This window comes from Hyla sarda, chromosome 8 (assembly GCF_029499605.1).
Source record: "Hyla sarda isolate aHylSar1 chromosome 8, aHylSar1.hap1, whole genome shotgun sequence".
NCBI lineage: Eukaryota > Metazoa > Chordata > Amphibia > Anura > Hylidae > Hyla > Hyla sarda.
The window spans coordinates 171,814,728-171,958,906 of NC_079196.1; the positions used below are offsets into that span (position 1 = coordinate 171,814,728).

The following is a 144,179-nucleotide window of genomic DNA, read 5'->3' on the forward strand; positions in this document are numbered from 1 at the left end:
TGGCGCTCCTCTACTTCTGGGTCCTAACACGCCGCCAAGGAACCAAATGAGGCCTAAGCAGGGGTATTTCCAAACACGGACCGAGCAGCTCAATAAAATATAGGGTGCAATTCTTTCAATATCAGAAGTGATGTACAAAAAATATGTCCCATAAATGATGCATTTGTGAAAAAAAGCTCATTTCGAATTTTTAAACACTGGCTCTAATAATTCCTGCCAAAAAACTATGGTGTTTAAATACCCCCTAGAGAATACCTTGAGGGGTCTAATTTTTAAAATGGGGTCATTTGGGGGGGGGGGGGGGGTCCTATGTTCTACCACCTTAAAATTTCTGCAAACCTTGCATAGCCAGGGATGTGGAAATTAAAAAAAAAAAAACTACTTGTCCAAGGGACTAAAGCGGAACACAATCTACTTGTGTCTCAAGAAAATCCACTTGTCCTGGTTGATTAAATAATTTCAACCAAAATAGTCTGATCCCCCCACTAGACCACCAGGGATGGATATACGATTCCTTTAGACACTGCTGACAGCGATGATCTAATGGGTTAATAGGCGATCGCAGTATGTCAGGATATTAGCGGGTGAGAGCTGTAGCTCCTCTTACGCCTGAGCCAAGCCCAGAAAAGTCTAGATATAACTTTTTGATCACCTTATAAAAAATTTCTCATATGAAGTGACCAAAAATGAACAATTCTGGACTATTTTTTTACATTTACACCGTTCACCGTACGGTTTAATTAACATTATATTTTAATAGCCTGGACATTTCCACATGTAGCGATACCACTTATGTTTATTTTTGTACATTATTTTTATTTTAAGAAAATTGGAAACTTTTATTAGGAAAGGGGCTTATTCACATGTATACGCACTTTTTAAAATATTTTAATCACTATTTTTCAGTCTCAATAGGGACTTATGTGTTACTGGGGGGGGGGGGGTTCTGCTTCTCCAGTTTATATGGTGCATTTTGTGTCAGAAAATGCTGGAAGTTGCATTTAGTTAGTAGATAACTACAACTCCCAGCATGCCCTGATACAGTCTATGGTTGTGTGGGTGTTGCAGCATGTTGCACTGTATAGTAGGACAGTTAAGGTTATTGTGTAACATGCTGGGAGTTGTAGTTTTGGTTTGTGTCAGCTGCAGAGCCATAGTCTATGTCAAGGAATACTGGGAATTACAGTTAGTAACTACAACACCCAGCATGCCCTGCAGCCTATAGCTCTGCAGCTGACACAAACCAAAACTACAACACCCAGCATGCCCTGATGCAGCCTATAGCTCTGCAGCTGACCCGAACCAAAACTACAACTCCCAGCATGTTGCACTTTATAGTTCTACAGTTTAGGTTATGGTCCAACATGCTGGGAATTGTAGTTTTGGTTCGGGTGTGTTTGTGTGCATCCGTGAGGCTCTTGGTTGGCGGGTGAGTATGAAGGGGGCGGGATTCTGGGGGGGCAATTTAGTGCGGGTGCCACTAAAAAATAAATAAAATTAGATGGCACAACTGCCCTAATGCCCGACGTGACAGTCCGCTCCTATACAAAACATTCATGCATACACATCATACATGCACCAGCCACTGCCCCATATACATACACACACACCCGCCACTGCCCCCCCCCCCCACATCATACATTACATATACACATACATCATACACACATACACTCACACCATACATATACACACATCATACATACACCTGCCGCTGCCCACCCCACATCATACATCACATACATACACATCACACTTAGACATTATACATACATCATACATTACATACACATCACACATAGACATCATACACACATACACTCACACCATACATATCCACCAGTGTTTCCCAACCAGGGTGCCTCCAGCTGTTGCAAAACTACAACTCCCAGCATGCCCAGGGCATGCTGGGAGTTGTAGTTTTTCAACAGCTGGAGGCACCCTGGTTGGGAAACACTGATATACACCATACATATGCACACATCATACATTACATACACACATCATACATACACTCACACTACATATACAACCACCCTTCCTGCCGCCGCCTGCATTCTCGGTCTCCTCACCTGAGCCACCATGAGTGGACATCAGAGCTGTAGTCACCGCCGGTGTGAGGTGAGATTTCCGTCCTCCCCCTCTCTCCCCCCTGCTCTGTGTTTTCCTCGTGAAAACAAGCAACCTCCCCGTGGAGGATTAGGTCCTGTGGAGACAGATCAGGGGGAGGGGGAGGGATAGAGCTGAGTGCGGGGGATGGAGATGTGCACGGAGCTGTCTACATCCTCTCTCTCCCCCTGCTGTGTCTTCTGAGCTCCGTCCATCCTCCGGGAGGGGAGATAAGGGGGGGCTCTGCAGTCAGCTGGAGGCCGCCGCCCCCTCCATACACTCTGAGAGCTGGTGTGAGGTGGAGACTTCCATCCGCTCCTGCGCCTCACACCGACAGTATAGAAAAATAAGGGGGAAGTCTGTCTGTCCCTGCCCGATACAGGGCTAAATCTATAAACAATTCACCTGCCCGGCGCCCAAAACTACTTGTCCCGGGCGTCGGGCTATAGGATTTCCACATCCCTGATAGCACATAAAAATTAAAAAAATTTACTTTTCAAAATTTCAAGTTAAATTGTTAGGCTTTTAATTCATTTAATATGTTAATAAAAAAAAAAAAAAAGAAATGCTTTCAAAATAAAGTAGTCATCTGAAGAGTATAAGGTTCATAAACTATTTGGTCAGAATATATAAATATATGCAACCTATTAGTGTTAAAATAGCAAAAAATCTTTTTTTCTTTTAATTCATGATATTTTGCATTGTAAAAAAAATTAAAACTACAAATAATATCTTTTACTATGTACATGAAGGACAACTTGTGACAAAAAAAACAATGACAGAATTATCGTGATTGGCAAAACATTACCAGAATTATTCTCTTATAAAGTCAGACATCCCTGATTTGAAAAAACAGGCCTGGTCTTTCAGGGGCGTACAGGTTTACTTGTATTGGTCCTTCAAGGGGTTAAATGTAAACCTTTAATTTTTTATAATTAATTTTGTAAAACTGTTAGTAATGTATTTTAATGTGTGTGTTTTTAACTTTCCACTTTTTTTTCTTTATTTTTTACATTTTTAAAGGTAGTTCTACTACTCCCAGCATGGAACAGACTGTTCCATGATGGAAGTAGTAGTAGTGGTAGTACCTGTACTAATAGGCAGATCACCCAGGGTGTCACTTCTGACACCCGTTGCAATCCTCCTATATAATGTTTAGAAGCTGGCGGCACAGCCGTTCTTCTCCGCTCCCTGCACTGTATTCTGCGATGTGAATTCATGATGATTCATATTTCCCGCAGAGAGCTGTGATTGGGCAGATGGTTCAAGGCAATTACAACACTGTGGGAAATATGAATAATAGGTATATGTATGGCATATACTACAAAAGGACCAGAGAAAAGCGGCTGGCTGGCCGCATCTATACATTATACAGGACGATCGCAGCAGGTGTCAGGAGTGACACCTGCTGCGATCCATCCTTAACTGCAGGTACTACTGCTCCCAACATGGAGCACACTCTGCTCCATGCTGGGAGCTGTATTACCTGCATTAATAGACAGATCACAGCCGGAGTCACTCCTGACACCTGCTGCGATCGTTCTTCATCCTTGTGATGCAGATCGGCTTTCTCCTACGCTCGCATCTCTGCACTATACTCTGGCCGGCCAGTGATGTGAATACAAATTCACATAACTGATTCATATTTCCCGCTGAGAGTGGTGATTGGCTGCCACCATCCGAAAAATATAAATCAGTGATGTGAATTTCTCAAATCACTGGCCGGCCCGGAGTACAGAGCAGCTCCGCATCTCTGCAATAGAAAGGACAATCACATCAGGTGTTAGGAGTGACACCTGGGGCGATATGTCTATTAGTACAGGTACTACTACTCCCATCATGGAACAGTCTGTTCTATGCTGGGAGTAGAAGAACTACCTAAAAAATGTAAAAAAAAAGTTTTACACTTTATTAAACACATTATTAAAATACATTACTAATAATTTTAAAAAGGAGATGTCCGGTGCAGACTATTCCTATTCCATCCTGCTCGGGCTGCACTGGCCGAAGCGGAACATCGCTGGGGCCGGTGATAGGCTGAAGCGCCGTGTGACGTCCCGGGCTAAAGGAAGCAGACAGCCCACGTACGAAGGTAAGTGAAAGTTTGTTTTCTCTTTTTTCTTTTGCAGCCCGGGTAGGATGGAATAGAAATAGTCCGTACCAGACATCTCCTTTAACAAAATTATAACAAATATATTATTTTAACATTTAAATGGCCCCTTTCTACATTTTTATTGTTGTCAGCTACATTTTTAGGTCCCTGTCGCCCACATAAATTGGTCCCTGTTTAAAAATTTATAAAAATGTCATTAGAAAAAAATATACATTTCATTAAATCCATTTTTTTCCATCCCTACAGCACACTTTTTTTTTTTTTTTTTTTGGTACCCAACAAAATTTTGAAAAACACTCCAAAAAGGGGCCAAAAAATGCAATTTCCGCTCAAAGGCAAAAATGCCAGAAAAAAACAAGAAAAACACACCAAAACGCAGGAAAAATCTGTGGCAGTTTTTGTAAAAAAAAATAAACACACACCAGAAAATGTTTTTTGGTGTGGGAACATAGCCTTACAAATGTGGCTGCTATTCCCCAGTGCCATTTCCTTACCCCTTGATCACCGTATGTGCTATTTTATCACCCTCTTCCCCCCCCCCCCGTGCCATTTCATTCCCTTTATCATTCCGACCCTTGATCACATCACTTCATCCCTCTCTTGATCTCCTCCGTGCCACTTCATTACCCCTTGTGCCACTTCATTCTACCCCTTGATCCCACGCTCTGCTACTTCATCATTAACATAACATATTAGCCAATGCATTCCAGATGTCACTGTATGGTATCTGTCACAGACATCAATTTAACAGATACATAAGGAATGTTTCCCGTGAGGTCACTCTCCATTTATAGACACTAGTACTGGATTTTTCCCAAGCAGAAATGCAGGGACCTTCTTCCTCTCCTTAGCTCCCCGCAGAGTGGTGGTACTGCAAACAGCCACCCGGAAAAAACTTTTATGCTTTATGTCACATGGCAGCTGAGGAGACAAAAGGTAAGGACAGCATCCTGCTACCCAGCTTGGATGAGATAACAGTCCAGACAACACATCAGCAGACAACTCCAGGTGTATGCCACCCACAGAAGTAATTGCCTAACTCAGTCTAAAACATGTGTGCCCAAAATATCCAAAACTCTGGACTATTGGATTTTTTTGTTTAATCTTGTAATAAACTCATTCATACTTACTGGGGTGGTGATTCTATGCAGCAGGTGCAGATTTATGGTGCTCTGTGGGCCCTAGGGAAAAGATTACAAATTTGCCCTTTGTTAATGGGCCATGCTGGGGCCAATATACTCCTATAGGCCGACATCCTGATACAAACAGTGAATTTATTGAAACTGTGTACTAAGACAGTGCACATTGGCTCAGGCTGATTGATAAATCTGGCACATCTGTACACTATCTAGGCTAAGTTTGCACTGTCGATCAGGTCACGTGATCAAAGATTGCCGAGTCGCACCCAAGTTTAGTGAATGGGGTTGTTTTGCAACCTATAAGTGGCAACAACTGAAACCCAGCAGACACAAGAAATGCATCGAAGATTGATTTCCTGCACCTTTCGTATTGCAGTCACTTGTGGGTTACAACTAGCCCCCTCAGGCACAAATAAGAGCAAAATTTGGGCACATGACATTTTAGGTCATGTCCCTTTTCATCTGTTCCACTCCACTTCTGGTGCTTTCCATTTCTTTTTGGCGCTATTAGTGCGTCTCAATTGATAAACTTGGCACATTTGGAGACAAAATTGTGGCACAATAGCCAAAGTACGGTAAATAAACGTCTGTTTTACAGCTCAAAAAGAAAATAAAATAGCTGCTTTTTGATTGTGTTCTATTGAACGCAATAGATAATAACTGGTAGTTCACATTCAGTAAAATTTTGGCCATAGTTCCTTTACTAATACGGGACATTTGCAGCAAATAAATTCCGTTTTTTTTTTTTTTTAACCTGTCAAAACACTGCGATCGTCCGACAAACAAGTTGACTAGTCCTATTACTTAGGGCGATTATTTCTGTTGGGCCTATAATCACCCTGTGTAATAAGATCCTTAACGTCACCAGGTTGCCCATCATATTCACTTTTCGTATTCATATTGTTTACTATATAAGGTACCTTCATGTGTTGAGGGAAATCTCATTCCTAAATCAAATTGAAGGCACTTGAGCTGTAAAGGTGGACAACAAGACTTTTTTCTATTCTTTCTAGTTTAATTTTTTTTTTCTTGTCCACAATAGGAAAGCAAATAAGCCAGTATGTGTATTTTTTTATTATTTTAATGGTCACATGGACTTCTGGCTGGTTAAGTATGGTACAACAAATACTTAGGTGTCTATGTTAAAAAGTAAAACCCCTCCCTCATATGCCATTTGTGAATATATTCCATTTTGTGTTACAACTTGCGTCTTGGGTATACTGAACTGACAGCAGGTCCTCATCATCCTAGTATAAAGCGCTGTAAATAACCAGTACAGTAGCACTGACTTTTTCTCCTCCTTTGAAGAAATCCGATCTCTAACAAATTCCACAAAAAAATAATTGTTATTGTTGCATCCTCAGCATTGTGTGGAAATCATACAACGTAAATCTCATACAGCTTCTTGACACAATAGGTCAGTGCAGCAAGAGCTATCGTGTTATGTAGTCTCTTTCTGTGGATGTCGTCCTTTCTTACAAGCACCACTGGCGTGGAGGAGGTTAGAGTGTGTAGTGGTAGTCTTGATAACTTATAGGCATCATACTCCACCTGGTATTTGCAACAAGGATCAAACTGCCAGGAGATTCCATAAAGAGTAGAGCAGGCCAGGCTAAGGATACCAGCTGGCAGAGACAAGTAGGGTGCATATTCTGAAGGCAAAACTAATGGGGTAAGAAGGCAGATTGTACCAGAAAGCACTGCTGTCTTGTGCAGGCAGTTTCCCACGGTGATCCAGCGGGCAGTTTCATCTCCAATGCGGGTTGGTTCGATTACTATGTACTTGTACTGGGCTTCAAGGGCTTGTTCCAGTTCATATTCAAACTGGTCCTGGGCGTTTTCACCATTGTAAATCTCATGAACGATGTACCACTCACTCGTGGAAAAGGGCGCCCTGAGAAAAAGAATATCTTCAGAAGACTGTAACATACATAATAAGAACAAAAACAGCATACAAGGACCCTACTGAGACAGAAGTGGGCGGAGCACTTAGTAGCCAGTCAGATCTATTCTTTCATTTTTTTTTTTTTAGCATTTGAAGAATGAGAACTAGAATCTGGTGGGTTGCTATATTTGTCACTCATCAGTATGACTCCACCTACCGATGCCTTGAATGCACACTATCTGTATTTGGCCTATTAAGAGGTATGTATTATCAGGTATTAAGTGGCATAGCAGTAGGGATCGACTGAACAAGCTGCTGTATGTGGGCTTACAGGGCATGAAGCATTCTTCAGATAGACCGAGCACTCTTCTTAACTTTCTAGTGTCTAAAGTGAACGGGGCCCAATTCTCCACCAACAGCAGATCTCAACCAATTCTTACCTTCCTCGCTCCACCACCGTCACCAATATCACGGAGCTCAGATTCCTTCTGTGCGCGGCTTCTGAGTTTGGAGTCGTCACATGCCCACGCATCCAATCAGTGGCTGCAGTGATTTTCTGGGTGTGTGTGACATCACATCCCCAAACCTGGAAGTCCGGACAGCGGGGAGCAGAGCTCCATTACATCAGCAGCAGCACAGGGAAGGTAAAAAGTGTTATTTTTTTCTTAATCTTTCCCTGCCCGATAAGTGTTTAAAAAGAAGTAAATGCCGCACTGTCCCTATAAGGGCACAGGCAGACTTAGCTGAGCATGCATGTGTATTTGGGATGGGGTTGCATGAAGCACTAGCTCATGCTGGAATTCTACCCCCTGGGTAGACAATGAGGCTGCACATGACTGCAAATGTACCGCCATTCACAGGCAACCACATAGCCAAACTAACGAAGACACAAGAAACGAGGACGTGGCCCGTGAATCACCTACATGGAGAGAATCTGACAGGTAGTTCTTCACCCGCACTAAAACCAGTATATTGGGTTATAGTGCAGGCAAAGAGCATCTAAAATGAGGGGTTACTTACTGAAATCCGTTGGTTAGGTGCAGTGTTACGCTAGTAAATAGTTTTATTCCTGAAGCCCTTATTAGCATAATAATGAAGGGGATGGGGCTGATGGGGAAATATAGAGGAATCAAGGGAGCTTGGCCAGCTGGCTTTCTGTCTCCAATGCGCACTGGGGAGCATTGCGAGTAAAACTACAGTGGTCGCTCAAGTTACAATATTAATTGGTTCCAGGACGACCATTGTATGTTGAGACCATAACTCTATGGAAACCTGGTAATTGGTTCTGAAGCCACAAAAATGTCATCCAATAATAGGAAAAAGTGAGGATTAAAGAGAAATAAGTAGATAACTAATAAAGATAAAGCAAATCCTTACATATAAAAGTAAGAAAGATCTGCTGGGAGCTGTAAATCACTGTCTATGTCAGTGTTTCCCAAGCAGGGAGCCTCCAGCTGTTGCAAAACTACAACTCCCAGCATGCCCGGACAGCCAAAGGCTGTCCGGGCATGCTGGGAGTTGTAGTTTTGCAACAGCTGGGGGCACCCTGCTTGGGAAACACTGGTCTATGTAGAGGACAGGAGCTTCTTCCGGGTCCTGTACAGAACACACAGTGTCCGAAAAAAAAGTAACATGGAGTCGCCCTCACCTGGTGTCCAAAGGAGCAGCTAATCCTGGCAGAGGTAAAGTGTACAGAACATGTAATACCTCCCTGTACTGTAGGGGGCGCTACCAGACATCAGTCAGTGCATACGCTTCAGTAATACAGGTGTTTTACCAGTAAATTGCCCATTCTGATTGGCCAGTTCTTCCGGCCATTGACAAGTTTCACACATCTGGACTGTCTATACATTGTATGTTGAGTCTGGTTTCAACTTACAATGGTCCAGAAAAGACCATTGTATGTTGAAACTATTGTATGTTGAGGCCATTGTAAGTGGAGGGATCGCTGTATTTACAAGCATAACACAGCACCTAGTGAACGTATTTCAGCGAGTAAGGCTAGGTTCACACATCAGAATGTCCACACGGATATTCCCCTGCAGCAGAGTCCAGTTGAGTTCAACGGGATTCTGCTGCTCTGTGTGGATTTTTCCTGCCAGTCCGTCTATGGTCCTAGTGCCGGCACCTGCAAGCAGTTTGCAGAATGTCAGTACTGACATTCTCTGCCCGGACATTCCGTAGTGTGAACATAGCCTAACCCCTTATTTTACAGCTCTTTACCTGCACTATAAGCCAGTATACTGGGTTAAGTGCGGGTGAACTACCTGTCAGATTCTCTTTAAAGGGGTAGTCCAGTGGTGAAAAACGTATCCCCTATCCTAAGGATAGGGGATAAGTTTGAGATCGCGGGGGGTCCGACCGCTGGGGCCCCCTGCGATCTCTCTGTACGGGGGCCAGGCTCTCAGGCCAGATAGCGGGTGTCGACCTCTGCACGAAGCGGCGGCCGACACGCCCCCTCAATACATCTTTAGGGTACGTTCCCACACGGCGTATTTTGCTGCGTATTTGCTGCGTATTTGGTGCTGCGTATTTTCCTACCCATTGACTTCAACAGAGAAAATAAAATATGCAGCAGCAAATACGCAGCAAATACGCCGTGTGGGAATGTACCCTTATGGCAGAGCCGGAGATTGCCGAAGGCAGCGCTTCGGCTCTGCCATAGAGTTGTATTGAGGGGGCGTGTCGGCCACCGCTTCGTGCGGAGGTCGACACGCCCCCTTCCCGCGGGCTGTCGGGGCTTCGTACAGGAGATCGCAGGGGGCCCCAGCAGTCGGACCCCCCGCAATCTGCAACTTATCCCCTATCCTTAGGATAGGGGATAAGTTGTTCACCACTGAGTCACCACTGGACTACTCCTTTAACCTCTTCAGGACCAGGCCAATTTTCAATTTAGAGTTTTCTTCTTTTCCTCCTCCCCTTTTAAAGAGACACATAGCCATATTGGTTTTTTTGCAGGGCAGTAGTACTTTGTAATGGCACCTTTTTCATATTTGTGACTGTATTGTGTATGTATTGATATGTATTGTGACAAAAAACTGCAATTCTGGTTTGTCTGTTTTTTAACGCCATTCACTGCACAGGGGCATAAACATTATATTTTAATAGTTTGGACAATTCCGCACTTGGCGATAGAAAATGTGTTTATTTTTGTCTGTTTGCATTATTTTTATTTGTAAAATGGGAAAAGGGAGTGATTTAAAGTTTTATCGTGATAGGAGCTTTTATATATTTAGCAACTTTAAAAAAAAAATTATTTTACACTTTGTTATAAGTAATCATTGAATTGCTTTTACTGTTCAATATTATGCCATAGCATTGATCAGTGTTACTTGGGCACTGCTAGGACAGTCTGCCTGAGGCAGACTGTACAAGAAGAGCAATGAGGAGACCTCTGGTCACATTTGACTTATCGGACCCCAGCAGCATGGTGTAGTGCCCCAAAATCACTAACACCTTCAGTTTTATCCATAAGATGCTGTGATTGAAATTGATCACAGCATCTAAAGATTAATGGCGGACCTCAGCGCTATCGCTTATGTTTATCATTAGTGGTGAGTCCTAGCGTCTATGGAGCGAGCTTAGCTCTTGCACTCGCTTTATAGATAGTAAACACTGAAGGATGTAAGTATATGTCCCAGTGAGTAAAGCACAAGGATGTACATTTACATACATTGTCAGGAAGGGGTTAAAGAACACCTGTCATTCCTTTCATGCCGACAACCACAAGTCACTGGAGCTGACCCTGGTGGCTGGCAGTCCCTGGTCTCCCTATACCCAAACAGGAAGAGATCTGTCAATCAAGTCCAGGTAGATAAGGAAGTGTCACCCAGATGATGTTGTTCGAGCAGCATGAAAGTGATGACAGGTTTTCTGTAATGTCCTCATAGAACACCCCTTTAATATGACAGCCAGAGAAAGGCCTAGCTCATAAAGGGGGAACCTGCCTTTAGATACTTGTTTCCTCTATGATAGCTACATAGCAGTCAGATGACAACCCGTCCATGTAGTATCTATAATGGTGAAATATAGGAAGGATCCAGTATAAAACAGCTGCCACTAAGGCTCTTTTCACACTGCTGTAGGGACCCGTCACTAACGGATCCATCAGGCTCTATTTTTATTTATTTTTTGGCCAAAAATTGACCCGTTACCTGACGGGTCCTAACAGGTCCCGAGTGACCCCATTCACTAAGATGGGGTCCCGACGGACCCGTTATTTTTTAGCGGCGAGTAGTAGGAGAAAAATTTGTCCGAGCACAAATTTTCTCCTGCCATTCGCGATCCTAAAATAATGGGCTTCACACTACCAGAGACAAACCGCAGTGTGAAAGTAGCCTAAGGCTGTATGTAGAGCTGGGCGGTATGACCAAATCTGCGCATCACGGTATTTTTGTAACTTTCGGCGGTTCCACAGTATATAACGGTATTTCCCCCCCCCCCCCGCCAAATTAATTATCAGCGCTGCGCTTTTCTGCCCCCCCACCCCCCCCCCCCAACAAAAATTAATTATCAGCCCAGCGCTGCCCCCATCAGGGTAAATACTCACATCTCACCCGCTGCCCTCCTCGTGCTGTTTGTTGCCGCCGCCGGCGAAGACACAAGGTAAACAAAATAAACTCACGCATGTTCCGACGTCGGACTTACGCAAGGGATGGGAACGTCGGACAGCCTATCACCGGCCACAGCGATGTTCCGCCTCGGCCGCTGATAGGCTGAGCCCACTGTCATGTAAGGAGCTCTGGGCAGCTTCTGACATGACAGTGGGCTCAGCCTATCAGCGGCCGAGGCGGAACATTGCTGCGGCCGGTGATAGGCTGACAGCTCTCCGACGTTCCATTCACTAGGAAGCAGATGAGGCCGGTACCGGACAAACGGGAGGCGAGTTAAAGTTTATTTTGTTTATTTTTTGCAGCCCGGGCTTAGGGATACCACACAATATAGAGCAGTGGTCTTCAACCTGCTGACCTCCAGATGTTGCAAAACTACAACTCTCAGCATGCCCGGACAGCCGTTGGCTGTCCGGGCATGCTGAGAGTTGTAGTTTTGCAACATCTGGAGGTCGGCAGGTTGAAGACCACTTGTATAGAGTGTCAGCGCCGGCGGCCGCAACAAACATGAGGATGAGGGGGCAGCGCATGCGGGTGACATATCAGTATTTAACCCGATGGGGACAGTGCTGGGCTGATAATTTGGGGGGGGGGGGCAGAACTCGGGGTGACGGGGGTGACTTGTGATTAGTTCCCCGATGTGGGGACAGCGCAGCGCTGGGCTCATTCATTCATTCCCGAGGGGAAGGGGCCCAACCAGTATTGCGGTATAGGTTAAAATTCATAACGTGCAGCACAGAAAACACAAAAATGTCGGTATTCGGTATGAACCGTTATACCGCCCAGCCCTACTGTATGTATCCACAGTGGTAATTGTATCAGGTATTGCAGCGCACTGATGCTCAGAGATACCCATAACATGCCACAGTATTCCTTCATCTAAGAAAAACAGCTGACAAACCCATTACAAGCCGATCAATTGTGTGAGGGAAGATATGATGCCGGTGTGAACACCGCCTTACACTGCAGCCTGATACCTTGGCGGCAATAAATAGATATTGGATTTGTCCAAGACGTCAAGAGGTGTAAAATGGCATCAGGAGACTAGGGCTCCCACCTTTTTAATGCTACACCTCACCTACAGGGGACTGGGGTTCAATCCTAAGGGTATATACACATGGGCAGAATCCACAAGCAGCGCTGTACCACAGCTTAATGGTTGCTGTTCCTCCATTGGAGCTGCAGAGCGTAGCCATGTGGAGTCACATTTCTTTGCTTGGTTCCGTCTCCCATTTAATCCAATGTGAATGCTTTTTTTGTGCTTTTTCCCCCCCCCAAGCTTACACCCCGTGGTTCCAGTCACAGAAATCAGGGCGATTTCTGCGCAAAAAGCCATGTGGTTATAAGCCGTGTGCACATGCCCTTGTACACATAAGAGAAGGACACGCCAGAGCCTGGATATGGGAACCATTTCTAAGTATACAGACCAGTCATATTTATACAAAAGATCAATGTTCTCCAACCAATGTGCCCCAGGCGGTTGTAAAACTACGACCCCCAGCATGCCCAGAGAGCCAGTGTCTGTGCAGGCATGCTGGAAGGTGTAGTATTGCAACAGCTGAAGGCGCACTGGTTGGGAAACACGACCTTAAATAATCCAAAACTGTCTATAACAATAAAACTGTCTTGGCCCATAACGACCAATCACAGCTCTGCTTTCATTTTACCAGAGCTCGTTTAGCTAGAAGAACTGCGCTTTCATAGGTTGCTATGAGCAACCGTTTTCTTATCAGGTATGGGTGATCTTTCCTAGTGCTGTTGGTGACAGTTCACACTGGCCCCGTACCCCGCCCACGCAGATGCCTCAGGGCCCACCCGTCCCCTCTCAGTCTGCCGCCCTGGGATCATCTATTCTACGTATAGGGGGGCACTGCACTCTCCCCCCACCCCTGACCGCCATTCAGGTGCTGACAGCCCCCCGGCAACCTCTGCCAGTCTCCCCCTGACCTCGGGCCTGTCACCGCTCAGCAGCACACCATAGCCAGAGAAGGTACCGGGCCTCAGCACACACTACACACCCGCAGCCGCCGCACCCATAACACCCGAGGTGACCCCCCATATAGGATGGATGCCTCCTGGGGTACATGGCGGGCCATGCTCACCTATCTCTGCCTCCCAGCCCAGCGCGCCTCCTTCCCCAAGTGGCCATCTTGGAGACTCGGATCTCAGCAGTCTCACTAGGTTCTGCGCATTTCCCGGGGGCTGATGGGAAATAGAGTACACACTGAAGCTCACAGTGTAAAATGGCGAATGACTACAAATCCCGGCGTACCTGTCGTGTTGGCTTCACAAAACGCCAAGAATTATGGGAGCTGTAGTTTCAAGCCTGGGCTTGAGGGACTTGGGCTTTATCTGGCGCAAGATCAGGCGGCTGTGTGAGATCTGATAGGAGCACAAAGATGACACCTCATACTGATAGAACAACTACATAATACTGACAGTAATGCCCTCTAATATACTAATAGCCTATGTACCCTCATCACAGTGACAGTCATTGTACCCCTATACTACTGACAGCTACCCTCATAACAGTGACAGTCATTGTACCCCTATACTACTGACAGCTACCCTCATAACAGTGACACTCATTGTACCCCTATACTACTGACATCTACCCTCATCACAGTGACAGTAATTGTACCCCTATACTACTGACAGCTACCCTCATAACAGTGACAGTCATTGTACCCCTATACTACTGACAGCTACCCTCATAACAGTGACAGTCATTGTACCCCTATACTACTGACATCTACCCTCATAACAGTGACAGTCATTGTACCCCTATACTACTGACATCTCCCCTCATAACAGTGACAGTCGTTGTACCCCTATACTACTGACAGCTACCCTCATAACAGTGACAGTCATTGTACCCCTATTCTACTGACAGCTACCCTCATAACAGTGACAGTCATTGTACCCCTATTCTACTGACAGCTACCCTCATAACAGTGACAGTCATTGTACCCCTATACTACTGACAGCTACCCTCATAACAGTGACACTCATTGTACCCCTATACTACTGACAGCTACCCTCATCACAGTGACAGTCATTGTACCCCTATACTACTGACAGCTACCCTCATAACAGTGACACTCATTGTACCCCTATACTACTGACAGCTACCCTCATAACAGTGACAGTCATTGTACCCCTATACTACTGACATCTACCCTCATAACCGTGACAGTCATTGTACCCCTATTCTACTGACAGCTACCCTCATAACAGTGACAGTCATTGTACCCCTATTCTACTGACAGCTACCCTCATAACAGTGACAGTCATTGTACCCCTATACTACTGACAGCTACCCTCATAACAGTGACAGTCATTGTACCCCTATACTACTGACAGCTACCCTCATAACAGTGACACTCATTGTACCCCTATACTACTGACAGCTACCCTCATCACAGTGACAGTCATTGTACCCCTATACTACTGACAGCTACCCTCATAACAGTGACAGTCATTGTACCCCTATACTACTGACAGCTACCCTCATAACAGTGACAGTCATTGTACCCCTATACTACTGACAGCTACCCTCATAACAGTGACACTCATTGTACCCCTATACTACTGACAGCTACCCTCATAACAGTGACAGTCATTGTACCCCTATACTACTGACATCTACCCTCATAACCGTGACAGTCATTGTACCCCTATTCTACTGACAGCTACCCTCATAACAGTGACAGTCATTGTACCCCTATTCTACTGACAGCTACCCTCATAACAGTGACAGTCATTGTACCCCTATACTACTGACAGCTACCCTCATAACAGTGACAGTCATTGTACCCCTATACTACTGACAGCTACCCTCATAACAGTGACACTCATTGTACCCCTATACTACTGACAGCTACCCTCATCACAGTGACAGTCATTGTACCCCTATACTACTGACAGCTACCCTCATAACAGTGACAGTCATTGTACCCCTATACTACTGACAGCTACCCTCATAACAGTGACAGTCATTGTACCCCTATACTACTGACATCTACCCTCATAACAGTGACAGTCATTGTACCCCTATACTACTGACATCTACCCTCATAACAGTGACAGTCATTGTACCCCTATACTACTGACAGCTACCCTCATAACAGTGACAGTCATTGTACCCCTATACTACTGACAGCTACCCTCATAACAGTGACAGTCATTGTACCCCTATACTACTGACAGCTACCCTCATAACCGTGACAGTCATTGTACCCCTATTCTACTGACAGCTACCCTCATAACAGTGACAGTCATTGTACCCCTATTCTACTGACAGCTACCCTCATAACAGTGACAGTCATTGTACCCCTATACTACTGACAGCTACCCTCATAACAGTGACAGTCATTGTACCCCTATTCTACTGACAGCTACCCTCATAACAGTGACAGTCATTGTACCCCTATACTACTGACAGCTACCCTCATAACAGTGACAGTCATTGTACCCCTATACTACTGACAGCTACCCTCATAACAGTGACAGTCATTGTACCCCTATTCTACTGACAGCTACCCTCATAACAGTGACAGTCATTGTACCCCTATTCTACTGACAGCTACCCCCATATCTGACAGTCATTGTACCCCTATACTACTGACAGCTACCCCCATATCTAACAGTCATTGTACCCCTATACTACTGACAGCTACCCTCATAACAGTGACAGTCGTTGTACCCCTATACTACTGACATCTACCCTCATAACAGTGACAGTCATTGTACCCCTATACTACTGACAGCTACTCTACCCCTTATAATACTTTTACAGACTAAATGCAGTCATAACATTGACATCCATTGTACCCCTTTAATACTGACAGCTTCTATACCAGTGGTCTCCAACCTGCGGACCTCCAGATGTTGCAAAACTACAACTCCCAGCATGCCCGGACAGCCGACGGCTGTCCGGGCATGCTGGGAGTTGTAGTTTTGCAACATCTGGAGGTCCGCAGGTTGGAGACCACTGTTCTATACCCTCATAATAGTGACAGCCACTGTATGCCCTATAATATTACACCCTCTGTACCCTCCAAACAGTGACATCCATTGTACTCCTATAATATTGACCACCTCTGTACCCTCATAACAGTATCAGCCATTGTACCCCTATAATACTGACCACCTCTGTACTCTTATAATACTGACAGCCATTGCACCCCATATAATACTGACATGCTTTGTACCCTCATATTACTGAGAGTCATTGTACCCCCTATAATATTGACCACCTCTGTACCCTCATAATACTGATAGTCATTGTACCCCTATAATATTGACCACCTCTGTACCCTCATAATACTGATAGTCATTGTACCCCTATAATATTGACCACCTCTGTACCCTCATAATACTGATAGTCATTGTACCCCCTATAATATTGACCACCTCTGTACCCTCATAATACTGATAGTCATTGTACTACTATAATATTGACCACCTCTGTACCCTCATAATACTGAGAGTCATTGTACCCCTATAATATTGACCACCTCTGTACCCTCATAATACTGATAGTCATTGTACCCCTATAATATTGACCACCTCTGTACCCTTATAATACTGACAGCCATTGCACCCCATATAATACTGACATGCTTTGTACCCTCATATTACTGAGAGTCATTGTACCCCCTATAATATTGACCACCTCTGTACCCTCATAATACTGAGTCATTGTACCCCTATAATACTGACAGCCTCTATACCCTCATAACAGTGACAGCCATTGTACCCCCTATAATACTTACAGCAGCTGTGCCCTCATAATATTAAAAGTCATTGTACCCCTTTAATACTGACACCCTCTGTATCCTCATAATACTGACAGCTATTGTACCCCCATAATATTGGCAGCCTTTGTACCCCTGTAATACTAACAACTTCTGTACCTTCATAACAGCGCCAGTCATTGTACCCATACAATATTGGCAGCATCTGTACCCTTATAACCATCACAGCAGTTGTACCCATATATAATAAGCCGCTCCTGGGTTGTCTTAGGGTCACTGGGGAGAATTTATTATTGACTTTACAGTTTTTTTTGGGTTGTGAAATGTTGCAAATTGTTGCTTAATATGTGTTTGTATGTGACTTTTTTGGGACTTTTTGGCAGGAATGTGTTTTGTAGAAATCAATTTCATTTTGACAGATGCAGAGGACCCAAATTTATTATGTGAGCCTTTTTTTTTTTTTATAACAAGTTCCTAAATTTTTGAGGATATAAATTCTCACCCTTATGCCATCACTGACATGGTGTAGAAAAAAGGGTTGTCAAGAATGCATCACAAAGTATGCTAAAATGTGACTAATTTTAACAGGAACTGTTTAATTTTAAAAAGTCGCTAAAATAAAGTGTGTGTGTGTCTCTAATCACTTAAAAGCTGCAAAGAAATGTGAACTACAAAAACAGCTGTAAGCCACTAGTTCAACAGCAAAGTCCACAGAAACACCATTTAACAAAGAAGTGCGACCATATAATTAATAAGGTGCCAGTATACCAAAAATAGCCACACCAATAGTGATAAATCTCCCCCATTATTTTCTTGGAAAGAGAACCTTTGGCCCAGTCTGAGGTCCAGAGCACTCGTGACCAGGTTTTGACAAGGGATACTCTGGTGCTGAACAACTTATCCTCTATGCACAGTGTCAGATTGTAGGGGTCCGACCGCTGGGACCCCTGTGATCTTCTACCCGTCGTCCTAGTTCCCCATGCACTGAGTGGGCACCATTCTGTGCACAAAGCTGTGTCGCATGGAGCAGTGGCCAACATGCCACCTCCATCCATCTCTACAGGAGAGACAGAGATACAGCGCTCAGTGTATGGGGAGAGTCGGAGCGCAGGGCAGGATATCATTGGGGGCAGTGCTGCATACATTGTTCACCTTTTGGAGGTTTCCCCCATCTGCACACAAGATCTTTGGAGCAAAGCCAGAATGGCCATTGGGTTCTTGGTCACCTTTATTACCAAGACCCTTCTCCCTGATTACTTATTTTGGTGAGGCCAACAGCTCTAGAAAGAGTCCTAGTTGTTTCACATTTTATTTCCATTTAAGAACTATGGAGGCCACTGTTCTCTTGGGAACTTTCAGTACAGTAGAAAGTTTTTGTACCCTTCTCTATGCCTCTACACAATCCTTACTCTGAGCTCTACAGGCAGTTTCTTCCATCATAGCTTGTTTTGTTCTGATAAAGATTGTCAGCTGTGAGACCTTATATAGACAGGGCAGTGTCTTTCCAAATCCTGTCCAATCAACTAAATTGACTATAGGTAACTCTAATCAAGGTGTAGAAACATCTCAGAGGTGATTAACCCCTTAGAGGAGTAGTCCAGTGGTGACCCAGTGGTGATCAACTTATCCCCTATCCTAAGGATAGGGGATAAGTTTGAGATCGCGGGGGGTCCGACTGCTGGGGCCCCCTGCGATCTCCTGTACGGAGCCCCGACAGCCCGCTGCCTTCGGCAATCTCCGGCTCTGCCATAGAGATGTATTGAGGGGGCGTGTCGGCCGCCGATTCGTGCGGAGGTCGACACCCGCTACCTGGCCGACACCGCTATCTGGCCCCCGTACAGAAAGATCGCAGGGGGCCCCAGCGGTTGGACCCCCCGCGATCTCAAACTTATCCCCTATCCTTAGGATAGGGGATAGGGTTTTTCACAACTGGACTACCCCTTTAAGGACTCAGGGTTTTTCCACTTTCCTTTTTTCCTCCTTACATCTAAAAAATCATAACTCTTTCAATTTTGCACCTAAAAAATCCATATGATGGCTTATTTTTTGCACCACCAATTCTACTTTGTAATGACATCAGTCATTTTACCCCCCAAAAATCATTTTGTGACAAAATTGAAGAAAAAACTAAATTTTTTTGGGAGCTGCCATTTGTACACAGTAAATTTTTCGGTAAAAATGACACCTTTTTATTCTGTAGGTCCATACGATTAAAATGATACCCTACTTATATAGGTTTTATTTTGTCGTACTTCTGAAAAAAATCATAACAGCAGGAAAATGTATACGTTTAAAATGGTCATATTCTGACCCCTATAACTTTTTTATTTTTCTGCGTATGGGGCGGTATGAGTGCTAATTTTATGCGCCGTGATCTGAAGTTTTTAGCGATATAATTTCTGTATTGATCGGACTTATTGATCACTTTTTATTCATTTTTTTCATGATAGAAAAAGTGACCAAAAAAACGCTATTTTGGACTTTGGAATTTTTTTGCGCATACGCCTTTGACCGTGCAGTTTAATTAACAATGTATTTGTATAATTCAGACATTTCTGCACATGGCGATACCACATATGTTTATTTTTATTTACACTGTTTTTTTTTAACCTCTTGGGGACGCAGGGCGTAGGCATATGCCTTGCATCTCCGATCCTTAAGGAGTCAGGGCGTACCTGTACGCCCTGGTCCCGTTTACCGGGTTTAAACCGTTCTCACCAGCAGAGAATGGGTTAAACCTGGTGGGTCCCAGTTTCTACGGGCAGCAAGGACCCACAGCTAATGCTGGGCACGGCCGATGCCCGACATTAACCCTTTAGACGCCGCAATCAAAGTTGATCGCGGGGTCTAAAAGGAAAGTAAAAGAATCCCGGCAGCTCAGCAGAGCTGATCGGGACTATCGCGACAAAATCGCAATGTCCCGATCAGCTTACCGGACGACGGGAGGGTCCTCACCTGCCTCTCCGTTGCCAGATTGGCGATCTACTGCTCCATGCCTGCGCAGCAGGCTAGAGCAGCAGATCGCCGGTTACACTGATCAGTGCTTTGCAATGGCATAGCAATGATCAGTATATGCAATCAGAAGATTGCATGTTTTAGCCCCCTATAGGGGCTAAAAAAAAAAAAAAGTAAATATTTTTTTTAATAAAAGTTCATTAACCCCTTCCCTATTAAAAGTTTAAATCACCCCCCTTTCCCATTTTTTTAATAAAATAATGTAATAAAGAATAAAAATAATCATATGTGGTACAGCTGCATGCGTAAATGTCCGAACTATTAAACTATTAATCCATTTTAATCCGTTATAGTCCGTTATTAATAACGGACGTTATTTTGTGACGGGAGAATGAATGGAAGAAATAGTGCATGCACTATATCTTCTGTTACTATCTTCCGTCACAAAATAACATCCGTTATTAATAACGGACTATAACTGATTAAAACGGATAATGTAAAAATCCCATAGACTATAATGGGATTTTCTAACGGACGTATGGGATTTTCTAACGGACGTTTAATGGACGATTTTCAGGGTTTTCATAACGGAACATCAAACGGATCTTTAAAACGGATGAATTTTATAATGTGAAAGCAGCCTTATATTCTAATAAGTGATGCCTTAAAAAGTACAATTGGTGACAAAAAATAAGCCCTTATATGGGTCTGTAGGTGCAAAATTGAAAGAGTTATGATTTTTTGAAAGGAAGGAGGAAAAAGCGAAAATGCAAAAATGAAAATTTGCTGGTATTAACCCTGGTATTAACCCTTTAGAAGCGGCGGTCAAAGCTGACCGCCGCTTCTAAAGTGAAAGTGAAAGTGACCCGGCTGCTCAGTCGGGCTGTTCGGGACCTCCGCGGTGAAATCGCGGCGTCCCGAACAGCTTACAGGACACCCGGAGGGCGCTTACCTGCCTCCTCGGTGTCCGAATGACTGCTCCGTGCCTGAGATCCAGGCAGGAGCTGTCAAGCGCCGATAACACTGATCACAGGCGTGTTAATACACGCCTGTGATCAGGATGAGAGATCAGTGTGTGCAGTGTTATAGGTTCCTATGGGACCTATAACACTGCAAAAAAAAAGTGTTAATAAAGGTCATTTAACCTCTTAAGGACCCATGACGTATGCATACGTCATGAGTCCCGGTCCTGCGATATAACGCGGGGTCACACGGTGACCCCGCATCATATCGCGGCGGGCCCGGCGTCATAGTGAAGCTGGGACCCGCCTCTAATAGCGCGCGGCACTGATCGCTGTGCCGCGCGCTATTAACCCTTTAGCCGCGCGCTCAAAGCTGAGCCGCGCAGCTAAAAATGAAAGTAAAAGTGCCCGGCTAGCTCAGGGAGCTGTTCGGGATCGCCGCGGTATAATCGCGGCATCCCGAACAGCTGTAGCACAGGAGGAGGTCTTCTTACCTTCTCCTGTGCTGTCCGATCGCCGAATGAATGCTTCAAGCCTGAGATCCAGGCTTGAGCATTCAATCGCCGAAAACACTGATTGATCCATTCCTATGGAGATGGATCAATCAGTGTAAAAGATCAGTAAATGCAATGTTATAGCCCCCTATAGGAGCTATAATATTGCATTAAAAAAAGTGTAAAAAAAATCATTAACCCTTTCAATTATCCCTTCCCCTAATAAAAGTTTGAATCACCCGGCATTTCCAAAAATAAAAAAAACATTATGTAAATAATAATAAAAATAAACATATGTGGTATCGCCGCGTGCGGAAATGTCAGATTTATAAAAATATACCGCTTTTTAAACTGCTCGTTCAATGGCGTATGCGCAAAAAAATTCCAAAGTCCAAAAAAGCGCATTTCTGATCACTTTTTATACCACAAAAAAGTGAATAAAAAGTGATCAAAAAGTCTGATCAGAACAAAAATGGTACCGCTAAAAACTTCAGATGACGGCGCAAAAAATGAGTCCTCAAAGCGCCCTGAACACAGAAAAATAAAAAAGTTATAGGGGTCAAAAGATTACCATTTTAAACGTATACATTTTCCTGCATGTATTCATGATTTTTTTTGGAAGTGATACAAATTCAAACCTATACAAGTAGGGTATCATTTTAACCGTATGGACCTACAGAATAAAGATAAGGTATCATTTTTGACAAAAAATGTACTGCGTAAAAATAGAAGTCCCCAAAACTTACAAAATAGTGTTTTTTCATCAATTTTGTCGCACATTAATTTTTTTTCCCGTTTCACCGTAGATTTTTGGGTAAAATGACTAATGTCATTACAAAGTAGAATTAGTGACGCAAAAATTAAGCCATTATATATAATTTTAGGTGAAAATAAGAGTTATGATTTTTTAAAGTTAAGGAGGAAAAATTGAAAATGAAAAAACGGAAAAAGCCCGGGTCCTTAAGGGGTTAACCCCTTCCCTAATAAAAGTTTGAATCACCCCCCTTTTCCCATAAAAAAAAATAAAACAGTGTAAAAAAAAATAAAAATAAACATATGTGGTATCGCCGCGTGCGTAAATGTCCGAACTATAAAAATATATCATTAATGAAACCGCACGGTCAATGGCGTACGCGAAAAAAAATTCCAAAGTCAAAAAAAGGAAATTTTTGGTCACTTTTTATACCATTAAAAAATGAATAAAAAGTGATCAAAAAGTCTGATCAAAACAAAAATCATACCGATAAAAACTTCAGATCATTTTTAAACGTATACATTTTCCTGCATGTAGTTATGATTTTTTCCAGAAGTGCGACAAAATCAAACCTATATAAGTAGGGTATCATTTTAATCGTATGGACCTACAGAATAAAGATAAGGTGTAATTTTTACCAAAATATGCACTGTGTAGAAACGGAAGCCCCCAAAAGTTACACAATGGCGTTTTTTCTTCGATTTTGTCGCACAATGATTTTTTTTTCCGTTTTGCCGTGCATTTTTGGGTAAAATGACTAATGTCACTGCAAAGTAGAATTGGCGACGCAAAAAATAAGCCATAATATGGATTTTTAGGTTGAAAATTGAAAGGGTTATGATTTTTAAAAGGTAAGAAACAAAACTGCAAAAACTGAAAAACCCTGAGTCCTTAAGGGGTTAAAGGGGTACTCCCGTGGAAAACTTTTTTTTTTAAATCAAAAGTTAAAAGATTTGTAAATCACTTCTATTAAAAAATCTTAAACCTTCCAGTACTTTTTAGGGGCTGTATACTAAAGAGAAATCCAAAAAAGAAATGCATTTCCTCTGATGTCATGAGCACAGTGCTCTCTGCTGACCTTTGCTGTCCATTTTAAACTGTCCAGAGCAGCATATGTTTTCTATGGGGATTTTCTCCTACTCTGGACAGTTCCTAAAATGGACAGAGATGTCAGCAGAGAGCACTGTGCTCGTGATATCAGCAAAGACAGCTGTTTTCCAAAAAGAAAATAATTTCAAAATTCAAAATATTCAGCAGCTACTGGAAGGATTAAGATTTTTTAATAGAAGTAATTCACAAATCTGTTTAACTTTCTTGCACCAGTTGATTTGAAATAAAAAAAGAGTTCTCCACCGGAGTACCCCTTTAAAGGACAAGTATCATGAGGAAAAACGTATTCCCTATCGCAGGGGGTCCGAGCGCCATTCGGCAATCATCGGCTCTCCCATAGAGCTTTATGGAGGGGGTGTGACAGCCTCCGATTCAGGCGGGGGTCGTGACATGCTCCTGTGCTGAAGAACCGGGGCTCCAAACAGGAGATCACGGGGGGGCCCCGGCGCTCGGACCCCCCCTTCGGATAGTTTTTCTTTGTGATACTTATCCTTGAAGAGAAATGGGAGGCCCCCAGAACTAAATTTCAAAGGGTGAAAAATTTTACTTTTTTCTTTATAATACATTTGCACACATTTCTAAAATTCTGTTTTCACTTTCAGATTATGAGGTATTAAGTGCAGATTCATGTGGAGAAGTATGCTTAGTGCCAATTGAAGAATTATATCCCATTGTGTGGAATCAGAAAGCTATTTAAAGGATTTTGTGGGAGATTTGTCAAAACAAGTGCAGAGGAAAAGTTCGCCAGTTGCTCATAGCAACCAATCATTCTTTCATTTTTTAAAAGGCCTGTGCAAAATGAAAGAAGTGAGCTGATTGGTTGCTATAGGCACTTCAGCAACTTTTCCTCTGGTCAGGTTTTGATAAATCTCCCTTTGTGTGTTGGTAAGCAGGAAAAGGAAAGGACTTCCTGGTTACACCTGATGCCATCCCTGGCACAAAGTATATGGCTTTCCGATTGAGTTGTATTATGACCATCTGCTTTTAGCCTTAACCAGGCCAATTTTCGTTATTCTACTTTAGTTTTTTCCTCCTCACCCTTTAACTCCTTACCCCTTAAGGACCACAGGTTTTTTCATTTTTGCACTTTCATTGTTCCCTCCTCACCTTCTAAAAATCATAACCCTTTTAATTTTTCACCTACAGACTCATATGAGGGCTTGCTTTTTGCGCCACCAATTTTACTTTGTAATACCATTAATCATTTCACCACAAAATCTACGGCGAAACCAGAAAAAATAAATTTGTGGGGCAAAATTGGAAAAAAACAAACATGCCATTTTGTAACATTTGGGGCAACTTTTCGGTAAAAATTACAACTTATCTTTATTCTGTAGGTCAATATGATTACATTGATACCCTACTTATATAGGCTGAGTTTGTTTTACTTCTGTTAAGAAATTATAACTTTTTGCACCAAAATTAGAATGATTAAAAATGTCCTCTTCTAACCTCTATAACTTTTTTATTATTCCGTATACGGGGATGTGTAAGGGGTCATTGCTATCGGTGCTCTAGCCTGCCGCGGCTGACTGGAGCTTCAGAGCAATGATCGGACGGCGGTGATCCTTATCAGCTCTGCTGAGCTGCCGTGACTTTTTCATTTTAGATGCCACGATCAACTTTGATTGCGACGTCAACTTTGATTGCGAAGGGGTTAATGCCTGGCATCACCGGGATCGGTGATGTCCGGTACTATCCACGGGTCAGCTCCTGAGCCCCATCGTAGAAGGGGAGCAGGACGAGGGGTTAAGGACGAAGGGCATACATGTACACCCTGCTCCCGCTCCTCTTCTATGACGCACATTATGGAGCTGGGTGCGGGTCATAGTGGGGTGGTGCCAGCGCCCATTATAAAAACTGCACCCCTCAAAGTATTCAAAATGACATTCAGTAAGTGTGTTAACCCTTTAGGTGTTTCACAGGGATAGCAGCAAAGTGAAGGAGAAAATTCAAAATCTTCATTTTTTTACACTCTTTTTACAACATTTTCTTGTAAACCCAGTTTTTGCATTTTTACAAGGGGTAAAAGGAGAGAAATCTTCCTAAAATTTTTAACCCAATTTCTCTCAAGTAAGGAAATACCTCATATGTGTATGTAAAGTGTTCGGCGGGCGCATTAGAGGGCTCAGAAGGGAAGGAGCGACAGTGGGATTTTGGAGAGTGAGTTTTTCTGAAGCCACTAAGGTGCCAGAACAGCAAAAACACCTCACATGGCATACTATTTTGGAAACTAAACCCCTCAAGGAATGTAAAAAGGGGTACAGTGAGCCTTAACACCCCACAGGTGTTTTACGACTTTTTGTTCAAGTTGGATGTGTAAATGAATTTTTTTTCACAAAAATGCAGTTTTTCCCCCAAATTTTACATTTTTACAACGGGTAATAGGAGAAAATGCCCCCCCAAAAATTTGTAACCCCATCTCTTCGGAGTATGAAAATACCCCATGTGTGGACTTCAAGTGCACTGCAGGTGCACTACAGTGCTCAGAAGAGAAGGAGTCACATTTGGCTTTTGGAAAGCAAATTTTGCTGAAATGGTTTTTGGGGGGCATGTCCCATTTAGGAAGCCCCTATTGTGCCAGGACAGCAAAAAAATAAACCCCACATGGCATACTATTTTGGAAACTACACCCCTCAAGGAATGTAACAAGGGGTAAAGTGAGCCTTCACACCTCACAGGTGTTTGATGACTTTTCGTTAAAGATGGGTGTGTAAATAAATATTTTTTTTTCACTTAAATGCTGGTTTTCCCCCAAATTTTACATTTTTACAAGGGGTAAGAGGAGAAAATGCCCCAAAATTTGTAACCCCATCTCTTGTGAGTTTGGAAATACCCCATGTGTGGACGTCAAGTGCATTATGGAGCCAGAACAGCGGGACCCACCCTGAAGGAGCATTACATGGGGTAATTACTTAACGTTACATGGGACAATTACTAAAATAGGGTACACTAAGTTACTAAAGTAGGGTACAGTGGAATGTAAAATCATAAAAAAGGTTATGTTCCCAGAATGATGACCCAGAGCATAGCCAAAACAAAAAAATATGCCCACCCCAAACCTTATGCTCTAAATCATCATTCTGGGAATGTGATGTGTGTGGCTGTCCCTAACCTGTTGCCTGAAATGTGCACCCCGCTTAGGTGGAGAGAGGGCTGCGCATTTGAGGCAACATAAAAAAGTCACCGATGATAGTGACTTAGTGACCCATGACCCATTTTTGGAAAAAATACCCCCAGAGGTCTTATCAGGTTTTTTTTTTTTTTTTTTATAAAAGAGTTTTTTGGGCTATTTAGTGGTTTTACGGGGTTAAAATTTGAAATGTACTCTGGACTTGGTACATTGGGGTCAAATTATGGGAAATTAAAATGAAAAGGGAAAACTTAGTACTGCATGGAAGTGTGATACTCCCTGAAGCAGTTTTTAATGCAGAGGCCCGGATGATCGGGGCAAGTTTCACATTGAGTGGTGGTGCCCTTCCATATCCCCCTCTTGTAACACACTCTGCATTTTTTCTTTCCAGTGTGGGGGACTTCACCTGGAAAGTGCTGGCTTGGGACGATCCTGGCACCTATATTTCCAGTTTCTTGGGAAGTCCGGCCTGCTCTTTCCCGGTCGCCAAAGATCAGGACCTTTAGGACTTCTCCTTGGAACTGGAGGTATGTCCCTGTGTTGCCAGCGTACTGGGACAGTACAAAAGAGTTGTACATGGCAACCTGTACCAAGTAGACCACAACTTTTTTGTACCATACCTGTGTTTTGCGCATGGCGTTATATCGCTTGAGGACTTGATCAGAGAGATCAACTCCCCCCATATACCGATTGTAGTCCAGAATACAATCGGGCTTGAGGACCGGTGTTGTGGTACCTCGCATAGGGACAGGTGAGCTGCCGTTACCATGAATTGTGATCAGCATAAAGATATCCCTCTTATCCTTATACCTGACCAGTAACAAGTTTTCATGGGTAAGGACTCTCTGGTTCTTCCGCATGGTCCCACAAGTGAACGTAGATCTGGTGGCAACCCTTATCCAGCAACGGGTGCACAAGGTCCCAAACCATTTTCCCGCCGGAGTGGGGGAACATACTGGGGGTTCAATATGGGAATCTCGTCCCTCATATACTCTAAACTTGAGTGTGTGTACTCGGAGGTACTCTCACAAAGTTTGTAGAGTTTCACGCCATACTGAGCCCGCTTCGAGGGAATATACTGGCGGAAGATGAGTCTTCCCTTAAAACTGATAAGAGACTCATCTACCGAGAGCTCCCTGAGGGGTACGTAGGCCTCCAAAAATTTGGCCCCAAAATGATCGATGACCGGCCTCACTTTGTAAAGCCGGTCATAGGCGGGATGACTTTGGGGTGGACATGCCGCATTATCAGTGTCAGGCTGGGTCCACACTACGTTTTGTCCCATACGGGAGCGCATACGGCAGGAGGGAGCTAAAAGCTCGCGCTCCCGTATGTGACCGTATGCGCTCCCGTATGCCATTCACTTCAATGAGCCGACCGGAGTGAAACGTTCGGTCCGGTCGGCTCATTTTTGCGCCGTATGCGCTTTTACAACCGGACCTAAAACCGTGGTCAACCACGGTTTTAGGTCCGGTTGTAAAAGCGCATACGGCGCAAAAATGAGCCGACCGGACCGAACGTTTCACTCCGGTCGGCTCATTGAAGTGAATGGCATACGGGAGCGCATACGGTCACATACGGGAGCGCGAGCTTTTAGCTCCCTCCTGCCGTATGCGCTCCCGTATGGGACAAAACGTAGTGTGAACCCACCCTAATATAGGCATTTCCGAATGGCCTCGAACTGCAGTATGAAGTGTGTGTGCTTGGTGTAACCTTATCTATAACGGTGTGTGATTATAAATCACACACCGTTATATGGGGGGGAGAGGGCAAATGCAGCGCCCTGAACCCCTAATAGGGCCCGGGTCACGCTTGAAAAACTGCGGCAGACCCTTTAGGACCTATTAGGGGGGGGGGAATTAGATTTTTTTTTTACACTTTCTTACTTTTAACTCCTACCTGTCCCTTTACTGTATTCTTTCCCTGCTCTAAGGTGGTCTCTTCTGCCCTGAGGGGCTCTCGGCAGAGGGGGGGGGTTTCTTGGCTCCTTCTTGCAGCTCTGTCCGCTGACTGAACTCAATAAGCTGGCAGAGCCGCGAGAGGGGGACGTTAACCCCTCCCCTGCTGGGGCCAATAGCAGCGATCCTGGTGGGGGGGTTTGACGAAATCGGCCACCTCCCCATAGATACAGGAGGTGATTGGGGGTGTGTTCTACACCCCCGATCACCATGCATCACCGGAATCGGCGGGGACCGAAATTCCCACGGGTGTAAAGGTACGCCTTCGGTCCCTGATACGTAAGGACCAGGGGCATCCCTGTATGCCCATGAGAATTTCGGTCCCCGCCGCGTGCCGGGTGGGGACTGGACCGGGGTGACTGCTGATATCGATCAACAGGCACCCCGCGCAAATGCCCAGGGGGATCATCAGATGTGAATTTACACCGGCGATTTGCGGTGATTCCAGTGATGCGGATGCATACGCCCTTGGTCCCTAAGTGATTAAGGGGTTAAAGGGTTACTATCATTAAAAAAAAAAAAATTGACATGTTGCCCAGACATGTCAAAAGTTTTGATGGTACCAAGTCTCACTTGTAAAAATATGCTGCATTCACTGGTTGAAATCCAGTGAATGCTACGGCATCACTCTCCACTCCCTGGCTGGCATATCCAACCTTCTACAGTAAAAAGGTCAGTTTTGAATGACAACTGAGGAGTGAGTCATCTGCAGCTGTGAACTTCCCCAGGTTATACCTGGCGACCACAGCAGGTCTCAATACTCTGAAACATTTCAAAAGTTTTTTTTTGGATGGTACCCCTTTAAGGCTAAAATTAGCTCTGCCCTTAAAGGGAACCTGACAGCTCTATTTCATGCTTAGAGCTGCAGACAAATATGGCAGATAGATGGTAGGGATGATGCCTGTTTCTTTGCTAATGGCTGTTTTCAACCCATGTTTTCCTTTCAAGTTCAAGTGTCATAGAGCTGGTGCTCAGCTGCAGCATGCACACCTCTGCCCTCCTCCACCCCTCCCTGCATAATTGATGTTCATGGGTCATAGCAGTCTGTCCAAAAAGTGAAACCTAAAGTGGCGCTGTTCCTGTTGAAAGGATGATCATAGAAATGGTGTTTGCTGGACAATCGATAATCACACTAGCCCAGTCAACAAGTATGTGTAATAACACTTTTATTTGATCCAATAAAAGTGTTATTCGGTATACTTGTTAGGGCTATTGGGATTATCGTTTGTCCAGCAAACACCACTGCTATGATCATCCTGTCTGCACGATCAGCTCCCCTGAGGTCCTACTTTCTATACTTATATCCAAACATGGAAAGCTCTATCAATCAAGGCTGGTGGGGTGGAGAGAAGCCACTTAGGACAGCTCTTGGTAACTCGTGGTTCGGGCAGAATGTAAGTGATCACAGGTTTCTTTTCAGGAATTTATTCAATGAATTTTGTTAGCTGATCTGCACCACCTGGAAATTTGCAATTCAAAGTCCTATTGACTAATGGACTTTTCTGGTTGGATTTCGTCGAAAGAATGAACATGTTCACATTGGCTATTTTCACATAGTGTAAAATGTGCAAAAACATGGGCAAACATTTCACACATTTTCATGTTCCAGTGGTTCTAGAACTGCTCAGAAATGCACTGTCTCCATAGTTAATGCATTTCCAAGTGTAACCTGCAGATCCTCCCTGCGCACTCCCTCACCCGGACCCCCTCAGCCTCTCTACCTCACAGTCCTCCGGTCCTGCTGCGGTAGTTGCCTGCATGCCGGCGGGAGTGAGGAACGCGGCTACAGTGTCACTGAACCCCCCATGGGACTCCGCTGGAGCGCAGGTACGGGCACTCTCCCCGGGTGCACAGCTGTGCTCTCCGCTCCTGCGCACAGGCTCCCCTGCTAAGACACCCTGCTCCCTCAGCCTCTCATCCCCCCTGCAGCGCCCTCCACATATAGGGCCCCTAGATGCCTCCCTGACCTACTGGGCAGCTGTTATTAGTGGGGGGGGGGGGGCCCTCCACTCCATCCCCCTTGCTGCCTGGACTGTCTGCCTCCCCTGCTACTGAGGTGCCTCTGCCTGCATCTACTGGCCACCTGCGGACCGCCATGGGCAGGACTGTTTTCTCCCCCACCCTGATCCAGGGGGATTCTGCAGAACCTTCTGCCCCTAAGCCACCTCGGGCACCCGCCTGCCGGCTTCGCTGAGGGGATCCTCTAAGCCTACTTTCCTGACACCTGTGGTGCCCCTTGCCCTGATGCCTGGGCCCCGCTCACCCCCTGCTGAGGGGAACTCCCCGTCCTGAGATGGTATGCCTGGCTTGGATTTGGAACCTTTGGGTCGTCCGGCCCCTACGCCACCTCCTTTTGACTTCTCCCAGCTTCTATCACTCATACCCTCTAAAGAGGACTTTCACTCTATTGTTGCTGAAGTAAAGGAGGCCTGCTGGACGTAAATAGCCTCCATGCGCCAGGACTTACAACATGTCTCTGACCGGGTTGATACTCTGGAAGAGACCCATGATTCTACCAGGGAATATGTTGCTCAACTCCAGTCCACGGTGGCGGCTCAATAGGACTTCCTCTGTGATATGCACAACCACATGGAGGACTTGGACAATCGGGACCGTCGCCAAAATATCCGAATACTTGGCCACCCGGGATGAGGATCTCCCTGACACTCTGGAATCTATCTTTAACCTTCTCCTCGGGGAGTCCCCTCCTATCCGAATTAAGCTGGACAGGGCGCATCGTGCCCTTCGCCGACGACCTACCAATGGCCCTCCCAGGCATGTCATCTGCTACGTCAATGACTTTAGCCTTAAGGAAGCTATTATGGCTAAGGCTCACACTCTGAGGAACTTCGACTTTGACGGGGCCCCCATCCAACTGTATCAAGATTTCTCCTGGATCACTCTTAGGAAGAGGCGCCTGCTTCAGCCACTACTAGCTACCCTCCGGCAACATCAAATTCCCTATCGCTGGAGCTTTCCTTTTGCCCTGCAGGTGCGCAGGGATGGACGCTCTGCTGTTTTACGTGCCTACTCTGATATCCCGGCCTTTTGTTCGACTCTGGACATTCCTGTGCCTCAAGTGACGGATTGGGGGCTTTCGCCTCCCCCTCCGCCTCTCCCTCCTGTGTGGCAGCCGGTTTGTCGCCGACAGTCTGGTGGGAATAAGAAGACAGCTGCTTCTGGCAGGCTTGACAGCTCTCCTGCCTCCTCCGTGCCTTGAATGTTGTATACCGGCCAGTCTCCGCACACTGATTGTGAACTCTGCTGTTCTCAATGTGCCTTCTGAACTGCTCTACCTGTTATTGTTTCTTCTGAATTACCGGGCGGCTGGACCTCCTATGTTGCAGAATTTGCTAGTTACGATGGTCTCCTTTTTTCTAGTCGCTTTTGGCAAGACCTCGTGGGGTGGTCCTCGCTGGACTGTTTTTTTCCTGTATGGTGTTCTCTCATCTCCCCGCTGAGGCCTTCCCAAACGCCATGGCGCCCCTGTGGTGTCTAAATATTTTGGTGATGTTTTTGATTCATGCCTCCTCAATGATTTACTGGTCATTGGTTCATTCCTTGTTTTCTTGTTTCTTTGTATACTGGCACTGTTTTGTTACCCGTTGTTTATAGCCTTCCCGTATCCTTTTGTGTCCTCCCTTTTGCGCACCCCTCCCTTCCTTCTTTTTCAGGCTCCTAGAGGTTTTTGTGCTTCCTCATGAATTCTGTCCTGCCCGTTGGAGCCCATGGCACCGGGATTCCTTCTGCCTCCTATGGGTGAGACTGCTCTTTACTTTTGCTCCCTTGCCCTCCTTTGTCTTTGACCATGGCTAAATGTGTCTCTCTGAATGTTAAGGGCCTAAACTCCCCCCTAAAAGATGCCTTCTGCGACGGGAGTTGGTTGTGCAGAGAGCTGATATTGTCTTTCTTCAAGAGACACATTTTGACCACTCTGGCTCCTTTCAGTTCTTGCATCATCTCTATCCGCTTGCCTACTCGGCCTCCTCAGGTAAGAAGGCGGCCGGGGGGGGGGCAATCCTCATTTCGAGGTTTTGTCCCTTCCAGGTCTCCTCTTCCTTTCTTGACCCATGTGGGCGTTATGTGGTGGTGGTGGAGGGCTCCTTGGGTGGGAAACCTCTTCTTTTATGTAACGTATATGCCCCTAATATGTCCCAGATTCCTTTTTGCGTCGGGTCCTCGCGCGGTTACACAAATACCCACCGTCGGCATGGCTCTTCGGTGGTGACTTCAACCTTTTTTTTCCCCTTCCATGGACCGCCACTCTGCTTTAGGTAGTCCTGCCCTGCCTGGTCAGTTGCGCCTTGTTACCTTGTTTCAGCGGCTCATACATTCTTCTTACTTATATGACCTGTGGCGGATTAACCACCCTACTGATAGGTCGTTTTTGTTTTACTCCCACCCTCACAAGTTGCATACTCGCATAGACAATTTTTTCAGGAATCTGCCCATGCTGCGCCTGCTTTCTTCAGCTTCCTTTGACCCTATCTGCTGGTCCGACCACGGTCCGCTGCTCCTGTCATTCTCCCCTTTTTTCTCCTTTCCCTGGCGCTGTCATTGGCGTCTCAACGATTCTTTGCTTAAGTCTCTGCCCTCCCGGGACTCGATTCAGGCCTCTATAACTGAATATGTCTCCCTTAACCAGGGATCGGTCTCCTCTCAGGCAGTCCTTTGGGAAGCCCACAAGTCGGTCATCCGGGGGAATTCTATTGCCCTGGGATCCCGTTTCAAGCGTAATGCCCTGGCCCAGGAACTGCTGACACAACTTCGCTCTATAGAGTGGGCCCTGCTTGCTTCTCCCTCCCTTTCAATTCTGAGGCGTCTGGTGGCAGCCTGTGCCCAGCTGGGGGAGCTTGCCCTCCATAAAGTGGAGCGGCAGCTTCTTTATGCTAAGCAACGGTTTTATGAAAAGGGTAACAAGGCCCACTCACTTCTGGCTAAACGTTTGAGGGATCGTGCTGTTGCTCAGATGCCCTCGGCTTTGAAGGACCCTCCTAGTATCACCCTGATGCTATCTCCCGTCTCTTCACTGATTAATATTCTAAACTTTACTCTCTCCCTTCTCAGCTCCCCTCTGACCCCGGGGAACGGGATGCCCTCTTGGATTTCTTTCTTACTGAATGCCACCTCCCCTCTCTTACGCTGGAGGAGGTTACGGAGGTGCTCAAATCATTGCCTTCAGAGCGTTCCCCGGGACCCGACTGGTTCACTTATCTGTACTACAGAACTTTCTCTGCCTTGCTTCTTCCTCATCTTGTTTCTCTTTTCAATTCCTTCTTGGAAGGGGAGGGGATCCCGCAGTCTTTTTTACACTCTTTGCTTACCCTCATACCTAAACCCGGGAAGGATCCGCATGATTGTTTCAGCTACCGGCCTATTGCCTTGCTGAATACAGACCTTAAGTTATTTTCTAAGATTCTAGCGGCCCGCCTTAGTTGTCTCCTCCCACCACTCATCCATAAGGATCAGGTGGGTTTCATCCCGTGCAGACAAGGGGGTGACAACACAAGGTGGGTAATTGATTTGATAGATCTGGTTAATCGGCGGTCCGAACAGGCCATTGTCCTTAGTTTGGATGCCGAGAAGGCCTTTGATAGGCTGGGCTGGCCTTTTCTTTTTGCCACTCTTAGAAAGTTTGGGATCACGGGTGCTTTCCTCACTGCACTGCGGGGCCTCTATTCTTCTACATTGTCTCTCAAACTTCCTCATGCCTCCTCTATGTCTTTTCCTATCTTTAATACAGCAACCTCCAAATACTCCCAAGGGTACTTCAAAAGGCGCAGAAAGGATGAGGAGTTATAGATGAATAAGCGATAACATTTATTTACAGAACAACGCGTTTCGACGCCAAGACGGGCATCTTTCTCAAGTTCCAGTGTTGTGCCTGGCATACTAGCACAACCTACCGGGTAAGCGCTTCCAGTAAACTACTGTGAATACCAACTTGCCCGGTTAATGCACTATGGAGCGCTTCTCTTTCTTTTGTATTTGTTCCTATCTTTAATGGTACCAGATAAGGCTGTCCACTCTCCCCTTTGATCTTTGCTCTATGTATTGAGCGCCTGGCTGCCATGATCCGGGGATGTACAGACATCTCAGGGGTTACTCTCCATGATAGAGAATTCAAAATCTGTCTCTTTGCTGACGATGTTCTCCTCACTCTCACTAAGCCTGTGCTTTCTCTGCCTAACCTCTATAGGGTCTTGCGCACTTATGGTACTATCTCTGGCTACAAAGTCAACCTCTCTTAAACTGAAGTTCTGCCTTTGAATCTCCCTCCCTCCCTGTCTGTTCAGCTTAGAGCTACCTATTCCTTCCGGTGGTCTCCTTCTGCTATTACTTACCTCGGTGTCCGTCTCACCTTTAGCTATGCTTTTCTTTACTCTACTGACTATGCTCCCTTATTTCAGCAGTTGCGCTCGCTCATGGCTAAATGGCAATCTCAGTGTATTTCTTTTTTCGGCCGGATAGCGGCAGTTAAGATGACTATTCTCCCCAAGTTGCTCTATTTCTTTTAGACGCTTCCGGTCCGGGTACTACTGGCTGCCCTAAAGACCTTTCAATCAGCCATTTTTCACTTCATCTGGGACGGTAAGCGGCATCGACTTCCGATGTCGGTTATGCTTGCGAGCAGGGATAGGGGAGGTTTATCGGTGCCAGATGTCACTAAGTATTATTGGGCTGCTCACCTACGCCATCTAGCTGCTTGGACAACATATCATGCATATAGTCGCTGGATGGAGTTGGAGAAATTGTGGTTGGCCCCTATTCACCCCAATACATTTCTCTGGAGTCGCTCTCCCTGCCCCCTCCCATAGGCTTGCATTGAGGGGGCGGAGCATGATGTCAGACAGGGCGGAACCATGACATCACACTGCTCCGGCCCCATGATCCTCAGTAATCAAACCCGGAGCGAACATGCTCCGGGGACTGATTGTAACGGGGTGCTGCGGCGGGACCCCGCGATCAGGCATCTTATCCCCTATCCTTTGGATAGAGGATAAGATGTCTTAGCGCCGGAGTACCCCTTTAAGCGTGATCAACGCCCTATTAAGAGATTTTTGGCTGATTCACAGCACAGATGAGTTATTTTTTTCACAGACGGGTTTGTGCAGATAAAGGCACATTGAGGAAGATTTCTGCCAGATCCATGCATCGGATCAAGAGAGCAGCTGCTAAAATACCATTACATAGCAGCAAACAGATATTTGAAGCTGCTGGTGCCTCAGGAGTCCCATGGACATCAAGATGACCTCTGTAAAGTTTCTGACTGACCACTTTCTTCCCTGGTACAGAAGGAAGAACTATGCTTTCCATAATAAAATCATCTTCTTGCATAACAATGCACCATCTCATGCTGCAAAGAATACCTCTGCATCAATGGCTGCTATGGGTTAAAAGGAGAGAAAGTCATGGTGTGGCCTCCATCCTCCCCTGACCACAATACTATTGAGAACCTTTGGAGCATCCTCAAGCAAAAGATCTATGAGGGTGGGAGGCCGTTTACATCCAAACAGCAGCTCTGGGAGGCGATTCTGACATCTTGCAAACAAATTCAAGCATAAACTGTCCAAAAACTCACAAGTTCAATGGATGCAAGACTTGTGAAGCTTCTATCAAATAAGGGGTCCTAAGATAAAATCTAACGTGACCTGTTAAAATGTTTAAAAAGTTAAACTGTTGTTAAAAGTTTGATTGCAATAGCTTTTGAGTTCAGTAAATATGCTGCAAACACAACAAATGACAATTTTCAGTTCTTTACGACCTATAAAGTGTTTTGAAACTTACTGTGTGTAATACAGTGACCCCCCGACCTACGATGGCCCCGACATATGATAATTTCAACATGCGATGGCCTCTCAGAGGACATCACATGTTGAAGGCAGTATCAACATACGATGCTTTTGTATGCCAGGGCCATCACATAAACGGCTATCCGGCAGCGCAGACTGCTTCAGCCGCCGCCAAATAGCCGTTTACGGTGCCTCCTTCGTCGTCATCACGTTGCCGCGCACGCCGTTCCCTCATCCAATAGGAGTGCATAGTGATGTGAAGGCGGCGACGTGAGAGAGACGATCCCGGGGAAGCAGAGACGTCCGGAGTGTTGGGGACACCACAGGGACGCGGCGACAGCAATGGAGGGCGACATCCAGGGCAGCGGTGACAGTCCGGAGTGGTGAGTTCAACTTACTTTACATTGCACGGATCCCTCAAGATATGATGGTTTCAACAAACAATGGTTCATTTGGAATGGATTACCAGCGTATCTTGAGGGACCACTGTAATTTGGAACAGTGCATTATAAGTTTTTTTTATGTTTTAAAAAAATACTGTTATCATTAGGAGGTTTGTTCAATAAAATCTGAATTGTACTCTTAATAGATGATAATATCCCAGCCGTTTCCATGTATCCATGCTTGTAAACTACAGTAAGCAGCTATGTATCTCCAGCCAGTACTGTATGTGGATGGACACACGTGTACACAGTGTATCAGTTCTGTTGTGTAGTACACAATGTATCAGTGTTTGGGTGTAGTATACAGTGTATTGGTGTTGTGTAGTACACAGTGTAGCAGTGTTGTTGTGTAGTATACAATGTAGCAGTGTTGTTGTATAGTACACAGTGTATCGGTGTTGTTGTGTAGTACACAGTGTATCGGTGTTGTGTTGTTGTGTAGTATACAGTGTATCAGTGTTGTTGTGTAGTACACAGTGTAGCAGTGTTGTTGTGTAGTACACAGTGTATCAGTGTTGTTGTGCAGTACACAGTGTAGCAGTGTTGTTGTGTACTATACAGTGTATCGATGTTGTGTTGTGTAGTACACAGTGTATCAGTGTTTTTGTGTAGCACACAGTGTAGCAGTGTTGTTGTGTAGCACACAGTGTAGCAGTGTTGTTGTGTAGTACACAGTGTATCGTTGTTGTGTAGTACACAGTGTATCAGTGTTGTTGTGTAGTACACAGTGTAGCAGTGTTGTTGTGTAGTACACAGTGTAGCAGTGTTGTTGTGTAGTACAGTGTAGCAGTGTTGTTGTGTAGTACACAGTGTAGCAGTGTTGTTGTGCAGTACACAGTGTAGCAGTGTTGTGCAGTACACAGTGTAGCAGTGTTGTTGTGCAGTACACAGTGTAGCAGTGTTGTTGTGTAGTACACTGTGTAGCAGTGTTGTTGTGTAGTACAGTGTAGCAGTGTTGTTGTGTAGTACACAGTGTAGCAGCGTTGTTGTGTAGTACACAGTGTAGCAGCGTTGTTGTGTAGTACACAGTGTAGCAGCGTTGTTGTGTAGTACACAGTGTAGCAGCGTTGTTGTGTAGTACACAGTGTATCAGTGTTGTTGTGCAGTACACAGTGTATCTGTGTTGTTGTGTAGTACACAGTGTATCAGTGTTGTTGTGCAGTACACAGTGTATCGGTGTTGTGTTGTTGTGTAGTACACAGTGTATCGGTGTTGTGTTGTTGTGTAGTACACAGTGTATCGGTGTTGTGTTGTTGTATAGTACACAGTGTAGCAGTGTTGTTGTGTAGTACACAGTGTAGCAGTGTTGTTGTGTAGTACACAGTGTAGCAGCGTTGTTGTGTAGTACACAGTGTAGCAGCGTTGTTGTGTAGTACACAGTGTAGCAGCGTTGTTGTGTAGTACACAGTGTAGCAGCGTTGTTGTGCAGTACACAGTGTAGCAGTGTTGTTGTGCAGTACACAGTGTATCAGTGTTGTTGTGCAGTACACAGTGTATCGGTGTTGTATTGTTGTGTAGTACACAGTGTATCGGTGTTGTTGTGTAGTACACAGTGTATCGGTGTTGTTGTGTAGTACACAGTGTATCGGTGTTGTGTTGTTGTGTAGTACACAGTGTACCGGTGTTGTGTTGTTGTGTAGTACACAGTGTATCTGTGTTGTTGTGTAGTACACAGTGTATCAGTGTTGTTGTGCAGTACACAGTGTATCGGTGTTGTGTTGTTGTGTAGTACACAGTGTATCTGTGTTGTTGTGTAGTACACAGTGTATCTGTGTTGTTGTGTAGTACACAGTGTATCAGTGTTGTTGTGTAGTACACAGTGTATCAGTGTTGTTGTGCAGTACACAGTGTATCGGTGTTGTGTTGTTGTGTAGTACACAGTGTAGTAGTGTTGTTGTGTAGTACACAGTGTATCAGTGTTGTTGTGCAGTACACAGTGTATCGGTGTTGTGTTGTTGTGTAGTACACAGTGTAGTAGTGTTGTTGTGTAGTACACAGTGTAGTAGTGTTGTTGTGTAGTACACAGTGTATCAGTGTTGTTGTGCAGTACACAGTGTATCGGTGTTGTGTTGTTGTGTAGTACACAGTGTAGTAGTGTTGTTGTGTAGTACACAGTGTATCAGTGTTGTTGTGCAGTACACAGTGTATCGGTGTTGTGTTGTTGTCTAGTACACAGTGTATCATTGTTGTTGTGCAGTACACAGTGTATCGGTGTGTTGTTGTGCAGTACACAGTGTATCGGTGTTGTGTTGTTGTGTAGTACACAGTGTATCGGTGTTGTGTTGTTGTGTAGTACACAGTGTATCGGTGTTGTTGTGTAGTACACAGTGTATCAGTGTTGTTGTGCAGTACACAGTGTATCGGTGTTGTGTTGTTGTGTAGTACACAGTGTAGTAGTGTTGTTGTGTAGTACACAGTGTAGTAGTGTTGTTGTGTAGTACACAGTGTATCAGTGTTGTTGTGTAGTACACAGTGTATCAGTGTTGTTGTGCAGTACACAGTGTAGCAGTGTTGTTGTGTAGTACACAGTGTAGTAGTGTTGTTGTGTAGTACACAGTGTATCAGTGTTGTTGTGTAGTACACAGTGTATCGGTGTTGTGTTGTTGTGTAGTATACAGTGTATCGGTGTTGTGTTGTTGTGCAGTACACAGTGTATCGGTGTTGTGTTGTTGTGTAGTACACAGTGTATCAGTGTTGTTGTGCAGTACACAGTGTATCGGTGTTGTGTTGTTGTGTAGTACACAGTGTAGTAGTGTTGTTGTGTAGTACACAGTGTATCAGTGTTGTTGTGTAGTACACAGTGTATCAGTGTTGTTGTGCAGTACACAGTGTAGCAGTGTTGTTGTGTAGTACACAGTGTAGTAGTGTTGTTGTGTAGTACACAGTGTATCAGTGTTGTTGTGTAGTACACAGTGTATCGGTGTTGTGTTGTTGTGTAGTATACAGTATATCTGTGTTGTTGTGTAGTACACAGTGTATCAGTGTTGTTGTGTAGTACACAGTGTAGCAGTGTTGTTGTGTAGTACACAGTGTAGCAGTGTTGTTGTGTAGTACACAGTGTAGTAGTGTTGTTGTGTAGTACACAGTGTATCAGTGTTGTTGTGCAGTACACAGTGTAGCAGTGTTGTTGTGTAGTACACAGTGTAGTAGTGTTGTTGTGTAGTACACAGTGTATCAGTGTTGTTGTGTAGTACACAGTGTATCGGTGTTGTGTTGTTGTGTAGTATACAGTATATCTGTGTTGTTGTGTAGTACACAGTGTATCAGTGTTGTTGTGTAGTACACAGTGTAGCAGTGTTGTTGTGTAGTACACAGTGTAGCAGTGTTGTTGTGTAGTACACAGTGTAGTAGTGTTGTTGTGTAGTACACAGTGTAGTAGTGTTGTTGTGCAGTACACAGTGTAGTAGTGTTGTTGTGTAGTATACAGTGTATCGGTGTTGTTGTGCAGTACACAGTGTATCGGTGTTGTGTAGTACACAGTGTAGTAGTGTTGTTGTGTAGTATACAGTATATCAGTGTTGTTGTGCAGTACACAGTGTATCGGTGTTGTGTTGTTGTGTAGTACACAGTGTATCAGTGTTGTTGTGCAGTACACAGTGTATCGGTGTTGTGTTGTTGTGTAGTACACAGTGTAGTAGTGTTGTTGTGTAGTACACAGTGTATCAGTGTTGTTGTGTAGTACACAGTGTATCAGTGTTGTTGTGCAGTACACAGTGTAGCAGTGTTGTTGTGTAGTACACAGTGTAGTAGTGTTGTTGTGTAGTACACAGTGTATCAGTGTTGTTGTGTAGTACACAGTGTATCGGTGTTGTGTTGTTGTGTAGTATACAGTATATCTGTGTTGTTGTGTAGTACACAGTGTATCAATGTTGTTGTGTAGTACACAGTGTAGCAGTGTTGTTGTGTAGTACACAGTGTAGCAGTGTTGTTGTGTAGTACACAGTGTAGTAGTGTTGTTGTGTAGTACACAGTGTAGTAGTGTTGTTGTGCAGTACACAGTGTATCAGTGTTGTTGTGTAGTACAGTGTAGTAGTGTTGTTGTGTAGTACACAGTGTAGTAGTGTTGTTGTGTAGTACACAGTGTAGTAGTGTTGTTGTGCAGTACACAGTGTAGTAGTGTTGTTGTGTAGTATACAGTATATCTGTGTTGTTGTGTAGTACACAGTGTATCAGTGTTGTTGTGTAGTACACAGTGTAGCAGTGTTGTTGTGTAGTACACAGTGTAGCAGTGTTGTTGTGTAGTACACAGTGTAGTAGTGTTGTTGTGTAGTACACAGTGTATCGGTGTTGTTGTGCAGTACACAGTGTATCGGTGTTGTGTTGTTGTGTAGTACACAGTGTAGTAGTGTTGTTGTGTAGTATACAGTATATCAGTGTTGTTGTGCAGTACACAGTGTATCGGTGTTGTGTTGTTGTGTAGTACACAGTGTATCAGTGTTGTTGTGCAGTACACAGTGTATCGGTGTTGTGTTGTTGTGTAGTACACAGTGTAGTAGTGTTGTTGTGTAGTACACAGTGTATCGGTGTTGTGTTGTTGTGTAGTACACAGTGTATGGGTGTTGTGTTGTTGTGTAGTATACAGTATATCAGTGTTGTTGTGTAGTACACAGTGTATGGGTGTTGTGTTGTTGTGTAGTATACAGTATATCAGTGTTGTTGTGTAGTACACAGTGTATGGGTGTTGTGTTGTTGTGTAGTATACAGTATATCAGTGTTGTTGTGTAGTACACAGTGTATGGGTGTTGTGTTGTTGTGTAGTATACAGTATATCAGTGTTGTTGTGTAGTACACAGTGTATGGGTGTTGTGTTGTTGTGTAGTATACAGTATATCAGTGTTGTTGTGTAGTACACAGTGTATGGGTGTTGTGTTGTTGTGTAGTATACAGTATATCAGTGTTGTTGTGCAGTACACAGTGTATCGGTGTTGTGTTGTTGTCTAGTACACAGTGTATCATTGTTGTTGTGCAGTACACAGTGTATCGGTGTGTTGTTGTGCAGTACACAGTGTATCGGTGTTGTGTTGTTGTGTAGTACACAGTGTATCGGTGTTGTGTTGTTGTGTAGTACACAGTGTATCGGTGTTGTTGTGTAGTACACAGTGTATCAGTGTTGTTGTGCAGTACACAGTGTATCGGTGTTGTGTTGTTGTGTAGTACACAGTGTAGTAGTGTTGTTGTGTAGTACACAGTGTAGTAGTGTTGTTGTGTAGTACACAGTGTATCAGTGTTGTTGTGTAGTACACAGTGTATCAGTGTTGTTGTGCAGTACACAGTGTAGCAGTGTTGTTGTGTAGTACACAGTGTAGTAGTGTTGTTGTGTAGTACACAGTGTATCAGTGTTGTTGTGTAGTACACAGTGTATCGGTGTTGTGTTGTTGTGTAGTATACAGTGTATCGGTGTTGTGTTGTTGTGCAGTACACAGTGTATCGGTGTTGTGTTGTTGTGTAGTACACAGTGTATCAGTGTTGTTGTGCAGTACACAGTGTATCGGTGTTGTGTTGTTGTGTAGTACACAGTGTAGTAGTGTTGTTGTGTAGTACACAGTGTATCAGTGTTGTTGTGTAGTACACAGTGTATCAGTGTTGTTGTGCAGTACACAGTGTAGCAGTGTTGTTGTGTAGTACACAGTGTAGTAGTGTTGTTGTGTAGTACACAGTGTATCAGTGTTGTTGTGTAGTACACAGTGTATCGGTGTTGTGTTGTTGTGTAGTATACAGTATATCTGTGTTGTTGTGTAGTACACAGTGTATCAGTGTTGTTGTGTAGTACACAGTGTAGCAGTGTTGTTGTGTAGTACACAGTGTAGCAGTGTTGTTGTGTAGTACACAGTGTAGTAGTGTTGTTGTGTAGTACACAGTGTATCAGTGTTGTTGTGCAGTACACAGTGTAGCAGTGTTGTTGTGTAGTACACAGTGTAGTAGTGTTGTTGTGTAGTACACAGTGTATCAGTGTTGTTGTGTAGTACACAGTGTATCGGTGTTGTGTTGTTGTGTAGTATACAGTATATCTGTGTTGTTGTGTAGTACACAGTGTATCAGTGTTGTTGTGTAGTACACAGTGTAGCAGTGTTGTTGTGTAGTACACAGTGTAGCAGTGTTGTTGTGTAGTACACAGTGTAGTAGTGTTGTTGTGTAGTACACAGTGTAGTAGTGTTGTTGTGCAGTACACAGTGTAGTAGTGTTGTTGTGTAGTATACAGTGTATCGGTGTTGTTGTGCAGTACACAGTGTATCGGTGTTGTGTAGTACACAGTGTAGTAGTGTTGTTGTGTAGTATACAGTATATCAGTGTTGTTGTGCAGTACACAGTGTATCGGTGTTGTGTTGTTGTGTAGTACACAGTGTATCAGTGTTGTTGTGCAGTACACAGTGTATCGGTGTTGTGTTGTTGTGTAGTACACAGTGTAGTAGTGTTGTTGTGTAGTACACAGTGTATCAGTGTTGTTGTGTAGTACACAGTGTATCAGTGTTGTTGTGCAGTACACAGTGTAGCAGTGTTGTTGTGTAGTACACAGTGTAGTAGTGTTGTTGTGTAGTACACAGTGTATCAGTGTTGTTGTGTAGTACACAGTGTATCGGTGTTGTGTTGTTGTGTAGTATACAGTATATCTGTGTTGTTGTGTAGTACACAGTGTATCAATGTTGTTGTGTAGTACACAGTGTAGCAGTGTTGTTGTGTAGTACACAGTGTAGCAGTGTTGTTGTGTAGTACACAGTGTAGTAGTGTTGTTGTGTAGTACACAGTGTAGTAGTGTTGTTGTGCAGTACACAGTGTATCAGTGTTGTTGTGTAGTACAGTGTAGTAGTGTTGTTGTGTAGTACACAGTGTAGTAGTGTTGTTGTGTAGTACACAGTGTAGTAGTGTTGTTGTGCAGTACACAGTGTAGTAGTGTTGTTGTGTAGTATACAGTATATCTGTGTTGTTGTGTAGTACACAGTGTATCAGTGTTGTTGTGTAGTACACAGTGTAGCAGTGTTGTTGTGTAGTACACAGTGTAGCAGTGTTGTTGTGTAGTACACAGTGTAGTAGTGTTGTTGTGTAGTACACAGTGTATCGGTGTTGTTGTGCAGTACACAGTGTATCGGTGTTGTGTTGTTGTGTAGTACACAGTGTAGTAGTGTTGTTGTGTAGTATACAGTATATCAGTGTTGTTGTGCAGTACACAGTGTATCGGTGTTGTGTTGTTGTGTAGTACACAGTGTATCAGTGTTGTTGTGCAGTACACAGTGTATCGGTGTTGTGTTGTTGTGTAGTACACAGTGTAGTAGTGTTGTTGTGTAGTACACAGTGTATCGGTGTTGTGTTGTTGTGTAGTACACAGTGTATGGGTGTTGTGTTGTTGTGTAGTATACAGTATATCAGTGTTGTTGTGTAGTACACAGTGTATGGGTGTTGTGTTGTTGTGTAGTATACAGTATATCAGTGTTGTTGTGTAGTACACAGTGTATGGGTGTTGTGTTGTTGTGTAGTATACAGTATATCAGTGTTGTTGTGTAGTACACAGTGTATGGGTGTTGTGTTGTTGTGTAGTATACAGTATATCAGTGTTGTTGTGTAGTACACAGTGTATGGGTGTTGTGTTGTTGTGTAGTATACAGTATATCAGTGTTGTTGTGTAGTACACAGTGTATGGGTGTTGTGTTGTTGTGTAGTATACAGTATATCTGTGTTGTTGTGTAGTACACAGGCATCTGTGATCACTTCAGAACCCGTGTGACAGGACAGACTCCCCCGGCAGTACCTGGGCCCTGCCCCCTCCCTCCCTCCCTCCGCCCTGTGACCCGTCCATCTCCCTCCGCTCCGCCCGTCTACCCGCCCGCAGTTACTCAGTTTCAACAACCAAAACAATCCTAGCTGGCAACGCGCCGCGGCCGCCATGGAGCCCGGAGAAGACTCGGGGGTGCTGGCCCTGCTGGCTCTCCGCTCCGCACCCTGCAGTCCTGTGCAGCGGCCCGCAGCCTGTGACCTGGCCTCCCCGGCACACGAGGCGCCCCCGGCCCTGGCCCGTCTGGAGGGGCGAGACTTTGAGTTCTTCATGCGAACTTCCCAAGTGATCATCGGCCGTGACTCCAGCCAGGGGTCGGTGGATGTTAACATGGGGCGCTCCAGCTTCATCTCCCGCCGACACCTCCAGATCAACTTCGTGGAGCCGCACTTCTACCTGCGCTGCCTGGGCAAGAACGGGGTATTTGTGGATGGGGCCTTCCAGCGCCGGGGGGCGCCCCCTCTGCAGCTCTCCAGCCAGTGAGTAGGATGAGAGGCCTGTTGTGGGTATGAGGGGCTTACATAGAGGGTGGGGGGGGTCACACGTCCTCGTGTGTCCGGGGACTCTCATCACTTTGGGGTTGACCTCAGTTTATGGCGCCTGGCGCTCTCTATCGAGGATTATGTCAACACTGAGAGAAAACGTGGTGCGGTGTGTCGTATGGCTGCTCAGTCACTTCCCTACAGGGGCAGGAGCTGAGGCGGTTGAACACGTCACAGCACATGGACGGGACCCGACACCTCCGGGTGACAAGAGCCGTAGGGGCCCTGACCCTCTACGGGAGCCGCCTCAGCACTGTACAGGAGAGGGACTTTGTTGCTTATGGCAACCACTAGAGTCTAAACTCATCGCTATGAACATAGGAGCGAACCTCTGATTGGTTGCTGCTCTCCATTGATATTTGCATAAATCGTTGCTGTTGACAGCTGGCACCTCATGAGACTGTTGCCCAGAGCAACCAATTAGGGCAGGATTTATTTCATGTGGCATGATTAAAAATGAAAGCAGAACTCTGATTGGTTGCTCTGAGCAACAGACTATTTTCCTTGTAGCGGCTGTGGATACTCTGCACCACCACAGTGTGGGACCAGGCCCTGAAGCTCCCATTGACTTCAACTGCTATTAAAGGAGATCTGTAGTGCACTTTAACTTATCCCCTATCCAAAGGATAGGGGATAAGTTATAGATCGCAGGGGTTCCGAGCGCTGGGGCCCACCGGGATCTCCCTGACGGGGCCGCAGCTGTATGCTGGAAAGGGGGCGTTCCTTCACCGCATGATGCGGCGGCCAACACGCCCCTTCCATGTACACCATAGAGATACATGGAGGGGGCGTGTCTGCCGCGGCTTTCCGCTGGGGACGAAACTTCACTTCCTGCAAACTGCCGCTGCCCCGTCCAGGAGATCCCGGGGGGCCCCAGCGCTTGGAACCCCCGCGATCTATAACTTATCCCCTATCCTTTGGATAGGGGATACGTTATCTTGAGCTGCAATACTCCTTTAAAGAGGTGACATTGGGGAAGATTTATCAAAACCTGTGGAGAGGCAGAGTTACCCAAAGCAACCGATCAGCTTTTTTCACAGGCCTTGCTTCTTACATTCTTAACAAACTGGCAACTTTGCCTCTCTACAGGTTTTAATAAATCTCCCCCATTGTTATTTTTTCCTTTTTTGGGCCCTGGTTCCTGTTGAAGTTAATGAGTGGGGTTTCAAAGCTGACTTAACGTAGTTGAAACCAACATCGGCCAAGATTTATCAAAATGTGTGAGAGAAAAAGTGGAGGGATTTTCCCACAGCAACCAATCACAGCTCAGCTAACGAGCTGAGGTAAAGTGAAAGCTGAACTGTGATTGGTTGCTGTGGGAAAATCCCTCCACTTTTTCTATCACACATTTTGATAAATCTGGGCCATGGTTTCTGCACCATAAACCATTCTGTTATTTACCATATGAACTTGCCCAGTGATCAGTGTTTTCCAACCAGTGTGCCTCCAGGTGTTACTACAACTCCCAAAGGCTGGATGGTGTTGTAATTTTGCAATATCTGGAGGCACATGTTTGGAAATACAACCATAGGATATATACACATGGGCAGGTATACAGCGAGTTTCCCACTATAAGTTTAAGCCATCACAGATTTTTGGTGGAGAAATCTCTGCAGTGGAAAATCTGCAATAGACTCTATTGAAACCAAAGTAATCTGCTGCGGAAAACCCTCAAACTTGTAGCGATAAACCCACCCATCTAAACCTACTCTTAAGGGCTCATTCCCACAAGTTGATTTACTTTCAAACTTGCATTGTGTTTCCTGTTGCGAGTTTGATAGGGAGCGGGCTGTCCCCTCAATGCAAGTCTATGGGAAGGGGGTGTGATGGCCGTCACGCCCCCTCCCATAGACTTGCATTGAGGGGGCGGAACGTGACGTCACAAGGGGGTGGGCGTGAAAACGGAAGCCCGCACACAGCGTTCAGGAACTCAATGTGAACATTGAGTTCCTGAACGGTGGGAACCGGAGTAACCTTTTAAAGGGTACCTCTCATCAAAAAAACTTTTGATATATTATAGATTAATGTATGCAGAATAACTTTCCAATAGCATGTTATAAAAAAAAAAATATGCTTCTTTCTAATTTTCCACTTTGAAAAAATGACCACTAGGGGTCTCCCTGCCAGTCCTTTTCTATAGATTTCAGACTCATGCTGGAGTCCTAAATCTCAGACTGCAGCTGGGACACAGATAAGCTCAGCACTGCTAACTGTCAGTTAAAACTGTCGGGAAAATGTTAGTAAATCACGGCCATTGTTTATTTATTCTCCAAATTTGGTTGGGAGGGGGGATTCACTGAGACCGGTGTTTATTCCAGCTGGCTTTAGATTCGCTGGATTTAATAAATCTGGCACACCAATGCTACACTTTAAATGCAACCGATCCTATTGAGGGGAAGGCAATATAATGAAACGGATCCACTTTGACCTATGTTTGGGTCCTATAATAAAGAATAGGATCTGCAAACCAGTTTTTGTTTCAGCAGTAGGAAAGCTGCATACCATATCATTGTCATCAAAGAGCACAGGAAACCTGACTGGAACTAACAGTAGTGTGTACAGAGTTTAAAGGGGTTGTACAGGGAAAACTTTACTTTGAAATTGGTACCACCTGAGGTAACAGCTAAACAAAATGTGTACTCTTCTGCCCTGATCTCCCATCACCACTGTTAGGTCACCACTGATTGGCTGAGTGGGCTTTTCCTTGCATCAACACCAGGAATGGTGCTACATGAAGGCAGGGGATTAGGGAAACTGTGAACTGATCAATTTTTTTTCCCCCTGAGCACATTTGATTGTAAAAATTGTTTCCCAGACAAACCCCTGTAAGGTCATGAACACTTTTGTGTTACAACGTCTTGTATGAAGCCATAGGGCTGCCGTAGAGGTGCTTGTGGCCTTCTTTCATATGCATCTCATGCAGAGGTTTTCCCAGTCAGATTCCATACAGAAAATCTGTGATGTGCTCCATGTCATGGCAGATAACATGGGTATTTGCTGCCAAAAGCCTTGATTTAGAGTACTTTTACATCGGCGGGAGGTTTACTGCATGTTTCCCACTGTGGATTTGAGTTTCCTGCAGGGAAACTCGCATGTAACTGGCCCTTAGGGCAGGGTCACACAAGGTGCATCCATAGCATATTTTACACTGCGGATGTACTGATGGCTGTCACAGAGGGGAAAGCAGAGTGAGCTCCGGGCTCTGTGTGCCCGCTCGTAGTGGTGGGTTTCCCGCTGCTACGAGCAAACATACAACTACCTGGCCACATATGGGAGCTCTGTCTGCAGTCCCTCTGTGACTGCCATCGACACATCGGCAGCATGATTTCTTATATCTGCTTGTAAATATACGCAATATTTAATTATTTTTTTGTTTATCCAAAAAAAAAGGAATTGCTGCATATTTGCTTGCTATGAAATTGCTGTAAAAAGTGTAGTGTTAAGCCTTAAACATTACAGACAAATTACATTTGTGTTTGCTTTGTCTACTGCAAAATTTTGGGTAAACCATTGACTTTTGCTGTTGTTTTTTGGTAGCTGCAGTGTTAAATTGTAACATTGCCATTTTGGCGGAATATACCCTAAGGCTATGTTCATACATAGCTCAAAAATACACTTGTATTTAAAATCATAATAACCCTAACATTTTCAGTCTTTTTTACACACTTTTAAAAAAAATGCATGTTTTTGACCTTAAAAAAAATAAAAATACAAAAAAAAAAATTGTTTAAGAAGCATAATTCTTAATAAAAACTTTTTTTTGGTTCTGACATATTTGGAAAAGTGGATCTGGTCCGTTACGGGAGATGAATAAAACTGCCTGTGCCAAAAATCTTTTGCAGTTTGCCTAAAGAAAACAGTCTTGACATGACTTGCACCATATTTTAGTGTGTTTTAAGACGCATTTACAACTTGCTTACCTTGTGTGACCTACCTAATGTGGGTATGGCATTGCTGAAGGGCAAATTTAGGTGCATATTCTTAGCATGAAACTAAGCCAAGGCTGCGTTCACACGGCTGTCCGTCCCCGTTTTTTTTTTATCCCCGTTTTGTTTCCTTTTTTTGCAGGCTGTAAACAGATTCAAAACTGTTTGAAAAAAATCCCATTCATGTCAATGGGATTTTTTTTTACAATCTGTTTGCACCCGTCTGCACTCATTTCGGTTTTATTTGACGGCAAAAAAAACGGCACATGCAGTATTTTTTTTTATTCCATCCAAAAAACGGAAGAAAAAACGAATACAGTAAATTTAACATTGAAGTCTATGGAAAACGGATGAACCTTTAATGTTATCCGTTTGCATCCTTTTTTTGTCAGTTTTTAATTTTGTCGGAGAATAGAACGGATCTAGACGGCCGTGTGAATGCAGCCTAACTAATAATGATGTAGTCAGATTTTCAAAGAACCCGAGCGACTGTTATGAATCTAGCGCCTACATAGACTGTTTAGTCTAAGTTTACATTGTTTAAGAATTGGGTTCACATTGTTATATTTTTTCTTTTTTTTTTTACAATGTGAACATAGCCTTAGTTTTTATATACCTTTTTGTGTGTTATCTAGCGTTACGCTGCTTTCACTTGTCCCCCCCCCCCCCCCCCAAAAAAGGCTCTGATTTAGTGTAGTTTTCCCGACAGGTATTTTTCCATTGTATTAACATATTTTCCTATGTTTTGTTTTTTTTTACACATCCTCTGAGAAGTGGGGTTTTCCAGAGATGAAATCACCACATTTTATGTGGGAAGATTAGTAAATATGTTGGGACACGCCAATTTTCTGTCAGCCACACCCCCTTTTGGGGTTTTCAGAGTAAAATGGAGAGGTTGCGGCACATTTTGGGTGCAAAACCCAAGAAAAAATGGCCTGGATCACAGTAAATAACTTCCAGGGAGTTTTACATGCATCTCTTGGTTGCATGTTTTTTTTTTTTTCTCTTTCTTATTTTTCCAGTCATAAAAATGTTTGACCACGTGATTCAAGGATTTCTATTGAACGTGAACAATGCCACAAAAAAAATGTATGCAACTCGCAATTGTTTTTTTAATAAGAAAAACACCCATGGAGCATAGTTACAGCAAAAAGCATGCTGCATTGGTATTCTTATTGTACCAGTCCTGTATTGCAAAAATATGTGCTAGAGCAGTGGTCTCCAACCTGCAGACCTCCAGATGTTGCTAAACTACAACTCCCAGCATGCCCGGACAGCCAAAGGCTGGGAGTTGTAGTTTTACAACATCTGGAGGTCCGCAGGTTGGAGACCACTGTGCTAGAGCAAGTAAAAGCTGTAAAGGAGAACTCCGGAATAGAAAAATTGTCCCCCATACTGCCGGCAGTAAAAAAATAAAGATGTACATACCTTCCTCCGCTCCCCCGGGGCCTCCGGTAACCAGCTCCGGTCTTCGCCGCGATCCTCTTCCTGGTTGCTGGTGGTCGGAGAGTCATACTGCACTCACCACTGCCAATCATCGGCCGCAGCGAAGTCTCGACTCGACCGGCGATAGGCTGAGCGGCAGTGTAGGAACGCCGGGGCCAAAAACGTCACACTGCCGCTCAACCTATCGCTGGCCAAGCCAGGACTAAGCTGCGGCCGGTGATTGGCTGAGTGCAGTATGACTCGCCGACCACTAGCAACCAGGAAGAGGATCGCGGCGGAGACCGGAGCCGGTTACCGGAGGCCCCGGGGGAGCGGAGGAAGGTATGAACATCTTTATTTTTTTTACTGCTGGCAGTATGGGGGACAATTTTTATATTCTGGAGTTCTCCTTTAAGTTTTCTTCTGAAGGGGAGTAGGTTCCATCAATTTTTTTATTTTTTTTTATTTTTTTTCCACCCCTGAGTAATTACTATATAAGCATTAGGGATCGACCGGGCGATCGCGGTGGCGGTGATAGGACTCAGGAGGACCCCCGGGAGAGAAGCGGGTGGCGGCGGCGGCCGCTTTAAATCAATTATCTGCAGCGGTGTCGTGTGGGGGATAAATAGCCAATAACTTATACCCGAATATCGGTATAAGTTATCGGCTATCGGCCCTAACCTCCACCGATTATCGGTATCGGCCCTAAGAAATCGATATCGATCGATCCCTAATAAGCATATGATTTAAAAAAATATTTTTGAGTAAAATATTTAAATAAAAGTAGGCACTAACTTCCAAGCTAAACTTCACCTTTTAGGAGCTGAGGAACAGTCCTGTTCTAATTCTGATAAGAGCTAATCCTAATTACAATTAATCATCACTTAGGCAGTGTTCACACGTTGCAACTAATTGGCGGTACTGTTATAATTACTGCATGTTGTTTTGCATTAATTATTGTTATGCTGCTTTTTACTTAAAGGGGTACTCCGGTGAAAAACAATTTTTTTTCATATCATCTGGCTCCATAAAGTTAAACAGATTTATAAATTACTTCTATTAAAACATCTTAATCCTTCCAGTACTTATCAGCTGCTGTATGCTCCAGAGGAAGTCTGACCTCAGTGCTCTCTGCTGACACCTCTGTCCATGTGAGGAACTGTCAAGAGTAGGAGCTCCGGACAGTCCCTGACATGGACAGAGGTGTCAGCAGAGAGCACTGTGGTCAGACTGAAAAGAACTACACAACTTCCTCTGGAGCATACAGCAGCTGATAAGTACTGGAAGGATTAAGATTTTCTTTTTATAGACGTAATTTACAAATCTGTTTAACTTTCTGGTGCCAGTTGACTTGAAATAAAAAAAATATATATTCCACCGGAGTACCCCTTTAATCAAGGCACAGCCATTCATTATATGGAAAGAGTGAGATTTTAGTCAACTTTGCTATCGATATTCTGCACTGGAACATTGTGGGTCCAAGTGGTCAGATCCTACCAATCGGACTTCTCTGTTGTGCAGTTTTGAACCCCTAACACCCCCCAGAAAATGTATTTCGTACAGCTAAAAGTGTCATTTACCTGCTGCATATTGATCTAGTTCCATGAACAATACTATGGGTGATAAATAGTCTGGAATGTTATGTAACATAGCGAGTAAGAGGATTAGCAGGAGGAAGTTTGTTAACTTTATTGCAGTATACAGAATGTTTTTTGAACAGTTACTTGACTTAAAAGAATCTGAGAGTCTGGGCCCTGGACAGGGTTTTGCATGTAACATGGCAAAGTCTAGATCAGCATGTACACATGACCATAGGATAAAAAGCACAAGCCTAGCCCCAGTAACAGCCTGCTTCTTAGGACGACCTGTTTACACTGTAAACAACTCCATTGTGCGGAGTGCAGAATAACCGGCCGATCTACAGCACAGCCATTGTCATCCTGACAACCGAAAAATTCACAATGATCACTCAGAAGGCGTCCATACATTTTTTTTATAGCTGTAAGCTCACTGATGGCAATTCCTCCTAAACCCCCTTCATGGAGAGCATTTTATTCCGATTCCCCCATACACATTTGGTTTCAGTCAGGCAAAGGGTGTAGGGCACAGCCAGGCATATCTGGTGGCAGAAACAAAGACAGAACCATTGGCCCTCATTTACTATTGCAAACCCGACACAGGGATGTGGAATTCCTATCGCCCGATGCCCGGGACAAGCAGTTTTGGGTGCCGGGCAGGTGAATTTGTCCGGCCCTTAGCCCGCAGGGCCGGACCTGACAAGCGCTGCGGACCTCTGCCGTCTATATGCCCGCTCCATACTCTGCAGCCCCCGGCTGTAAAAGCCTGTGTCCTCCGAAGCAGAGCAGGGGAGATGAGAAGCTGTGTATTTGTCTTCTCTCCTTCCCTGCAGATGTGCGGGGGGAGATGAGGGGGCTTGGTTTCTTGCTCCCCGTGCAGACCTGCGTCCTCTGCCTTCACTCCCCCCCCCGCTGTAGCTTCGGAGAGCTGAGGGGAGGAGGCGCGTCTGTACGGGAGAGATGCATGCGGCACTCACAGGGGAGTATGGAGCAGGCTCAGGACTCCTGCTCGCTCCATACTCTGCAGCCCCCCGCTGTTCTCAGTAGCCGAGGCCGCCGCTAATAGCCAGCATGCGGCGATCGCCGCGGCTGGCTCTTTACCCTTTAGATCGCCGCTGTCAAAGCTGACCGCAGCGTCTACTAAAGGGAGATGTGAATGCTCCCTGGTGGGCTAGTGGGGTGGATTGTCCCCCCCCCGCAGCGCGATCGCGGGGGGAGATCCACTATGGAGGTAGCCGGAGGGCTTACCTCTGCTTCCTCCTGTCCCGGCTCTGTCATTGATAGATCCTGGCTGGACCAGACTCTATCAATGGATCACAGAGCACACAGATCAATGGAGTTCAATAGAATCTATTCATTATCTGTCTGTGTAAAACAAAACAAAAAAAAAGTTTTAATATAAGTTTGAAAGACCCACATTAACCCAGCTGTTGGCTGTCCGGGCATGCTGGGAGTTTTAGTTTTGCAACATCTGGAGGGCCACAGTTTGAAGACCGCTGCATTAACCCCTTCCATCTTAAAAGTTCAAATCACCCTCTTTTCCTATATAAAAACATGTAAACATAATAAAAATAAACATATTTGTTATCGCTTCATGCGTAATTGTACAACCTATTAAAATATAACATTATGTATCCCGTACGGTAAATGTAAAAAAATATTAAACCACACAATTGCAATTTTTATAATATCCCAGAAAAAAAAGTTAAAAAGCGATTAAAAAGACAGATCAATACCAAAATGGTGCCGATACAAAAAACTGATTATTCCGCATACAGCCTGGTATGCGGAAAAAAAATAAAGCTACAGGGGTTAAAAAATGGCAATAAAAAAAAATTTGAAAAAGTTCAGAATTAGTAAAACATGATGTAAACGATACAAATCTGGTATCGCTGTAATCAGGCGCCTAAAGTATAAAACTAACATGTTACCTCAACCACAAGGTAAATGGCGCAGAAAAGAAAAACACCAAATCTGCTAAATTATCTTTTACTATTTCATTTTCACTTCCCTTGAGATTATATATAATATAATATAATATATATTTTTTTTTTTTTTTTGGTTGGGAGAATGTTATTGAAAAATTAAAAGCTATCGTTATAGTAGGTAGTTATGGCTATTATAGGGCGTGGAGGAAAAAATAAGAGCTTAAAACGAAAATTGGCCCGAACAAGTGGATCGTCATGAGGGACAAGTAGATTTTGCTCAATTTTAGTCCTGTGGACAAGTAGTTTTTTATAAAATTTCCACACCCCTGTCGACATGTTTTGTCGGGTTGTGCACCAGATTCTGTCGCATTGCGTCAGAAATTCTGTCTGTGCCAGATTTTGCGCCAGAATTGAAAAAAAAAAAAACTCTCCATTTTGGAAAGTGGTCTCAGAAAAGGGGCGTGTTCCCGACATTTTAACAAAAACCCAACATATTTACTAAGGTTTCCACATAAAATGTGGTGGATTTGAGCTGAGGAAAACCAGACAGATCAGAGCATGTGTGTGTTAAAAAAAATAAAATAAAAAAAAAAAGTGGAAAATATAAGGAAACCTTAATAAAAACCGTGGAAAATAAATTGTAGGGAATTAGAACCCACAAAGAAACCTACACAACACTCTTAGTAAATAAGGGACATTGAGCATTTAATGGCCAACATGTCTCATCCCTCTGCCCTGACATCTGTCACAGAGGCCGCTTAGGGGGGCTTTAAAACTTTTTTATATATATCAACTGGCTCCGGAAAGACAGATTTGTAAATTACTTCTATTAAAAAATCTTAATCCTTCCAATAGTTATTAGCTTCTGAAGTTTTCTGTCTAACTGCTCAATGATGATGTCACGTCCCGGGAGCTGTGCATGATGGGAGAATATCCCCATAGGAACTGCACAGCTCCCGGGACGTGACATCATCATTGAGCAGTTAGACAGAAAACAACAACTCAACTAAAGCTAATAACTATTGGAAGGATTAAGATTTTTTAATAGAAGTAATTTACAAATCTGTTAAACTTTCTGGAGCCAGTTGATATATAAAAAAAAGTTTTGGCCTGGAATACCCCTTTAACATGTACACAAAAACAAATAACAAGTACACAAAAACAAACATTGCTGACATTAGTTTTATGTGTAGAAAATCTAAATACTTTAAAGCACAAATTCATCTTTTAAGCAAGTTTAGGACAAGAAGTAGAAAATATATGATATAATGGACACTAATGGCACCCAAAGGTGCTGTATGCTGGGCTATCAAATGTTACAGGACCTGTGACTGAGCTTCCCACGCACATGAACAGAGCCTTAGGTGTCACCCAGCAGCCTCTAGAGACTGAGAAGACTCTTCTCTACCACAGGACGAGCTGAGGAGACATTATTTTGTACAGTGGTGAGAGCCTGTTGAACATGGTGGCTGCCTCAGTGGAGGGAGGCACAGTGTCACACAACAGGGAAGAGATGGGGAGTGTGGAGTGTGTGCCACAGTGCAGTGTGAGCAGTGACACATTGATTACTACCTTAAAGGAGTACTCTGCTGCTCAGCTTTTGAAACCAACTGTTCCGAACTCTTGAGCAGATGCCGGAAGCTCGTGACGTCATAGCCCGGCCCCCTCATTACTTCACGTCCGCCCCCTCAATGCAAGTCTATGGTAGGGGGCGTGACACGCCCCCTACCATAGACTTGCATTGAGGGGGCGGGCGTGAAGTAATCAGTGGGCCGGGCTACAACGTCACGAGCTTCTGGCTTCAGCTCCAGAGTTCTGAACAGTTGGTTTCAAAAGCTGAGCAGCAGAGTACTCCTTTAAATTGCAATTATTAAATGCAAATCCATGAATGAATCTGAAAAGAGAAGTCTTAGTTTTTACACATGTGCTCTACTTATGATCTCTTTCTCTTGCTGGCTTGGTATTCAATAATGGCAATCACAGATATGAATGAGAACACAAATATGAACATGTGAACACATCCCTATTGTAGATGCTGGGCACTGTTTATAGGACGTATTGCTGAAAGGAAATGCCTGCGGCTGAGTTCTAATTTTTGGATTTTTCTTAAAAAACCATAATAAAAAAGCAGAAGTCTAAGCAAAATGAAAACCCATTTGAAATAGCACTACAAAAGAAGAGAGAGGTCTAATTTTTGAGTGAAAAACAAAATCTTTACTGTTTGGTCCGTTCTGGCTGTATTGAGGTTCTTGAATTAAAGACTGGTAAAGGAAATATGTCATGAGATTGTGTGTGAGATAGATAGATATATATATATATATATATATATATATATATCTATTCTAGTAAATCCTCTTTCTCACCATCCCTGGGTGATTTTTCTAACCATGTCTCCACCATCCCTGCAGGCAGAAAGTTTTCCGTGCCAGCCTCATAGTTAGTCCCCTGGGCAGGGAATTATACTTACCTAGTCCGGTCCGCTGCGACTGCAATTATGCCCCCTTAGCGTTGGTTTGGGCCGAAGCAGGGGCTGTCAATTGTGCTGTTAGTGTGTGTGTGTGTATGTGTGTATATAATTTATTTATAATATATATAATTAATTATAATATATATTTATTTATAATATTATGTTGTTTTAGTAGGGATTCGTTTTTTTTATAAGCATTTATGTATTTTTAACTGGCTGTATTGAGTGTAACACAAAGTGAACAAGAGCTAACATCACCATTGGGTCACGTCATACAGTCCCAGTTGTAAACCTAAAATGCTTTGTCTCTTACAGGTGCACATTCCGGTTCCCCAGCACTGTCATAAAGATAAAGTTTAGCGTTCTTTATCAGGAAAAGGAGGTGAAGCCTCCCTTGCCGCCTTCACCTATATATCGTCACATTTCACCTTTGAAGATCCATATACCAGAACCAGACATGAGAAGCTTCGTCAGTCCTATACCCTCACCGACCGGGACCATAAGGTGAGGTTCCTGCTTCCTATAGTCATTCTTTAACTTTTATTTATTTATTTTCAAAACAATTTATTGAAACAAAACAGAGAACAAATAGATGGACAGTTCGTCAGTAAATCATTCTTTAACTTTTTTAACCACAGAAAAAAAAATCCTAGGAGCTAAACTGTGCCAACAGATGGGGTATTGCAATATAAAACTTGAAAACCAAGGCGGTGTGTTGTTGACTCTCTGCTGCTTTTTATTGATTACCTACCACATGTATGTAAGAATAAGGGTACTGTAGGAAGGGAATATGACTATGGGATGAGACTACTCAGGGCTTTGTAGTTGTCTGTTGGAGTGAAAGCATATCGGCCCATATATATCTATCTTAAAAACAAGATATATAGTTTTGTTTTTTTGTTACATTAGGACACTTATCCTGGTGTTTTGGCAATGTGGTCCATATAATGCATACATAGCTTTATGATGTTTCTCACTAGTATCCTTTGCATGAACTTTGGGGGAGATTTATCAAAACCTGTGCAAAGGAAAAGTTGACAATTGCCCATATCAGCCAATCAGATCGCTTCTTTCATTTTGCAGAGGCCTTGTTAAAAATGAAAGGAGCGAGCCAATTGGTTGCTTTGGGCAACTTTTCCTCTGGGCGGGTTTTGATAAATCTCCCACTTTATCCCTACAAGGTGCCATTGTGAAGTATCCTGATTTTATGTAGCTTTGAATGTCCCTCTGATTTATATGCATAATTTGTTAATAAAACTACTTTCCATTTCCAGTGTTCCCAATTCCTGTCCTGCTAGTCCACGAGGGGCTGGATCTTCAGGTTTACATTTCATACATAACATTGCATCAGAACTGAAGCTGGTAGCAGAATGTGCGAAAGCTGCAACAGACCAACAAACGGAAATCTCTGGAGGAGACAGTCCCAGGGTATGTACCAGTCATAGGTGACAATAGACACAGGAGCACTGTAGGAGGGCAAATGCTTATCTCTTAGAGGTATAGTAATAACAAATTTTCAAAAATTAATTCCAACCTTCCACCTTTATTTGTCCTGCCTATTTGGACTTTCTTTCATTTCCACTCAAAGGGAATTTGTCTTGTATTGCAAATTTGCTTCTAAATAAACTACAGATGAGCAATACAACCAAAAACAATATCAGGCAAATGTGTTCTTTCCACAGCACACCTAAGTGTTTCCTGTCCCTAAAGGGGTGGGTCAGAGAGGCCACATGTGCAATGAAGTGAAGAGTACCTAAATTCCAATGGGGAGTTGATTGGGGTCTCTGGGGTTTTCTTCCTTTTCCACCGACACTGTGCCAGCACCCTTCAGGGCAAGTGTCTTCTGGCAAAAGAATGCTGACCCGTCCACCCCACTTAGAAATAGCAGAGTGGTTGTAGGGCTGGGCAGTATGACCAAATGTGTGTATCATGATATTTTTTTTAAACTTTTGGCGGTTCCACGGTATATAACGGTATCTCCTAGCCACCCCCCATATTAATTATCAGGCCACATCCCCATCGGTGTAAATACTCACATATCACCCCCAAGCGCTGCCCTCCTCGTCCTGTTTGTTGCGGCTGCCGGCGCTGACACTCTATACTGTGCGGTATCCCTATGCCCGGGCTGCAAAAGGTGAACAAAATAAACTTTAACGCACCTACGTCGGCCTTACGCTGGGGACGGGAATGTCTGAGAGCCGTCAGCCTATCACCGGCCGCAGCGATGTCCTGCCCCGGCCAGTGATAGGCTGAGCCCACTGTCATGTAAGAAGCCGGCTTCATACATGACAGTGGGCTCAGCCTATCACCGGCCGAGGCGGAACATCGCTGCAGCCGGTGATAGGCTGATGGCTGTCCGATGTTCCCGTCCCCAGGAAACAAGTGAGGCCGGTACCGGACCAACGGGAGGTGAGTTAAAGTTTATTTTGTTTGTTTGCAGCCCGGGCATAGGGATACCGCACAGTATAGAGCAGTGGTCTCCAACCTGTGGACCTCCAGATGTTGCAAAACTACAACTCCCAGCATGTCTGGGCATGCTGGGAGTTGTAGCTTTGCAACATTTGGAGACCACTGGTATAGTGTCAGCGCTGGCGGCTGCAACAAACAGGACGAGGAGGGCAGCACATGCGGGTGACCTGTGAGTAATACCCTGATGGGGACAGCGCTGGGCTAATAATTAATTGGCGGGGGGGGGGGCAGAACAGCGCTCACAGGTCACATATGATCAGTTCCCCGATGTGGGGACAGCGCAGCGCTGAGCTGATTCATTCATTCCCGAGGGGGAGGGGCCCAACCGGTATTGCGGTATGGGTTAAAATTCAGATCGTGCAGCACAAAAATTTCGGTATTTGGTATGAACCGGTAAACCGCCCAGCCCTAAGTGGTTGTGTAGCTGGAGCTGCCCTATGGGCTGTTTTTAGGTCAGGTATAGCTGGCAAGCAAAAAAATGCATACTATTTCATGTCAATGTAGGCATGCAACACAATGACTAAAGCGGCTTGCCAGAACTTAGGGAGACCAGACTGAATGTGCTGAAAATCATTTGTTGCGCAGCCTCCTGAAAACAGGAAGACGCCTCTGCTCTCCATTTGGAACGCTGTTCTCTGTCCAGGCAGTAATAGCATCTCTGGTCCTGCATAGGCATCGACATGGAATCCCCCTCCACCCCACATACTGATCCTTCAGAGCAAACTAAATCAGCATGTTCTCTAAGCAGAATGGATGCCCAACATGACTCCTACCTACATTAGTCTAGATTTTCATGGGGTCTATCTTTCTCTGCCCTATTGTAGGGGAGAAAAAAAGACTGCCCAAATTGTCCATTAGAGAAAAGGCCAGAAAATTAGTGTTGTGTTAATCCCCTTTTATAAACAGCACCTCTGTCAGAAATGTTTTGGTATATTTCTGAAAAACGATTATCTCTAATGTCGGTGTTCGAGCTATTGCCAAAGATAAGATTGGGTGTTTTGTCAGCAAATCAGGGATTTGTAGAACCAAGGCTTAGCACAACCCCATGTAAACTCCCTGAAATTGGTATGTTATCATCATCTGTAGGTGAAAGGGTCTGACTTTGAAGACCCTGAAATATACTATTCAAGGACATACCGACTCTTTGTTAACTGTTGTTTGTAACACAATGAATACTGAAGAGAGAGTCCAAACCCAGTCCATTCAGGATGAAATGTTTGGAGGACTTAGAACCAAAGAGAATCGTGTGTTTCCAGGGAATTCTAACCTTAAAGAACTTATTCTTGATGAATAGGTGGAAAGAGAGAAGATTCTGTACTGAGAGAGTATTTAACTCTGGGAAATAATGTCATAAAAATGAACATTGCAATAACTTATGTCTCCAGATACTTGTTTATATAGTTAAATCAAATAGAATCTCAGCTATTACGGGGGCACCCCTAGAGAGAAAATTTTGGAATCCATGCCTTTACATAAAGGTTACATTTAGGGCTAAATCAACCTGCTTATCTAACTCAGTTCCTTGTGCTCTTTGGTTATAGACGGGGTGTCTTGTTTAAAAAACAGCTTTGTTCCATCCTTTTAACCCCTTAAGGACCAGGCCAATTTTCACTGTAGGACCAGGGCATTTTTTGCACATCTGACCACTTTCACTTTAAGCATTAATAACTCTGGGATGCTTTTACCTATCATTCTGATTCCGAGATTGTTTTTTCGTGACATATTCTACTTTATGTTATTGGTAAAATTTTGGCGATACTTGCATCATTTCTTGGTGGAAAATTCCAAAATTTGATGAAAAAATTAAAAATTGTGCATTTTTCTAAATTTGAAGCTCTCTGCTTGTAAGGAAAATAGACATTCCAAATAAATTATATTTTGATTCACACATACAATATGTCTACTTTATGTTTGCATCATAAAGTTGACATGTTTTTACTTTTGGAAGACATCAGAGGGCTTCAAAGTTAAGCAGCAAATTTCAAATTTATGAAGCCCCTATGGTGCCAGAACAGCAGAAAACCCCACAGCAGGGCATACCATTTTGGAAACTACACCCCTCAAGGCATGTAACAAGGGGTCCGGTGAGCCTTAACACCCCACAGGTGTTTGATGACTTTTCGTTAAAGGGGTACTCCGGTGCTTACACATCTTATCCCCTATCCAAAGGATAGGGGATAAGATGCCTGATCGCGGGAGTCCCGCAGCTGGGGACGCCCAGGATCATGCACGCAGCACCCAGTTTGTAATCAGTCCCTGGAGCGCGTTTGCTCCGGGTCTGATTGCGGTCGACCGCAGGGCCGACGGCGTGTGAGGTCACGCCTCCGCCCCCGTGTGACGTCACGCTCCGCCCCTCAATGCAAGCCTACGGGAGGGCATGGTTCTCCTGCCTCAAGACCATGTCAGTTTTAGATCCTTGGGTCCTTCCAGAAATACCGGATCTTCTGATGCAGGGTCCGCTACTACATCCAGAGGTGCGAAACCTACACCTGATGGCCTGGTTTTTGAGAGGCTAGTTCTAAGATCTAAGGGCCTTTCAGATGCTGCAATTGACACTCTCCAGGCTAGCAGGAAGCTGGTGACGAATAAGATCTACCTTAGGATCTGGAGAAAAATTTCAGAGGTAGTGGGCCTTGCTAATATAGACTTTGACAAACCTAACATTGCAGTCATCTTGGACTTTCTTCAGAAGGGCCTTGAGAAAGGTTTGAGAGCAGCCACTCTTAAAGTTCAGGTGTCCGCCTTAGGAGCCCTCTTCAGCCAGAAGATTGCTGATCATCTGTGGATTAGGAGGTTTTTTAGATCAGTTAACAGGTTGCAGTTATCAACAAGTGTTAAAACTCCTGCTTGGGATCTTTCAGTAGTGCTAAATGCTTTAAGTAGGCAGCCGTTTGAGTCCTTGTCAGAAATTCCTCTCTCGGTCCTGACTCAGAAGACAGTCTTCTTAGTGGCTATTACAACAGCCAGGCGGGTAGGAGAGCTTGCAGCTTTATCCTTTAAAGAACCATATACAAAGATCCTGGATGACAGAATTGTAATTAGCCCAGATCCTGCCTTTCTACCAAAGGTGGTATCGGCCTTCCATATGTCTCAGGAGATTATTCTCCCCTCCTTTTGTGCCAACCCATCTAATGATACAGAAATGTTAGATGTCAGGAGGCGTGTGTTAGAGTAAATCGATAGAACAAGGGACTTTAGGAAGTCAGCCTTTTTGTTCAGTTTGCAGGGCCTAGTAAGGGGAACAAAGCTGCAAAAGATTCCCTTTCTAGATGGATCTGTCAGGCTATATCCTCTACATATTTATCGGTAGGGCTTTCTCCTCCAGATATTTTAAGAGCTCACTCCACTAGGGCTATAGCTTCTTCTTGGGCTGAAAGGAGAGGGGCTTCTATTGAGCAAATCTGTAAAGCGGCCACCTGGTCGTCGCCACACACTTTTTTTCGGCACTACAGGCTAAACTTGGCTGATTTTTCTTCTCTCTCTTTTGGACGGAAAGTCCTCCAGGCGGTGGTCCCACCCAAATTCTGGTACTCTGGTGGTGCTGTTGTGATGGGGTGGAAAGCCGGTAATTACTCACCGGTAATTCTGTTTCCTTGTAGTCACAACAGAACCACAGCTTTCCCACCTCTTTATTTCTGTGCACTGGGTTTCTTCCTACATGATTGAGAGAAATAATCTAAAAGTGATTGATAATACTTTGTAATGTTTTAGATAGGAGAAAAGTTATTTTCTTCTACTATTATTGTATAGTATGTTGTTAGCCTGACGTGATAGTGTCAGTTATTTAGAATTTCTATGTTTAATAGGAAGCAATTTCAAATGTAATTTTAATATGAAGGCTCTAAATGGGTCTCGGTAATTCACTGAGGCTAGGTAGGGCTGTGCTTCCTTTTATGGTCTAGGTTTCCTGTCCCTGGGGAAGGAGTCCATCTCTCTGGTGGTGCTGTCGTGACTACGAGGAAACAGAATTACCGGTGAGTTGGGTTGGGTTCTGTTGGTCCTTGCTAGGTCCGTACCCTGGCTTCTCCAGGCTCTCGCGCTGCCCTCTCTCCCTGTCTGGGTGTCGTTTGCGCCGAAGCCATCCTGATGGTCCTGGTTCTCCCCTCTAGATGTGAGGGCTCTGTTGTTTTCTGTGATCTGTCTGCTTAGTGTCTCTAGGTCTTCCTCTTGTGGCCTTTCTGTTCAGGTTGCCTCTGGCTCTGGGACTCCTCGACAGTCTCGACTGTGGCTAGTCCCTTCTCCTTTTTGGAGTGTGTCGATTGCACAGTGCTAGCCCGCCAGTCTGGGTGAGCACCCTTCCACGCCCTGGTCATTTCTTCTTTACCTTGTTGCTTTGGTTAGGTTGACATCTCTCTGGGTCCCCTCTGTCTTCCTTTTGGCGGAGTGGCCTTAGGATTGAGGATTTAGGTGTGGACCTCTTGGTTCAGGTGGTCGGGGGTGCAGCTTGCCCTGGCATTCTCCCTGGCCGGTTTCTCCATGCGCTCGGGACTGTAGATGTGTTTTGCCTTATTTCTCTCTTCGTCCCAATCTAGCAGCTCTGGTATCCGTCTTCTGAGTCTTGCCTTCTCGCTGAGCGTTCTCAGCTGCCTTTCTATTGTTGTTCTCTCTCCTTAGCCTCTGTCCTATGGTTGCGGTTGTCCTTCTGTCAGCACTCTCCCTTCATGCCTCCCCGGCATGTTTCTCTTCCTCGCAATGTTTGCCTTGCTTAGACGAATCTCTGCATTAGGGGTTCTCTTATCTCGCGTTTGTGCCAGGCCTCAGTGGGCCTGCGTCTTGTCTTTTCATCAGAGGTGTTTCTGCTCTCCTGCCAGGACGGGTTTGGTCCAGCAGGCCTCCAGGGCGACAATTTGTTGTCTTATTTGGTCGGCTGTCGAACCCCAGTCTCTGCACAGTTCCTTCCTTTTGAGTCCTGCCTTTCCCCCCATGTTTTGCAAGGGCTTCCGGGTGGTTGATTGCAGAGTTCCGGTTTCCTCAGGGCCTCGTCCACTGGACGACCGGTTATGGCTCAGTCTCTGGCCTCACCTTCCCCTCTCTGGCGGTTGTTTTTCCCACCCCAGGGACTGCTTTGGGGTGTCCCCCAATAAGGCCACTGAGAAAAGGTACTCGCTGTAAAATCTCTTTCTCGTAGCCTTCATTGGGGACACAGCACCCACCCATTTACGGTTACCTGGTCAGGTTGTTTGCCTGTTATTACTTTTGATGTTTTCTTCTTTTGTGGTTTGGCTTCTCCTACTGTTTGTGACAGAACTGATTGGCTCAGTGCCTGTGGTATATCCTGCTGGGAGGAGCAGACTTTTTTTTTTTTGCCTAGAGTCAGCCTCCTAGTGGACAGCAGCATATACCCCATGTTCTCTGTGTCCCCCAATGAAGGCTACAAGAGAGATTTTACGGAGAGTACAAAATATCTCCTTATATTGCAATTTTTATTGATAAATATGTAAAATAAAAATAAAATCTGCATGAATTTATTATTTGTTTGTGCTGTATGTAAATACAGGGACTGTTATAGAGTCAGTGCTTTTTACATTCCTTACGTTATTGTTAGGCGGCCATAATATCCACTTTCTTGTTTCTAAGTTTAAGGTCAATGAAGGGTTAATCCTTCCGTGCAGCACTCCTCCCAGAGATCACCAGCTGGGAGAAGCTGATCGTGGTTGTCAGTCAGCTGACACGGAGTCCCGGACGTGACATCACGCGACGGCTCCTTCAAGTCTCGGAGCGTGCGCTCTGAGAATCACCACTCTGCCCGCAACCATTGTGTGAGGTCAGTGTGGCCTCCCCTGGACCACGGCACCATTGTCCCATGGCCGATACCCGTCAGCAGCCAGATATGCCACTGCTGGACCGTGAGTAGGCTATGGATTTGTAGGTAACTCCTTCACTAATGGCCGTCTCTGTCATTATCCTTTTTAGGTCTGGCTGCACTAGAGCTTTCCCTGCCCCGTACTGGGTACCGTGAGTAGTGACCCGGGGACTACTAAGCGCAATATGACGTTTTTTTGTTTATGTATTTGCACCTCTGGAGACTTATATTGAGTCCAAAAGTCGAAACTGACGTTCTGGCTCTTCCATAGATGCTCAATCCTATTACTGTTTTGTGTTTGGGGAGACACTAATGCTAGTATCCAACTGACATCTGTTTTGGGGTACATTAGAGTAATCTGTCGGACGTTTGTGGACATTTTAGTCCGGTGATCAGTGACCCAGGAACGTTTTGTTTCTTCATATTTTCTTTTTATTCACATCACTGTATATACCTCTGTTGAATGTATTGTCCTTTATCTTTGCTCTACTGTACAAATTTTTCCCTCTTATAATCCCCTGATGATTCCACTTCTACCTGTGGAAGAAACGCATAGAGTTGAGGGCAATAATAGGACTTTTCTAGGAATAGGTTCCTGTGTGGGGCTGCCTTTTTCAAGGCGATTCAACACTAGCCAAGAAGGGTGGACTAGGGGTCAGATTAGGGCCAGATCATTAGAGCCCCAACCCCCCACCTATACCTTTGGCCCTACACATGACTTCCCTGCATGCCAATTTGGCATTTGGTGTCTATTCTAAAATTATTTGCCACATTATCTGTGTTTTTCACTCACTTTGTGTATTATTATTCACTTAGTGTTCATAGGGTCCACTTTGTATCTTTACCTTTATTTATTATTAAAAGTAAAGTTTTATATGCTCTATCCTCAAATATTGCTATTTGGATTTGAGCTGAGGGAAACCCTACAGATCAGAGCATGTGTAAAAAAATAAAAAATGTAAGGAAAAGTGCAAAATTTAGGGAAACCGTAGTAAATACTGTGGAAAAAAATGGTAGGGAATTTAAACCCACAAGGAAAACTACACAGGACCATTGTGTTTCACATATAAAAATTGCATGGCCAAAAATCACACCAAAAAATTGTTGAAATTTGTTGAAAAAAAGCATGCAGTTAATAACATGAAATTGCCAAGCGGAACCTGTAGAACCCTAGAAACAGACAAATCCAGCCCCATCAAGAAGAAAAACCTGAATAAAGTTTTTTGAAAGTGAAAAGCATATCTTGAAAATATTTACTTGTGAGTTATCAATGGCAGGTGCAAATGTTTGTTAAAATGTGCAAAGGGCGCTCTGCTGCGGGGATCAGATTAGCTAAGATGGCGGACGGAGGTTCCCTCACCTGCCTCTGCCGCCTTCCTCGGGTCTTCTGCATTGAACTGCCTTCCAGCAGACCAGAGCAGAAGATCGCCGATAATACTGATCAGTGCTATGCATATGCATTGAACAGTATTGGCAATCTAAAAAATATGAAAAATCCTCTCCAATATAAATTTTAATCACCTCTTTTCCCCATTTACCCTTAAAAAACGTAAAAATTATTATTAAACCTATTTGGTATCACCGCTTGCGTAAATGTCCAATCTATCAAAATTTAATGTTAATGATCCCGTACGGTAAACATAAAGTGCAAAATTGATGCTTTTTTAGTCACATCACATTTAGAGATGAGCGAACTTACAGTAAATTCGATTCGTCACGAACTTCTCGGCCCGGCAGTTGATGACTTTTCCTGCATAAATTAGTTCAGCTTTCAGGTGCTCCGGTGGGCTGGAAAAGGTGGATACATTCCTAGGAAAGAGTCTCCTAGGACTGTATCCACCTTTTCCAGCCCACAGGAGCACCGGAAAGCTGAACTAATTTATGCAGGAAAAGTCATCAACTGTCGAGCCGAAAAGTTCGTGACGAATCAAATTTACTGTAAGTTCGCTCATCTTTAATCACATTCACAAAAAAAAATCGTATTGACCCACAGAATAAAGACTTAATTTTTAGCCTAAAGTGCACTGTGTGAAAACGAAACCCTCCAAAATTTGCAAAATTTTTGTTTTCATTTAAATTTCCTCACCATAAAAAATATTTTTTGGGTTCATCGTACATTTTATGGTAAAATGAGGTGTCAAAACAAGCCCCCACATGGGTATGTGGATGGAAATATGAGTTATGGATTTTAGAAGGCGAGGAGGTAAAAACGAAAAATGCAAAAGTAAAATTGGCCTGGTCCTTAAGGTCAAAATGGGCTTGGTCCTTAAAGGGGTACTCCTCTCCTAGACATCTTATCCCCTATCCAAAGGGGATAAGATGTCTCATCGCGGGGTCCCACCGCTGGGGACCCCTGCGATCTTTGCTGCGGCACCCCGCTGTCATCACTGCACAGAGCAGGGTGGAGCCATGACGTCACGAGGCTCCAGCCCCTTTATCGCCCGTCATTACCCACAGAGCGAGTTTACTCTGTGCAGTGATGACAGCGGGGTGCCGCAGCGGAGACCCCCGCGATCAGACATCTTATCCCCAATCCTTTACATAGGGGATAAGATGTCTAGGGGCGGAGTACCCCTTTAAGGGGTTAAATCCCCCCTCCAAACCTCACTGAACACACCATGCTACTGCCAGGTAGCACTGTGTGTATGCTCAATGGAGAATATGCAGGGTTTTGCACAACGTAAAATACACTGCGTAAGAGCTACGTGGGACCGTAGCCTAAAGTGGCAAATCCAGGTCCAGTCTGCAGTTATCAACTCCCTTCTGCCTCTGCCGTATTACTGTAGATTTTCCTAATGTTACGTAAGTGACAACATGTGCTGAAGGACAGTCCTGAAGTACACAGAAATCTGAGAAGAGTGCAACACAAGCTGAAGCGGTTGGAGTAATATTTAGAGCTGCAGAGTTGCATACAGCCAGCTGCGGAGATCGTGCCACTCTTCTGTACTGTTAGCTTCATTTTGTAAACTTTTGGAATAGTTTGTCATATGTTATTAAGGATCTGTCAGCGTGTTATTGTACTGTAAACCAAGGACATGTTTCAAAGAAGCTGCTCACCCAGAGTCTGTTGATACATTTCTTATGTAAAAAAAATATAGAACCTAAAAATATAGAATAGAATCTGTTCTGTTAGTAGGCAAAATAGTTCTATGTGCCTCATTATTTTTTGTCAGATGTTTTGATGGAATCTGTGTCGCACATTTTCATTAGAGCCTCCAATGCTGATGGGACTATAGCCATGTATAGTGGGTCTCTATCAAGGCGTGTGGAAAGTGGACCTGTCGGCAATCTCTTCAAAGCTTTGATTCTTAACTGAACCACAACAGCAATGAAGGATCCATTTTAAAGTGGATGTTCATAGCTTCTATTGCTTTACAATGTCGTCTTAATGTTGAAGAAGAGCAGGGACCCAACAGACCAGAGAATGGCTCTAGTATAAACAGGGCCCAATATTTTGATTTATTTGGGTACATTCACACATACATTCTACAGAGAACTGGACCCCTATAATGTCTGTATAACTTCATAATTTTGTATTTTTCTAAATCCCATTCACTACAACATAAAACACATGCAGCTACTGTAATATAAATTACTGCACAGCTACCATACCGCAAGCACTTCAGATTTTAATGGTAATATCACAAAATGTATTTTTTTTCTGCTTCTATTGTTAAACATGGGCATTGGCTCTGTAATTTCTTGTAAAATTGGATCGCTCTGGAAGCCTATGTTCACACTGTGGTGTTTGTCGGAGGAATATGTCAGGAGCGTTCTCCAGTGTATACTCTCATATAACTTTTATACCATAAGGGAAAAACTAAAAATATGAACATAAGACAAATCAAGTCCAATAAGAATGACCCCCTGGAGAAGATACAATAACCATACATGCCTGGGAAGGCTCTAGACCTGTCACAAAATACTTTTTTCCTAAAGTTTCACCCTCTATAGACAGTTATCTTTCTTTGGTTGATGTTATTTATAATATATCCAGAAGGCCTTAATAATGTTCTTTTGTAATTATTTTTTTGCAGGATGAATCCAAACCCCCATATTCATACGCACAGCTTATTGTTCAAGCAATCTCCTGTGCAAAGGATCGACAACTCACATTGAGTGGAATTTATGCTCATATTACGAAGCATTACCCTTACTACCGGTCTGCTGATAAAGGCTGGCAGGTACGTCTGGTTCTGTAAGAGCAAATGTAATGTAGTGGAATCCTGAAGAGTTACATTATATGTTGCACATTAGTGTGCAAAAATTGTCTGTGATATTGTAGGCTGAGATCTAATCATGTATAAGGTTCCTATCAGAACAACAAGAGCTTGAATTTCCTTGTTAACTGAAAGTCAGGTTGTAATTTATAGTGACCAAAGAATACTTACACTAATTTTTGAGCAATGAAATCATTGTGCAAAAATTTGTGACAAATTTTCCCAAAACACCATGCTTGCTTTTGGGTCTAAGCCTATACACCTGTACGCTCAAAAAATTACCTGACTATGTTCAGGCTATTAAAGTCAATAGAGCCCATGGCTGGATTCGCATGTTATGTGTAAGCATCCCATTTTGACTGGTATTGTGAACGCAGCCTTAAGCCAGGTTCACGCTACAGAATTTCCGACCGGAATTCCGCTTCTGAAAATTCCTCTGTCTGAGGGTAAAGTGTGGGTGAGTGGGTTTTCAATCAACCCATTAACACTGCCGAATTTTCTGGGCAGTATTTCTGTCAGATTGAGCCATAACATTGAACTTGCTTAATGTTCTAGCGGAATCCATGGAGCAGACATTGCAGTCTATCGGGATGGCAGTGTCCGCTCAGTCCTAGTGCCCACTGACTTCAGCGCTGGCCACACTCTGAATCTCCGGCCATAATTTTTCCGCCTGGAGATTCTCAGTGTAAACCCGGCCTTACTGAGAATGGACCACTTTTTCTTTAAGCTGATATCCAGGCCCCCCTCATTTTACTTTGTATGTGGTCAGTTATGTCATTGCTTGTAGTTTTATAATCCTTTAATCCTTACTGTAATATGGAATAATCTCTAATGCACTGGCTTCCCAAAATGTTTCTATTGGGTTTGTCTTTAAACATTGTAGCCAGTGTGAACAAGCAGAGCTGAAGGGTTAACCATTAGGAGTGTTAAATGCGGTACTGAGAAACCAGGAGACAGGAGCTGGATTTTCTTCATAACTTAAGTGGTTACCGACCAAAGACGTGTATACATGTCCTTGTGCCGTTAATGGGGTATGGCACGGGCTCCTGACTCGAGCCTGCGCCATATCGGCCGTCCCCCAGCTGATTCTTATAGCTGAGAGCCGGCGTTAATAGCCGCTATTAACCCTTCAGATCGCCGCTCTAAACACTCCCTGGTGGTCCAATGGGGTGGATCCACTGCTGAGGTAGCCGGAGGGCTCTCGTCCTGGTCCCGGCTCTCGCTGAACCAGACTTTATCAATCGAGTGCAGAGCACACAGGTCAATGTGGTTCTATGGAACCACATTGATCTGTATGAGGAATCGCATTCCTCCTAAATGTCCCCAAAGGTGACTAATAAAGTGTAAAAAAGTTTAATAAAAGTAAAAAAAAAACAAAAAACAATTAACCCCCTTCCTTCTAAAAAGTTTAAAACACCCCCCTTTTCCTAAATTCCATATTAAAAAATAAAACATGATAAAAATAAACCTATGTAGTATCGCTGCGTGCATAAATGTCCAAATTGTAAAAATATAATGTGAAAGTCCAAAATTAAGTTTTTTTGGTCACTTTGTATACTATAAAAATTATCAAAAGCAATCAAAAAGTCCCATCAAAAAGATGATGGTACCAATGAAAACTTCAGATAATGGCGTAAAAAATTAGTCCTCATACCGCCCGTATATGTGAAAATAAAAAACTAATAGGCGTCAGAAGATGACCTTTTTAATTTCCATGCATAAAGTTATAATTTTTTAACAGAAGTAAAATAAAATCAAACCTATATGTTGGGTCTTCTTTTAATCGTATGGACCTACAGAATAAAGATAAGATGTCATTTTTACCGAAAAGTGTGCTGCGTAGAAACGAAAGCCCCAAAAGTTACAAAATGCAGTGTTTTTTTTGTTTAGTTTTTTCAATTTAGCCCCACAAATATTATATATATTTTTTTGTTTCGCCATAGATTTGTGGTAAAATTATTGATGTCATTACAAAGTGAAATTTGTGACGCAAAAAACAAGCCCTCATATGAGTTTGTAGGTGGAAAATTGAAAGCGTTATGATTTCTAGAAGGTGAGGAGGAAAAAACGAAAGTGCAAAAATGAAAAAAGAAATTATAATTAAAAACTGTGGTTCTTATGGGGTTAAACATCTATACCACTAAGGCCCATTTCACACTATAAAAATACATCCGTTATGAACGCCAGTTATTAAAAGCCTTGAAATTGGCAGTTATACGGCCGGTACAAAATCACTAACGGCCGTTAGAAAATCCCATTATGGTCTATGGGATTTTTCTAATAGCCGTTTTAACCCTTTATCGCCTGTTATTAATAACGGCCGTTATTTTGTGACTGTCAAAAAAAAACGGAATAGAAACGGATATTATAAATTTAACATTGAAGTCTATGGCAGAATGAACCTTTAATATCATACGTTTGTCCCCGGTTTATAATATCAGTTTCTGAACTATTACTTCTGAGCATGCTCAGAAGAGGTGACATCAGCAGGCTCCTGCATTGCTGAGGGATTACTACTACTCCCATCATGGAACAGACTTGTTCCATGTTGGGGGTAGTAGTACAGGGCTGAGGGATTGGTCGCATATATATATATATATATATATATATATATATATATATACACATATATACACATATATACACATATATACACATATATACACATATATACACATATATATACACACACACTGTGTAAACTTTCATTTTGAAATCCCCTGCCGGGAGCCTTGAATGGCCGGCACAGAGGGAACCATTCAGGGCTCCCGGCGGGGTTTTTAAACTACTACTGTGACCCCCAAATTTATGCCTCTGTGCATATTTAAAGTAATAAATTACTGTGTATACCATTGTGTATATCCCTATTACCCCCAGTGTCCTTATTAAACTTAATGGCATCCCTTTGCATCAGTTTGCATCTGTTATTAGAATGGTCCATTTAGGAGGCAATAATGGAGAAAATACGGGGGACAACGGCCGTGTGAACCTAGCCTTACAGTAAATGAAAATGTAATGTTTGTGTTGAGTTTTTCCTGTAGAAAATATATTATTCTTAAATGGGTACTCCATGGAAGTTAAGAAAAATTAAAATGCCCCAAAGCCACCACAACACCTGTTCTGTGTCCCCTGTAGTTATTCATGTGGATTTGGCAGCTCATTTGGCCCCTGATGTCTCCTGAATACTTTTTCCTTTTTTGCAGCCCAGACTACAACTCCCAGAAGTCAGTGCAGCTGTGTCCAATGGCTGCCAGCCAACTGCTTTCACTATCTGTATGCATGCTTACACTGCAGCTCACACACACTGTACATGTCTTTTCTTTCAGACTATTCTTCCCCCAGCAATAAATCTTGCTGTGCTCTGAATGGCAGCATATTCAGAAGAAAAACAGCCACTATGTGCTCAGTTGTGACTAAGAATCTTCCCTGCTTTTCGCAGAGCTCACAAGCTCTCACACAGGGAGGGGAGGGGGAGGGGGTGTGTGGCTGTACAGCCAGAGCTCTAGACCAAACAGAAATTAGACCGAAATCAGGTGGTGTTGTCCTGAAGGGTGGGGGCTAGTCTTTGTGAGGGGTTTACACCAAGACAGGGTGGATTTGAGAATTACATTTTTCTCTCATTTCCTGCCTGTAAGTGACAGCGGAAAGAGGGAAACTGCTGTATATAGCTAATGAATGATATTTAGACAAATACATAGGTTGGTGAGAGGGAAAGATGGAATATAGGTTTAGTTCCCCGGAGTACCCCTTTAAGAGCCAAAATGGCTAATTATTTTGTTCACAAGAGGACTTACCTATTAGCCATTGTCAGCTGATCAGTGGGATTGTGCGGCCAAAAATTGTTAGGGCGATGTACAGTGTGTAAACTGGGGATGTGCTGTCAACAATGATGTTAGTGAAGGACATGACAAGCCAGAGATTGTTCATGCAGTCCTGCATTGACAATAATTCAGCCATTTAATTAACGCCAATATTATATCGGAGTATTGTTTGCCTTTCCAAAAGGAGCCCTATGATCTCTTATTGAAGGGGCTGTGGAAGTGGGGGTGAAAACACAAAGAAATAAAGTCAGTGTTAACCCTGCCTACATACAGTCATGGCCATAAATGTTGGAACCCCTGAAATATTTCTAGAAAATGAAGAATTTCTCACAGAAAAGGATTGCAGTAACACATGTTTTGCTATACACATGTTTATTCCCATTGTGTGTATTGGAACTAAACAAAAAAAGGGAGGAAAAAAGCTAATTGGGCATAATGTCACACCAAACTCCAAAAATGGGCTGGACAAAATTATTGGCACCCTTAACTTAATATTTGGTTGCACACCCTTTGGAAAAAATAACTGAAATCAGTCGCTTCCTATAACCATCAATAAGCTTCTTACACCTCTCAGCCGGAATGTTGGACCACTCTTCCTTTCCAGGTCTCTCTTATTGGAAGCCTTTTCCCATCAGCAATTTTAAAATCTCTCCACAAGTGTTCAATGGGATTTAGATCTGGACTCATTACTGGCCACTTCAGAACTCTCCAGTACTTTGTTGCCATCCATTTCTAGGTGCTTTTTGATGTATGTTTGGAGTCATTGTCCTGCTGGAAGACCCAAGATCTCGGAAACCCAGCTTTCTGACACTGGGCTGTGCAGTGGCCAAAATCAGTTGGTAATCCTCAGATTTCATGATGCCTTGCACACATTTAAGGCACCCAGTGCCAGAGGCAGCAAAACAACCCCAAAACCTAATTGACCCTCCACCATATTTCACTGTAGGTACTGTGTTCTTTTCTTTGTAGGCCTCATTCCGTTTTCGGTAAACAGTAGAATGATGTGCTTTACCAAAAAGCTCTATCTTGGTCTCATCTGTTCACAAGACATTTTCCCAGAAGGATTTTGGCTTACTCAAGTTCATTTAGTCAAAATGTATTCTTGCTTTTTTATGTCTGTGTCAGCAGTGGGGTCCTCCTGGGTCTCCTGCCGTAGTGTTTAATTTAATGTCGACGGATAGTTCGCGCTGACACTGATGCTCCCTGAGCCTGCAGGACAGCTTGAATATCTTTAAAACTTGTTTGGGGCTGCTTATTCACCATCCAGACTATCCTGCATTGACACCTTTCATCAATTGTTCTCTTCCGTCCACGCCCAGAGAGATTATCTACAGTGCCATGGGTTGCAAACTTCTTGATAATGTTGTGCACTGTGGACAAAGGCAAATCTAGATCTCTGGAGATGGACTTGTAACCTTGAGATTATTTTTTCACAATTTTGGTTCTCAGGTCCTCAGATACTTTTCTTATCCTCTTTCTGTTGTCCATGCTTAGTGTGGCACACACAGACACACAATGCATAGGCTAAGTGAACTTCTCTCCTTTTTATCTTCTTTCAGGTGTGGTTTTTATATTGTCCTTGCCTGTTACTTGCCCCAGGTGAGTTTAAAGGAGCATCACATGCTTGAAACAATCTTATTTATCCACAATTTTGAAAGGGTGCCAATAATTTTGTCCGGACCATTTTTGGAGTTTGGTGTGACATTATGTCCTATTTGCTTTTTTTCCTCCCTTTTTCGGTTTAGTTCCAATACACAGAAAGGTAATAAACACGTGTATAGCAAAACATGTGTTACTGCAATCCTTTTCTGTGAGAAATACTTCATTTTCTAGACAAATAGCATTTTTCAATTTGGGTGCCAAAATTTATGGCCATGACTGTAGACAGATGGTGGATTACAGATTGCACATCCTTCTTAAAGGGGTTGTCCAAAAATAGAGAACCAGAGCCAATTTCTTCCAACAAAACAAAACCGTGCAACCATTGTCCTCAGGTTTGTTTGAGGTATTACAGTTTGTTTTCATTTACTTAAATGGAATAGTGCTACAATAGCACCACAACCTGAGGACAGCAGTGGTGCTGTTTTTGAAGGAAATTAGCTCTGGTTTTCTATTTCTGGTCAACCTCTTTAAGTCACTGCTTCCTGTAAGCGGATCTCTTGCAAGCTCTCACTTTCTTCCTTTGCAATGGTTGAAATGAGAGCCCAACCCCCCCTCCAAAATCCTGTGGTGAGGAGATGAGTACTTATGTACCAGAGTCTCCCTTTAACCTCAGCTACAGGCTTAGTAACTCAGGCAGATGGAATAAATATGCAGATCTCACTTAGGGCCATGTTTACACAGCAGAATGTCCGTGCGGATTTCTGCTGGAATATTCTGCACGGACATTCTGCTGCAGTCCTAGTGATGGGATTCTATTCACGCAGTATAAATCACGATTTCAGCGTCCGCAAAAAGAATAGAATTGCCTTTTTTTTCTTCTATTGTCCTTCCACCCCAGGAGCTTTATTCTTCTTTTTTTTTAAAGAAAAACTGTCCGCTTTCTCCCCCCCTACTAACTAGCGGTACTAGCTGGAAGTGCGGGGGATGCTGATCAGTTTGATGCTTACCGTGCCTGGATCTGCCGCGCCGTTCGGCCCTAATCTTCTATTTTCGGGATATGTTAAGTAGGTGCTAACTGGCACTCTGACGTCAGTGCCCCTGGCCGCAGCACCGCTCAGATCATAAATATTCCTCCCCTCTCTATTCATTACAGAGCGGGGAGAGGAGGAATATTGATGAGCTGAGCGGCGCTGCGGCCAGTGGCACTGACGTCAGGGTGTCAGTTAGCACCTCATTAACCTATCCCGAAAATAGAAGTTTAAAGGGGTTCTCCACCATAAGGTGATTTTAGTACATACCTGGCAGACAGTAATGGACATGCTTAGGAAGGATCTGCGCTTGTCTTGGGCTAAATGGCTATGTTGTGAGATTACCATAACACTGTGGCTAGCTTTTTGTGAACTGGTATTTCCTGTTTTCAGTTTTCTTGTTACAAATCCCATGATACCATTTTCCTTCCTCCCTCCCACACATCAGTCACCCCACCCATTGAAACATAAATGAGCTGCAGACCTGTGGTCTTCAATCAGGGTGCCTACTGCTGTTGCATTAGTTGCAGATTGATCCCTCCACCCATTGAAGCAGACAGGCTCCCTGTCATCAGTTGACTAGTGGGTCAGGTCTCGACCGCATTGCAAGCTGGGAAAAATCTGAGACAACAGTCATTTTGTATGCTGTTATGCTGTTAAAAATAAATATTGGGGTGAAAATCGCATAAGAATTGTGAGAAAACCGTCACACACAGGTAATAAAGACACTATATTATGAACTACACTAACTTTACAGCCCCTGTAGCATATCAAATAGAAAAAATTCCCGGAATACCCCTTTAATGCCGAATGGCGCGGTGGATCCAGGCACAGTAAGCATCAAACTGATCAGCGTCCCCCGCACTACCAGCCAGTACCGCAAGTTGGGGGGGGTAGAAAGCTGACAGTTTTCCTTTTAACCATGCAGTACCCCTTTAATGGGTTTAAATGCAAGATTTGTTTCAAATGTGATGCTTTTATATAAATAGACATCTTGGGGAGATTTATCAAAACCTTTTCATAGCAACCAATCAGATCGCTTCTTTCATTTTTGAAAAGTCCTCTGTAAAAGGAAAGAATCCATCTGGTTGCTATGGGAAACGCAGCAGCTTTTCCCCTGGACAGGTTTTAATAAATCTCCCCCCATGTTCTTTATAAAGTCCTTGAAGTGACTTGGCTCTTTTTGATTATTTTTATAATCTTTATGATTTTTCTCTTTAGAACTCTATACGTCATAATCTGTCACTGAATCGTTATTTTATAAAAGTACCACGTTCTCAGGAGGAGCCTGGAAAAGGTTCATTTTGGAGAATTGATCCTACATCTGAAGCCAAACTAGTGGAGCAGGCATTTAGAAAACGCAGGCAGCGGGGAGTCTCATCCTTTCGTACACCTTTTGGTCCACTTTCTTCCAGGTATTGGTCCTAGCTTACATCTTTTTTTATATTTTCTTTTCATATCATTTATTTTGTTATCCTCTTCTTTATATGCTTAACAAAATACCGTAAAACCTCTTGAAAGCTGACAACCCAAATTTGTGCAAAAAAGTGGTCATTTATGGGAGTGGACCTTTCAAAAAAAAAAAAAAAAATAATAATATATATATATATATATTTATACACACACACACACATATATACAGAATGCTGGTTATAGTGTCAGCAAACATGTACAGCTCACAAATTATCCCAAATAATGAGGAAAGAGCTGTTAAAATCACATTTTAACACGTTGGATTACCGGTACTTAGCATGGCATGCCCTTACATTCCTCGCCCCAAGCACTGTTCTCAGTCTAATTTGTAGCCCCCAGCATGGATACTGATTTTATTTTTTTTTTCCTTCATTCCTATTTGCAAGCAGGGCTCCCCCTCTCATTCTTAGCAGCTAGCACTGCTCCTCATCTCACTCCTAGTCCTGGCAGGGCTCCCCACTTCATTCCTAATCCTCTCCGTATGTTTGACAGCCTACTTCCTCCTGTCTGCTATCCAGTTATCCTGCATTCCTCACTTGTTGTCCCATACAATTTTCGGAGTGGGTCTTATGAAAGGGTGGGTGGTTTCACTGTACTTCCTCTCCTTGTTCTAGGAGTGCACCAGCTTCCCCAACATATCCAGATTCCTGTGGCTTGCAGACTCCTGATAGCATGTCTCGAGAAGGATCCCCTGTTCCACATGATTTTGGTTTTAAGATGGCCTCTGTTCCTGAGTATCGATACTCCCAGAGCGCACCTGGTTAGTAATAATCTGACATTATAAATTCAACTACACTTCAAGGAATTTTGTTAACTCCTTTAAAGCAAAACTGACAGCTGGTTCACCCAATAAACAGGATTATAGTGCAGGTGAACCGGAATAAAATAAGGTATAACTTACCCAGATCCGTGGTCTGGTTCCAACGATAGACCGGTTATTAGCTGTCATTGCTAATATGTTTAATCGCTGACTTTGTGCAAGAAGATGCGACCCAGTGTACCCAGCATCCCTGCCTCCATCCCCTTTGCTTCAATATGCCTGCCCACCTCATGAATATTAATGAAACCCCTTTGTCCATGTGGGCGGGCATATTGGAGCTGGCGATTTACAGTCTTACCAATGCCTGCTAATAACTGGCCTATCTTTGGATCAGGGCCACGGATCCTGAAAAGTTATACTTCATTGTAATCCGGTTCACCTGCACTATAACCATGTGTATTGGGTTTGTGAGGGTGAACCGGCTGTCAGTTTTTCTTTAAACCTTATGATTAGCTGGTATGGATTATTTGAAGTGCAGCTTATTTAAATGGGCATTCTAGTCTAAAGCATTTTGCCCTTTTGGCTTGATAGGTGATAAATGCTAGAGGTTTGACTGACAACCACACTGATTTGAATGGAGATGTTAAGCTTGTGTCCTCCGGTTTCGTGCTGTTCCATGTTTTTGTCAATGACCTAGGTGCCCTGTCTTAGAGATTGGTGTGGCTCTCTGTATTTAGAAATCCACCTACCCGATCTTTATCACTTATACAGTGGATGTGTAAATGCTTTAAATTAAAATATACCTTTTTAAAGGAGAACTGTGGTGCTACACTTTTCACTTCCCCTGTGCCCGGGCTGCAAAAACTTTAAAAAAAAAATAAAAAATAAAAAAAAAAACCTTCCTACATTCCCCTATTGTGCCGATATCTGCATTCCTCCGGTGCTGGTCTGCTTCTTGGGCTCGGTGACTCATACTGTGCTCAGCGTATCGCCGGCCGCAGCGATGTCCCTCCTCAGACGGTGATGGGCTGAGCACAGTATGAGTCACCGAGCCCAAGAAGCAGGAAGAAGACCAGCACCAGTGGAGGAACGGGACAATGATATCTACACAACAGGTGAGTTAAAGTTTTCTTTTCTTTTTTCTTTTAGTTTTTGCAGCCCGGGCACAGGGAAAGGGAAGTGTTGTGCCACAGTTCTCCTTTAACATAGAATGCCTTGAATGGATTACAATAAGTTAGGCTGCTTTCACACTAAAAAGTTCCTCCATTTTAAAGATCCGTTATAATGTCCATTTTGGAAAACCCTTAAAAACGGCCTTTACAAAATCCCATACGGCAGTTACAAAATCCCATTAAAGTCTGTGTGATTTTTACATTATCCGTTTTAACCTGTCATAGGCCGTTATGAATAACGGACATTATTTTGTGACAGGAGAAAACTAGTGCATGTACCGTTTTTCTCTCAGTCACAAAATAATGTCCATAAAAATCCCATAGACTTTAATGGGATTTTGTAACTGCCGTATGGGATTTTGTAACGGCCATTTTTAAGGGTTTTCCTAACGGGATATTATAACGGATCTTTAAAGCAGAGGAACTTTTTATAGTGTGAAAGGAGCCTTAGTGTTAATGTAAAAAACAATGCAGATTGTTTTCCCCATTGGTGTTTTTGCATTTGTAGAGCTTATTTATCTATGTATCTAGTTAATTTCTGTATTATTATTTAGTTTATTTATTTAATAAACCAGCATTTATTTTAGTAATGCATTAGATCATTTGTCACTTGCCAGTATCTTATATTTTCTGACAGGTTCTCCAGTGAGTGCTCAGCCAGTTATCATGGCAAAGCCTGTACCCCAAACAAATTTTTTGACAAAACCTTTGACATATATGCCTGCTTCCATCATGACCTCCCAGCCGACAAGTCATGCGATCCATGTAGTGCAGCAAGCTCCTACTGTCACCATGGTGCAGGTACTTACCACACCTACCAATTCAGCCAATGGATACATAATAGCAAACCAGAGGCCACCGTGCACCAGAGATGAAATACGTGGAACAGTTATGGACGGTCTCTCATCTGCCAGAGGTCAGGATATATGGTTTATTATAAGTTGATGTTTGTTACACACAATCGCACAATTTCTGTACTATTAGCCTCAGTTTTACTATTTGAAGTTACAGTATAAATTATGGTAATGGAGCCAGATCATAAACACTCTGGCCTGACTTTGGCTCTATGTAACCTTAGTTTTAGCAATCAGTAGGGTCTTAAAGGAGTACTCTAGTGCAGAGTATTCCTGCTCCGTCCTGCCGGGGCTGCAAAATAAATGAAAATGAACCATCACTCACCTCCCTGGGTTCCCGCGGAGCGCCACTACAGCTGATCGGTCCTCCGGTCCATCTCCTTCATACTTCCGGGTGTAACGATTCGTCACATGGCGCTCAGCCTATTATGGGCCGAGGCTGAACATCGCGGCGGCCGGCGATAGGCTGAGCGCCATGTGACGCTTCGTTACACCAGGAAGTATGAAGGAGATGGACCGGAGGACCGATCAGCTGTAGTGGCGCTCCACGGGAACCCAGGGAGGTGAGAGATGGTTCATTTTCATTTATTTTGCAGCCCGGGCAGGACAGAGCAGGAATACTCTGCACTAGAGTACTCCTTTAACACGGTAACTCCTATCAATTGCATCTTTGGATGTGTATTTATGACATACCAGAAACTGACCACAATCATAGCTATGCTTGAGGGCAGATTTACTTCAGAAGGTTCATTGGCGTGAAGGTGGGCACACACGTTAGAAAGAAGTAGGTTGATGATGTAACAGCTGTTAAATGAATAATCTCCTAGAACAGTGGTCTTCAACCTGCGGACCTCCAGATGTTGCAAAACTAAAACTCTCAGCATGCCCGGACAGCCAACGGCTGTCCTGGCATGCTGGGAGTTGTAGTTTTGCAACATCTGGAGGTCCGCAGATTGAAGACCACTGTCCTAGAATATTCATCAGAGGGACACCCATTTTGCAATGTAATCAAAGCATTTTTCAATAAAAAAAAAGTGGTTGGTTTCCTACAAACATATGTGTGTGGTGTCAATGGTATGATTTTAACCCCTTGATTCAATAGATCTTGCACCTACTCCTCACCTATTTATTCCAATTTGATGACACAGCGTAAACGAGGCAAATAAGATCTCCTTGAGCTTCAGGGAAAGTGTTGTTCTGGTTAAAATTGTCCATTTTAACAACTTTAAGCATCAGTCCTTATTCCAACACTCAAACGCCAGAGGTCCCATGCAAGTCAATGGGAAGTCCAGCGTCGGACTTTCAGGTGTCAGTCTGATCATGTGACTCACAATGCAATTCTCAGACTACGATTTAAGTGTATCCTGCCACCGGAGCGAACAGGGACTAACTTTTTAATGGGTATGGGTCCTTAAAGGGGTATTCTGGCCAAAGACATATTTTCCCCTATCCAAAGGATAGGGAATAAGATGCCTGATCGCGGGGGGCCTGCCGCTGGGAAATAAAATACAAGATAATTTAAAATATGTTCCAATAGTAGTTATTCCCCTATTGGCAAATTTGTTTCGCTAGGAGGGCTAAAATATCAGATTAGTCTCTTCACCGTAAATGACGTAATATAATAATAAAGTAGTAAGATATGGTCCTCTCCGCAATGTGGTAGCGTGTTATAGATGGAATAACAGGTTTTTCACAATATAGTAGCGTTCCTTATGGTGATGGCACGGACAGCGCCACGCCGTGATATGGGCTGTAGGTGAGGCTGGTAAGTATTCGGTAGGAGCGCTCTGCAGTGCTGTAATACCCCTATTTGCTACCCACTCTACCCTGATAGCACAGGGCTGATGTGTTAGTGTTCTTGAGTGGGATGGGGATTAAGGCTGGGTGCCAGGCAGGTGCGCTCTGCAGTGCTGGAGTCTCTCTTCTTTTTGACCACTATACCCTGGCGGCACAGGAATAACAAAACAGAAGTCCCAAGTGGGGTAGGGGGCGGTTGGCACCAAGTGCCTCTTATTTACTGATTACAGTAGTGCGTGTTCTCTGGTTTTGCCAAGATTAGGGTATGGGTGCATGTAGATTCCGGCTAGACGCGTTTCGGGGAGCCACGTTCCCTTTTTCAATAGCTGATGCCCAGGACAGTTGTGGTAGTTTATTACTGATGCCACAAAACGTCAGATGGGTGACAGGTAAACTTGTTCACCTGGAGGTGGACTACACCTGACAATATAGTTCAAACTAGGATCTACGTAATTGCTGGACAAAAAAAGGAAAAGAAAAAAAGCATTGAAAAGATATAAACAAGGTATACTGAAGAAAGACTAATATGTATGTGAATAGAACACGACTGATTACAGTAAATGGGATGAGATGAATAATACTTAGGGATAAGAAGTGCAATAGTGTATATTTGATATGTAATGTGTACATAAATGAGAATAAATAGTTAAATAATTTAATACATGAGGTGGACATAAAAAAAGGCCCCTCCTCCAATAAAAATCCCCTTTACCCACTTTACAAAAACAAGTGTAAAAAAATAAATGGAATAAACATGTGTATCGCTGTGTACATAAATGCTATGTATAGGGGACTATACATAGCATTCCTTAGATTGCTATTACTGGTCAGTGCTATGCATATGCATAGCACTGATCAGCAATATTGGCAATCTATTGCTCTGGTCTGCTAGAAGGCAGCAGATTGCCAGAGCAGCTATTCTCCGGAGGCTATTCTGACTGACTGAACCTCCACCATTTTGCCACGAGTGGTCCGATCAGTCACCCGCAATAACGCTTATGCTGCAGATGTCGTGATCAGTATTGATCACTGCATTGGAGGGGTTAATGGCTGACATCAGCGCCATGGCCGGTGGGCCCCTGGCTGCTGATAGCAGCCGGGATCTGCTGTGCATGAATGGAGTGCATGCTGTGCATGAATCCTGTGCTCGCTTCAAATTTAGGACGTAAATGTATGTCCTGGTACATTTAGTACCAACGCATCCGGACACACATGTCCAATGTCCTTAACCCCTTAACGACGCAGGACGTATATTTACGTCCTGCGCCGGCTCCCGCGATATGAAGCGGGATCGCGCCGAGATCCCGCATCATATCGCGTCGGTCCCGGCGCTAATCAACGGCCGGGACCCGCGGCTAATACCACACATCGCCGATCGCGGCGATGTGCGGTATTAACCCTTTAGAAGCGGCGGTCAAAGCTGACCGCCGCTTCTAAAGTGAAAGTGAAAGTGACCCGGCTGCTCAGTCGGGCTGTTCGGGACCGCCGCGGTGAAATCGCGGCGTCCCGAACAGCTGATCGGACACCGGGAGGGCTCTTACCTGCCTCCTCGGTGTCCGATCGACGAATGACTGCTCCGTGCCTGAGATCCAGGCAGGAGCAGTCAAGCGCCGATAATGCTGATCACAGGCGTGTTAATGCACGCCAGTGATCAGCATTAGAGATCAGTGTGTGCAGTGTTATAGGTCCCTATGGGACCTATAACACTGCAAAAAAAATGTAAAAAAAAAGTGTTAATAAAGGTCATTTAACCCCTTCCCTAATAAAAGTTTGAATCACCCCCCTTTTCCCATAAAAAAAATAAAACAGTGTAAAAAAAATAAAAAATAAACATATGTGGTATCGCCGCGTGCGTAAATGTCCGAACTATAAAAATATATAATTAATTAAGCCGTACGGTCAATGGCGTACGCGCAAAAAAATTCCAAAGTCCAAAAAAGCGTATTTTGGTCACTTTTTATATCATTAAAAAATGAAAAAAAAGTGATCAAAAAGTCCGATCAAAACAAAAATCATACCGATAAAAACTTCAGATCACGGCGCAAAAAATTAGTCCTCATACCACCCCATACGTGGAAAAATAAAAAAGTTATAGGGGTCAGAAGATGACATTTTTAAACGTATAAATTTTCCTGCATGTAGTTATGATTTTTTCCAGAAGTGCGACAAAATCCAACCTATATAAGTAGGGTATCATTTTAACCGTATGGACCTACAGAATAATGATAAGGTGTAATTTTTACCGAAATATGCACTGCGTAGAAACGAAAGCCCCCAAAAGTTACAAAATGGCGTTTTTTTTTCGATTTTGTCGCACAATGATTTTTTTTTCCGTTTCGTCGTGCATTTTTGGGTAAAATGACTAATGTCACTGCAAAGTAGAATTGGCGACGCAAAAAATAAGCCATAATATGGGTTTTTAGGTTGAAAATTGAAAGGGTTATGATTTTTAAAAGGTAAGGAGGAAAAAACGAAAGTGCAAAAACGGAAAAACCCTGAGTCCTTAAGGGGTTAAGGGGTTAATGAGCTCTGGTAAAAGGAAAGCTGAGCTGTGATTGGTAACTATGGGCAAAAGCTGACAGTTTTGGTTTCGGGCAGATTGAGAAATCTGGGCCAATGAAATTATAACTAAATGTGTCTGTCTTTAAACTGGCAGCCCATTTGCACCTCTGAACAACTTAGTGCCTTCCTTTATTCACTTATTTAATAGTAGTTTTTTAAATAACAAGAAAATGTTCTTTGTTTTACAGGCATCAAAGATGAGGTGAATACGATCACGTTTACTACAATTCCTACTCTTCCAACTGCCAGCAGAGTTATTCAGACTGTAGCAAGTGCATTGCCCCAGACTGTTCAGGGGCAGAAAGTGACACTGCTACAGCCAGCGGCTCCAGTCAGTATAGCGCAGCACCCTTCAGTGGTGACAAAAGAGGTTGTGACAGCTGCCAACCTTCCTGGAAGTATGTATGGTAGGTACATCACATGCATCACAGCTTGGTTCCAAATATTCTGGTTCTATAAACAGTGGCTGCAAAACTACAACCTCAAGCATGCGAGCTTACAGTTTTGCAGCCGCTGGAGGCATACTGTTTGGAAGACACTGTACTAAAGACTCACTAAAATTTCAGGTGATAGATAAGCATAATGGGGGGGGGGGGGGGGGGGAATTTACTAACTGCCTTATTTGTAATGAGACCCCTATGGCACTGAAGTGTGTTGGAAGTGGAACATATGCGCAACTAATTTATGCGACAGTCGAATGTGGGTTTGTAAAAAGTAGCATTGAGTTAATGCATGCTTTAACCCCTTAACGACGCAGGGCGTATATTTACGTCCTGCATCGGCTCCCGCAATATGAAGCGGGATCGCGCCGCGATCCCGCATCATATCGCGTCGGTCCCGGCGCTCATCAATGGCCGGGGCCCGTGGCTAATATCACACATCGCCGATCGCGGCGATGTGCGGTATTAACCCTTTAGAAGCGGCGGTCAAAGCTGACCGCCGCTTCTAAAGTGAAAGTGACCCGGCTGCTCAGTCGGGCTGTTGGGGACCGCCTCGGTGAAATCGCGGCGTCCCGAACAGCTTACAGGACACCGGGAGGGCCCTTACCTGCCTCCTCGGTGTCCGATCGACGAATAACTGCTCTGTGCTTGAGATCCAGGCAGGAGCAGTCAAGCGCCGATAACACTGATCACAGGCGTGTTAATACACGCCTGTGATCTGTGTAAAAGATCAGTGTGTGCAGTGTTATAGGTCCCTATGGGGCCTATAACACTGCAAAAAAAAAAAAGTAAAAAAAAAGTGTTAATAAAGGTCATTTAACCCCTTCCCTAATAAAAGTTTGAATCACCCCCCTTTTCCCATAAAAAAAAAATAAAACAGTGTAAAAAAAAAATTAAAATAAACATATGCGGTATCGCCGCGTGCATAAATGTCCGAACTATAAAAATATATCATTAATTAAACCGCACGGTCAATGGCGTACGTGCGAAAAAATTCCAAAGTCAAAAAAAGCGCATTTTGGTCACTTTTTATACCATTAAAAAATAAATAAAAAGTGATAAAGTCCGATCAAAACAAAAATCATACCGATAAAAACTTCAGATCACGGCGCAAAAAATGAGCCCTCATACCGCCCTGTACGTGGAAAAATAAAAAAGTTATAGGGTTCAGAAGATGACATTTTTAAACGTATACATTTTCCTGCATGTAGTTATGATTTTTTCCAGAAGTGCGACAAAATCAAACCTATATAAGTAGGGTATCATTTTAACCGTATGGACCTACAGAATAATAAGGTGTAATTTTTACCAAAATATGCACTGCGTAGAAACGGAAGCCCCCAAAATTTACAAAATGGCGTTTTTTTCTTCGATTTTGTCGCACAATGATTTATTTTTTTCCGTTTCGCGTTGCATTTTTGGGTAAAATGACTAATGTCACTGCAAAGTAGAATTGGCAACGCAAAAAATAAGCCATAATATGGATTTTTAGGTGGAAAATTTAAAGGGTTATGATTTTTAAAAGGTAAGGAGGAAAAAACGAAAGTGCAAAAACTGAAAAACCTTGAGTCCTTAAGGGGTTGAAGAGTACCTCTCATGATCTTGTTAAATTTTATAATCCTCCCAGTTCACTTCCCCATCATGATAAACCACCCCCTGCCTTTATTTTTATTTGTTAGTTTTCTACCTTGATATTTCTCTATATTTTTTGCTCAGTCAGATTCAGAGACTGGGAAGGGGCGTTCCCCAGCAGGCGTGACATCATCTGAAGTCACACGGGATAACTTCCTCCCTCACACTGCTACACACAGCCCAAAGCAGTTCAGTGTGAGATGAGCTATGATTGGCTAAGGCTGTACACACCCCCCTCAGCACTCCAGAGTACATTAAAAATATTTTTTATTTACCTTAAGGAGTGCAATAGCAAAAAAATTTTTAATGAGTGCCCATTTAAGTTTGTGACAGGTTACATAGCATTTAACACCTCTATCAGAATGAGGAGTTCCTAGCGAGCCTATTAATGCTTATAGCTAATACTTTAAAGGGGTTAAACAGAGCTAATATTTTCCTAAAACAGCATCACAAGTGAGAACAGAGGTGCTGCTCTTTTTGGGAAAAAATCAGCTTTGTTTCTCTATTCCTGGATAACCCCTTTTAACGATTACATAATGGGGGGAAAAAAAACATTTGTTAATAACTTGAAGAAAAAAATTACATATAGATAGATATCAATATATATATAATTATAATTTTTTGCATATTTTGCTTTTTTCTCCTTGCCTTTTAAGAGTCATAAAAAGATCCACAGACCCATATGAGGGCTTGTTTTTGGGTGAACAATTATATTATGTAATGACATTACTATTTTTACCATAAAAATGTTTGACAAAACAAATTATTTGGAGGGTTTCCTTTTTATGCTGTACAGTTTACGGTAAAAATTACATGTTTTCTTTATTCTGTGATTCAATACGCTTAAAATGAGACCCATGGTTACATGCTTTTCAATTATTGTACTGCTTTTAAAAAAAACTCACTTTTCTTTTTTACAAAATAAGTACCGTATTTTCCAACGTTATAAGACTGGGCGTATAAGGCTGGGTTCACATCACGTTTTCAGCCATACGGGACCGCATACGGCTGAGAGGAGCTAATACCGGGCGCTCAGTATACCTGCTGTATGCCGCCCGTATGTAATTAATTTCATTGAGCCGACCGGAGTGAAACACTGACTCCGTTCAGCTAATTTTTGCCCTGACCGGAGTCAGCGTTTCGCTCCAGTCGGCTCATTGCCCAGTCTCGTATGGCTGAAAACGTGATATGAACACAGCCTGAGACGACCACCAACTTTTACAGTTAAAATATGGAGTTTGGGATACACTCCCCGTATAAGTATACCCTTCTACCGCGATACGGTAACATACCACAGCTCCCCCCACACTAGGTTTTCAGCATAGTTCCCCCCCCCCCCCCCCCCGCACTAGGTAGGCAGCATAGTTCCCCCCCCCCCCCACATTAAGTTGTCAGTATAGTTCCCCCACATTAGGTTGGCAGTATGGTTCCTCCCACATTAGGCTGGCGGTATAGTTCTCCCCCCCACACTAGGTTGGCAGTATAGTTCCCCCCCACATTAGGTTGGCAGTATAGTTCCCCCCCCCCCCCCCCCCCCACATTAGGTTGGCAGTATAGTTCCCCCCACATTAGGTAGGCAGTGGACCCCACAGACATGCAACCTTCAGCCATATTCAGTGTATGGCTGGAGGCTGTATGTCTGTGTACTGCCTTAGGCCACAGCAGTAGGTTCCGCTCCGCTCTGCTGTTGCTATGTGCTCACGCACGGGACGTCCGTTACGTCCCTGCGTGCGCTACCTCCCGGCGGCCCCTGCGTTTTTAACGTTAACACGGGGCTGCAGAAAGGTTACCCGGACATCCTTGTGTCCCGAAAAGATCTTTCGGGACACAGGGATGTCCCAAATGTGATGGGGTAAGTTATTCTCGGCCTGGACGCCCGGGGTATGGATGATCTATACCCTGGGCATCCCGGCCGAATGCAGCACTCGGCGTATAAGACTACCTCCGACTCTTGTGAATATTTTACGGGGTTAAAAAGTAGTCTTCTACGCCGGAAAATACGGTATGTGAAAAATTGCACTATTTTGACCTCCTGTTTTTTGGGGGGTGTTTTGTACCACGTTTGCACGCTACTGTAGTGTGTGCACACAGTAGAATCCCATTGAGATCAATGAAATGATACACCAAAAATATCAAAGTGGGAAACCAGTCCCACCAATCAACACCCTCAGGTGTAGTGTTACATAAAGCGATATACTCCAAAATTAGGCACCACTACCAAGATCTTTAATATTTCAAGCTTTATTAAATACAATAATATAAAAAAACATATAATCCATACATCCCATAGTACTAAAGATAAGTCACATCCGGAAAGTGCAATACAGGTAAGAACAAGTTAACCATGAGTCCATGATACTCTAGATCAGGGGTACTCAACTACTTTTAGTAGGGGTCCGCTTATCCAGGTCTGCCATCCTGTGAAGGTCTTAGCATTTAGCTAAACGCTAAGACCTGGTTCACACCTAGTGGCCACAGTGCCATGCCAGAAATAGGTGCTGCCTGTTGTAAAACATTTATTAAGTCTTAATCGTTCTCTAACTGCCACACACTGTGCCCCTGGTATAATATTGACACACTGTGCCGCTGAATATAATACTACTACATGCGGTGTACCTAAATATAATGCTGTCAAACACCATGCCCCTGATATAATACTGCCATATACCATGTTTCTGAGTATAATGCTGCCATTTAAGCCTGCCCTACATATGAACTGTGCCATGCCCTCCCCCATATAAACAATGCCACTATGCCTGCCCCCCATGTGAACTCTCCAGCTGTTGCAAAACTGCAACTTCCATCATGCAGACAGAAGAGCATGATGGGAGCTATAGTTGTGAAACAACCGTAGAGTTAAAGGTTGGGAAATACCTGTAATAAACTTACTTCCAGGGCTGGACTGGGAGCAAAAATAGGCCCAGGGATGTTAGACTATGCATTTTTATTTACAGTGAGGGTCGCATCAGTCAGACACCCATTAAAATAAAATGACCTGCATACTCTAAAATTACCTCTGTTTAAGTGGCTCTCCAGCTGTTGCAAAGCATCAGGCATTATGGGAGTTGTAGTTTTGTAACACAGATTGGGGTAGTGTCACCCGTCATCACTGCAGAAATTACAAGTGACTCCAGCTCTGATGGAACAGTCAGGAGAATACACAATTGTATAATGACTCACAGAAGACGTCTTCTCTGTTGTCTTTACTTTTTCTTCTTCCTCTGGTCTTTGTCTTCTTTCAGCTCCATCTTCTCTGCAGAGTCTGATGCCCGGACATCATTAGTTACTTTGTTAGCAGATCCTCATCCTCTGTATAAAGACAATAATCATTATAACCCTGCCAAACATCATGACCCCAAAAATAATACTGCCAGACACTGTTTCCTCAGTTTGTCAGAATCCCCCCCCCTGTACTCCCCCCCCCCCCCCAGACCCATTTTACCCTCCTCCTGCAGATTCCTAATGGCTTCTCCACACTTTGGACATTTAGTTGGCAGAATGTTTGCTTGCTGCAGGCGCCACAAAAGCCATTGGCGGTAGGACTGCACGGATGTGCGCCATCTCTATAGATGACAATGCAGTCTGGTGGAATTCCACCAGCAGAATGGATGTCCACCTAAAGAACGAACATGTTCTTTGGGTGTACGTCCGTTCTGTTGGGGAATTCCACTGTGGCGATTCTACAGTATGCACAGGGCAGCAGAAAATCATTAATGTCCTCAATTTGAATGGGCCCCCTTAGTCCTCCTGCAGACTCCTCTGCCCCCTAAAACCCCTGCATTATTTATCTTTACACTTTTCTGTCCCCCCCCCCCCAGACACCTCTGTCCCCTTATGCCTTAACACTGCCTACCCTGCATTATTCAACTCTTCCCCCCCCCCTGCCCCAATACCCTTGCATCATTCATCCCCCAAGACCAGACCCCTGCATCATTCATCTTCCCTATCCACACAAAGACCCCTGCAGCATTCATCTACACCCCCCACCCAATAACCCCTGCAGCATTCATCTCCCCCTCCAAGACCCCTGCAGCATTTATCTCCCCCTCCAAGACCCCTGCAGCATTTATCCCCCCCCCAAGATCCCTGCAGCATTTATCTACCCCAAGACCCCTGCAGCATTTATCCCCCCTACCCCAAGACCCCTGCAGCATTTATCCCCCCTACCCCAAGACCCCTGCAGCATTTCCCCCACCCCAAGACCCCTGCAGCATTTATCTCCCCCCCCCCCCAAGACCCCTGCAGCATTTATCTCCCCCCACCCCTGCAGCAATTATCTCCCCCCACCCCTGCATCCTTTATCTCCCCCACAAGACCCCTGCAGCATTTATCTCCCCCAAGACCCCTGCAGCATTTATCCACCCCCCCACCCAATAACCTTCAGTATTCATCTACACCCCACCCCCCCTAATACCCCTGCAGCATTCAGCTCACACTTCACCCCCACCGCGGATGGCCCGGCCCGGCCCTGCATACTTACCTGTCCTAACACTGCTTTTGTGTGCCAGGTCTCGAGCTGCTCCGCTGCTCTGGCCTCTTCTAGTTAGGCCTGGCCAGAGCAGATGATGCAGGCAGCGCTAATCGCGCCACCTGCATCATAGGGGAAGCGCTGGCCGGGCAGGGAGCAAAGTGTTCCCTCGCTCCAGCGGCGCTCAGCTATTCATTTGTATCGGTGTCTTACAGACACTGATACATATGAATGTCGGGACAGCGGATGCCTCCTCCGCGGTCTGCCAGTTGAGTACCCCTGATCTAGAGTTTCATGGATTCATGGTTACCTTGTTCTTACCTGTATTGTACTTTCCGTCTGTGACTGTTACCTTCAGTGCTATGGGATGTATGGATTATGTTTTTTTTTTTATATTATTGTATTTAATAAAGCTTGGAATATTAAAGATTTTGGTAGTAGTGCCTAATTTTGGAGTATATCAATGAAATTATGTTGAAAGCTGTTGAGATTCTGCTCAAAACTTAATATGGAGCTGAATATCCATAGTGTGCATGGGACCATCATGGTTGATGGTAATTTTGGGCAAACATAAAATGTTGCATTTAATAAATGACTGTTACACAAACAATCTATAAATGTAGGTTGTAAATGGGGAGATACGTTGATATATTGAGATTTTTACAAAAGTCATAAATTTATGAGCAGTGACAGGTTTGGGCAAAAATTTAAGACAACTTGACAATCCCAGCCGTAGGTAAAGGATTAGTAAATTCCCCTCATACAGTTTTACGTCTCTTCATTGTATAACAGCTGCATTTCTTAGGTAGAAATCTGGTTAAGCAGATTGGAATTTTCATGTGTTAACCCCTTAGGGACTCAGCCTATTTTCACCTTAAGGACTATGCAAATTTTCATTTTTGCATTTTCGTTTTTTCCTCATTCCCTTCTAAAAATCATAACACTTTCAATTTTGCACCTACAGACCCATAAAGGCCTCATTTTTTGCGCCGTCATCTGTAGTTTTTATAGGTACCATTTTTGTTTTGATGGGACTTTTTGATCGATTTTTATTAATATTTTTATGGTATATGAAGTGACCAAAAATGCACAGTTTCGGACTTTGGTGTTTTTTTTTTTTTTACATGTAAGCCATCAACTGTGTGGATTAGCTAACCTTATATTTTAATAGTTCGGCCATTTACGCACGCGACGGTACCACATATGATTATTTTTATTCTTTATTACATTATTTTATTTTAAAAAAAATGGGAAAAGGGGGGTGATTTAAACTTTTCATAGGGAAGGGGTTAATGGACTTGTAGTAAAAAAAAAAAAAAAGTGTAAAACTTTTTTTTTTCATGAAACATGCAATCTTCTGATTGTATACACTGATCAGTTCTATGCCACTGCATAGCATTGATCAGTGTAACAGGCGCTCTGCTGCTCTAGCCTGCTGCGAGCAGCCAGGCATGGAGCAGTAGATCACCGATCTGACGACGAGGAGGCAGGTGAGGACCCTCCCATCGTCCAGTAAGCTGATCGGGACATCGCAATTCTGTAGCGATAGTCCCAATCGGCTCCGCTGAGCTGTCGGGATAGTTTCACTTTCAATTTAGACGCCACGATTATCTTTGATTGCTGTGTCTAAAGGGTTAATGCTGGGCATCGGGCCGATTGGCGGTGCCCAGCATTAGCAGTGAGTCCTGGCTGCCCTTAGCAACCGGGACCCACAGGGCTTAACCCGTTCCCGCTAACAGGGTTTAAACCATTCTCATGAGCGGAGATCAGGGCGTGCAGGTACACGTACCCGTACTCCCTACGTCCTTAAGGGGTTAAACAAGCTTTAGAGGAACAGGATGTGTGTTTATTAACAGCAACCATGCAAAAAAATACAAAAAAACGTGGGGATTCATGAATTGCCTATATAGGAAATATGGGTGCTCCTGCCTTGTATAACTAAAGTGATAAGCCTGTTACTCCAGAATAATATGTAATACATTCTTTGTTAATCTTGCTTTCTGCAGCTCTTACCAACCCACTGCAGCTTCTTGCTGCTCAGGCGAGCACCTCTCTCCCTGTTTCTCTGTCCAGTGCTGTTGATCGAGAGGCCCAAAAAGAACCAGACGCAAAGAGAGCACGTCTAGATGAGTGCTGTGTACCGCAAGCTGAAGTGATCACATCTATGGCAGCACAAGTAGAAGGGACAGGAGAATGAGACAAGATAAAATGATTGTAAAGATGAATGTTCAGGTGATTCTAACAAGTTCTTCAATGCAGCAGAATTCAGCTATAAATCTGGAAATGGTTTTGTGCAAAATAAATATTGATTTAATTGTAATTGAAGTAGATCTGTTGCAAATAGTAAATGGCCTATTTAAATGGATTGTCTCATAATGAAAACCTGTTAGGACATGTACACATTATAGAAAGGACCCCTGAAGCCTCCTTCCCCGATAAACAAAGACGAGAGCAGATCCAGATTCATCATACATTGAATGGTTGGCTGTTCATATAAGTGGACAACTTGTAATTATACATATGTTTTACTGTGCCTGCTGAAGGAAAAGACATAGATAAATGGTCACTGGGATTTAGACAAACTTAAAGGTAGCTGACTTAGTGAGAGATCTTGTGTAAGTGCAGCATTTTGTAAGTAGAAGTCTGCTATGTGTCTAATGTCCAAAGCCATGTAAGATTATGCAATTGCTTTTCTAATTATAGAGGGATTTCTGGGCCAGGAGGTATTTTTAATGCCTGAGGGCCTCAGTGAAAAGAAGCCATACTCGCATGCCTCCATCCCCGTGCTGCTGCCATTGTGCCTGGACCCAACTGCTGTCCTCTTCTTTCTGGTTTTTGTGACATTTTGTTTATGCAGGAACTGGGCCAAGTGGCAATGGCAGGGGATTGAGGCAAGAGAGTATAGCTTCATTTTTACTGTATCTGGAGGTAAATGCCTCCATGCTCAGAAAGCGCATTTTACGGAAAACTGACAGCAGGATCACCCACACTAACCCAAATATACAGGCTTTATAGTGCATGATGATGCCCTTTAAAACCTTTTTACCTGGTTCCGATACATTCATTAAGCATTCTTGAGATATCGTCTTCCTTATATACTGATATGCTAATTTTCAGTTCTGCACAATGATGGCGGCTCCTGTGTTTTCTCCAAGTTGTTTCCCATCCTGCTCTCTCCTCCTGCGCCCAGCTGACATGGGAGTGAAGATCAGATGCATATTGATGACAGGGGAGGAGAGAGCAGGACCCAATGGATAGGAAACTGCTTTTTAAAGATGATCACCCACACTATATACCTGTATATTCAGGTAAGTGCAGGTGATCCGGCTGTCAGTTTCCCTTTAAATTAGAAGTAATACAGCAAACCCATACATGAGCTCACTGTATTCATGAAGACCGTAAGCCACAGTGTGCTGCATGTGAATAGGACCTTGCATCTTACTATAAATCTCATACAGATGCCTCTTTTATAGTGTTTATTTTTTTTTTTTAATCATTTTGATAACATTATGATGTAACAGCTCCCAGTAGAAGTGACTTTTCTTTTTTGTAATATTTTGCAGGTCTTGGTGCACTGGAGGTGAATTCTCAGTAATCAAGTGCCTTTCTCCAGAAGGATATGTAGACAATGCATCACCAGCCACAACATAAAGATGATCGGTAGCCAAAGGGCTGCATGACTTCAAATAAGCTATATATAAAATGGTGCAGCTTTTGCAAGACTCATCTTAACACAGTACAACATAATTTAGCACCTAGATTAGTGTGCAGGATCCAGAGTTCTTCAGGACGCTGCTTGTGGGATCACGTGATTGCGAGTAGTGTATAGGGTAAAGTTAGTCCTGGAATAACAGTGGTGTACAGGGCATGCATGGCCCTCGAGTGCAGTGTACAAGATTGCAGGCAATTTTGTGCAGAATTACATGGTCTAACATGACTGTTGTATGAAAAATTCTTAAAACCGGATTGTAAAATGGAAAAAAAAGAATTCAGTCATTTATGTTAAGGTCACTTGATTTCGGTTGTGAAACACTGCCTGTCCCTCCACTTCTGAGCATCGTAGCCGAGTTTTCTCTTCCATCATTTCTAAGGCACTATTTTATAAAGTCATTTTAATGGCTCCGTTAATCTTTGATATCTTTTTAATACCTATATTTTAGGATACAACTATGTATTGCAGGTTGTTTTCCCCAGGGCTCTTTATTTGCAATACATTGCATTATTATGTAAATCCTCAATAGATGCACAGTAAACTGCAGTGTTTGTAGGATGCATGGGAAATATGCTATGACAGCTGTTTAAATGTAGTCCCGGGACTGATGTTTTCTTGGGTTCTCTCACTATAGCACTTTTATGGACTTAATATGTGCCAATGAATTCTTAATTACTAATACATTTATATAATCCAATTTTAAGGACCTATTTGTGCTCCTGATGGGGAACATAGACAGCCCTGTTTACCTGTTTGTCTTGAGGTATCACTGTCAAACTAGATATACAGTCAGGTCCATAAATATTGGGACATCTACGCAATTCTAACATTTTTGGCTCTCTACACCACCACAATGGATTTGAAATTAAACGAACAAGATGTGCAGATTGTCAGCTTTAATTTGAGGATATTTCCATCCAAATCAGATGAACGGTGTAGGAATTACAACAGTTGCATATGTGCCCACTTGTTAAGGAACCAAAAGTAATGGGACAGAATAATAATCATAAATCAAACTTTCACTTTTTAATACTTGGTTGCAAATCCTTTACAGTCAATTACAGCCTGAAGTCTGGAACGCATAGACATCAGCAAACATTGCTGGGTTTTATCCCTGGTGATGTTCTGCCAGGCCTCTACTGCAACTGTCTTCTACATTGGCAGCCATACATGCCCACTATGCCATGATGCTACCACCACCACCATGCTTCACTGATGAGGTGGTATGCTTAGGATCATGAGCAGTTCCTTCTTCATACTCTTCTCTTCCCATCACTCTGGTACAAGTTGATCTTGGTCTCATCTGTCCGTAGAATGTTGTTCCAGAACTGTGAAGGCTTTTTTTTAATGTTGTTTGGCAAACTAATCTGTCCTTACTGTTTTTAAGGCTCCCCAATGGTTTACATCTTGTGGTGAATCCTCTGTATTCACTCTGGTGAAGTCTTCTCTTGATTGTTGACTTTGACACACATACACCTACCGCCTGGAGAGTGTCTTGATTTGGCCAACTGTTGTTGTTTTCCTTGGTCTTCTGGGTCTTTTGTTGTTGCTGAGGTCATCAGTGCGTTCCTTCTTTTTAAGAATATTCCTAACAGTTGTTTTGGCCTCGCCTAATCTTTTGGTCATCTCTCTGATGGGTTTGTTTTTTCAGCCTAATGATTGCTTGCTTCACTGATAGTGACAGCTCTTTGGATCTCATCTTGAGAGTTGATAGCAACAGGTTCCAAATGTAAATAGCACACTTGAAATGAACTCTGGACCTTTTATCTGTTGTAATTGGGATAGAGAAGGAATAACACAGACATGGCCATGGAACTACTGAGAAGCCAATTGTCCTATTACTTTTGGTCCTTTAACAAGTGGAAGGCACATATACAAACTTTTGTAATTCCTACACCATTCACCTGATTTGGATGTAAATAACCTCAAATTAAAGCTATCTGCGGTTAAAGCACATCTTGTTGGTTTCAATTCAAATCCATTGTGGTGGTGTATAGAGCCAAAAATGTTCGAATTGTGTCAATGTCCCAATATTTATGGACCTGACTATTTTATATCCTGATCGGCCAATTTATTATAGACATTGATCTAGTAGCGTGTCAACCTTCTTTGGCCTGCAGCAAGTCGTCATGGCATGTCTTCCGCTATGACCTGTAGAAATAGTTCTGCAGGAATATTGGCCCATGAGGACAGGATAGTTTCAATCAGATGGTGGTATAGTACTGACATGCCCTAACAGTCCATTCTACCTCATCCCTGAGATGTTCTAAAGGATTAAGATCAACAGGCTGTGATGGCCAGGGAAGTAAGGAGACTCCCAATCATGTTCCTGGAACCAATCCATGACAGTATGACCCTTGTGGCATGGTGCATCGTCCTGCTGAAGGTGTCCTCTTTTTATACGGTAAACGGCTGCCATGACTGGAAGAATCTGGTTGCTACAATCCATGCCATACTGTCTAAACATCCATTTACAGGTATCAAGGATCCAGTGTGTGCCCCCAAAAAAATTCCCACATCACCATTGTGAACTGTTGTCACCTGACAGAAAGGGTTCATTGTTCCATACTGCTTTTACATCCTCCTATTAGCATGGTGCTACAGACGTCTGGCTTTGTCTGACCAAGCAATGTTTATCCAACCCAGTGATTCGGTTTTTGCTCTTACCCAATGTTTCTCATATACATCTGAACTCGTCTTCCAGTGTTATAGCCTATCCATGTTAAGGAATATAGAATTTCTATTTAGAAATGATCATGTCCGTGTTCAGGTTGGGTGTGGTATTACTGTGCTGCAATACCACACACAACCTGAAGACAGGTGTGGTGCCGTTTTTGAAGAAATCAGCTTTGGTATTCCTGGATAACCCCCTTAAAGGGCCAGTGTTTCCAGTAAATGGCCAAGCAGGTTATATCTCCACATTATGTGTGATCAATACCCTACAAATACATTGCCGTAGAGGCTTGGTATCCTGCACTCTAAAACATACGAATATCTAATATTTTTTCAAAAATATCTTAATTGGAATTGAACTTGGAAAACAGATATTTTAACAGCTTTTCCATAAGTCTGTTCAGAGTAAGCAAGTCTAGAAAAACATCACACTCCAAAATGATGTCTGCCCATCACCTATTAAACATTCAGTTTGTTCAGGTCCTACTGCAGATTCCTAAAAAATGTTCACTAAACTGAGTTGTCTTTGCCAGCACATGGCCTAAGTATGCATTCATAAAGTTCTCATAGGGGCAGAACTCGGTCGGTTTCCCAAAGGACATGTGATCACTTTTGTGCCTTACGTAGGCATACAATCATGATTCTAGATTACCTTTTAATATAAAAAAAAAAAAGTAAAGTATATTTAATTGTTGACGAGAATTTTTTAATGGGGAAAGAGAAGCATAATGTTGATTTTAATAATTTCTTTTAAATTAGATTAAAATGATTGTTCTTACATTGCTGGGTGTTTTGCCATTCTAGATATAGCTGCCAGCAATGAACGGACCTTCATTGTAGGGATCCTGCCACTGAAATGCAATACTGATGCTTTTTGTAATGAAAAGCTGAATTTAAAATACACATGGCTTTTTCGGAAATCTCTCCTGATTCAGTTACTTGTTGAACTGTCTGGTTATCATTACATTGGTTATCATTACATTGACAATAGCGCGCTCCACAAATCCCAGGAAGACGTTGCCTACACATCACTGTTTGGCTCCTTACTTTTGAGGAGTATTTTTTTTGGAATCTCTACAACATTTAGATATAAACATATTCCTCAAAGAAACACCATATGTGTTTTTTTTTTTTTTTTATGATGACCAAATTGTATATATTTTTGTAATAATGTAAATTCCTATTTAGATTTTTGACATTTCTGTGTTTTACTTCCTTGGGGTGTCCTGATATATACTGGACACCTCCCACAGCTGCTTGCACAAGAAGAGCTTTGACTTTACTGCAGTTCAGTGCGTATTGTAGAGGTGAGCAAAATGTAAGTTAAGAAATTGAAGTGTCAGATAAACAATTCACTTTAGAACTGGATACCAGAAGCTGCCAGACATTTTCTGTTGCTCCTTATTTCTGTTCTGGGGAAAAACAAAATGGCTGCATGGAAAAGCACAGGCAGCAGCACTTTGAGTGAAGGTAGCGCAGACCACTTAGGTATTTATTCAAATAAGTAATTTCTATGGAAATTCGAAGGGAACAGTCATCGCTTTCATGCAGCCCGAACCACAAGTCATTGGAGTGGTCCCTCAGACTATGACTGATGGACTTTTCCCTGTTTGGGTGCACAGAGAGATCTATTAATTAAAGCTGGTGGGTTGAAGCTGCAGGGGCCCACTTTGATGATGCATTGTTCTGGCAACATGAAAATAAGTTTAAAGGAAAGCTGTGGGCAAAGCTGCTTTGACTGTTATTCCTAGCGTATGGCTAGAGAGCATAGTTCATAGGAATTCTTTTTTTTTTTTTTTTTTTTTTTCTCGGTCGCTTTTCATTAGGGGGACACCTTACTGATGGGTATATGCTCTTGCCACTAGGAAGCGCTGACACTAGAGAAAAAGTCTGCTCCTCCCTGACAGGATATGCCCTCCCACCTGCAGTGAGATAATCAGTTTTAGCTAGTGTCTAAAAAAAAAAAAAAAAAATAATAATAATAATAAAAAAGACACAGGTCTGGGAGCTCCCCAGACCTGGTCTTTTTTATTATTTTCTAGTAAGGGCTGTTTAGTTAGGGTTTTTTTTCTCCCTTTTGTTTCCTCTTTTCAGGTGGGGGTTCAGGAGCATGGCGCTACCTGTTCCCCCCATATGCGGCTAAGGGGCACGGGGCATAAAAGTATGCACCGTTAGCCCCTTCCTGCCAATGGCCAGCTCCTGGGGTTGCACCTAGGGTTCGGGTCCCCCTATCTTCCCTGCTTGTCCCGCTGTCTCAGCCTGATGTGATGCTTGTGATTTAAAAGCTGGTTGAAGACCTCTTGAGGGGAGTATAAGAAGACTGTGTTTATGCATACTAGGTCCTGTGGAGGACAGCTTCCGGCATTTTGCAGCGGCTCCCTCCACAGGAGTTCTTTGCCGGCTCACCTCTGAACAGCCTTGCTGTTCTTGCTTCCGCCGGTTATAATTTCCTCCGCTGGGGGTCTGCTCAGCTGGTGGGAGTCCTGAGCCTTTCTTATTGTCCTGATCCAGGCGCTCCGGGAGGCCAGACTGCGCCTCCTCTCCTATATTAACTTGAGACTATGGTGACACCCGTCTTTTTCCCCCGATTCAACGTGCGAGCTGGGAGATCAGACAGCTCCTCCTCACTAGCTCGCACCCTTCTGGAGGTTCTAGCTCCGCCCTCCTTACTGTTGCAGGGGTTGATGTGGGCGAAAGCACCTTGGCTACCGAAGCAGCAGCCTGGCGAGGGCTCGTTGTCTGGGCTGCTATTGTCCCCTACCGGAGCAGCGGCTTAGCAGGCACCTATTGCACACTGCTATGAGCCATTACTGCTCCAGGGGCTTACTGTCTGCCGGCTATAGTTTCTGCGGGCAGCACTTTGCAGGGTGCCCTGCGCCCAATGTTCCCTTCCAGATTTTTGTGGCATCATATTTTAATACATAATAAAAAAAAAAATGGTATATATTTCTTGGTCACTCAGACCATTTGGTGGTGTTTGGCACCCTCTTTTGGCCAATACTTGATTATATTTCTATTGCAGCCTTGACCGGCCTTATCTATTCTAATCCGGCATTGTTGCTCACTGTCATGGAGCATGTGCAAACCGTCGCAGCAGATTACTACCAGGAATTCAAGTTCCCTTGGAATTTACCGGGGGTCATATTCCAGCAATCTGTTCTCTTCTACCACTGAGTATCATACAATGAGCAAGCTCTTTTGCGTTCCTGGCAGACGCTCAGTTTCTTTTAACAGTCCTCTTCTTCTTTCAGGTCTGCGGGCCATCCATCCTGGGGGTGTTCTTGGCATGTCATGCTATGGGATTCCCTTCTCCACAGGCTATCGCATCCACGGCTAGTGCTACGGATCCCCTCATCCCGCGTACGGTCCTCATGGGAATATTCCTGCATGGGCATGGATTAGACCTGATATTATGCCAGACAGTAGTCTTGCCTGTTACTCCTTTCACTGCTGCTGTGTCCGCAGCTGACACTCCAGTGCCCCACTGCTGGTGCGAGGTGTCCGAAGGAGTGACCCGTAGTATACTATGGACCCATACCAGTATACCACACAGTGGTCTGCATGGTTTTCTCTGCCGCCTGTCACACGGCTGATGTACCCGCGGCTGGAGTCCAGTTCCTCTCTACTGTGCAAGGTGCCCAAGGGAATGACTCGTTGTTTACTATGGACCCCAGGGGTGTGGAAATTTTATTTAAAAAAAATACTTGTCCACGGGACTAAAATGGAGCAAAATCTACTTGTCCCTCATGACGATCCACTTGTCCGGGCCAATTTTGCTTTTATTCTCTAATTTTTTTCCTCCTCGCCCTATAATAGCCATAACTACCTACTATAATGATGCCTTTTAATTTTTCAATAACATATTCTCTGAACCAAAAAAAAAATAAAAAAAAAAATTATATATATATATATATATATATATATATATATATATATATAATATAAATATATATATATAATATAAATATATATATATAGGGAAGTGAAATTGAAATAGTAAAAGATAATTTTGCAGATTTGGTGGTTTTCTTTTCTGCGCCATTTACCTTGTGGTTGAGATAATATGTTAGTTTTATACTTTAGGCCGCCTGATTACAGAGATACCAGATTTGTGTCGTTTACGTCATGTTTTACTAATTCTGGACTTTTTCTCATTTTTTTAATTGCCATTTTTTAACCCCTGTAGCTTTTTTTTTTTTTCCACATACCAGGCTGTATGAGGGCTCATTTTTTGCGCCATAATCTGTTTTTTGTATCGGTACCATTTTATTGATCTGACTTTTTAATCCCTTTTTAACTTTTTATTCTGGGATGTTATAAAAATGGCAATTCTGTGGTTTTGTATTTTTTTTTTTACATTTACCGTACGGGATACAAAATGTTATATTTTAATAGGTTGTACAATTACGCACTAGCGATACCAAATATGTTTATTTTTATTATGTTTACATGTTTTTATATAGGAAAAGGGGGTGATTTGAACTTTTAACATGGAAGGGGTTAATGCAGTCGTCTTCAAACTGTGACCCTCCAGATGTTGCAAAACTACAACTCCCAGCATGCCCGGACAGCCATGGCATTCCCAGCATGTCCTGGCATGCTGGGAATTGTAGTTTTGTAACATCTGGAGGGCCACAGTTTGAAGACCACTGGATTAATGTGGGTCTTTCAAACTTTTTTATTTAAAACTTTTTTTTTCATTTCTTTTTTACACTTTATTACATTTATATGAGGAATCATTAGATTCCTCAGACATATGAATAGAGTTCTATTGAACTATATAAATCTGTGTGCTCTGTGATCCATTGATAGAGCCTGGTCCAGCCAGGCTCTATCAATGACAGAGCGGGACAGCAGGGACAGAGCGGGACAGCAGAGGTAAGCCCTCTGTAGTGGATCGCCCCCTGCAATCGCGCTGCAGGGGGGTAATCCACCCCACTAGCCCAACAGGGAGCATTCACATGTCCCTTTAGACACCGCTGTCAGCTTTGACAGCGGCGATCTAAAGGGTTAATAGCCAGCCGCTGCGATCGCCGCATGCTGGCTATTACCGGTTGCCTCGGCTACTGAGAACAGCCGGGGGCTGCAGAGTATGGAGCGGGCAGGAGTCCCGAGCCCGCTCCATACAGACTGCTAAGCGCCGCATGCATCTCCCCGTGCAGACGTGCCTCCTCCCCTCAGCTCTCCGAAGCTACAGCGGGGGGGGAGTGAAGGCAGAGGACGCAGGTCTGCACAGGGAGCAAGAAGCCATGCCCCCTCATCTCCCCCCGCACGTCTGCAGAGCAGGGAAGAGAAGACAAATACACAGCTTCTCATCTCCCCTGCTCTGCTTCGGAGGACACAGGTTTTTACAGCCGGGGGCTGCGGAGTATGGAGCGGGCAGGAGTCGGCAGCCCGCTCCATACAGACTGCAGAGGTCCGGGCGACTTGTCAGGTCCGGCCCTGCTTGCCGGAAGCCAGGCTAAGGGCCGGACAAATTCACCTGCCCGACACCCGGAACTGCTTGTCCCGGGCGTCGGGCGATAGGAATTCCACATCCCTGGACCCATACCAGTAAGCCAGACGGTGGTCTGCATGGTTCCTATACTGCCTGTCGCACATCACACGGCTCATGTATAGGTGGCTGGAGTTCTGGTACCTCACTACTGTGGTCTGCATGGTTTCCTACACCTCCTGTCACTTGACTGATGTATCTGCAACTGGAGTTCTGGTACCCCGCTGCTGTGTGCAGTATACCACCATAAAACCATAGCAGCAACACCAAAATCATGAAAAATCTGTACACTTTATTGACAATTTTACGTTAAAAAACATTAAACGTTAGAGTAAGCACAAGGCTGGATGGACAGCAAGTGGTATAGACAAGATATATAAATGTAAATCAAAAGCATCAACATATAAGTAACATCACAATTGAAAGACCCGGAATGCAGGTGTATAAGAAGTGATACCCTATAAATAAAGTGATGCAGGAGATTATAGGATATAATTACCAGTGCAGAGCCATATACCACAAGCACTCACCCCAATGTACGTTTCGCCCCCTGACAAAGCGCACTGGCGCAAAATGTATGTTGGGGTGAGTGCTTGTGGTATATTGCTCTGCACTGGTAATTATATCCTGTAATCTCCTGCATCACTTTATTTATTTTGTGATGTTATATGTTGATGCTTTTGATTTACATTTATATCTTGTCTATACCACTTGCTGCCCATCCGGCCCTGTGCTTTGTGCTTACTCGTTAACGCTTTTTAATGTTTTTTAACGTAAAATGGTCAATAAAGTTTACATATTTTTCATGATTTTGGTGTTGCTGCTATGGTTTTTTGGTGGTAAAAGAACACTGGTTGCTGAATGTTAATACAATTTATCATGTATTGGTATTATATTCGGTGTTAATGTGTTCGTTATACATAGACCTGACCCAGCGGGTCCTACGGACTAGACAGGATGACAGGGACGCATTCCTCAGCCTCCCTCTATCTCCTATGACAAAAGGGACAGTTATCACCTGTCGGGTTGTCCCCTTTTCGCTAGCACATGGAGGTATTCTTGTTCAACCAGACTGTTGTCTGCTCGGTTTCCGTCGCCATTGGTCTCTGATCTCAGGACTGCCGCAGACATAGCCAGGTTTCCTGTACCTCACTGCTAGGGTGAGGGATCTGGAGGAGGGTCCCTACAGGTACACGGGATTGATGCAAGTCAGACAGTGCTTTTGTCTGTTGGGTCTTCTACTCCACCAGGTCGCCCGTTGGATAGGCCGCACTCCAGTAACTTGCTTTCTGTGGGAGGTTGAATGGAGTAACAATGTGTACTTAGGAATCATTTGCCAGTCGGCCAGACTGTTTCCTGCATGATTTACTACTACGTTGGGTTAACTACCATACTCTTTCCACACCGTGGATGGTAGTTCAGGTAACACTCTGTCGAGGTGTAGTTCCGAGTGAGTCACCCCATGTTGCCCCATGGGCCTTGCACCACCATACAATGCACCACATACTGAGGCAGGCTGGTATCTCTCGTCACTGTGTGTTTCCGTATGCAGGACCCGGCGTGGCCGTAGTCCCTATGCCACATAGCCAGACTGTGTCTCTACATAGTTTGTTAATCCACTGGGTCACCTCCCCGTTTCTGTCGATACTGCGGCTGCAGTTTGGTATCTCTCCTTCCAGGTAATGTTCCGCAAAGTGTGTCTCTGTGGGTTCATGGGACCTTTTTTTTTCTACCTGTACGTCACTGTTTCGGCATGTTTCCTGCTCCACAGACATTCTTCATCTCTTGAGTCTGCGCCTGCAGTCTTGGTGTGTGGCACCATTAGGAGATTGGGTGTGGTTTTATTTCTGAAGGTTCCAGGGACTTTCTCAGCAGCATCACTCTGTTCTCCTTTCTAAGGTTGCAATATGGTTCTGCAAGGGGCATGCCTCCCTTCCTGTTGGTTTCTTTTGTGCCTGCAGTCTTGCTACCACACTTCTATCGTGAGGTACCCATGTCTGAGTCCCTACATATGCTGAGACAGCTCTGTAAGTGTAGAGACCACCTTTGCTTCTGTTCTGTGGGGTGTGCCTTGGAGTTTCCTGTGATTTTGTTTCCGCAGTTTGGTGGCGGTTGCGCACTTCTGTTCTGGCATGGAGCCTGATGGGGCGACAGTCCGTTCAGCCCCTCCATGTGCCTGCAGGTACTTTTTCGGGGTTTCTCCCCTGGGTGGCTTTGTCGTCGTCCTGAGTGGTCCGGTTAGTCTCCTTGGCTTGAACTCTGTCCTAGGATGCTGTGGCGTGCCCTCTTTTCATGTGGCTCTTCCATTTCTTTGGCTTTGGTGATGGTTGAGGTCTCGGGCATGTGTAGTGATCCGGCCCAGACTCCTCCGCGATCCCATTTGGCAGGGCGGTCTCTGTCCTCCACTGCTTCATGTTTCCACATGGAAGTTTGTCGTCCGGAGAGTTTTTGCGGACGTTTGTTTTCTTTATTCTTCCAGGGTTCATCTTTCTGGTGACTCTGACATCTCCTGTTCCATGTCGGTCTCTCCGGTATCCGGGATGCCCTCTATTTTAGGGGGTTCCGCTCCTTTCTTCCTTCGAGGTCCATGTCCTCCAGAGTTAGAGGGCATTCAGGTCCTCCGGATTACACCAGTCCAGCTATTGTTGCCTTCTGGGTGCTCATGGCGGGCCCCTGGGACAGGGGTTGTTGGGTCTGCTGCTGTTCAAGTCTTTGTTCTCGTGCAACAGGCCTCTCCGGGGCAGATTTAGGTCTTCCCTGCTGGGTTCCTGGGAGTTGTTTCCTATCTGCTTCCAGGATGGTTCTGGCCCATCTGGTTTCCGGGTTGACCTTTTCCTTGTCTTTCTATATGGCCCGGGTGTCTTTATACTCTACAGAGGAAGGTCTCTTCCTTTTGGTGTCCTAGTCCATCTCCATGGACAGGGAATCTTCCGGGAGCTCAGTTTCTGGGCCTGGTTTGTCTCTGTCCTGGGGGCTCGTCCGCAGGCCTTGTGGACGTGCGAGTTCGGTCTCGGGACTGATTCCTTTCCTCTGGTGGTTGTTTTTCCAACCCTAGGGGACTGCTTTTGGTACATCCTATCGTTAAGGTGTCCCCCAATGAAAAGCAACAGTAAAATCTCACAGTAAAATCTTTCTTGTGGCGTTCATTGGGGGGACAACGCACCCACCCATTTCATCATCTCTCTCTCTCTTTTTTTTTTTTTTTTTTTTTCCCCAGATTATTTTTTCCACTTCTTGGGTTGTTTACCCGGGATTCCTTTTTTGGGTCCTTCGGACATATTTCTTCTTTGGCTTCACCTACTGCTTTGTGACAAAACGGATTATCTCCCTGCAGGTGGACGGGTATATCCTGCCAGGGAGGAGGAGACCTTTTTTTTTTTTTTTTTTTCCTAGTGTCAGCAATAGCAAATACCCATCAGTAAGGTGTCCCCCAATGAAGGCTACGAGAAAGAAATTTTACGGTGAGTAAAAAAAAAACTCCTTTTTTTTCTTTTTGGTCAGTAAAAGATAAAAGGGTTAGTTTACTTAGATGCAATGAACTTTTGGATTGTTTTATATAATAAAGCGCTAATGAAACATGGTGTTTGACTGACAAACTGAGGATTAAGTCAGATCAAGTACAGAATTTAGTAAAAGTTTTCAAGTGAGAAGATGTGTTGCCCAAATAATACTTCAACCAAGCATATATGGTCTTTACTTTAATAGGATCTGAGGCTTTAGTACCTGGGTGATGCTGCAACTGCTGCTGGCTCCATTCTCGGTGTAGTGCAGCAGTGCCAAATGTTGGCACCCTGCTGATCAACTATTGATGGCCTATCTTGTGCAAAAAATTTTTTTTCTGGCAAACATCTTTTAAATAACCGTATATGAATAAAGCCATGTTCCCACAATGTAATTTGCCTGTTTTTAGGCTGTAAAAAATGCTTTTTATTGGTCAAAAACAGTGAAAAATCTGACTTTCTTTCACTATGACATTCTTTGAACGCAATAGTAAAACTGCCATTACTGTACTGCCAAAATTTCTTTGGTGTTCTTTGAATTTTACTTTAGGACAGTGTTTCTCAGGCATGGTCCTCAAGACCCCCCAACAGGTCATGTTTTCAGGATTTCCTTAGTCTTTCTAGGTGATATAATTATGGTCAGTGAATCATGCATCACCACAGTTATAATCACTTGTGAAAGACTAAGGAGATCCTGAAAACATGACCTGTTGGGGGGGTCTTGAGGACCATGCTTGAGGAGGTCCTGCTGTAGGCATGACACATGTTATCAGTTTTGCCCAAAGGAATCCTTTAAAAAGATAACAGTAGTAGTACATTGCCTAGGGTAAGTCCACACACTTCAGAATTAAGCAAATAAAATGGCCTCCCTTAAAATTCCTCTAGGGACTTGCACCTTATCGCTCCATGGTGAATGAAGCAGAGATTATGGGGAATTAGCGTTTATATCTATAGCAATTTGCTGTGGAAATAAGCACAGAATAAAGAAACAGTGACACCACACTTGCCCTGCCATTTTCACTGCTGAAACGCATAGTAATACCTCTGTAATGTAAATGTGCTAACATCACTGGGGCGGTCACCCGGACCACTCTTGTCTCCTACTGTAGCCCCGCCTGACTACCAAGCTGCATTGTAATAGTAGAACTTTCACATGGCTTTCCTGTTGAGTGGCATCTGGGTCGTCTGATGGGGATATAGGAGGAAACAGGAATTATCTAGGTGACCACTCCCATTGCACCAAGAATATGTTGGTGTGTTTACATTAAAATAAACACCAAAATATAACTACACAACTACAAAAGGTAAATACAAACACATGAACATACTTTATTAAAAATCAAACACAAACATTTGATAAAAACAAGAAGAAAGAGGAGGAAATGAGGTGCTTTGGATACATATGCAGAAGATGTTGGTGGTAGCAATGACGGGATAAACGGAATATAGGTTAAGTCACAGAAATATGAAATCGTAAGACAGCGTGTAAAACTGGGCAAAAACAGATAAAGGATACAACATAAATGCTACAATGATATAAGGGTATCCGACATACAATAAAGGACAGAAGACCAAGTCATAGATGCCAGAAGAATGAATATACCTGCCATGTACCCTGTCAGAGACCAACCACCAGACACCCCAAAGTATGTTTTGTGTACTTAGGGGGCTTGTGATGGGTTGGTAAAAGTTTCTTGGTGCACTTGGAGTGGTCGCACAGACCACTTTTGTCTCCTCCTGTAGTTCCATTGGACCACTGAGCCGCTACTCAGCTGTGAGCCCATGTGACATTCCCACCAAGACACAGCGCATGCGGGGCGAGCCTGCAGAAGGAGACCTGGAGTGGTTTGGGCAACTGCCCCATTGAACCAAAAATCTGTTGCTGCATTTACATTACAAAGATGCCACTGTGTTTTAGCAGTGGAAGTGGCAGGGCAAAGGGGTGTCGCATACCCTTTAAAAAGAGACTCTGCCTGCAGATCCTGCCAAAATATTCATTTTTTCCGCGGATCAATTTCCGCAGCAGAATTTTCAGCCACTACAGTTCTGAATTGTGAATGGGTCAACAGAAGACCTATTCACACCAATGTTTAGGATCCTTAAGTGGGATCCTTAGTTACTTTTGTCAAAGCAACCTTCTGAAATCCTGATTGAGCAACAAACATAGCATTTGGAGATCCAAGCAGCTACAAACATGTAATAAATAAGATTATGAGCTAAACATAGAACTTAACAATAAACACTATTTTTTATGGAAACTAACTTGCTGATATAAAAGAACATGAGTCCTCTGTGATATATATTTTTTTCTTTTAAGCTAGGTTCACACGACTGTTGTCCCCCGTCCCGATTTTCTCCCGTCAATGCTTCCTCAACGGACCATACTACTAACTGATGCTAAGGGATGCCATTTAGTGGCGTTCTTTTGCATCAGTGTTTCATCCGTTAGTATGAAAAGTCAGCCACCTGCAGCTCTGACTATTACTACTCCCTTCTTGGAACATACTGTACTTGTTTCCGTGATAGGTGTAGTAGTTCCCCCGGCTGCGGTTGGCTAGGGAGACTACAGTAGGGCTTGTTCTGTTCAATGAAACAGAGTGTGTTTAATGTTGGGGGTAGTAGTACAGGAGCTGAGGGATTGATCGCACCGGGACTCACTTCTGAGACCCAATGCGATCATAAGCTATTAAACCCTTAAGGACCAGGGGTTTTTCCGATTTTGCACTTTCATTTTTTCCTCCTTACCATTTAAAAAATTCATAACTTTAAATTTTGCACCTAAAAATCCATATGATGGCTTATTTTTTGCGCCACCAATTCTACTTTGTAATCACATCAGTCATTTTACCCAAAAATCTATGGTGAAACGGAAAGAAAAAATTATTGTGAGACAAAATTGAAAAAAAAAGCCATTTTGTAACTTTTGGGGGCTTCTGTTTCTACACCGTACATTTTTCGATAAAAATGACACCTCCTTATTCTGTAGGTCCATACGATTAAAATGATACCCTACTTATATAGGTTTGATTTTGTCGTACTTCTGAAAAAAATCATAACTACATGCAGGAAAATGTATACATTTAAATTGTCGTCGTCTGATCCCTACATCTATTTTTCCGTGTATGGGGCGGTATGAGGGCTCATTTTTTGCACCGTGATCTGAAGTTTTTAGCAGTACCATTTTTGTATTGATCAGACTTGTTGATCGCTTTTATTCTTTTTTTCATGATATAAAAAGTGACCAAAAATACGCTATTTTGGACTTTGGATTTTTTGGGCGCGTACGCCATTGACCGTGCGGTTTAATTAACTATATATTTTTATAATTCGGTACATTTCTGTACGTGGCGATACCACATATGTTTATTTTTATTTACACTTTTTTTTTCTTTTAAATGAGAAAAGGGGGGTGATAACTTTTATTAGAGAAGGGGTTAAATGATCTTCACTTTTTTTTTTCACTTTATTTTTTATTTTTTGCAAGGTTATAGTTCCCATATGGAGGTATAACACAGCACACACTGATCTTTTACATTGATCAATGGTTTCTCATAGGAAACCATTGATCAATGATTCTGCCGCTTGACTGCTCATGCCTGGATCTCGGGCACTGAGCAGTCATTCGGCGATCGGACACCAGGAGGCAAGGTAAGGGACTCCTGCTGTGATTTCACCGCGGACATCCCGAACAGCCCCCTAAGCAAACGGCAATGATTTACTTTCACTTTAGAAAGCCGCGTCTAAAGGGTTAATAGTGCGCGGCACCCCGATCAGTGCCGCGCACTATTAGCCGTGGGTCCCGGCCAGGCCCGACCCACACACACCATGACCCCGAGTTATAGAAAGGGAGCTGACTCTGCATACAGGTACGCCCTTGGTCCTTAATAGGTTAAAGGGGTACTCCGGTGGAAAAAAAAAATTCTAATTAACTGGTGCCAGAAAGTTAAGCAGATTTGTAAATTACTTTTATTTAAAATCTTAATCCTTCCAGTACTTATCAGCTGCTATATACTACAGAGGAAGTTGTTTTTCTTTCTGGAGTTCTTTTCAGTCGGACTACAGTGCTCTCTGCTGACACCTCTGTCCATATCAGGAACTGTCCAGAGCAGTGGATTTGCTTGTACTCTAGAAAGTTCCTGACATGGACAGAGGTGTGGTCAGACAGAAAAGAACACCAGTAATAAAATTCAACTTCCTGTGGAACATACAGCAGCTGCTAAGTACTGGAAGGATTAAGATTTTTAAATAGGAGTAATTTACAAATCTGTTTAACTTTCTGGCACCAGTTGATTTGATCCTCTGTGATCTTCTGTGATGTATATAATATCTTTTACTTTTATTTTCAAATCCCCGGCCGGGAGCACTGAATGACCGGCACCGAGTGGCAATTCACGGCTCTTGGCGGGGTTTTCAAAGTCAGTGAGTGCGGATCAGTGATTTAACATTGAGCTGGCTGGCCAGGGGAAGCGGGCAGCATTGTTCTGCGTTCTCCGGGCAGCATTGTGCTGCGTTCCCCGGCCAGCCAGATGCGCTGCTGTTCTGCAGGGATGTGCTGCAGGGGCAGATATATAGATGTGCTGCAGAGGACAAGATATATAGAAGTACAAGCCATACTGTAGTCTCCCCATCTGCCCGCAGCTGGGGAACTACAACTCCCATCATGGAAACAAGTCTGTTTCATGATTGTAGTAGTAGTAGTAGCAGCACTGCAGGAGTTTGCTGCTTTCACCTTTTCTGAGCATGCGCAGAAGAAATAACTGTTCAAAAACGTGTTTTAAAAACCGGGTGCAAACTGATGACATGTCTGCCTGGCGCACGAGTTCGGCACATCGCGGATCGGGTTGACAGGTTGTTGGGCGGGGCTGGAGAGGACCCAGCAGTCATTGTACATATTGGCACCAATGACAAAGTAAGAGGTAGGTGGAGTGTCCTTAAAAATGATTTCAGGGACTTAGGCCGCAAGCTTAAGGCAAGGACCTCCAAGGTAGTCTTTTCTGAAATACTACCAGTACCACGAGCCGCACCAGAGAGGCAGCGGGAGATCAGGGAGGTAAACAAGTGGCTCAGAAGCTGGTGTAGGAAGGAAGGGTTTGGGTTCATGGAGAACTGGGCTGACTTCGCTGTCGGTTACCGGCTCTACCGTAGGGACGGGCTGCACCTCAATGGGGAGGGTGCAGCTTTGCTTGGGGAGAAGATGGCTAGAAGGGTGGAGGAGTGTTTAAACTAGGGACTTGGGGGGAGGGAACCTACAGCAAAGAGGGGGAAGATAGTGTAGATAGAGAGGTGGGAATTATAAATGTACCTGGGGGTGGAGCGGAGGGAGGGGTTAGAATAGTTAATAGGATTAGGCTTCATAGGAAAATAAAACTTACACCCTTGAATCCCATTAACCCCAATAACATAAAGGATGGAAATGTAAAGTGTATGTTCACAAATGCCAGAAGCCTAGCAAATAAAATGGGGGAGCTTGAGGCCTTGATACTGGAGGAACATATTGATATAGTTGGGGTCACTGAGACATGGCTGGACTCCTCGCATGACTGGGCTATCAATCTGCAGGGGTTTACATTGTTTCGCAAGGATAGAATGAACAGAAAAGGTGGTGGCGTCTGTATGTAAGAAGTGGTATGAAAGTCAGTGTGAACGATGCCATAGTGTGTGATGATTCTGAGGAGGTGGAATCATTGTGGGTAGAATTACAAAAGGAGGGAAATACTGAAAAAATAATATTTGGTGTAATCTACAGACCCCCTAATATCACTGAAGAGATAGAAGTTCGGCTGCATAAACAAATAGAGAGGGCCGCCCGGGCAGGTACAGTGGTAATAATGGGAGATTTTAACTATCCAGATATAGATTGGGGTCCGGGGTTGGCTAAAACTACAAAGGGGCGACAATTCCTAAATTTATTGCAGGATAATTTTATGGGCCAGTTTGTGGAGGACCCAACAAGAAGTGATGCCTTGTTGGATCTGATCATTTCCAACAACGCAGAGCTGGTTGGTAATGTAACTGTGCGGGAAAACCTTGGTAATAGCGACCACAATATAGTTACTTTTGACTTAAAATGTAGAAAACAAAGACAGGCGGGGAAGGCAAAAACATATAACTTTAAAAAGGCAAATTTCCCTGGGCTGAGGGCTGCACTACAGGACATAGACTGGGGGGAGGTGTTGTCAAATACTGATACAGAAGGTAAATGGGACATCTTTAAATCAACTCTAACTATACAGCTAAATATATACCAAAGGGGAACAAATATAAACGATTAAAACTAAATCCTACATGGCTGACACATGATGTTAAAAGAGCAATAAACAACAAAAAAATAGCCTTCAAAAAATACAAATCTGATGGGTCAGCTATAACATTTAAATAGTACAAGGAGCTTAATAAAATCTGTAAAAATGTAATAAAAAGAGCAAAAATTCAAAATGAGAGACAGGTGGCCAAAGAAAGCAAAACTAATCCTAAATATTTTTTTAGATATATAAATGCAAAAAAACCAAGGACAGAGCATGTAGGACCCCTTAATAATGATAATGGGGAGGTTGTCACAGGCGATCAAGAGAAGGCGGAGCTACTGAATGGGTTCTTTAGTTCTGTATACACTATGGAAGAAGGAGCTGACATTGGCCAGGTCAGTGCTGGTAACACATCATGTAATGTACTGAACTGGCTTAATGTAGAGATGGTACAAGGTAAGTTAAGTGATATAAATGTAAGCAAATCCCCAGGACCGGATGGACTACACCCAAGAGTTCTTAGAGAGGTAAGTTCAGTAATATCTGTACCCCTGTTCATGATATTTAGAGATTCTCTGGTGTCTAGTATTGTGCCAAGGGACTGGCGCAAGGCGAATGTGGTGCCAATCTTCAAAAAGGGCTCTAGGTCTTCCCCCAGGAAACTATAGACCGGTAAGTTTAACGTGCATTGTGGGTAAATTGTTTGAAAGACTTATAAGGGATTACATACAGGAATACATAGGGGATAATGGTATTATAAGTGATAACCAGCATGGGTTTACTAAGGATAGAAGTTGTCAAACCAATCTAATTTGCTTTTATGAAGAGGTGAGTAGAAGCCTTGACAGAGGAATGGCTGTGGATATAGTGTTTCTGGATTTTGCTAAAGCATTTGATACTGTCCCTCATAGACGTCTGACAGGTAAGTTAAGGTCTTTGGGTTTGGAAATTTTAGTTTGTAACTGGATTGAACACTGGCTCATGGATCGTACCCAGAGAGTGGTGGTCAATGATTCGTACTCTGATTGGTCCCCGGTTATTAGTGGTGTACCCCAAGGTTCAGTACTGGGACCGCTGTTGTTTAATTTATTTATCAATGATATAGAGGATGGTATTAACAGCTCTGTTTCTATCTTTGCAGAGGACACCAAGCTTTGTAGCACGGTACAGTCTATAGAGGATGTGCATAAGTTACAAGATGACTTGGATAGACTAAGTGTCTGGGCATCCACTTGGCAAATGAGGTTCAATGTGGATAAATGTAAAGTTATGCATCTGGGTACTAAGAACATGCATGCATCGTATGTCTTAGGGGGGATTAAATTGGCAGAGTCACTGGTAGAGAAGGATCTGGGTGTACTTGTAGATCACAGACTACAGAATAGCATGCAATGTCAGGCTGCTGCTTCCAAAGCCGGCAGGATATTGTCATGTATCAAAAGAGGCATGGACTCAAGGGACAGGGACATAATACTCCCCCTTTATAAAGCATTGGTACGGGCTCACCTGGAATATGCTGTTCAGTTTTGGTCACCTGTCCATAAAAGGGACACTGCGGAGTTGGAAAGGGTGCAGAGACGCGCGACTAAACTAATATGGGGCATGGAACATCTTAGCTATGAGGAGCGATTAAAGGAGTTACAATTGTTTAGTCTTCAGAAGAGACGTTTAAGGGGGGATATGATAAACGTATATAAGTATATTAATGGCCCATACAAAAAATATGGAGAAAAACTGTTCCAGGTTAAACCCCCCCCCCAAAGGACGAGGGGGCACTCCCTCCGTCTGGAGAAGAAAAAGTTTAGTCTCAAGGGGCGACACGCCTTCTTTACCGTGAGGACTGTGAATTTATGGAACGGTCTACCTCAGGAACTGGTCACAGCAGGAACAATTAACAGCTTTAAAACAGGATTAGATACATTCCTGGAACAAAATAAGATTAATGCTTATGAAGAAATATAAAATCTCATCCCTTCCCCAATATAGCGCCACACCCCTACCCCTTAATTCCCTGGTTGAACTTGATGGACATATGTCTTTTTTCGACCGTACTAACTATGTAACTATGTAACATTAAAGGCTCATCCGTTGGCAGTAGACCTCAATGTTAAATTTCATATAACCTTGTTTAACCCGTTATTCTTGGGCGAGAAAAAAATACTGCATGCAACATCTTATCTCCGTTAAAAATAGGAACCAAATGAGTTCAAATGGGTGACAAAGGACTGTAAAAAAAAAAAATATTAATAAAAAAAATCCCATTGACCCAGTGGTATCTATTTACAGCCATTTGCAAAAGGCAAGAATGGATTTGAGAACTGGCAAGAATTAACGGGGACTGACGTTAATGTGAACTAGCCCTTAGTTTTTAACTGCTTACAGCACTTACATTTGGCTTCTGTTTAAAAAAATAAAATATTTCATTTGGTTATTTTAATTGTGGAGCCATCTCTTGGTCTCTTAGAGGCCTTTTTGTACAACAGGCCTCTCATAACAGGGATATCCTGGCTATTCAGAAAGCTGCAGAGAGTAGTAGGGGAGTCTTTTTGGTAATCTTTGCTATATTACTAAAGGCAAGGGTCAGATGATATTGTTAAAGGGGGGGATTACTTATGCTTATTCTCCTACGTTATAGGATATTTCTACTCATAAACTTGTCCTTCTAGCATTACTTCTCTTGGCTTTAAAGGGGTATTCCAGCTTTTTTCTTTTAAGGTATGTGCCTGCTGCCAATTTATGTATATGTTCAGTGTATCTGCCAAAGCTTGGATCATCCTTTTTTTTTTTTTTTCCATGCTCCCAGAGGTTAAGAATTCTGGGGCTTGGCTGCTTCTTGTCTTGCCTGAGTTAGTCATCACATGTATTCAGGGGGCTATCTGTACGTCCTGCATTGAACGCGCCTGCGCGATCACGTAATGGTGGGCAGTGTATTCAACGCATGCATGTTGGAATGTGCTGATGGGCCACACAGGTTTTGTCAGCCAAGCCCCCTGTGATCAGCTGCTGTATCACTGCGCAGGAAGCTGGGTAAGGCTCAAGACAACAGAAATTCCATAGGATGCAAGAATGCTAAACCTCTGGGCAAATGAAGAGCTACAAGAAAAAAAAAGGGGGGGGGGGCAATTCACACCTGCCAGGTACTCTGGGGGAGATTTATCAAAACCTGTGTAGAGGAGAAGCGGTGCAGTTGCCCATAGCAACCAGTCAGATTGCTTCTTTCATTTTTCACAGCTCTCTTTAAAAATGAAAGAAGCGATCTGATTGATATGGGCAACTGCACCACTCTTCCTCTACACAGGTTTGTGTAAATATCCCCCTATATGTGCACTGGAGGTCAAAATTTGAGAACCGCACACAATTTCCTAATTGTCAAGGTCATAGTGTAGTCCTATGTGAATATATCCTAACATGAGTAAAATAGCAGTATTTTAAGCTTATTTTATAAATTGTATTTATTCTAAAGCACAGAATTAAAATGTAAATGAGAATTGAAAAAGAACACTGATCAAAATTATTGGTTGTTAGTGTTAATCTGGCAACTGGTGCTGGTTGTCTTAATGATCTGACAAACCCTATTTAACTGGCAGCCTAACTTTCCAGTTTTCAGTGACACTGCAGAAATGGTGTGCTTTTCCAAAGTGACTGAAACCCTCCGGCAGCAGGTTGTCCAGATGAAGGCCAAAGGGGTTACCCTATCAGCAATAGCAAGAGAAGTTGGTTATTCCAAGTCTGTGATTTCTAGAATATTGCATCTTTATCACAACACAAACTCTTTCAAGTTTGGACTGAAAGCCCACTTTGCAGTGACCAGACCTCTCATTGCAGAAAGAATCAAAAGGCTAGACTCACCTTTGCTGAGGAGCATGTTGTGTGAACAGAGGAAAAGTGGTCCAGAGTTCATTTAGTGATGAAAGAAAGTTTAATTTATTTGGGTCTGATGGGAAACACTGTCAACAAACTGGGGACTGAACCTAAAGTGTGTAAAGAAGTCAGTGAAAGTGGGAGCAGGAAGTGTCATGGTTTGGGGAATGTTTTCTGCAGCAGGAGTTGGACCTCTGATACAGCTACATGACAGTGAAGGCAAGTGTTTATCAGAACCTTCAACAACACATGGTTCCTTCCTTGCATTAATCACTCAATCAGCAACTATCTTAATGCAGGACAATGCCCACTATAACACAGAAAATCAGGTAAAGCAGTTCCTTGAAACTGAAAACAATGAAACAATAAAATGGCAGCCCAGAGTCCTGGTCTAAACCCAATAGAAAAAAAATCAGGAAAATCCTTGACAAAGTTTTGGCCAAGAAACCCACAACAGTCACAGAACTGTGCAAGAAACTGGAAGAAGAGTGGACCAAATCCCACCAGAGCAGTGTGAGGGACTAGTGATGTCCAGTGGGGGGCGCAGATGTGCTGAAGTCATTCAAAGCAAAGGCCTGTACACCTCCTACTATTCAGTGACTGTTGTAACCTTCAGCAGATTACATACATTGCTGTTCTCTTATCATCATCATGTTTTTGGGAAAAATAAAGGTTTTATGTTGATATACTTTTGGTTATTTTGTAAAACATTGTTCTAGTTGCATGTTGTACCCCTTACAAACAAAATCCATGAAATGATGATCAATGTAGATTACATTATTTCTGAAAAAATCAAGTGTATAAATTTGTTCTCTAATTTTGATCTCCAGTGTATATTTAGCACATACATAATTTTCCATCAAAGGCACATACCTTTTAAAAAGTAAAAAAAAAAAACTGGTCTAACCCTTTAATAGCAACAACTATTTTCAGTGAGAAAAACAAAAAACATTTATTCTTTTTGTTAATCCTCTACAGTTTAATTGTATTCAAGTTGCTCTGATAGTTATGTACTTTTGTCATGCGCTAACTGGTAAACTTTTCAAGCAAAAGAAGTTGCTATTAACCCAATCTTGACCCATTCTTCAACTCTTAGTGTGCGTTCTCACAGTGGAAATTGCACACTATATTTCCACAAGTACATTTTAGCACAGATTTTTTTTTTTTTTTTAATCCAGCAATTTTTCCAGGACTTTTCACAGTGTAAACATACCTTTACTTTAGTTTTACATTGTTTTCAGTAATCGTAAAACACATCTTTCCAATGGAAAGCATTATCCTCCTCCATACATAATATTTTCTGAGTTCTAAACATTGACGGCTAGATGTTACAATTCCTCTTGACAGTAATTTGCCTCAGTCCACCTTCCCAATCTATGGCGACATATCTTTTGTATTGTGTTGCAAGCTCATGTTGTGCACTAGCTGCAATAATAGTCAGCAGGCAGAGGTCATCCAGGTAGTTTTATGTGATTATTACGTAAAACCAACAGCTTTACAAACGCGTATGCATGTCTTATGAGCCCTGGCCTAACATGATCAGTACTGAATAGACATTGGTGTTGGGACATACTCCATTGACAACTTTGGTGTCCTGGAGAGGTACAAATAACAGCTCAGTGATATGTGCAGGTCACCCAGCATCCCCATGTGTTGCCTCTCATAACAGGATTTTCAGCTGGCATTTTTAGCCCTTGTGTGGCAAGGGTATTCTAGCAATGTCTCTGCGTGATTGCAACACTTGCTTGGCCTGCTCAGGCACCAGATTTATTGAGCATTTATAAAACCAGCTGGAACGCCAACCTCTGCAACCTCTAAATGTGTATGATCTACAGGCCCAGCTGCGACATCTGTGGGTAAATGTACCGTGGTGCCATATGTAACATGTATGCCGCCATGCCAAACTGTATAAATCATCTTGATTGTACAGTTTTCCCCAATAAACATTTCCTTTCTCAAATATTTAAATCACAAACAGTATGTCACATGTGAGTCCACCCCCTACATTTTTGTAAATATTTTATTATATCTTTTCATGTTGCAACACTGAAGAAATGACCCTCTGCTACAATGTAAAGTAGAAAATGCACCGCCTGTAGAACAGTGTTTAATGTTGTGTCCCCTCAGTATCGGTTTAATATCTGATCTGTCCCCTATCTGGGGACCATTTATTAAATGGATTTTTTTTTTAAACGGGGGCTAATTTTGAAGCTTGCTTCCGTCCCTCTATGCATTGACCTGATATGGCAGTATCTTCGGATACAGTGCACAAAAAATTCAATACACATCCACTAATGTCTAGACCTTGACCACAAAAATGAGTACATCCCTAAGTGAAAGTGTCCAAATTGACCCCAATTAACCATTTTACCTTTCATTGTCATGTGACTGGTTTGTGTTACAAGGTCTCTGCTGTGAATATGGGGCAGGTGTCCTAAATTTGTTATTGCTCTTAGACAGTGTCTTATACTGGTCTCTGGAAGTTTAACTTGGCACATCATGGCAATGAAAAACATTTGTTGCTTTCTGGCCTAGGCAATAAGCAGATTACCAAGCCCCTGAAACTTTGCTGCAGCACGGTGGGCAAGACTATACAGCAGTTTCACTTAGAATAGGCCTCAGCATGGTCTCCCAAAGAATGTGCTCAGCAGCATATTCTGAGTAGAGATGAGTGAAGTTACAGTGATTCGATTAGTCTCAAACTTCTCGGTTCGGCAGTTGCTGACTTGATCCTGCATAAATTAGTTCAGCTTTCAGGTGCTCCGGTGCGCTGGAAAAGGTGGATACAGTCCTAGGAGAGAGTCTCCAGCCCACCTGAAAGCTGAACTAATTTATGCAGGCTAAAGTCAGCAACTGTCGAGCCGAGAAGTTTGTGACTAATCGAATCATTGTAACTTCACTCATCTCTACTCAGAATATGCTGCTGAGCACATTCTTTGGGAGACCATGCTGAGGCCTATTCTGAGTAGAGATGAGTGAAGTTACAGTGATTCAATTAGTCACAAACTTCTCGGCTCAGCAGTTGCTGACTTTAGCCTGCATAAATTAGTTCAGCTTTCAGGTGGGCTGGAGACTCTCTCCTAGGACTGTATCCACCTTTTCCAGCCCACCGGAGCACCTGAAAGCTGAACTAATTTATGCAGGCTAAAGTCAGCAACTACCGAGCCGAGAAATTTGTGATGAATTGAATCACTGTAACTTCGCTCATCTCTAATTCTGAGGTTGTGTTTGGGAATTAGATGTATCAGTGGGGCCAGCATTGCTGCAGAGGTTGTAGGCGTGGGCAGTCAGTCTGTCAGTGCCCAGACCATACGCCGCACACTACATCAAATTGGTCTGCGTGGCTGTTGTCCCAGAAGATAGTCTCTTCTAAAATGAAGCATGCGAAAGCCCACGAACAGTTTGATGAAGTCAAAGGGCATTGGTTTCTGGAACTATGTCCTGTGCTCCCATGAGACCAAGATAAATTTATTTGATTCAAATGTGTGTGGTGACAACCAGGTGAGGAGTACAAAGACAAGTGTGTCTTGTCTACAATTAAGTATGGTGGAGGGAATGTCATGATCTGGGCCTGCATGAGTGCTGCTTTTAGTGGAGAGCTACAGAATAATGAGGGAACCATGAATGCCAACATGTACTCTGAAATACTGAAGCAGAGCATGATCCCTTCAGAGACTGGGCCGCAGGGCAATATTTCAACATAATAGCCCCAAACACACCTTCAAGATTAACACTGCCTTGCTAATGGATGTAAATGGACCTAAACCCTATTAAGCAACTGTGGGGTATCCTAAAATGGAATTTAGGAGAGCACAAGGTCTCCACCATTCAACAGCTCTGTAATGTTTCAGGGAGAAGTGGAAGAGGAATCGAGTGTCAACCTGTAAAGCTCTGGTGAACACCATGCCCAAAAAACTTAGAGGTTATCCAGGGATAGAGTTACAAAGCAAATTTTTTCAGAAAGAAGTGTTGTGTGGTATTACAACTTTCCATTTATCTCAATAGAACTAAGCTGCAATATCAAACAAAACCTAAAGCCAGAGTTTGCTGTTTTAAAAAAAAAAAAAAAAAAAAAAAAAAAGCTGTGTTTCTCACCTTGGATAACCTCTTAAGGTTGCGTTCACAAGCTCTTTTATTTTTGCGGGTTTTCCGCAGCGTATTTGAAAGGGATGGGCTCTTTTTTGCTGTCCATAGCAGATTGTCCGCAGTGGAATTTACGTTGCGGAAAATCCGCCACAAGCCCCATTGAAGTCAGTAGGGACTGCGGCGGATTTTCCGCAGCGTAAATCTGCTATGGACAGCAGAGAAGAGCCCGCCCCTTTCAAATACGCTGCGGAAAACCCGCAAAAACAAAGAGCGTGTGAACGCACCCTAAAGTGGTATGCCAGTAGAAAACATTTTGTTTATATATATATATATATATATATATATATATATATATATATATCAATATCAACTGGCTCCAGAAAGATATGTAAATTACTTCTATTAAAAAAATGTTAACCCTTCCAGTACTTATCATCTGCTGTATACTGCAGGGGAAATTGAGTTGTTCTTTTCTGTCTGACCAAAGTACTCTCTGCTGACACCTTTGTCCATATCAGGAACTGTGCAGAGCAGGAACAAATCCTCCATAGAAAACCCTCTCTTGCTCTTGACAGTTCCTGACAGACGTGTCACAGTGCAGAGAGCACTGTGGTGAAACAAAGAATTCAAGTTCCTCTGGAGCATACAGCTGATAAGTACTGGAAGGATTAACATTTTTTAATAGTTCAGAAAGTGTTTAACTTTCTGGCACCAGTTGATTTGAAATTTTTTTTTCCACCAGACTACTCCTTTAAGGGCAATGTACGTCCTGGTGCTCTGGTACTTAACACACTGGGGGAATCAGATCAGCCACGATAGCGGACAGAGGACTCTTTACCTGCCTCCTGTCCTCACAGAAAATTCTTCTCTGGTCTGCACCCCCAGCAGACCATAGAAATAGGTCACAAATAAAACTGATCAGTGCTATGCCTATACATATCGATTGAACGTTATTAGCAATCTAATGATTGCTATAAATAGTATCCTATAGGGACATAAAATTGTTTAATGGTTAAAAATGTGAATAAGCCCCTCTCCTAATAAAATGTAAATGGCCTTTCTTCCTACTTTATCCCAAAAAGTGTAAAAAAAATAAACAAAAAACATATTTGGTATTGGCAAATGCGTAAATGTCCGAACTATCAAAATATAATGGTAATGATCCCATACGGTGAACAGTGTAAATGTTTAACAGAAAAGTTCGAAATCTCAGCTTTTTGGTCACGTTCCAAGAAAAATTAATAAAAAGCTATTTAAAAGTCTCATATATATATACGCAAAAGTGGTACCAATAAAAACTACAGATAACGGTGCAAGGAATGAGCCCTCATACAGAAAAATTTATGTTATAAGAGGTCAGAATAGGACAATTTAAAACATACTTATTTCGTAGAAAAAGAAGTTTGTTTTTTTCAAAGCAGTACAATAATAGAAATGCACGTACACATTTTAATAGTATTGACCCACAGGATAAAGAAAATATGTCATTTTTTAAGGTAAAGTGTACTGCCTGCAAATGAAACCGTCCAAAATTTGCTAAATTGTGGTTTTATTTTCAATTTTCCCCACACAAGGAATGTAATTTTGGTTTTGCAATACATTTTATAGTAAAATGACTGATGTCTTTGTAATGTTCAATTGGTGGCGCAAAATACAAGCCTTTATATGGGCCTGTGGATGGGAATATAAAAGAGTTATGTCTTTTAAATTAAATTAAATTGGTTGTGTCCTTTAGTCCAAATGGGCTGTGTCCTTAAAGGGGTACTTCGGGGATCTACACCCATAGTCCATCCTTTCCCTCTCACCAACCTATTTCGTTCAAATATTATAGAGCAGTTTCTCCTCTTTGGTTCTCACTTATGCATGAAAAGAGGAAATATCATCAAGCCATTCACTCAGTCTCTATCTAAATCCCTTTCCGAAAGAGCCCCCGCACCCCTAAGGGACACAGACCACATGGGTTCTGCCCTGCACTGATAAGTCTTTCTTCAGTGCTGAAAACTGGGAGGTGTGTGCAGCCTTAGCCAATCAGACACTAAACCTTTCTGTGCTGCTCCAAGCAGAAGGGTGGGAGATGCTCTCAGAGAGTGAGCTGGCTGGCTGAGCTGCCATTTCTGGGAGAATTAGGCAAGGGAAGAGGAAGGATGGCAAAGAATATCAAGCAATATCCAGGTAGTGTGGTGGCTTTGGAGCATAGATATATATATATATATATATATATATATATATATATATATAAACGTTGACACTTTAGGACATTTCCACTGCTTTACATTGTAGCAGAATCTCATTTCTTAAGTGTTGTGACATAAAAATAAAATATTTACAAAAATGTGAAGGGTGGACTTGATTATGTTATATATTGTAGATCGTTACTGTATTCACACACAAAGTTTCGCTTCTAACAACTTCTTTGGGCATTATTTATTTTTTTTTTCTGTCAATGGGCGTATTTCATATGGTTTAGCCATACATTTCGTTTGTTGGCCTTTCCCACACGAGGATGTTAGGATACTACAATTCCATAGAAATTGCCTAAGAGATTCTTTGTTAAAAAATAAGCACATCTTTTTTTGACTAATTTTTTTCTGAAGCTCCTGCTCCCTTTGCCTTTAGTGGTCCCAATCTGAAGCTCTAGCTCTGATTTAGCTCTGTGGACCTGTCTTTTTGCAATGTATACAAGTGCCTGCTCATGCTTGCCTTTCTGTCTCCTGAATGTGCCTGTGCTCAAGCCTTGTGTTGATGTCTGGAAGATGGAATTTATATGCAAACCCAGATTGCAGATTTTCTGTGCTCTACTACAGGGCTACTGGTAGAGCTGGAAAATACAATTGTATTTAATGAATAAAGAAAAATAACATATACAATTTCACTGTAACCCCTGTAGGGGGCAGTCTTCCAATATGCTTATACTGTTATGTATACATTTTTAGTTACTGGCAAATATTTCTCCACAGTCAGTGAGTGTCTTACTGTAAAGACGAAAGAATAATCCCGCCTAGCTTGCATTCTTTATATACATGCAACTAGGTATTTAAAAGCTTTCCCACTCAGGGAACCTGTAGGGCTAGATAACTAAATAGATATCCTTAACCCCTTAGGAGGACCATGCCCATTTTCACCTTAAGGACCAGAGCATTTTTGCACATCTGACACTGTCACTTGAAGCATTAATAACTCTGGGATGCTTTTACTTATGAATTTCAGTCCGAGATTGTTTTTTCGTGACAAGTCTGTCTGTATGTAAGAAGTGGTATGAAAGTCAGTGTGAACGATGCCATAGTGTGTGATGATTCTGAGGATGTGGAATCACTGTGGGTAGAATTACAAAAGGAGGGAAATACTGAAAAAATAGTATTTGGTGTAATCTACAGACCCCCTAATATCACTGAAGAGATAGAAGGTCGGCTGCTTAAACAAATAGAGAGGGCCGCCCGGGCAGGTACAGTGGTAATAATGGGAGATTTTAACTATCCAGATATAGATTGGGGTCCGGGGTTGGCTAAAACTACAAAGGGGCGACAATTCCTAAATTTATTGCAGGATAATTTTATGGGCCAGTTTGTGGAGGACCCAACAAGAAGTGATGCCTTGTTGGATCTGATCATTTCCAACAACGCAGAGCTGGTTGGTAATGTAACTGTGCGGGAAAACCTTGGTAATAGCGACCACAATATAGTTACTTTTGACTTAAAATGTAGAAAACAAAGACAGGCGGGGAAGGCAAAAACATATAACTTTAAAAAGGCAAACTTCCCTGGGCTGAGGGCTGCACTACAGGACATAGACTGGGGGGAGGTGTTGTCGCATGTAGGACCCCTTAATAATGATAATGGGGAGGTTGTCTCAGGCGATCAAGAGAAGGCGTAGCTACTGAATGGGTTCTTTAGTTCTGTATATACTATGGAAGAAGGAGCTGACATTGGACAGGTCAGTGCTGGTAACACATCATGTAATGTACTGAACTGGCTTAATGTAGAGATGGTACAAGGTAAGTAAAGTAAAGTAAATGTAAGCAAATCTCCAGGACCAGATGGACTACACCCAAGAGTTCTTAGAGAGGTAAGTTCAGTAATATCTGTACCCTTGTTCATGATATTTAGAGATTCTCTGGTGTCTGGTATTGTGCCAAGGGACTGGCGCAAGGCGAATGTGGTGCCAATCTTCAAAAAGGGCTCTAGGTCTTCCCCAGGAAACTATAGACCGGTAAGTTTAACGTGCATTGTGGGTAAATAGTTTGAAGGACTTATAAGGGATTACATACAGGAATACATAGGGGATAATTGTATTATAAATGATAGCCAGCATGGGTTTACTAAGGATAGAAGTTGTCAAACCAATCTAATTTGCTTTTATGAAGAGGTGAGTAGAAGCCTTGACAGAGGAATGGCTGTGGATATAGTGTTTCTGGATTTTGCTAAAGCGTTTGATACTGTCCCTCACAGACTTCTGACAGGTAAGTTAAGGTCTTTGGGTTTGGAAACTTTAGTTTGTAACTGGATTGAACACTGGCTCATGGATCGTACCAAGAGAGTGGTGGTCAATGATTCGTACTCTGGTTGGTCCCCGGTTGTTAGTGGTGTACCCCATGGTTCAGTACTGGGGCCGCTGTTGTTTAATTTATTTATCAATGATATAGAGGATGGTATTAACAGCTCTGTTTCTATCTTTGCAGATGACACCAAGCTTTGTAGCACGGTACAGTCTATAGAGGATGTGCATAAGTTACAAGATGACTTGGATAGACTAAGTGTCTGGGCATCCACTTGGCAAATAAGGTTCAATGTGGATAAATGTAAAGTTATGCATCTGGGTACTAATAACCTGCATGCGTCGTATGTCTTAGGGGGGATTAACCTGGCAGAGTCACTGGTAGAGAAGGATCTGGGTGTACTTGTAGATCACAGACTTCAGAATAGCATGCAATGTAAGGCTGCTGCTTCCAAAGCCAGCAGGATATTGTCATGTATCAAAAGAGGCATGGACTCAAGGGACAGGGACATAATACTCCCCCTTCATAAAGCATTGGTACGGCCTCACCTGGAATATGCTGTTCAGTTTTGGTCGCCTGTCCATAAGAGGGACACTGCTGAGCTGGAAAGGGTGCAGAGACATGCGACTAAACTAATATGGGGCATGGAACATCTTAGCTATGAGGAGCGATTAAAGGAGTTACAATTGTTTAGTCTTGAGAAGAGACGTTTAAGGGGGGATATGATAAACGTATATAAGTATATTAATGGCCCATACAAAAAATATGGAGAAAAACTGTTCCAGGTTAAACCCCCCCAAAGGACGAGGGGGCACTCCCTCCGTCTGGAGAAGAAAAGGTTTAGTCTCAAGGGGCGACATGCCTTCTTTACCATAAGAACTGTGAATTTATGGAACAGTCTACCTCAGGAACTGGTCCCAGCAGGAACAATTAATAGCTTTAAAACAGGGTTAGATACATTCCTGGAACAAAATAACATTAATGCTTATGCTGAATTATAAAACTAAATCCCTTCCCCTTACACCCTTCCCTTCAATTCCCTGGTTGGACTTGATGGACGTATGTCTTTTTTCAACCATACTAACTATGTAACTATGACATATTCTACTTTATGTTATGGTAAATTTTCATCGATACTTGCATAATTTCTTGGTGAAAAATTCCAAAGTTTCATGAAAAATTTGAAAATTTAGCATTTTTCTAACTTTGAAGCTCTCTGCTTGTAAGGAAAATAGACATTCCAAATAAATGTTATATTGATTCACATATACAATATGTCTACTTTATGTTTGCATCATAAAGTTGATATATTTTAACTTTTGGAAGATATTAGAGAGCTTCAAAGTTCAGTAGCAATTTTCTAATTTTTCACGAAATTTTCAAAATCTGAATTTTTCAGGGACCAGTTCAGTTTTAAAGTGGATTTGAAGGGCCTTCACATTAGAAATACCCCACAAATGACCCCATTATAAAAACTGCACCCCTCAAAGTATTCAAAATGACATTCAGAAAGTTTGTTAACCCTTTAGGTGTTTCACAGGAGTAGCAGCAATGTGAAGTGAGGAAATTCAAAATCTTCATTTTTTACTCTCGCATGTTCTTGTAGACCCAGTTTTTTATTTTTACAAGGGGAAATAGGAGGGAAAAAAAATTTGTAACCCAATTTCTCTCCAGTAAGGAAATACCTCATATGTGTATGTGAAGTGTTCGGCGGGCGCAGTAGAGGGCTCAGAAGGGAAGGAGCGACCATGGGATTTTGGAGAGTGAATTTTGCTGAAATGGTTTTTGGGGGCATGTCGCATTTAGGAAGCCCCTATTGTGCCAGAACAGCATTAAAACCCCCACTGGCATACTATTTTGGAAACTACACCCCTCAAGGCACATAACAAGGGGTCCAGTGAGCCTTAACACCCCACAGGTGTTTCATGACTTTTCGTTAAAATCTCATGTGTAAATGAAGTTCAGTTTTTTCCCACATTTACCATTTTTCCAAAAGTTAATGGAAGAAAATGCCCCCTTAAAATTTGTAACCCCATCTCTTCTGATTATGGAAATACCCCATGTTAGGACGTAAAATGCTCTGCGGGCGAACTTCAATGCTCAGAAGAGAAGGAGTCACATTTGGCTTTTGGCAAGCAAATCTTGCTGAAATGTTTTTTTGGGGGGGCATTTAGGAAACCCCTATGGTGCCAGAACAGCAAAAAAAAAAAACACATGGCATACTATTTTGGAAACTACACCCCTCAAGGAACGTAACAAGATACAGTGAGCCTTAACACCCCACAGGTGTCAGATGTGTAAATGAAAAAAATACTTTTTTCACTAAAATGCATTTTTCCCCAAAAATTTTACATTTTTTACAAGGGGAAATAGGAGAAAATGTCCCCAAAATTTGTAAACCCTTTTCTTCTGAGTATGGAAATACCCCATGTGTGGATCTCAAGTGCTCTGCTGGAGCAGTACAATGCTCAGAAGAGGAGGAGCGCCATTGAGCTTTTGGAGAGAGAATTTGTTTGGAATGGAAGTCAGGGGCCATTTGCGTTTACAAAGCCCCCCATGGTGCCAGAACAGTGGACCCCCCATATGTGACCCCATTTTGCAAACTACACCCCTCACAGAATTTAATGGATGCAGTGAGCATTTACACCCCACTGGCGTTTGACAGATGTTTGAAACAGTGGACTGTGCAAATGAAAAATTAAAATATCAGACCTCTGTAGGGTGTAAATGCTCACTGCACCCCTTATTACATTACGTGAGGGGTGTAGTTTCCAAAATGGGGTCATATGTGTGGGGGGGAGTCCACTGTTCTGGAACTATGGGGGCTTTGTAAACAAACGCTCTTCTGAGCATTGTAGTACAGCCGCAGAGGACTTAACATTCACATGTTTCCCATCCATCTTTAACAAAAATTCGTCAAACACCTGTGGGGTGTTAAGGCTCACTATACCCGTTGTTACGTTCCGTGAGGAGTTTAGTTTCCAAAATGGGGTCACACATGGGTATAAATTATTTTGCGTTTATGTCAGAACCGCTGTAAAATCAGCCACCCCTGTGCAAATCACCAATTTAAGCCTCAAATGTACATAGTGCGCTCTCACACCGGAGCCTTGTTGTGCATCCGCAGAGCATTTTACGCCCACATATGGGGTATTTCCGTACTCACGAGAAATTGTGTTACAAATTTTAGGGGTCTTTTTTTCTTTGTACCTCTTGTGAAAATAAAAAGTATGGGGCAACACCAGTATGTTAGTGTAAAAAAATAAAAAATGTTACACCAACAGGCTGGTGTAGACCCCAACATTTCCTTTTCATAAGGGGTAAAAGGAGAAAAAGCCACCAAAAATTTGTAGTGCAATTGCTCCCGAGTACGGAAATACCCCATATGTGGCCCTAAACTGTTTCCTTGAAATACGGCAGGGCTCTGAAGTGAGAGAGCACCATGCACATTTGAGGATTAAATCAGGGATAGCATAGGGGTGTACATAGGGGTATTCTACGCCAGTGATTCCCAAACAGGGTGCCTCCAGCTGTTGATAAACTCCCAGCATGCCTGGACAGTCAGTGGCTGTCCAAAAATGCTGGGAGTTGTTTTTTTTGCAAGAGCTGGAGGCTCCGTTTTGGAAACACTGCCATACGACACATTTTTCATTTTTATTGCCGGGGGCAGTGTAAGGGGGTGTATATGTAGTGTTTTACCCTTTATTATGTGTTAGTGTAGTGTGTTTAGGGTATGTTCACACAGGCGGGGGTTTACCGTGAGTTTCCCGCCAGGAGTTTGCACTGCGGTGGAAAATTTGCTGCAGCTCAAACTTGAAGTAGGAAACTCACTGTAAACCCGTTCGTGTGAATGTACCCTGTACATTCACATTGGGGGGGGGGGCTAACCTCCAACTGTTTCAAAACTACAACTCCCAGCATGCACTGACAGACCATGCATGCTGGGAGTTGTACTTTTGCAGCAGCTGGAGGCACACTGGTTGAAAAACCTTCAGTTAGGTTCTGTTAAGTATTTTCCAACCAGTGTGCCTCCAGCTTTTGGAAAACTACTACTCCCAGCATGTACTGATCACCGAAGGGCATGCTGGGAGATGTAGTTATGCAACAGCTGGAGGTACGCAGCTACAACTGCCAGCATGCAGAGACAGCTGTTTGGGCATGCTGGGAATTGTAGTTTTGCAAGATCTAGAGGGCCACAGTTTAGAGACCACTGCACAGTAATCTCCAGCCCTCCAGCTGTTGCAAAAAATGCAAATCCCAGCATGCCCAAACAGCAAACAGCTGTCTGAGCGTGCTGGGAGTTATAGTTTTGCAAGATCTGGATGGCCACAGTCTAGAGACCACTGTATAGTGGTCTCCAAACTGTAGCCCTCCAGATGTTGCTAGGCAACAACTCACCATCTTCCGTAGGATCGCCACACCAGGGAGCCACATCGCAGTCCTCTGCTGCCTGCCGCCGATCGCCGATGGTAAGTGGACCTCTGGTGCCGGTCACTGCCTGTTCCCCTGCTCTGCCTGGACTAGAATGGGTGGGCAGAGCGGGGGAAACAAACTTTATTCCCCCCCCCCCGTCCCCGATCTGCTATTGGTCGGTCACTTCTGACCAACCAATAGGAGGGGTGGTACCCCTGCCACCTCACTCCTATCCCTTCAGGGGGATCATGGGTATCTTGGACAACCCTGATCCCCCTTATTTTCCATGTCACCGGAGACCCATATTGCCCGGAATCGCCGCAAATCGCCAGTGTGAATTCAGTGTGATCGCCGACATGAATGATTTCAGTAGGCATCCGGTCTGGTCCCCCCCAGGCACGCGGCGGGAACCGAAATTCCCACGGGTGTACAGGTACGCCCTTGGTCCTTAAGTGTTAGGGTGTACCTGTATGGCTGTGGTCCAGAAGTGGTTAAAGGGGTACTCGAGTGGAAAAAATATTTTTTAATCAACTGGTGACAGAAAGTTAAACAGATTTGAAATGACTTCTATTAAAAAATCTTCACCCTTCCAGTACTTTTTAGCATCTGTATGCTACAGAGGAAATAATTTTCTTTTTTAATTTCTTTTTTGTCTTGTCCCCAGTGCTCTCTGCTCACTCCTCTGTCCATGTCAGGAACTGTCCGGAGCAGCATAGGTTTGCAATGGGGATTTTCTCCTGCTCTGGACAGTTATTGATAGGGTCATCAGCTGTCAGCAGAGAGCACTGTGGACAAGGCAAAAAAAGAATTTCAAAAAGAAAACAATTTCCTCTGTAGCATACAGCTGCTAAAAAGTACTGGAAGGATAAAGGTTTTTTTAATAGAAGTAATTAACAAATCTGTTTAACTTTCTGGAACCAGTTGATTTAAAAAAAAAATTTAAAAAAAAATTCCACAGTAGTACTCCTTTAAACTTTTTACCGGTATATGGGGCTGATTCTTTTTTTGTGCCATGAGCTGTCGTTTTTATAGGTACCACTTTTGCATATATCTTACTTTTTAATCACTTTTTATTCCATTTTTTTCTGGGACATGATATAACCAAAAATCAGTAATTTTGGACTTTAGAATTGTTTTGAATTTATGCTGTTCACCGTACAGGATAATAATGCTATATCTTAATAGTTTGGAAAATTCTGCATAACAACAATGTTTACTTTAATTTATTTTTGATTTAAAGTTTTATTAGGGGTGGAACTAATATATGTCTTAAAAAAAAAACTATCTTTTACAGTTGGAAGGTTATATTACACCACAAGATATGACACCATCTAACATTACTGAAGTTGAGAGGAAAGCCGTCTTCACATTGAAAAATAATGATCATATGGTAATACGAGCCTCCGATAAAGGAGGCTTGGTAGTGGTGTTAGATAAAGGCCTCTATCACCAGAGGGAGGTGATAAGTCTTTTGCAGGATAGAACATACTTATGCCTAACCAGAGATCTCAGTGAACAAGCTCAAAATAAATGAAATTACCTTTTGTAGGAAAGAGAATATTTGTGCATATTGGTAAAAAAATATGAAAAGAGATTTTGTGTGAAAAATCCTGTCTGTCTTTCCAAAGCCTTCCGAAATCATTTACAAGGTTGTTTTCCTCTGCCTCTACGACCAATCCTGGCATTGGTTCCACCACAGAGAGATGATTGTCCAGGTTGGATGATCTTCTTCAACCCCTGGTAGCCTGAACCCCAGGATTCATTATGGATACTAAAGAGCTCTTAAATACAATGCAGAAACTTGCATGTAACAGTGAGCTGTCGTGGATGTCACTAGATATAGTGTCACTATACAGTTGTATTCCCCACGACAGAGCATTGTTCACCTTGGAGTACCATATGAACAAATACAGCAATTTTTATGAGACATTGAAACAATATATTTTACAGGTTACTCGTTCTCTACTCGCAAACAATTATTTTTCCGATTTGATGTGTCTTTCTTCCTCCAGGTCAGGGGTTGTCTAATTGGGGCCAAATTCTCACCCTTATTGGCCAACCTCTATATGGCCTGGTGGGAAGAGAGATGCATGCTAACCGGTGACAGTCCTTTTCTCCACCACACCGTTTGGTATGGACATTACATAGATGACATCCTGGCGGTGTGGCGAGGAGAGTGAAACCCAGATATAAAACAATCTTTTCGGAACTATGTCATTGCAAATGAGAATAATTCGAAATTTACTTTTGCTTGTGCGAACAGCATTTCTAGGTTTTAGAGAATAGCATTTCTAGATGTTTTGTTAGTAGGTTATAATGAAACAGGTAATAGATACCCAGTTATTCAGAAAGGACACCCTTTTGCAAGTGAAAAGCACACACGAAAAACACACCATAAAAAACGTACCTCTAGGGGAGTTCACACGCACCCGCAGGTTGTGCTCTATGGATGTCACATTCTAGAATGAGTGGAAAAGGAGAGGATACCCGAGGGGTTTGATATCACAAGCTAAAAATAAGATTGCTTGTAGACCTAGATCGGATTTTCTTTTTATGGGTTAGAAAATCAGAAAAGAAATTCCTCTGCCAGTAGTATTTTCCACAAAGCATAGAAGGAAATTTATACAGATAAAAAAAATGATGATTAAATATCTGCCCATACTATGCCATGACAGTGTATTGAAGGAGATGGCTGGGTAATGGCTGCAATTGTGTTGCTAAGAGAAATAGCACCTTAGGTAATATCCTATCTCCCAGATTTTTTGTACTTCAGACAGCAATAAGAATATAAATTCAATAGAACATAAATAGAAACAAACATTGGTTAACTCATATAGGAAACAAGATGCTTGGTGTAAATTCATGCTTCAAACACAGGAGGTCGTATCCTTGGGTACGGGTCGATCATATAAAATATTATCTCATGTCTCCTGTATATATACACATGTTGTATATTTTATTACATGTAGATCTTGCTCCAAACAATATGTAGGATCCACATGTAGAAAACTGAAGCTGCACATTGCGGAGCAGGGACATCCAAACATTTTAGGGAGGTGCATTTAGGATCAGTCACCTCCATGCAGGTTATGGTTATAGAGCGTGTTTCCAAGCCAATGAGAGGAGGAGACTGGATTAAAAAAAAGTTCACACCAGAGGTTTATTGGATCCTAGAAACATGTTTCCCCAAAGGTTTTACTTTCCGTAGTGATGTTAAGTATTTTCTATTGAATGGAATATTGGTGTTTCAGTTTTTTCTTCTTGTGTTGCCTTTTCCTTTTTTTTTTTTTTTTTTTGCAGTATTGTTCTTAATGACACAGGATTGTACGAATACGCCATCAAGCTATAGAAATATTGTGTGTGTATATTTATGAGGAGATAGGAACAAACATAAATGTATGTTATTATGCTATTGAAATATCATTTGTGTCTAGTGTTCTTCACAGCAAGGGCTAATTAAGTAGTTGCTACACAGATCTACAGATATTTTGAGTAGGCGGACTCTTTTTATTCTATGAAATGTATTTATTCATAACCTAAAGTACAATAGTTTAGCACCTTGAAAAAGGTAAACAAAACCCATCTGTGTTTTAATGTATTAAGTCCGCTTGGATGTATTTAACCTTTAAGGATTAAATATTGTTAAAACTTATAATTTTTTATGATATGCCTTAAAATAGCGATAATTAGCATAAATTGTGATAACACACTAGTGACACAAAGAAATAAATATTAACTACCACAACACCTGAAAATAATTTTTTTTTTCTCTGTACAAGCCCAAAGACAGTCCTGACTGATGGATAAGTTTGAATTCAGAAACAGTCAGTGGTAAGTTCCGAGTAGTAAGCCGGTCTCCCAGGATAAACAGACCGAATTATACACCTGAAGCCTACAATGTCCCCTGGAAAGGGTTAGATTAATTTACAATAGCATCAAGATATCACTCTACCACCTCTTATACATCATCATGCTCTATACAGGCACAGTATAGGGGCATTTATCTCACCACCAAGTTCAGGTGTTCACCATAAATAATAATTCTTTTCAGGTGTTGTGGTAGTTAATATTTATTTCTTTGTGTCACTAGTGTGTAATCACAATTTATGTTAATTATCGCTATTTTAAGGCATATCATTAAAAATTATAAGTGTTAACAATATCAATTACTAGGCTCTATAAGGGCTGTGATACAATTTTTTGATTGACTCGTAGAATTATCTTCTTTATTCTGCTGTATGGACATTGAAGTGTAACTGTCAATAGCTAAATCTTTTTATATGATGTAGAAAATAACATTATATGTATATTTGTAATATACATTGGTTAAAAAATTTGCATATTTTTGTCCCTGCAGCTATTGCCTGTGTATCTCTGTAAAGAGACCAAATACAGGAAGTGAGGACAAGCAGGGCTCTGTACACTGAGGACAAGCAGGGCTCTGTACACTGAGGACAAGCAGGGCTCTGTGCACTGAGGACAAGCAGGGCTCTGTACACTGAGGACAAGCGGGGCTCTGTACACTGAGGACAAGCAGGGCTCTGTACACTGAGGACAAGCAGGGCTCTGTGCACTGAGGACAAGCAGGGCTCTGTACACTGAGGACAAGCGGGGATCTGTGCACTGAGGACAAGCAGGGCTCTGTGCACTGAGGACAAGCGGGGCTCTGTGCACTGAGGACAAGCGGGGCTCTGTGCACAGAGGATAAGCGGGGCTCTGTGCACCGAGGACAAGCGGGGCTCTGTGCACCGAGGGCAAGCGGGGCTCTGTGCAGCGAGGGCAAGCGGGGATCTGTCTAGCGAGGGCAAGCGGGGCTCTGTGCAGCGAGGGCAAGCGGGGCTCTGTGCAGCGAGGGCAAGCGGGGCTCTGTGCAACGAGGGCAAGCGGGGCTCTGTGCACCTAGGACAAGCGGGGCTCTGTGCATCGAGGACAAGCGGGGATCTGTGCACCGAGGACAAGCGGGGCTCTGTGCACCGAGGACAAGTGGGGCTCTGTGCAGTGAGGCTCTGTAACATGCCCCTGGCTCACACAGCAGGCTGATCGACAGGCCAGGAGCCTGCACAGAGCCCTGCTTGTCCTGCCCTCACTTCCTGTATTTGATCTCAGCAGAGAGTCACACAGGCAATAGCTGCAGGGACAGCATTTTTTCACAAAAAAATATGGGGTTTTATTTATTAATCTTATGGATTTTTGTTGTGGAGTCCACTTAAAAAATCCACCATGTCTGAGAGTGACCTTACACTTCTCCATCCATTAGGCTGAATTCACACACTGCATTTAACTGTCATTTAACAAAAGCATTTAAAATGTCAAAAGTTATGGTCAGTTGACATCTAGGTGTTCAGACCCACACCGATCGCTAGAACAAGCAGGAAGAAGCACTCACTAGGTGCATACTCTCCCTGCTCTGTCCTTGTGGCAGGAGACGGCCTTCTAGTCTATGAGACGGACTACAAGCCTATGAGCCTGTCTCAGCATATTCTGGAACTTTTCCCAAAAACTATACCTTAATCTGCTCAGCTCCTGCAATACAATACTCTGCCTGCAGAATGGACTGGTTCCCTTTAACCTCTTAAGAACACATGAGGTACATGTACGTCCTGGGCCAGCTCCCGCCATATGAAGCACCCTCAGTTGATTAAATGGGTCTAAATGCAGTAAATTGCATTCCTGGCTAGATCAGGGAGCTGATCGGGACCACCTTGACAAAATTGTGTGGTCTCGATCAACTAAGGGAATGGTGGGAGTTCCCTCACCTGGCTTTGGCACCCTAGAGCAATGGAGTGTCGATAATACTGATTAATGCTGTGTTGAAGCACAGCATTGCATAGATTGTATGTAATTGTCCCCTATGAAGACTAAAGAATTGTGGAAAAAGTTAATAAATGTGAATTAACTTCTTCCCTTATAAAAGTTTTAATCACCCTCCTTTTCCCATTTTTAAGTAAAATAATATAAACATAAATAACATCAACATGTGTGGTAATGTCACATGCATAAATGTCCAAACTATTAAAATATAACGTTAAAGGGGTACTCCCCTGGAAAACATTTTTTTTTTTTTTAAATCAACTGGTGCTAGAAAGTTAAACAGATTTGTATATTACTTCTATTTAAAATTCTTAATCTTTCCAGTACTTATCAGCTGCTGCATGCTCCACAGGGCTCTCTGCTGGCACCTCTGTCCATTTTAGGAACTGTCCAGAGCAGCATAGGTTTGCTGTGGGGATTTGCTCCTTCTCTGGACAGTTCCTAAAATGGACAGAGGTGTAAGCAGAGAGCACTGTGGTCAGACAGAAAGGAAATTCAAAAAGAAAAGAACTTCCTCTGGAACATACAGCAGCTGATGAGTACTGGGAGGGTTAAGATTTTTAAATAAAAGTAATTTACAAATCTGTTTAACTTTCTGGCACCAGTTGATTAAAAAAAAAAAAAGTTTTCCAGTGGAGTACCCCTTTAAGTAAGGCCCCTTGCACACTATAAAATTAATCCATTTTAAAGATCCTTTCAATGTTCTGTTGTAAAAACCCTTAAAATCGTCCGTTAAACGGCCGTTACAAAATCCCATATGGCTGTTACAAAATCCCATTATAGTCTATGGGATTTTTACATTATCCGTTTTAGTCCGTTATTAATTAACAATGTTATTTTGTGACGGGAGAAAGAACGGACAAAATAGTGCATGCACTATTTCTCCCGTTACTTTCTCCCGTCACAAAATAACGTCTGTTATTAATAACGGTCTATAATGGGTTAAAACGGATAATGCAAAAATCCCATTGACTATAATGGGCCGTATGGGATTTTGTAACGGCCGTTTAACGGCTGATTTTAATGGTTTTCATAATGGAACATATAACGGATCAAATTTTATAGTGTGAAAGGGGCCTAAACCGTGCGGTAAAAAAAACACACCCAAGTACAGAAATTAGCATTTTTGGTCACTTCATACTAGAAAAAAACTTTTAAAAAGTGACCAAAAAGTCCCATAAAAAAAAAATGGTACGGATAAAAACTACAGATCATGGCGCAAAAGATGAGCCCTCATACAGCCTTGTATACAGAACAACTTTAAAGGGGTACTCTGCCAAAAAACATCCCCTATCTAAAGGGTTGGGACCCCCGCGATCTCCAGGCCGGCAGCGGCAGCGTCTGGAACATAAAAGCTTGGAGCTTCCCCGTTCATGATGCCCCCTCCATTCATGTCTATGGGAGGGGGTGTGATGGCTAGTACGTAGCCATCATGCCTCCTCTCATAGATATGAATGGAGGGGGCGTGGTGGCTGTAGTTGCCAATCATCCAGCACGGAGCAAAGTTTGCGGAGTGAACTATCCTTTGGAGAGGGGATTAGATGTTTTTCGGTGAGGTATCCCTTTAAGCATAGTCATTTTCGTACAAAAATGTATAATTTTTTTTTAAAGTAGTAAAATAAATCAAAACCTACCGTATCTCAAGGTATCATTTTAATCATATGGACCTACAGTATAAAGATGACGTGTCATTTTTACCAACAGAAGCCCCCAAATTTGCAAAATGGCTGGTTTTTTTTTTGTTAAATTTTGCCCTGCAAATTTTTTTTTTTATCACTGTAGATTTCGTGGTAAAATGAGTGATGTCATTACAAAGTACAATTGGTGGTGCAAAAAAACAAGCCCTCGTATGGGGCTGTAGGTGGAAAATTTAAAGCAATATGTTTTTTAGAAGGCGAGGAGAAAATAACGAAAGTGCAACAATAAAAAAAATACCTGGGTCCTTAAATGGTCAGATGCAAAAACTTTTGATATGTTATAAACAGGGGCGTAGGAACCCTCACAAATCCGGGGGGGGGATAGCATTATAACTGGGTGTGGCTTTGCAAGGGCGGAGGCCAGAGGGGCGGAATCATTCAATGTTGCGTTAGGCTAGGTTCAGACTACGGAATCTCCAGGCAGAAAATTTCCGCCCGGAGATTCCGAGTGCGGCCAGCACCGGCTGAATCAGTCGGCGCTAGGATCGCGTGGACACTGCAGTCTCCAATAGACTGCAATGTGATCCGCGCGGATTTCCGCCTGAAGAAAGAGCACCGTCCCCGGTGGCGGTCGCAGATCCAGTGCCTGATGCTTCTGCAGGTGGACCCTCTCCTTCAGCCGGTGTTCCTGCGCAAACTGGTAAGCTTGACTTTGCAGGAGTTTGGGGTTCTGGGGGTGAGTATGCTGATGTGTTGTCCACGTTGAAGGCAGTGCCGGCGAAGTTGGAAGTTGGACTGGTTGCGGTGGAACCGGTTCGCCGTGTGTCTCTGTTTAGAGCCGGTGTGCACAAGGAGGCAATTTTTTGTGGGTTTAGCCCTTTGGGGGACACGTGGAGGAGTCTGTTAAGGAGAAGAGTTTGGGGTAATCTTTAGGTGGATTTGTGGTCCTTGGTCTCGTTGGATCAACATACTATTGATAAGGAGCGTAGTCTGCAGTCTGAGAAGGCGGGTCCTAGTAGATCCAACGTAGCTAAGATCATGGGTAATTGGTTGCAAGCGTTTGCGTTCTTGGGGTGTATTATCGGTGAAAAGCATCCGGAACGGTGTTCGGAGCTTTTTGTGTACATGGAATTATGGAAACGCTTTCAAGGCGTATGGGGGTACCGCCTGTTGGCGTTACGAAGAAGAATTTCGTCGGCGGCTGGCGTTGCAGCCAGAGGTTGGCTGGGGTGTTAAGGCGACCTATGTGTGGTTGCGTCTGATGATGTCCCAGAGGGGGGCGTCTTTTCCTGCCGGGGCCGTTGGCTGTTTCGGGGTCAGTGGCCGTGTGACGTTGTTGGTTATTGAATGAGGGCCACTGCAGGTTCCTCAGCTTGTGTAAGTACAAGCATGAGTGTTCCGCTTGCGGCGGGGGACATGCTGCAGTGCGTTCTCTCAGGGGCTCCAAGCAGCCCGCCCGTGCAGTGTCCGCTGCCGAAGGGAAGGACCCCGGTGCACGTGGCCGAGATGCGCCCTTGGTTAGACCGGTATCCCAATAGGGATGCTGCGACTGTGTTATTTGATGGTTTTCAGTTTGGATTTTTTCTTCCTTTTGTATTGTGTCCTATGTTGCCTGGCTTTCCTGACAATCTAAAGTCCGCTCGCGAGCGCCCTGTTGTGCTGCGGGATAAGATTGGTAAGGAGGTGTCTTTGGAAAGGTTTATGGGCCCTTTTTCTTCACCCCCATTTCACAACCTGCGGGTTTACCTGCTGGGTGTGGTGCTGAAGAAGGAACCTGGGAAGCTCTGTCTCATTCACCATCTTTCGCGAAAGGTTTGTCGGTGAATAATGGCATACCTAAGGATGATGCTTCGGTATCTTACGTCTCCTTTGACCGAGCGGTGGCTTTGGTGAAGAAGGTGGGGGCTGGTACCCTTATGACGAAGTCTGACATTGAGCCAGCTTTCCGCCTGCTTCTGGTCCACCCGGAGTGTCACCACCTACTGGGGTGCAAGGTGGATGGTCAATTCTATTTTGATGTCTGTCTGCCCATGGACTGTTCGATCTCATGTCACTGTTTTGAGATTTTTAGCACTTTCTTGGAGTGGGTGGTGCGTTTTGAGACAGGTAGCCCATCGGTTATCGGGGCCCGCCACGGTTATGTCATTCCTGGGCATTGAGATTGACTTGGTCAATATGGTTTTTAGGTTGCCTGCTGAGAAGTTGGAGAGTTTATTGGGTTTGGTGGAGAGCTTTTGCAGATGCTTGTTTTGTTGGGCCACCTTGTCTTTGCATGTAGGGTGATGCCCATGGCGCTGTTTTTGTCCAGGTGGATGTCTTTGTCCACGAAGGACGTTTCTCGCCCAGATCCTCACATTCGCATTTCCCGCCAGTTGCGAACAGATGTGTTGGTGTGGAGGGAATTTTTGAGATGCTTCAATGGTCGCACCTGTTGGCCTGCGGCTGAGGTGTGTAATGAGGAGTTGCAGTTGTTCACGGATGCAGCGGGGTCTTTGGGTTTTGGGGCTTTCTTTGGTGGTGAGTAGTGTGCTGAGGAGTGGCCTCAGGAGTGGAAGGACTGTGATTGGTGCAGGAATCTGACGCTGTTGGAACTTTTTCCTATAGTTGTTGCGGTAGAGCTTTGGGGTCATCATTTCTGTGATCAGCGAGTGTGTTTTTGGATGGATAATTCTAGTGTGGTGCAGTGTGTTAATGGTTTTACTTCTTCTTTCCTCCCTGTGTTATCTCTGCTTCGGCATTTGGTGCTTCGCTGTCTTGAATTAAATATCTGGTTTTGGGCCCGGCATGTCCCTGGGGTTGACAATGTCATTGCTGATGCTTTGTCTCGTTTTCAGTTTCAGGACTTTCGGAGATCTTGTCCGGACGCGGCACTGGATGGCACCCCTTGCCCTCGGTTGGTATGCGCCTTGGTGACAGACGGTTGATGCCCCTTCTGGAGTCGTCGGTGGCGGCGGCCACTTGGGCTGGGCACGGTAAGGCATGGAATGTTTGGCGGACTATGGCTGCAGGCCGGGCGGTGGACGTTTGTTCGAGTCCCGCCTGGCAATTACCATTGACTACTTGTTGTCTTTGCGGGAGGCTGATGTTTCCGCTTTGGTGGCGCGCCGACAGTTGGCGGGGGTTAGTTTTTATTTTAAACTTTTGGGTTGGGAGGATGCCACCAAGCTGTTTTTGATTCAGCAGGCATTGAAGGTTTGGCAGCACACGCATGTGCGACTGGAACAAAGGCGTCCAGTTTCTCATGCGCTTTTGTTGTCCTTACTGGTGGCCACAGGTAGTTGTTGTTCTTCGCCTTTTGAGTCAGCCTTGTACTCGGCGGCTTTTTGCGTTGCTTTTTTTGGTGCTTTTCGCATCTGGAGCTAGTCCGGGTGTCTAAAGCGAGTACGGGAGGCCTGTTGTTTGAGGACATCGTGTGCTCCAACGGTGCTTTGCAGCTGCGCATCCGTAGGTCTAAGACGGACCAAGTGGGTCAGGGGGCCTGGATAGGGTTGCTGTCAGTGCAGGGGGAGGCGTGTCCGGTGCGAGCGGTGATGGACTATTTGGAGTTACGGGATAAAAATTTTTTTTGCGCATGCTGATGGGTATCAGTTTCAGGCACTATTTAAACGGTGCTTGGGCCTGGTGGGTGCTCCAGTTGTGGATTTTGGAACGCACTCTTTCCATATTGGCACTGTGACAGAGGCTTCTCAGGCTGGCCTTTCGGTGCCTGAGATTCAGCGTATTGGGTGCTGGCGTTCGGCTTGCTATGCGGGTTATGTCAGGCCGGAATTGTTGCTTTAATGATTTTTCTGTTTCAGATCCTCCGGTGGCCATGGTGTATTTCTTGGAGCACTCATTTCCAATGTGTGGCTCAGAGGGTGGATTGCCATCCAGGTGGGAGATCGTTGGGCTTTTCCAATATATCAGCTCATTGGTGTGGCATTCTTGGCATGAGGCGGTGGGTATCGCTGGTCTGGCCCGGTCTGCAGTGATTTTGGTCCTCCATGCTGGGGGTAACGACCTATGTTTTCCAGAGTACCGGACCTCATCTCTATCATGAAGGTGGATGTGGAGAGGATGTCGGGGTTCTTTTCTGATCCTGGTATGGTTGGAGATAGTGCCGAGAGTCAAGTGGCAGGGAGCTCGGGATGCGGAGGCCATTGAGCGGTCTCGCCGCCTGGTAAACTCCCGGATGGCGCATTTTGTGAGGTTCAAGGGCGGGGTGGTGGTCCGTCACCGGGAGCTGGAGGGTGACAATCGGAGATTTATGATCCAGGATGGGGTCCACCTCAATGATATTGGGCTGGACATTGATGGCTTGGAGCAGGCCCTGTTTCTTTTGGGTGGCGGTCGGAGCACCGTGTAGGGGTACACGCGCTCCTCAGTGGCATGGAGAATGTACAACCTGAAGGGGTAGGTGCCGTCGACTGACATGCTCGTTGGGGACCCGGCGGCCGGCATACCATTTGGCGGCTGAAGAGCAGGTCAACCGGATTTATGTTTACCATGTTTACTGCCATGCAGTGTTGTTTTTATAAGAGTTGCACATTATAGTGTTATATTTAATAAATTTAGCTGTGACCACCACCCAGCCCATTTAAGAAGTACAGATGGGTCTGTCATCATTGTTAAAGTAAGGAGGAGGGCATAAGGGGTGTTTTGGGAGGGGGAGAGGTAGTTCTATGCAGTCTGTTAAAGTGGCAGTGGCTCAGCAGAGGGGTCTGCTCCCTGCATGCATCTCTTTCTTAAAGTGGTGGTGGCCTGGTGGGAGTTTAAAGGGGTATTCCAGGCAAAACCTTTTTTTTATATATATCAACTGTCTCCGGAAAGTTAAACAGATTTGTAAATTATGGTATCCGTGAAGAGAAATGAAAATATCGGCACTCACCAATGTGGCTGCAGGGTCTTCTTTATTGAGACATACTCACATGTGGGGTACAGAAGAGAGGGGAGTGGGGGGACAAGTGGTGGCGACCGAGCTCTAGTTTCGCACACTTGGTGTGCTTCGTCCGGCCGAAACTAGAGCTCGGTCGCCACCACTTGTCCCCCCACTCCCCTCTCTTCTGTACCCCGCATGTGAGTATGTCTCAATAAAGAAGACCCTGCAGCCACATTGGTGAGTGCCGATATTTTCATTTCTCTTCACGGATACCATGAACTTTGCTTGTATTATCTGAGCACCACCTGAGGCATTACAGCTACACCAACTCCCACCTGCCATTCCTAATCCAGCACACTCACGCAGTGCCGCACTATCTCCTATGAGATTTGTAAATTACTTCTATTAAAAAATCTTAATCCTTCCAATAGTTATTAGCTTCTGAAGTTTTCTGTCTAACTGCTCAATGATGATGTCACGTCCCGGGAGCTGTGCATGATGGGAGAATATCCCCATAGGAACTGCACAGCTCCCGGGACGTGAGTCATCAGAGAGCAGTTAGACAGAAAACAACAACTCAATTTCAGAAGCTAATAACTATTGGAAGGATTAAGATTTTTTAATAGAAGTAATTTACAAATCTGTTTAACTTTCCAGAGCCAGTTGATATATATAAAAAAGTTTTGGCCTGGAATACCCCTTTATGTCTGCTGCCTGTAGGTACCTAGCAGCTTGCACCAGTCATTTGAAGCAGCGGCAGCCCAGTGGGGGGGAGGGGGATAATTTCATTATTGGTCCCCCAGCATGAATTCCTGGGGAAGATCCATCCCCCCCCCCCCCCCCCCCGGTTCCTACGCCCCTGGTTGTAAAGCATGTAAAACCAATATGTTTCATTAGAAACCAATGCTTTCATTAGAAAAATTTCAGTATTTCATACTGAAAAAGCCAGTCAAACAACTCCCCCCTCCCTGCCTGCTTGGACACATACTAGTCCTGCTGTGTCCATGCATCATCACCTATCTCATGGACACACTTCCTTGATTGACAGCTGTGAGCGCAGGGCTGGAGGAAAAATCCTCCCACTGTAATCTTTTGTCCCGCTACTGTCAGTGAGGACAAGCTGGGAGTTGTAGTTTTGCTAATGCTACTGGAGATGTGAGCAGACAGCATACTGAGGGAGGGGGTGGAGACCTGCACAGTGAGACCACGCCCCTTCCCTTTGAGAGGAATTCAGACTAGTGAGCTAAATTAAAAGTGTAATAAAAAAATTAATATACATAAAAATTAGATGTACATGGGCAGGATTAGGTACTGAGTGATATATTTTTTTGTTGGATCTGACGAGTACGCTTTAAGGGGTTACAAAAATGGAACATGGGAGGCCCTGGGTAGAAACACTCCTGTTCAAAAAGTTTCTATTCAAAGGCATATATATGAGAGAGCAGCTCCAGTTCTAGCACAATCATTAAAGTAAAATTGTTCAAAGCCTTTTTCCCTTTATTATACAACTACTACAGTTTATATTGTACTCTCACTTTGCCAAATAAAAGCTTTTTTAGGAGACCTTGTCTATGTTTTTTTTTCTTTATGGACAACAATACAAAAAGATACAAGGTCCTCTTTATGAATAATGGGATCCAATAAAAGTTTATAAAGGAGCAGCCCGAACAAAGGATTCAGTGTCTGAATGGGTCTTGTAATTATTCAGTGTATGAATGTTATCTGACACGATAAACTTTTGCATATTGAGTTTCCGTTTTTTTTATCAGCTGTAAAGGGATAGGCCGTTATGTTGAATAAATAGCACAGAGTTTCTCGACCAGGGTGCCCCCAGCTGCTGCAAAACGACAACTCCCAGCATGCCCGGACAGCCGAAGGCTGTCCGGGCATGCTGGGAGTTGTCGTTTTGCAACAGCTGGAGGCACCCTGTTTGGGAAACACTGGAATAGCAGCTCGTTGCCAAGCAACAGAAAATACTTTTGCAGGGGATTGCATTTCATATTTTACAATGCTAATTGTAGGTTGAAGTTTTTTGTTTTGTTTGGTATGTAATTGTCAGAATCTTTTGCTATCTGGATTGGTTGAAATTTCCCCGTCCAGTACTTATTTCCTTTCTAGAAAGGAGTAACTCACTTGGAGTGAAGATCCCTCAGCGCTTCCAGACACATCAGTAGATAGAAAACACAAGCTTTTATTTTGTCTTCTTAAAAAAACATCAGGGTAGCAAATCATGTTAAAAACATGGACCGACGCGTTTCGGCTGTGTAGCCTTTCTCAAGCACCTGGAGCAATCAGGAATCATGGCAGCTACAACTGGCATGGAGAGGTGAGTGGACTTTTCATTCTTTTTTGCTTAGTATTTCCTTTCTGCTGATCTTAGTCGCACACCACCCTTCCCTGAGCCCTCAATAGTCACTATTGGGGAGATTTATCAAAACCTGTGTAGAAA

At 43.4% G+C, this 144,179-nt stretch overlaps 2 protein-coding genes and 1 non-coding gene across 8 annotated transcripts; 2 read left to right on the forward strand and 1 right to left on the reverse strand.

Moving 5' to 3' along the window:
* Window positions 1-6,417: 6,417 nt before the first annotated feature.
* On the reverse strand, window positions 6,418-45,527 carry TMEM11 (transmembrane protein 11). 5 transcript variants are annotated; one of them, XM_056537049.1, is made up of 2 exons: window positions 45,504-45,527; window positions 6,418-7,255 (listed from the first exon to the last, which is right to left on the reverse strand). In XM_056537049.1, coding segments are annotated over exons 1-2 (519 nt in total). In that variant the 5' UTR covers window positions 45,506-45,527; the 3' UTR covers window positions 6,418-6,738. The 5 variants fall into 5 exon arrangements, 3 of the variants coding, with proteins under 3 accessions (XP_056393024.1, XP_056393023.1, XP_056393022.1); XM_056537048.1 differs by lacking the exon at window positions 45,504-45,527 and adding an exon at window positions 13,959-14,116; XM_056537047.1 differs by lacking the exon at window positions 45,504-45,527 and adding an exon at window positions 7,687-7,825.
* On the forward strand, window positions 13,533-95,553 carry FOXK1 (forkhead box K1). Of its 2 annotated transcripts, none has more exons than XM_056537046.1 (10): window positions 13,533-13,589; window positions 57,163-57,351; window positions 58,122-58,275; window positions 69,157-69,303; window positions 77,012-77,205; window positions 77,878-78,023; window positions 79,833-80,111; window positions 84,597-84,815; window positions 92,955-93,180; window positions 94,512-95,553. In XM_056537046.1, exons 1-9 carry the CDS (start codon window positions 13,567-13,569, stop codon window positions 93,143-93,145), a joined length of 1,542 nt encoding a protein of 513 aa, XP_056393021.1. In that variant the 5' UTR covers window positions 13,533-13,566; the 3' UTR covers window positions 93,146-93,180; window positions 94,512-95,553. The 2 variants fall into 2 exon arrangements, with proteins under 2 accessions (XP_056393021.1, XP_056393019.1); XM_056537044.1 differs by lacking the exon at window positions 13,533-13,589 and adding an exon at window positions 45,013-45,461 and having other exon boundaries at window positions 94,512-95,552.
* A 22,968-nt stretch (window positions 95,554-118,521) lies between these two features.
* Window positions 118,522-118,708, forward strand: LOC130290019 (U2 spliceosomal RNA). The gene has a single exon (XR_008847489.1). It is a non-coding gene; the product is annotated as a U2 spliceosomal RNA (small nuclear RNA).
* Window positions 118,709-144,179: the final 25,471 nt, after the last annotated feature.

What these genes read in the sequence shown, in the direction of transcription:
- FOXK1 (XM_056537044.1), top strand. Translation starts at nt 45,094, where the DNA reads ATGGAGCCCGGAGAAGACTCGGGGGTGCTGGCCCTGCTGGCTCTCCGC. An exon ending in TCACCGACCGGGACCATAAG is followed by an intron (nt 57,352 to 58,121) that starts GTGAGGTTCCTG and finishes TTCCATTTCCAG; the next exon opens with TGTTCCCAATTCCTGTCCTG. An exon ending in ATACTCCCAGAGCGCACCTG is followed by an intron (nt 78,024 to 79,832) that starts GTTAGTAATAAT and finishes ATTTTCTGACAG; the next exon opens with GTTCTCCAGTGAGTGCTCAG.
- TMEM11 (XM_056537047.1), bottom strand. Translation starts at nt 7,778, where the DNA reads ATGCGTGGGCATGTGACGACTCCAAACTCAGAAGCCGCGCACAGAAGG. An exon ending in ACGGTGGTGGAGCGAGGAAG is followed by an intron (nt 7,256 to 7,686) that starts GTAAGAATTGGT and finishes TCTTTTTCTCAG; the next exon opens with GGCGCCCTTTTCCACGAGTG.